The sequence below is a fragment of the Falco punctatus genome, assembly GCF_963210335.1.
Source record: "Falco punctatus genome assembly, chromosome: 4".
Lineage (NCBI taxonomy): Eukaryota > Metazoa > Chordata > Aves > Falconiformes > Falconidae > Falco > Falco punctatus.
In genome coordinates, this window is record NC_137583.1 from 39,751,751 (window position 1) to 39,858,395 (window position 106,645).

Here is a 106,645-nt window from a genome sequence, read left to right on the forward strand (position 1 = left end):
GGGCTTCACCTAGGTTGGCTTGGAAAACCTCTAGGGATGGAAGCTGCACAACCTCTCTGGGCAATCTGTTCTAATACGCGACTGTCCTAATAGGGAAAAAGTTTTTCCTCTGTATATACTGATCTCTGTTGTTCCCCACTGATTAAAGGCCTAGATCAGCATGGATGAGGCTTCTGGCATTGCAGAAAGGTCATCTCTGCTGTCGTCATCTAGCTGTGTAATAATAAATTTCATCTCCCAACTATAATTTCAGATTTGCAGATTAGCAGAAGTCTTATGATCTGCTTCTTTCCTGGTCTGCTGGAGGCACTGCTAAAAATAGAGTAAGTAGCACAGCTACCTGAAATGGTGTAAGCCTAAACAGTGGTGAAAACTAATCTGCAACGAATGGTGGTTCTGGCTCGTTTCCAAAGGAATGTTTTTGGATGGCTTGTTATATACTGGAAATTGTTTGGTAAGGATTAGTTGGTGAACAGATGAATCAAACTGACATTTCCATTACCAACAGGGGATCTATCTGTGGCCAGAATTCATGGAGAAGGATGTGGGATGATAGTAAGACTTTTCATTATGTTTAATATTGTCAGAGAAATGAAATAGCTCCTATTATTCATCTCTCTGGGATGGTAACGTATCTGAATATTAACTCAAAATGGGAGATCTGATCAGAACCCAGTGACCCAAGAAGACATTGATATGTATTTTAATCACTCTTTGGGGCACTGAGAAAACTTACTCTTCACAACAAATCTGCAAGAAGCGAAGGTCTGCGTTTCTTAGCACAGTTCTTGGGTGGATCAGGGCATGCTCTGTCCTTGTGTATTCTGTCTGAAATCCTTTGAGATCCCCCAGTGTCACTGTTTTTCCTGGGTGAGTAGCATTAAAGCCCTGGGGAGATCTGCACCTTGGTCATGTGCTTGTGGTTTGAGAATAAGGGTCGGGGGCGACTTGTGGGGCACTTGTTTGCCTGTCAGCCTCCAAGGGAGGAGGGGTCCGCAGGGGAGGACTCTAGCTCATAGTGAAAAAGTAACCACCTATAGAAGCATATGGTTATAAGAAATAGAAAAGGGTCTCTGGGGCAGTTTCACCTTGGGAAACAAAGATTTTAAGATTTAACATGAAAATTAATAAAGTCAAGTAGAACTGGAGTGTGTAAGAGGAGCTAGATATATACACGTATGGAGAACACGTCGTGAGAAGAGGCATTCAGGTAGGAAGAATGGAGAAGGGATTAATGGTAATTAATGGTACTGCCCAAACCCTTGTGGCTCAGATTTCAGTGCAGATGATGCTGATAATTAATATAAAGATGCTGACAGTTGCCTAAAACTGGTTCTGCTATATTTTAAGTCATAAACCAGAAGGGCTGGTGGACTTGTTTTGCAGACAGCATTCACATTATGCAGGGATATTATTATTAACAGTACAAAGGGGTAAGCATGAGGTCATAAAATGTGTGATTCAGTGACTGATTTTGACTGCAATTATGCGTTAGAGATATTAATGAGAAGTCGGGAAAGTGAATTGGCAATGCCTGTAGATCTAACCGTAGTAAAGGGCCCTCCAAAACAGCGCTACAGAAACTTTGCCATTTATCTTCTTTATCACTAATGCAGATGTAAATTAAGTTTCTACAGGCTGATTAGCCTGTGGAGAGCTTCTGTCTAGATGATCTCCCAGCATTGTGCTTTTGGGAGATGATAACTCTTCAGATTTTCCTATGGTGGATCCGATCTGCAAATGGTTCCAGCGCAGGTTGTTTGTACAGCTTCTCTCTGTTTGGCTTTTTTTTCTGCCTTTTGGTGGTTTATTTTTTGGGGGGGTGGGTGTGTGGCAGTTGTCAGATGTTTGTTGTACTGCGATGGTTTCATTTCTGCAGCACAGATCTTATTATTTGGTGTCTTTTACTAGAATACTCTCTGATGGGAGGGGTTGGACCAGTTGACCTCCAGAGGCTCTTTCCAGCCTGAATTATTCTGCGGTTCTATGACCAGCATGGATCAGGACCCTCTGTTTAACATAACTTATCTGCTGTAGGATCTGTTCTGCCAACTGAAGCCTACCGAGCCGCAGCATGGTGAATATTAATAGGTTGCTTATTTAACACAATCAATCAGTACAAACTACAGATCGCCTGAGGCTGGAAAAAGTATTCATGTCCTCACACTTCTGGCTAGACATCTGCTCCTGGAGATGGCACAGGGGAAGACAACCTGTGCCATGGCTCTTAGGTCCTCGGGTTATATGCAGGGATGAATACATAACAGACAGTGCATGTTACTTAATAAGTGTAATACTAATGAATCTTTGGCTCTGGGTGTGACTGGAGAATAGCAAATGTATGTAATGCCTGTGGTTCAGAAAGGAAAGAAAAAAAATAATTTAGTCCAGTATTGGGTCTTCAGACTTGAAAGTACGTGTTCGAGGAAAAAAATAGTTCTGTGGTTTAAAGGAGGGTAGATGGAATGCAACATGGATTTTTAGACTAATTTTTCACTAGGTGTCTGATTGCCTTCTCTGTCTGTCTGTACAAGTGAAGGTGATAACATTTTGGAGAGAAGGCTTATTTAGGCTAAGGAGCAATGCCGGCACGGTGCACATCAGCATGAATTGTCCAAGAAGAACAATGGCTGAATCTTTTTAACTGTCAGAATAATGGCACTGTGTAATTGCCTTTCTGTCTGAACACCAGGCAGCAAGACCTAAAGTCTTAAGGCAGAGCATGCTTGTAACAGAATACATTTCTGGCAAATGCGGGATGTTAAAAGTGAAAGCAAAAACTTGCTTTCAGGCCTGTGTATTTAAGATACTGCTGGCTTACGCCTGTTATGCTGACTCGGTTTTGTTACCCTCCAAGGAGAGGGGCTCGTTCTGCAGGTGTAGGCGTTCAGCCTTCACTCTCCTGCTGTGTTTAGGAGTGACCACATTAAAAATCAACAGACTGGGCACAGAAGAGCTCTTCAGAATTGTGCTTCTCTTCCCAGCAAACAAGAAGTAAGCAAAGCTGGCAGGAAGAGCTAAGGCTGGTAAGAGGATGAAAGGACGTGGTATTGCACAGGAACACAAACAGCAGGAAGCGCTCAGGAAAATGAGTAGAAAATCAGTGGATTTTTCTCCCTGTACTAACATTACGGAAGGCGGCTCAAGTACTGGAGATGTTCACAAAGGTGCAGATAACATAGGAACTGAAAACCAAACCGACCTCGCAGAGGCAGAGCTGCCTTTGAGGTGCAAACAGCAGAGGAGCAGAAGGAAGGAGCAGCCTGTGCAGGACAGATGCGGTGGCTGTGCCCTGCTGCTCTCCCCAGGTTCCCTGCAGCCGATCGCGGGCTGCTGTGGTGGCGAGGTGCTGGGAACAGGCTGCAGGACTCAGAAGTTGCAGGTACCTGATAATGACGTGTGGAAGATCTGGCAGGACTGGGCAGCTCTAGTTGGGTACAAATAACCTGGAAGCTCCACTGGCACAGCTAAATGCCGGGGCTGTCAGGGTGAAAGACCTAATGCACATCTCTGAAATGGGCAGAGGTGAATCGTGCCACAGCTGAGCCAGGAGGAGGACACTGAAACCTGAAAGGGACCTGGAACGGACAATATCTGACAGAACTGGCCTTGATGATGCCAGGGTAATAAACAACTCATAGGCCTGTGCTGGACCTTGTTACTAGTAGGCGTGAGGAGAACAAGGCTAAAAGACCTAATGTGAGCATGTTGTCCAGCCTCATGAACATGGGATGCCGCAGAGCCTGTTCATATAGGAACAACTGCGTCACGATGTTACAGGCAGAGAGGGCAGGCGATGCAACATACAAGGATTGATATGGCTGATGCCCCAGTTCTGTGTCCACTGGAGATGATGGAAAGCTCTGAAGAGAGGCCTCCAGGTGACTCGGGGTCTGGTCTGTCAGAGAAAAGCAAGCCTGGGGCAGCACCTACAGTGCTGTGAGGGGAGGGCCAGCCTCTTTGCACCCGCCTGAACCAAAGGGACGCATTTTCCTACAGAAAGATCCAGGAAAGCAGAATATAAATGCTTGCTGGAGGGAGTGCTTGTGTGAGACACTATCATCCCCCCCATGGTCCACAGCACCTTCCAGACAATTTGTCATGAACCTTGACAGTGCTCACCAGAGTGTGTGATCTGCTCTGGGGGATGCTGCACCTCCAGTGGCTCCATCCATCCCACCCCTGACCCCGGCCTGCCGCCGAAGGGGCTGGCTGCGCGGGGAGGTGTCCTGTGCCCCGTCCCTTGCTGTGGCGCTGTGCCATGCTGTGCCCACCCTGCGTCGTGCCGTGGCTGCCCGGTGGTGTGCTGGGCACGGTTGCAGAGCTGGGCTGTGGTGTGGCACAGAGAGGACACGCAGGTGAAGGGCTGTGCCTCTGCACATCGGCTTGCAAGTAACATAAATTGCTAGTAACAAGGAGCTTAAAAATATGCATTTATAAGCCCAGCAGAGAACAGTATAGATGGATTGTGCTGAAAGACAGGTAGGATTGCTCATACAAATGACAGAAGAGCCCAGAAGGTACAGAGTGTGTCCTTGGAATGGACGGCCCCTCCCATCTCTGAAGATGTCTGGAGCCGTGGTGACACAAGGAATGATCTGCTCATTATTTTTTCAATTTTATTTCCCACCCCCCCTCCCTGTTGTTTTTGGAATAAACTTAAGAAGTGGTTTATATCCAGGCAGAGGGAAAGGTAGGCTGAGCTCACAGGTTACTTTCTGCTCCTCTTGCCGTTCTGTGGCCTGGCAGAGAGCCGGAGCAGTGTGCAGGATGGACACGTGCTGGGGTGTGATGTCTGTGTCACATTGAGACCAGGGAAGTGACTGTTCCCAAGAAATGTCAGTGACTCTCTGAAAGGTGCTGGGTGAACCAGTAGGGTAGGGAAGCAGTATCTTCCATTGGTACCAAGCAAAGTGGCACAAGCGCATCCCTCCAGGTCTCTTCAAAGAGAAACCACAAAGAGAAAGCAGGCTGCAAGGCCAGCCCTGTGAGCAGAACCTGATGGACAAACTGTTGCTCATCCATTGCACTTTGCTGGGTCCCAGACGTGGAAGCAGGAGCTCCAGGGCCATTTTCCTCCCTGTTCTCCATGACCAGCAGCCTCCTTCCCTGGGGCAGGCTCCGCAGCAGCAGGGCCAGCCTTCCAGCATCATCGTCACGGGGAGGCAAAGCACGGCTGGTAACACGTGTCTGCTGGTCTGTCAGCTCAGTTGTCAGAGGCTGGGAGAGAGGGAGGTCACAGACCTTTCCCTGTTTCACTAGCGGGTTGGTGATTTAGGGGCATATTGCACACTTTTATGTCCTGGCCCCCAGCGAGGTGGAATGGAGACCTGCTCGGGGGTGCTGGAGCTGCTGACCTCTCTGCCCTGGTTTTCCTCCCGTGTAACTCAGCAATGCAGATGGGCAGGGGAGGGTGGTTTGCTGCATGCCCAGGTTTCATCCCAGTGTGTATTCAAGGTAAGATGATTGATTAGATGTGCAAAGCATTTTTAGAGGGGAAAAAATAAAAACAGAAGAACAGGCACAATTTTCTAACAAGTAATGTCATTTAATGAATGATATACTCTAGAAAATAGAAACTACCCAAGTGCTGGTTGGTTGGTCTATTTGGGGGTGGGAGAAGGCCCTTGCCTGGACATACACTGCCTTCTCTGGATTCTTTTGTCAGCATTTGTAGTTGCTGGAAACAAGGAAACGTTCATATATTGAAAGACACACTAAGGGGGCAATTTTTTTCTATAACATAGGGAGTATGCAGAATGCCTTCCCACCCTGTCTCATTGGGCAAGTGGCATGAAGGGCTCAGAGCTCACCAGCGTCGTTACAGATGATTCATACCTAAAAGGGATGGACTCAACCAGCGGTACCTACCACAGTTCAGTCCTCTAAAATCAGCGGAGGCTTCTCACGTTGCAGAACATCTTGCAGGGTCTGGTGTTACTGCACATCTTTCTGAGTGCTTTTCTGCACGTGTTGGGTCTCTTCCCTCAAGGTCTGGCTGCTCATTGCAGGGAATATGCTTTTCAGAATGTCACAGTACACCGTGTACAGCTCTGGGTCTATTTTGGGCTTGGGCAGAGACCGGGACTTGCAGGCCTGTTCGGTGACTGAGTGCTGTAGCAAGTAGACATCACTGAAGAGTGCGTTTAGGATCTTGTGTGCAGCCTTGTAAGGGTCATCCTCAAACTGCACCATTGCCTTGAGCTCCGTCAGGGTATAGCCGTTGTAGCGCTTGCTGTCTTCAGCCAGGGGCTGCACAGTCTCGCCAATGTGTCTCACCTTCCACTTCAGGCATTTCAGTTCGTCTTTTACATCTTCTAGTTCTTTCTCCATGGCTTGGAATTCCTTCGTGGTTACAAATCTCCTGCCAAGGAAAGAAGCGGCAGACACAGTGTGGAGTTCAGAGGCTCAGAGGGGTGGAATCGGCGCAGCTTGCCGGGGCTCAGACCGCAGGGCCTGCGGGCCGGGCCGGGAGATACCAGCCACGTCACTGCGCTCCGGCCCCAGCTCTGGTCTGCCAGCTTTCGCAGGAACAGCAGAGTTTCTCTCCGCTAGCACAGGGAGAGGTGGGCTTTCTCATGTGGAAGGCAAGGAGGTGCCGTATGGCTGTGCCCTGCTGGAGGGGCTGATGGCAGGTCTGGAGAGCTATATGAATGTATGGCAATGCGGTATGTTGCTTCTTGGAGAAGAGGGTTTAGTGGGGAGCACAGGGTAGTTACTGCAAAACAGGTGCTGGGAACATCTACGTCATAAAAGATACTTAACTTTTTTTTTTTTATGAGGGGCTCTTAATGACCCTATACAAAGTTGAGTCATTTGAAGACCTAAGACATGTGTATGGTCTGGATACGTACCTTTCGTGATCAGGATCTTCCAGATCTGATTCAAAACCCTTTCCTGTATTCTTTAATCCAGCTTTAGAATAGCCAGGAGACTGGGAACTCTCTTCAGGAGTCATTGTTGCTGGAGGCCTTGTGCTTTTCCTGGTTGGGGTCAGTGTGTGATCTGATGCTGAAGCTTGTACGTTTTGTGCTGTGTGAGGACAAAAGGTATAGAAGGAGGTTGCATTGATCCCTGGGCTGCCTGGAGAGGAGTCAGAGTATTGCTGTGGCTTGGCTGAGCTGGGTGTTAGACTGAGCCTGGGGCTGGCCGGGCAAGGTACTGCAATAGTCCTTGCTCCGAGTGGGCTGGAACACAATATTGCTACATTTTTATCTCTTTGCTCAAATGGTTGAGGGTTTGGTGATTCTCCTAGGGCCAATCTAGTGATGGAGGTAATGTCCAGCAGGGTTTGATCCTGAACCATGGAGATCTGGCTGGTTGGTTCTGATGAAAGTGAAGAGCTGCTTGATGTGTTGCTGGAAGAGCTTGGCGTAGCGAATGGGGGTATTTTCTGAGCGTTATGGTCACTCCTGTTCCTCTGCGTGCTAGTGGCATTTAGAGCTGGGTGTTGTGAAGCCCTAAAGAAAGACAAACAGACACTTTTTCCTCTGGACTGGGCTAAAGGCTTATAAGACAATTTTAAGCCTGTTTCCCATAACTGCATTTCCCCACAGGCTGATTTGCTTCTTATGTCTGTATAAAACCCTCGGCTTCTCATGACCAGGAACAAAGTGTTTGAGAATAAGGCACGGTAAGTCCAGGACCAGCTCCTCCCTGTTGCTAACCAAGCGTTTTTCAGCTATTATCAGTGTGATAATCACTGGTACATCAGTGTTCTCCTGCCCAAAAGCCATACAGCTCTGTGGGAACCAAGGATTTAGTGCGGGGGAAGGACAGGAAGGGAAGCAAGCTACTGGCATATTGACTCTGACAAATTCCAGTAAGTGCAAAAGGGTAAAACCTGGCTGGCAGGTTGCCACAGCACCTGCCCTTGGTTTTCTCTGCAAAGTGTGAAGATGCGCCTTCACCTCGGACCCAAGCGCTTCAGGTTTCTGGTGGCTCTGCACAGTTACCCAGTCCATCAGGGGATGCATAAACAGGCAAGATAAAAACAGAAGGGCAGCACAGAATGACATCATTGTTCCTGCAGTGACATTATAGGATGTTTCTTTTATACAGCTTAGTGTGTTAAGGACATTTCTCCCCGCTGCCTCCCCCAAGCTGTAGCCTGTGTACGGGGCTGACCAGCTATTTTAGGTGGCTGGCAAAGCCAGCCATGTGGGATGCCAGACTTCTCCTCCTCAGTATTGTTTCCTGTACTTTTTTCCTGGCTGCTGCCAGGCAGGAGACATCCCAATGCTTTCCTTTCTATGGCTAAATTTTACTTAGTTTGGCAAGACTGGTGGCAAGAGAGGAAGATGTACCGCTGTAGACTGGGATTGTGCCTTGACCTTGAAGGGGAACATGAACATACCCACTGTGCAGATCACGATACAGGATTTCTAACAGCCAAAAGACATGACAAACTTTTGTAGCAGTACCAGTGACCAACCGAGTCTTCTCGTGCATCTGGCATATTCGTCTGTCTCTTGTGGTGGAAGACAGCAGAGAATCCTGGTAGGGATGGGTTGTATGAGATCTAGCGCGTGAAGTCCTGTCCTGTTAGTATCGGGGTTTGAATTAGCTACATATTCACATCTCCACCTCCCTGCACCTTTCTCAATGTTGGATGCAATTAAATACCACATTTTTAAGGTCCTAAAGAGCATGCCCCACATCTATTGGCTTCAATAGGGTTAATCAAGGCCTTTGCTAGATCACAGTGTAATTATTAGGTTTAAATCAAATTTAGAGGTTTTATAATTGGGAAAGCAAAGCTACTGTATAAGAACAGAACCAAGAAAGAAGCATAAAATTAGTTAGATGAAAGGCAGGAGAGAAAACCAGAACACACGTGTCAGAGGGAGGCTCCGTCCCCAGAAGTGCCTTGCCTTCATAAACTGGCTGAACAGGGATGGAAGACAAGAATTGCCAACTAGATACAAGGAAAAGCTGTTTCACCCTGAGGGTGTTCAAACACCGGGACAGAGGCCTAGAGAGGTTCTGGGGTATCCACCTTTGCAGGTGTTCAGTACTCAGCTGGGCAAGGAACCCAGCAGCCTGATCCAGCCTGGTCCAATGGACATGTAGTGGGCAAGGGGCTGGACCAGAGACCTCTGGAGGCCCTCTCCACCCTGTGTTATTCTGTGCTTTAGTAGTCTGCTGCCTTCTCTGAAAGGAACTTATTTCCCCCTCTAGTTTCCCTTTCTCCTTTCACTTTTCTTGCCTCTGAGTCCCACCTCACCATCCTTCTCTTCCACTGGAGCCTCTGGGCTGTCCTCTTCCATACTGACTTTATAGTGCCGGTTGCAGGATAGTCCCTTGTAAATACAAAAGGTTTAAAGGAAAAATTGTGTAACTGGCAGCCCCCTGGCTCAGGTGGATTGCTTCCCCTTCTTCGCAGGAGTCCGGCCCTGGGTGGCGCGGGCTGTGCAGGCCAAGGGAGCCTGGATCCGGGCATCCTCCTCATGTTGCCTTTGGAAACTGAGCTGCTGTTTCTCAGTCTCTCCTGAAAGCAGGGAATGATGGCTCAGAGCGTGTTTGCTCGTGCTGTGGGAGTGTTCCGAAAGCTGGAATTTGGCACAGGTGAAGTGTGAAGCTGATTGTTCATTTCTCCCCAGAGAGTCTCACAAACCTGGTAAAGGTGCGAGGACCTGGAGCCAGAGCTTCTGGCCCAAGGAGCACGTCCCCGCGCCCCAGGGCAGCGACGGGGGAGAGCTGGCTCTTGGCACATGGGCTGCTCTGGGACCAAGAGGAAGAGTGGAAAAGGGGGATCTTCTGGCTCAAATAACACAAATTTACTTAAAATTATTTAAATCAGAGCTGAATTTCGGCCATTGCTTAGTCTTCGCTACAAAACCCCACATTCAGGAAATACTTTTTTGCTGCAGCAACGTGTAGGAAACTTATTCTGACAAGAGCAAACCCCATTTTAAGGCAACTAAAATAAAAAGGCATGTTTAAACTTTTTTTGTTAAAAATATACGTATTTGTCCTCAAATATCTTACAGTGTAAAACTATCTGAACGTTAAGTGAGCAACAATCCCTACTTGCATTCCAGGGGGGAAATATAATACGCACAGCAACTGAAAGGCTGTTTGGGTGCATGTACAATCCCAAATACTTCATTTCACATCTTTAGCAGTGTTAGATAGGGTTATCTTTTTTTGTGGAAGGTGGAATTTTTGTTTTAGTCTGGGTTTTTTGGTTTTGGGGTAGGGGTTTTTTTGGATAAATCCAGGATTAGCTGTAGGAGATGGAACATTTATTGAAAGATACAATTTAAAAGTGTGACAGAAAATGTGTTTTGTAACTAATCTCACTGAAATTTATGTAAGAAACTTTTCCAATTCACCTGTACACTAGAGGAAACAAAAAAATATTATGAACTATGACTTTATTTTGCTTTCCTTTTCCACTCTTTAATTTTCACTGACTGCAGCACTGAACATGGGCCTGAACTTACTTTTATCATCGCGCTTATCTCAGAAGCAGAGGAACTGGATGCTTAAGAAACAATGTGAAGCTTGTTAAAGCAGAATGTCAGTTTGGATTTTAGCAGAGGTAAATGAGGACAGAGCTGAGACTTATAACTTTGGAGTTTTCTAGTGGGCAAGGGTTTGCCTGAAGACAGGAAAGAAATTCCCATTGCTTTCAATATAGCAAGGCTGGATCTTAGATCTGTAACCATGGTGCTTTATCAGAATGGATTTTTTTCCACCTGTTTTTATGTAGTGAATCACTATGAACTGAATAAATTACAGGAAGAATTGCAAGACCTGGAGTTGCAATCAATGCTGACATGAAATAGGAAGGTGATTGCAGCTGTCAGGTACCTCCACAAGGAGAAACCTTGACTCAACTTTGAGCGACACTTCAAATGCGTCAAGCCCTTGTTGTCTGCCTTCTTCCAGCCCTGTGCTGCTCAGCATATAAAGCATGTTCCCCGTTGTCAGAGTGACCTTGTCTGCCGTCTGTGCCTTGCCCTCTCCAGCTGAGCTTGTGCAGTAGGCTTTTTGTAGCACTGAATTTGGAGACATTTGAAAGTTGCCTGTAAATCTGGCACCACTTTGCTTCTGTGACACTTGTGACCAAGAAAAAACAGTGGATATTATTTCTTTTTATGAATTATTTTCACTATGTTTTAAGTCTAGAGTTCTTCTTGTGATCTTGTCTGAATAGAAAGAAATGACAATATGTTTTACAGTGAAGCACTGAGGGGCTGGTTGCATAAATTTTACTGTAGACAGCCAGGGTGGGAGGATGGTAGAAGAGCTGTGGGATGGGCCCAGGGGAAATGCCTGCAGGGTGATGATATGAGAATAAAATTATTTTTTTTCAAGGCCTCCTCTTTGTCAGGTGACTGTCCTATAATGCCCACACTGCCAAAACCTTATTATTTTTTTAATGCTGAATTAATTTTGAATAGTCTTTCAGTGTCCTACAAGAAAAGCTGGTGTCCCAAACCCTGGGTTTATCTGCCTCAAATAACAACCAAGTCTTGTAGCCACAGATGGTAAGAATCTGCTGTTTCCTGCTCAGCTCTTGGCTCTTCTGAGCTGCCCATCCCCTCTTTGGCTTTGCCACCATACTTGTCCCTCTTCATCCTATGTGATGTTTCTCTCACCTCTCTCTTACCCCTTGTTCTACAGCTATCACCCATGCCTCTCCCATCTGCCTGGTGGGTCCCAGGCACATTGATCTAAGCAGCAAGCTCACCATATGAATGCCTAGAGCTGGGAGAAGACTGGAGGAGAGGGTGGAAGTGGCATGGACATACAGATGTCTGAAATCAGGTACGATTGCTGTCTGAAGCCTAATAACAGTGAGCTTTTCTTGGTAATAAATAACTGCAAGCAAAAAAAAAAAATCCTAGTGTAAAACTTGTTGTTTTCCTGTAGCCACCGTGCGCAAGCTGTGCATTGAGATCTCCAAGCCCTGCACATCTGAAGGAAAAAGTTGAGATCTCCAACGTCAAAAATGACAACAAATAGACTATTAAGAATGGTTGAGCTTTGTTATGAAGTTAGAGCTTTGCAATGGAAATGCTAAATTTGGTATGAATGAAATATGACTGGGGATACTAGATGTGCAAGGGCCAGTGCCATATGTTTGCACAGGAAGGCAGCTTGGAGGATGCCAATTTGTAGCTAGAGTTTCCTGATGCTCTTCTTAGCCCAGCTCAGGCAGGTTTAAACCCTGTTAAAGGAAAATTATAGTTTTGTGATGGATATTAAATAGTTTAATACAGAATTGTCAAGACTGAATATTGCATTGCCCTGATCAGGGGTCCTCTGGAATCAAGCTTCTGATGAAATTCATAATTTAAGGCTGCTTCTCAAAATGGATAGCTTACTCTCGCCAACAGAGGAACCTGAGATCCTGCTCTGGTCCTGGCTTGGCATAAGGCCCTTCTTGCTACCTGCACTCTCACAGGCCTCCTGGGCTGCTCACAAACCTTTAATATTCTCTCTTCTAAAATCACCTGGCCAGCTGGTGTTCGTCTTCTATGACTGCTCAGTCTTGTTCTTTTATTTAAAGTTTTTTCTCTTTCACTCTTTAGCAGCACTCCCCCCAAACCCTTGCCTCTCAACAAGGACCAGATGCTCTGTTTTGTCTTTGTAGACATGATGGCTGAGAATGAGTGAATATTCCTTATATGCTCTTTGGTTCAAACCAGAAGAGCCTCAGAGCATTTCTGAGGGCAGCAGACAAGACCTCCAGGGAATGAAATGCTGATTGAAGTGAACAGATGAATAACTTCTGGTGATACCTCCTTGTGTCCTGCTGGTATAGGACCACCACCGTGTGAAGTGTTCAAGGAGAGCTCAGAACGATCTACTGGCATTTACCCTGCTAGCGCAATGCAGGTGGTGTGTTGGCCAAGCAATGGTGAGGTCTTGGTCTGCTCTAGGTGCTGTGCCCTCCTCTTCCATCCCAGCAGGCTCCTGGATAGCCAAAGGGCCAGTGTAACCTTTGTGGCTGCTCTGACTTTTAGCAAAGCACTTCTCATGTCATTCTCCTGCCCCTAGCGCTTCTCTGCTGGCCATGAGCCCGTTGCATGGGTAATGCGACAAAGAGTGGGAGTGCAGGAAGCTAAAAACAACATTAAGGAGGATCCTCTGCTCAGGTACAGGCCAGTTATGGGGCTTGTTCCAGGAAGACTTTCATCTAAGGTTTTGAGGCTTTGTGCCATCCTGAGCAGCAGTAACGAATGTATTTTCCTCCCTAACAAGCACAAATAATGAAGATTCTAAAGCTTAGGTTGGATTCATACCTAGTGTGAACTGAGAGCAGAACTTCACTCATGTCACTTTATAAATATTGATCTGATTTTTTTTACAATAGGTAGCTGGTGTGAAGCTGAAACTGATGTAATATTGAAGAATGGCCACTGTTCTTTAACCTGATAGCGGAGTTCTCATTTGCAGTTTGCTTTTGCAGCGCTATTGGCTCACCTGTGGAGGTAAGCTGGGTGTCCTTGAACTTGAAGTACTGAGGCAGAGCTGGGCAAAGGACCAAAAGACCCTTGTTTCTATTCCTTGAAACACCTAATGTCAAGAATTGTTATTCATTCTTTGAAACAAAGACCTTTGGACAGTCTTTGTAATGAAATGAGCATATTTCAGCACAAGCCAGTAGCTTGGCAAGTGGGGAATTTTCTTGGGAAATATGACCCAGATCTGTTTTGTACTAATAGACATTTCCAGGCCCGTGAAAATGAAGGATGTGGATCTGCTTTCCGAAAGGTCCATAACTGACATGGCATTTTCAAGGAGCAGGAGTTACCAAGTGAGCTGATGCCAAACCAAGCTGGAGAGCAGTGCTAGCCCTGTCCTGCCTGCGGGGAGACCACTTGCAGCGACATGGGACTGCAGAGCTGTTCCAGCAGGTCTGATGAGGGAGCAGGACCCTCAATTGTTAGGCTTATGGACACCAAGCTTCCATGCGTATGTGGCTGAGACGTGCATCTCAGCAAGACGGAAGCAGCAAAAAGCTATGAGGTTTCCAAATTTTCATAGCGCAGAGTCAGCAAGTCACTTCCCCAAGCCTCCCTCCTGCTGAATGAAGGATCGCTTGCTTTCTCTGCAAGGAAATAGATGCATGAAACTGCCCACATCTTTCCTGGAGAGTAAAGGAAAAGTGTAGTATTCAGAGCAGGGCAGGAGCCATGCTCCAATAGTGCTCCGTACATTGAACCACTGATTCCCATAGCTTAAAGTAAGAATTTTTGCAAACGCTGAATAAAAGCATAGCTATTTTCTGAGTAAGTGCAAGAAATGGCATTAATTACACTAAAGTTATTGTCTACCAAAGCTGCTTTCAATCATTTTTATATTCAATAGCATGCATCATCATGAATTGATGATAAATATAGATGAAAAAAGGTAGTGATAATGAAAGTTATACAGGTGTAAATTAGAGCATATTTTTAAACTACTATGAAGTCACAGCTTCTTGAGATAACATAAAATTATAGGGTATGTGCACATCCTAAATTGAATCTTGGAGAATTTTGCACTGTTCATATGCTAGTTGATTATCATTTGGGCAACGCTGTCTGGCAAAGTTGCAAACCTCTATTTCCATAGCTTCCTACTCCAAGCCTTATTCTTAACCCCAAGGAGCCAGCATGGGGATGGTACAAGCCATTGTGTATCGGACATATTCGAGCCATGGTCACTTACTATTTGGGGAGCAGCTATGGAGGCACTGTAACCTCAGGTCCCCAGCCTCAGCCCTCTCCTCCTCAGTCCTGGAAAAGAGAATATAGAAGTAGCACCTTTAACAGAAACAAAGGCTGCTCCCAAACATACAGGAATGGAAGGGTCAGAATCAACATGAGCACAACATACCTGGGCTCCTCCATCTATAGCCAGCCAGGCCCATTACGGAGCTCATAACAGTCTCAGGAAGGACTCGGTTCCATTGGCTTTGCCCCTCTCAGGGGAAAGCTCATGTAAAGAGGCCATGGGGGATAGAAATGAGGGGCTCAGGGCTGCGTCTCTCCCACTCTTTCACTCTTCAGGATGCATCTAAGTGTCGGGGACTAACAGCATTGTACAGTACGTGTGTGTTGGAAGTGGGTGTATTGCTAGTGCTACACCATTTAAGTGCCAGTCCGTGTAATTTTCCAGAAGGAACGGCTCTGCAGATAAACCTTCCTGTGTTGCAGAATAAAGTACAGAATAAATCCAAGGCAGAACGTTATAGTCATCCCTGTGTGCTAATGAAAGGTGGATAGTCAGATTGGAAATTCTTACTGATGTCCCTACAAAAAGATACTGACTCTGTAAACGGGAGTTATGGTAGGTCAGTAGCTTAAAATCTGTTCAGATATCTAGGGGGCTAAAGAGGAAACTGGAGCAAAAGTTTGGCATGTCTTTGGAAAGCATTGGTATGATCTGCACAACACCTTAAATGAGTACAATGGAGTTAGAGAAAGCAAGCTGTGAGTAAGCTATATTACAGAAAGGTACAGAAAAGCAAAAAAAAAAAAAAAAAGCATATGTGAATGATGATTTGAGAAGTTCTGATTCTCACAATGTTGGGAGTAGTCCTGATTTATTATCTCTGCAACAGCCTTGGACCTGCCGTCTGTTTCAGACTGCTCCTAGCACTTCAAACTGACATTTTCCATCCCTGCAGAGACATTTTTGTCTGCACTAGGATCAACAGCAGTTTGAACTCTGTTCACTCTAGAATGTCCCCGGTAGCATCTGCCTGACGTTGGGTTGGTTTTGCAGACCAGAGCAAGGGCCCCATGGGGAAGGGGGCTGCTGTGGAGCGGCTGCCATGCCACAGCGGGCGTGGGTGGCCACCGCGAGCTGGCAAACGCTGCGCTGGGCTGAGTGCACGGGGAAGGCTGCATCTTCCAGATTTACTTGCTAAATTTGTATGGTTTGACAGCACCTAGTAAGTGAGATTTGCTTCTCAGGGAGAAAAAGGCGCGTTGGCAGGCTGGGGACAGCCCTGTGCTGAGCTCTGGGGTCCCCCTTCCCACCAGGCTGGGTGGGCTAGCCCCCCGTCTGCAGCGGCTGCAGTCCCAGAGGGGTGCACCACCCCCGCCTCACACAGCCTGACCACATATGGGTGCGTTTCCAAAAGCTGCTGCTCTTTCTCCTCTCATCAGCAGTAAAAGAGGGCGATGGGTAATGCCAGTTTCCTCATACCGCTTCACTAACTTGTTATTCCCCGCTCAAGGTGATGACTAGGTCTCCACGAGGAGCTCACCTGAATTTGACTGGCACCCTTCCAGGGCCCCTGACCCCTGGCTTCAATCCTCACGTACTGTCACCCCAAGCCTCTATGTTCCTTTGCCCCAGACCTTCCTCCCCGTAGCTACAATCATCCCTGTTCCGGCAGCTGTGGCTGTCACCCCAGGGTCTCCATCTGCCCCACTAATGCTTTCTGCCTTTCCCCAGCATACCAAAGAAGCAGAGAGGAAAGTTTTCCTTCTTTACCTGAAAGCAAAGTCCACCAGAGTTCTGGGAGCAGGGAAAGGTGGTGGGGAACAGTTGAAAGGGTTTTTTTTTAATATATAAAAAAAGGAAGGCAAGAAACCACGGACAAATTTGGGACAGACATTCAGTGTGAATCACCTAGCTGCACTGTCCCTTGCCTGAATGGGTGCAACAGTAATGTTGGTGTAGCCAGTTGGTCCAAAATTCACAGTTCTTATGAATGTGTCCTAATTATTACACAGCCATTTGGACAAAGCTGCTAAAACTGCTGCATCTACTGCTGATTTCCATCTTGCCTTCCTCTCACTGTCTTTTTAGAACCCCCAAACTAGGCGATTGCACATCTATTAGATGTTACATTGAGAAAGCCGAAGATGTGGTAGTCCGAGTGCACTGTAGTGAGTGCTGCACTGGAGAGGTTACCCCAGACCCCTGCTTGTGGGCCTTACGGGTACACTTGTGCAGGGTGGGGAGGAAAGTGTGGGATGGCATGGCGTGACCCCGCTGTGCAGCAGCTGCATCTCGTGGCAGCCGGCAGTGGCAAAGGGGTGGCAGCCCTGGAACCGCTACCTACGCTGCAGGGCACTGCAGAAGCCAGATAGCTGGGCAGTGGAAGAGGAGAAGGTCCTAGCACGCTGACATCCCTTCAGCTGACTGTCACAATCAGCTTATCAGACTATATAGGTGAGAACAAAGAATTCTTGTCCCTTTGACTTATCTGGAAGGAGCCTCATAGCAAAGGAAGCAGATGTGGAGGTTCCTTCCCTGCTGGCTGGGGTGAACCCTTAGACAATGGACTATGCTCGAGATCATATGGGGCAAGTCTATTCATGTGAAATGGAGAAGGAGAAATTGAGAGGGAAGAAAGAGAGATAACCTAGTATGAGCTGACACCTAATAAACTAAACAACTGAAAAAGGTGAGCAAAAGTTATAGACAAATATTCAGTTAAAAGAAAAACCAGAGAAAAAGGGAGAACAGCCAATAACAGGACAAAGAGTGAAAGCTGACACATTGCAGATAATTCTACTGACAATGTTATAGAACACTTAATGCATGAATAACACCTCCAATCTTGTATCATTTACTTTTTCTGCTTCCAGTTACTCTGAGGGCTATCATAGCTTTTATGTCTGAAGAGATATAATATCTTTTGATTTTATGGTGTGAACTACAGTCTATTTTGTCTGGACTTTTCAAAGTATCCCAGGCCTCAGAATGAAATGATTGTTGAATATAACACCATCAATCTTTGATTTTTTTTTAGCAGCCATTTAAATATTTTCCCAGTGAGAGAAACAGCGAGATGCTTAGCTATTGAGAGACAAAGTCTGTGTCTTTGTGGTCGCAGGGAGTCAAGAGAATTTGGCTGTCTCTCTGTAAGCTGTCTGTTTGCAACTTGCTTGTGCTTACATGTGGACTTAGGGCTGGATAACTGTATGTGCTTAAGGTGGAGTCAAACCAGGCAGTGGAGCAGCATTTGGGGTGTACACAGATATTTATGTAATTCTAAATGTCTTTCCTATGTCCTGCACCACTGAGGCAGTTCTTAGGATGCGGAGACCGAAGTTAACGAGGAGCAGTAATGCAGACTGTGTGAGGCTGACGTGCTAGGGGAGGGGATGGGCTGAGCTGATGGAGAAATGCCAGGCGTTGATGTGGCTCATCCCCTGCATCTCCTGCACTGGGTGGTGAACATGGTGCACACTGATTGAACTGGGAGCTCTCAAGGGAACATTTCAGGTCTTTCATCTAATACATTTCTAGTAAATCTTCTGTTGTTTTGTGCAGTTACATGCGATTAAAATTAAGTGAAATACAATAATATTATGTTTGACATAGTACTTGCAATATTAGCAGTTTTTATTTTACTGTCAGTATTTTTCATAAAGTAAATTTCTTCTCTGGGAACAGGGACCTGTAGAAGAATATTCCAACAAAAAACTTTTCTGAGTTAAAATGCGGCTAACTCTTTTCTTCCCTGTCTCCCAGAAGATAAACTGCAGCTATTGGGAATGATGATAAAGCTTTAACTTTCACTAGAAATATATTGCTTTTAGAAAACTGCCTATTGCACAAAGTTTATTCAACACAGAGGCTAGATGCGTGCGTTCAGTGGGTGCTGGATGTGTACTGAGGCAAAGGAACATGCAAAGAGGGTAGCAAAATGTGCAAAATACCTGGAAGGAAGAAAGGCTGCAGGGTTTTATTTATGAGATATGAAAAGGAATATGGAGGTGTAGGAGTAGGAAGGAATGTGAAGTATCCCTGGGTATATATAAGCATAGGAAGGGAAGAGAATTGAAGTTATTTGCTATTTGTGCAAAGGAAGATGGGAGCGAGGGGAAGTTGTGTGCTTGCTGGGACTGTTGGCACCCACAGCACGTACCGACACTGTGTTGCCAATTGATGACCCCTGGACGCCCAGCAGTCCCAGAGGATTCCCTGGTCACAGTAGTGAAGGTGATCATGCGTATGGTAACTTAAAAAAAAAAAAAAAAAAGTCATGCTGCACAGTTTAAATCTCTAAATTGATCCCATGGTAACACTCTCTCTGGGCTTCTTATTATGTATTCAGATACAACAATTAAAATAATGTGATATAAAAAAAGAAAGTCATAATCATGAAGTTTGGGAACACCACATGCTTGAGCTGTGTTTGCCAAGTGCGTGTGGAAGGGCTTGGAGGATGTGACCGATAAGTGCATTGTTCACACAAATTCAAAACGAGCACGGAAACTGGAAGGACAGAACAAAACATCCAGCCCAGTCATAAAGCAAGTGGTAGAGACAGCGTTGTCTCTGTACACTGGTCAGGGTGGCTCTGACCAGTATGCAGAGCAGTCACAGGGAACAGGCTGTTCTGTATGCGTGTTGCCTTGTATGGAGCTGGTTTTGAATGAAACGTATGAAAGAAGAGTTTAAAAACACATTGCTTTGTATGGCCGAGGAGGGGCTTGTCACTCGCCTTGGGCATGTGTGTGTTAAATAGCCGGCTAGTTCCGTAGGTTGAGTTCAAACCTTCCTTCCAAGAGACCTGAAAAACCCTCGATGCTGTGTTTGGTTTGTTGTCTTTCTTTGGGGCCCTTCACCTGTTCATCTGGTGTGTTGGGGTGAAGCCCTCTCAGACTGAAAGGAGAGGGGGCTGTGTAACGTGGTGAATGCACGAGGAATCAAAAGCAAACCACACAATGCATATGTGAGATAAAGGGGGTTACAGTCCTCTATGCCATTAATGTTTTGCGCTGTTTACTGTTCCAGAAAGGGCGGCAGGGGTACTTAATCAAGTTTCCTTAGCATTTCCCGATAGAACTCAACATGTTATTTACAATTCTGCTGGTCTCTCATCTGCAATTCTCACTTCAGTAATTTGTCTGACTGTTTTCCCTTGGCTGAGTGTTTTCCCTCACTGTGTGTTGGTTTCTCCTGAGGCACATGCTGACCACTTTCTCTTCACTGTGTTTGAGGGCTTTTTCTCACACACAGAATTTTTTTAAATTCAGTGTCAACCTCTAAATGCAAAATTAGAAAAATCATGGTGGTTTGAATCATTTCACTCATCCTTCCAGACTGTCTGAAACGTAGAGTGAAAACTTGGAAGTTGGCTAAGGAATAACTGTAAGAATAGGGACTATTAGTTTAGGTTGGGTAACCAAAGCAAAGTAACAAGCATGGAAGTTCTTTAGTTCTTCCTGCTCAGGGGAGCTCCTCACTTCACTACTGAAATGTCTGATCATTTCAAATTTTCTGTCTCCCCAGAGCTTCCCAACCACTCTTTTCTACCACTGAGAAACTGCCACGTTGGTCAGAAGAACAAGAACGAATCCTCCTTATGTTCTCTGACCCCGAAATATCTCTATGTAACTTCCAACAATAGGCTTTTGGTGAGGATTCTCTGTACTTATCAGCTCCTCATTCCGTGAAGGTACCCCTGTGGAGTGCATCACACCTTCCCTGCTGTGTGAGGTCAATATTTGTGTGTTCTTCACATTATGCAATTCTAAGCAAAGCCTTAAACTTATCATAAAAGAATAAGGGCAGCAAGTATCCCAGCACAGCCACCTGGGCCAGCTAAGAGTGCAAGGGGTCAGCGGTGCGGCAGGTGGGCAGCGTGTGGTGATGGGCAGAGTGAAGGAACATCTGGGCCTTCAAGGCTCAGGCAGGACTTAGAGCCTGTCTAAGGCCCTGGCAGCAGCGTGGGTGGCACTGTGTGGATGTTTCTGCAGTGCAAAATAATGTATGTGCTGTGCTTGCGTGGAGAAGCTCAGGAGGATGAGTTATGTGGAGGAGCCTAGCATGAGTTGTAGGCATGTGGCTATGGAAGATAGCAACTCCAAAGTGGCTGGAAGATGTCTCAGCAGCTGTTAGGATTATTGGGAGGTGCCTATTACACATGCTGAGAAAAGATGGCTGTAACATTTGTTTCCCCACAATTTTACCTTTCCAGAGAGGGAAAATCAGCTTGTATTGGCAGCATAGCTTCTTATGAGTTCCTATGAATCGGATGCACACTGTAGGGACTTGTCAGTCTTGTGTGAGTATATAGGAAAAGGCAGGCACTGGGACATCACAAAATTTAAGAAAAAAACAAATCAAGGAGGATCTTTTCTATTTGTCTTTAACACACATCTTCTCCAAGTATCTCAGAGACTTCGCCCACATGTGCTGAAATCGGTGAGAGCCTGGATTTTCTGCGACTAGCAGAGTCCGTGACAACCTCCACTGATCGAGCGACTGACTGCACTGACCTTTCTCTGAAGTACTTGATGGCTTCCTGGTCTAGGAAGTTCTGCTCTTCTCGAAAGCCCTGCTCAAAGATTTTGCGCTTGTGTCTGAACTCAATGACAGTCTTAGTGTAAGAGTTCAAGGTAGTAACGGAGGCCGCCATGCAGCAGGTGAAAGAGCCCCATGCCAGACTGTGGAGAGAGAAACCAGCAGACAGAGCTGGGTTAAGACAGCAGCTCACGTTATATTTCTGATGCCAAGAGACACACATACACAGGATGCAACTAGGCAGGTAAGTCGGTGGTGACAAACCCGTTCTCCTCATCTTACCTCCAGTGACCTGTGGCACATGCTCAGGCATGCAGGCAGGATGCTGGGCTGGGGGCTGGGCACAACTTTCATCCCATGGACAACCGTGTGGCAGAGTGGCTAACGTGAACACTCGGTGTACTCTGACAGAAGAGTCAAATGCCTCTCAATTTCCCTTTGAAATGTTTCAGACCCTTGCAGATAAGTGCTAAAATCTATAGAGCAGTCACAAACTCCTGGAAGGAGTCCCACCCCAAAGAACACATCTTTTGGACCAGTGGAAGTTCTCCAGCATCCATGGGAGACCGGCTCTGCACAATGCTACTGCAGGGTTGGTTTCGATTCTGTGGTTTTGTGCCTTCATCAGACTACTGTATTTCCTTCTTCCCTGGCTCATGGACATTTCTAGCATTCCTGGTTTATATCCAGTCTCTAAAAGCCTGACCAGAATAGAAGACAGCACTTGCATTTTGTGGAGAGATTAAATCTGAGGGCAGTGCTCCCAGTGTACAGGCAGTGCTGGCCAATCTCAGTCAGCTGGTAGCAGGACACCTGCAAGTACCAACCTGCAAGCACGGGGAGATGGAGGGAGAAGGGAAGTGGAAGAAATAAAAGTAACTGTCCCAATGCCAGGCTGGAACAGCAGCCAGTGTTGTCCTGGGTCTCCTGGCAAGGAACGTTCAGCTGGGAGCTGCTCTGCTCCCTGCTCTGGACTGGGTTTCCCCCAGGTGCCTTCTGCCCTCCCTCCACATCTCTCCTCCAGCCTTCATCTCCCTGATCTCCAGTTCAGATGTGGCTTGGGGAGGAACTCATGACCCCACGGAGTTTAGATGCATTTTGAGCATGAAATAGAGCTACAAAAAAGGCACTGAAATCTTCCTTTTGTTTGCAGAGCTTATCTGCGTTCAGGCTCCCGTTGACTTCACATTCAGCCCATCAGCTGCAGCTACAGTTCACAGTGGCTTCCTAACTAACTTGGATTAAGTTAATCATCTGTGTCAGCTACACACTTTACCTGCGCCTTGCTTTCACCTTTCCTATAACCAAATTGAACACTGATATAAATTATGCAGAAAAGGAAGAATACAGCCACAGTAGGATTATCTTATAAATACGCATTATCAACAGAGCCCTCAGCATGAGCTGTTTTCCCTTTCTGCAAAGGATCTGCAGACAAGGAAACAGTTTCTCATTTCAAATTAGATGAAAGTTGAAAAAGAGCACATATTCATGCACTGAAAAATCTGGGGGAAAAAAATGGTTCAAGTAAACAGAAACGGCTCATTTCAATGATTTCAAAATTCAGCGCATACCAAGTCCTTTAGGGACTCCCATGGCAGTGAAGCGTGTGGAGGCAGCCCCTTTCCTCCGCATTTTTGAGCCCCTTTGCCAGATGCAGTCAGATAAGAAGGAAGCACAGCGAACACTGGGGTGATGAAGTTCCCTTAGATTTCCCACAGCTGGGTGAAGTGGAAAGGAAATTTATGCTATGTGTGACTGTCCAGGCACAGGGAATCCTGGCAAGTGTCTTCCTCCTACACGGAGCGTGTGGAAAACCTCCAAGAGCTCCAAATATTTCCAGCTGGACTCCTAAACAATATCAAGGAAGAAGCCAGCTGAAACCACATGCTTCACTGTGCCTGGTTGGTGCCTGGGGAATGACATATGGAGAAAAATTTCTCTTGAAAGTTTCTGATAATTTCTAATCACTAACTCAGAAATGCTGAAAGGTTCAGAGAAGGAAATACAGAATGAAGACTCTTAATGTGACCTCAGGCCTGGCATTTGGTAAATCATAATAATGAGACAATTATGGTTGATATGGTTGAGATTTTTTATGGACTTTGGTTAAATGTTATTTCAGTGTAAAAAGTGGTTCTCCTACCTGTAAGAGTACCATCCTACTTTAGGTGAAGGCCTCTTTAACAGCAATGCCCCTCTGTGCCAGCTGTGCCCCAGATGTGGTGGGACTGTACCTATAGTGCCTCTGGTAGCTGAGCTCAGGGCTGTGCTTTCAAGTTCCTCTGTGGCCTAAACAGCTCAGGGTTTTGTATATTTCTTTTTTCTAGGGGGGGCAAATTTGAACATCCCCTGATCCTCAGAGCCAGTGGAGAATTCCCTGGGCTACTCCTGGCTCGTGCCAGAGCACAAACACCCTTCCAGGCTTTGCCAAAGGCTTGGGAATGGGGTAGGATAACAGGGACAAAGTGATGCATTTTCAACCCTGGGGTGTCTGAGCAGATCATGAGCATCCCTTCCTTATTTGAGGGGGGTATTTTTGTCATCCCCTTTCGATAGAGGGGAAATAGTCACGGAAAAAATAGCTTTCACATTGGCACTTGGGAAACGAATGGCAGTCCAGGTCTGCACTCATGCCCTTGGGCTCTTGGCCATGGGGACAGTGTTCCCAGGACCCACGTTTCAGTGGCCTTGCAATTCTCCGTGCTCTGACAGGTGTCTGGGAGGATGCTGCAGTGGTACTTCTTACAGAAGGCTGTAAACAATGCTGATGTTTGTACTACTGGTTCAGGGGTATTTAAAGCTCATGCTTCAGGCCATCACCTGAACCCAGATCGAGCAGAAGGAAATTCCTGCATGTGCAGCGTTCCCAAACTCCACCAGGCTGGGTGGGTGTTTGTTTTTAACCCTTCTTTAAGAAGGTGTTCAAGTCTGGGGATGCCAGGAGGGGTTGTAGCTCTCTAGTCCCTATGGAAGTGGTGGTTCAGTGTTAGCTGGGAGGAAGAAGCCTCTTGTTTTTGCTGCATTTGACTTTCAGACCTTCCTTTGCCAGTTCTGCTCCCAGTCACTGACGTGGCATGAGGAACCCCATGGCCTTCCCCTGGCTGCTGAGCACCGCTGCCGGCTGGAAACGCTGCGCTGTTCACGTCTGCCCCGGGGGAGCTGTGACTGAGCTGCGGTTTGCACCGTGCCCAGCGTCTGCCTAGGTAAGTGCGTTGCCTCGGAAGGTATTAGTGGAAAGGAGGGAGATTCCCAAATCTGAGAAGCTACTTTGTGACAGCAACAGCCTGAGCAGAGCTCAGGGTGAACCCACAGTTACTGGATAGAGTGAAGCTGAGGTCCCACTTTAGGAATATGGGAAGAGCTGAGGTTACTTCCATGTATTTGTCTGCTGGTGGGTATCTCCAGCATCCTCCACAGTGAAGCCTAATCCCAGGGTCTTTAAACCAATGCCTGCTGTGCCCTGGCGGTGGCTGCGTGGGGAGAGCTGTGGGCAGGGGTGCGCCTGCTCTGGGGCAAAGCTGTGGTGAGGGCAGTGGCAGCACTGCCAGCTGCGAGCGCAGGTGGGATGCTGGCTCTGAACAGCTCGCTCCGAGCATGGGTGGGATGAGTGGGCTCGTGATGCCCTACGGGACCTGCAAGCCTTTGATGCCCGCTCTGAGACACAGGGTTTCTTGTCTTGCACAAGATGAAGGGGAATGATCTAATGAGTGCTTTATCATGCTAGACATTTAACAATATTCTGAATTTTGAGTATTGCAGTAAATTATAAAATAGAGTTCTGAAGACAAATTAACAGAGGATATGCCTTATTATTTAAAGATATTAATAATTATACAATTATGACCACAGAATTGCTACGAACATTTATATAAATATTATAAATATGATTGCAGTTTATTTAGAAGTTCATCACCACATGCAATAAATATTAATTTTTGATACACAAAATAAGCTGTATTTTAAATATAATGCAATTTATATTTTGTAACATGTTACTACAATATTAGTCACTCCTCCCATCAAACACAATACAGTGAGGGGAGAAGGAAAGACTAATAATTCCCTGTAGTGCTGTGCGTAAGAAGCATTTGTGTTTGTTTACTGGTGTTAGCAAAGGTTCTTGTCTCTGCTTTGAGATGGATTGAAAATAATACACTATATTTAGCAATGAAAAAGTATTCTCCTTAGCCATGCAAAGAGGCTGATGCCTCTAGAGGGATGTGAAAGTTGTTTGCAGTTATTTCTATTCTCCACGGTCTCCTTGTAAGCTTCTTATAAGCTTGCAAGCAGTATAACACAGTTGACGTATCTTGGCCAAATTATTTTTTATGTGAATTTTAGAAGATAAATGGGAAAAGTAAAAATAAAATCAGTTTCCAAAATATCATGTCCATTTTCCCAAGCCTTCTTGCCATGATCCACAGGGAAGTCTTAAGGTGCCAGGAGCACTATGCCTTCCACTGTGGCTGTGTTAAAAGCTGCAGTGTAAGGTTCAACTAAGACATTAATTAAAAAAAAAAAAAGCAAAAAAAAAAAAAAAGCTCAAAGTCTCTGAAATGCCATGGCAATTATGTACCTAAATTGAACTTTAATGAGAGTGCTCAATCTGTGTTGGTAATTGTGGTTGCTGTTTATTTACAAATGCTATGTACCTGCTGATAGGCACAGCTGCTGCTGCACAGTCACTGATAACTGTCCTCTACACCTCAACAACTGTACGGCCATGGTGGTTTTTTGCTCCTAGCATTTTGGCAGCTGGAAATTTACATGCATCTTCCTGGAAATCTGTGATATGTACAATCTCTCAACAAACTGGTGGAACAACTCAAAAATGAAAAGATATTAACCAGTGGTGACACTTACCAGAAGGACCATCCATAGTCCCATGAATGTGGTCGCCAGTCCTCTGGCCCAAGGCTGACTGTCACTTGGAAAACTTGAGTATACATCATGTGTGCCACCATCCCCAAGAGACCTGAGAAGCAGGGATTATAACAGGAATTTTTGTGCTAATGTTTTTTATAATTCTTGAGATAGCTACTGCTGGAAGTGCTTTGAAAGCTCCAGAAAAGTCTTTGTTGTACTTTTATGCCTCTTATTCTACTGTGGAGGAGGGAGTTGCATGGGCAGAGGAAAGGTGTGACTGAGAACTCATTATTTTACATCATACTGAATTCTCAATTAAGAGAAGAGTTAAAGAAAGAAAATTGTTGAAGAAAACGTTGCACAATTAGCATCCCCACCAACCTTGCTGCTGCAAAACAGGGGTATGCCACCCACAAGCTATCTCACTTAGCCCATCGCAGGCAGGCCTCAGGTAAGAGAATAAGGAGAGAGACTTCTGTAGGCAATTCAAGATTCAAAGTGTTAATGCCAAACAATGATATTTTATCTGAACAGCTGCTAAACTTTATAAATTCGAACACTCATAAAACACTTGTAAGTTACACAAGGAAGTTAAATGAACTCAGTATTCCTGATGATGTGTGGCGAGAGGACACCACAGGAATACTTTTGCCGGTACAATGCTGATGATGCTTGCTTTTGTGCCACCATTATATTTTGCTGAGATAATGACAGCTGGGTGAAGATTAGATGCTCCACTCACCATGGTGTTAAGAACAGGGCTGCAGATAAATCGCAGAGTAGCCTGAGTTTGCTCTGCCGCTTAGCTGGCCAGCATGGTTCTTCAGCTTAAGCAGAAAAAACTGTCTGAATTTTACATTTAGACATCTCTCTGAGGAAAACCAGACCCTACTTTTCAAGGAGTGGTGGCCAGGAGCAGCTCCGATGCTTGGAGAATTTTCTAGGTACAATAATCTGGGATGTGTGTGCTTTAGTCCCTTGGCAATGCAGATGATGCTCCCAGCTGAGCTCATGAAAAGCATGGGTTCAGGCACTTAGCTAAGAGTGGGGCAGGATCATCATATCCCAAATAGACCTTGGACCTACAGATGTCAAAAACTCCCTTGTTCTGCATCAGCAGTTCAAGGCACTTAGGAATACTGGTGTTCTGTCACGGTGGGGTACGATGTGGTCCCACACCTTACACTGGCACCTTAACCGAAGCTGCCATTTACTGTTCTCTCTGACCATCTATTTTTTTCCACGGTTGCCCTTCCTCCATATGGAAGATCCTGATTTTTCCCTCCCCAGACCCAACTCTTTGCTTTTCTTTCCTGCTTACTTTCAGAGTCTACAGCTCTTCATTAGTCTCACCAGACACGTAGATGATTCAGGGCAATTCTGGGGGAGGGAAGTCGGGGAACGTCATGTTTGTGTTGTGGGTATGTTAAGCAGGACCTTCAGCAAGACAAATGTCATATTTGATGCAAACAACTGCAGAGGCTGAAAGAAGACATTTTATTACAAGAAGCTGCAGTGGTTTGCTCGGCTGCTTCATGTTGGTGTGACACACTGCAAAGTTAGGAGGTGGAAAGAGCAATTCACATCGGAAGGAATGGTATTTCAGCAAGGTGGGTGGCCTAATGGGAGCACAGCAAACTGGTACACACCTTGCTTGTTTCTGGCTATATTTAATTTCCAGAATTCACTGGGAGCTAGCTGTACTTTTTAAATCGGTGGATTTTTTTTTCTCCAGCTGACAGTTATAACATTGATCTTAAAGTTTGTGGTTTGCTGTTCCTGTACCTACTGTCAGTGATTTTTCAACCTTAATAAAATATTACAGACTGCCCTGAGACATGTCATAGTCACTCAGAGCCATCAGGAGGTTTGACAGAGCCAGCACTACCTTCAGCAAGGCTGATCTGTTCTGTCATGCAAAACCTTAATGGCATTTCAGCAACGTTCAGGCCTTTTGCCGTGTGGGAGGCCAGCATGACAGTCCACTGATACAGGTGAGTAGGAGGTCATCAGCAAATCCTGCTGCAACTGGGGGACCACAGCGAAAACATGGTGTTTATTGCTTTATCTGCCTCATGGTGGGGCGGGGTGGGGGCAGACATGTGCCAGGCTGCGCTGGCAGTGCCATTATGCCATGTACAACAGTACGAATCCTACTTTCATTGTGCTACTTCATGCACTTCTGATTTGGCTTGTTCCTGATGCCACCCATTGGTGTGGGCTATTTTAGGTGTGCCTTGCCAAGTTCTCCGTGGGGATATCCTCTGGTACTTTTTTGTTGTACGTTTATTTGTAAGATTTTAGATAAAATTAACAGCTGTAATGTAAATCAACAAATGCTGTATTTACAAGGTCATCTTTTCCTCCAGCTGGGCAAAGAGGACAAAATGCCTGTCTGCCCACCCACCTGGGGTCCGGGGCAACAGACGCTTGCAGGTGGAAAATCCTGATAATTTGGTGGACTGGAGTGACCGGGTGGATGGGAGAGCAGAAACACTGACCATTTATAGCTGGCTTAAGATCATTGGCCTTGCAGGACCAGAACTGTTGCTAGGTGTCAGTAATGGGAGAACTTAAGGAACTAAATTTGAAAAAACAAGGTATTTTAAAGCATGTTCAGATAACTTTACCAAAAATATTATTTATAAAATATATCACATTAATTAAAATACTTCATTATGAATATTACATGAGAGACATATGTAAGTTTTTTTTATTTGTATAAAGTTAAAAAGGATACCAAAATCATGATGTTCTGGGGTTTGTTTTTTAAATGACTCATAGGAGGTTAAGAAACTGCAGTAAGTGGCCACACTATCAGCATAATTTTTCCTAACCTTTAGGTGTTGAGCTATGAGAATATGAGGATCCCATTGCAGTTTTAGGAGGGAATTCTAGCATGGATTTAATGAGAGGTGTGTTGCTCCAAGGCAAAATCCTCTTTGTTACTTAATTTCTATTGAGCTGTGTCATTATAAATATGCTAAACTTAAACAAATATGTTTTTCTTCTTTCTTCTGATATCTCTGTTACTGAAAATAAAATCTAGCAGTGTTATGGGGTTTGGTTTTGGTTTGTTTGGTTTTTTTTTTCAATTCTTCCTATTTTTCTACCTTTTTTCCCTGTAAAACTTTAAAATTTATATTTGGAACACCATGGCAATGTGTTTATAAAGAGGGAAGGACAAAATAAAAATAGAAAGTTGTGTAGGAAAGCAAACTTCATAATTCGTACAAACTTTAAAATCACAGTTAATGGTGAAGAGACAGAAACAGCATGGAAATAATTGCTTGAATGCTGAAGAATTCAATGTATTTTGACTTTGAAAGTTGAACTGACTTTTTTTAAAATCCAAATTACATTCAAAGCTGAAATACATGCTTTGGCAGTTTTTACCAGATTTTTTTTTTGTCCTCTCAGCTCTGCTTCTGATCTAAGTTTTATACCTCTAATTGTATTTAAAAATTTGAAGCTATCTCTAAAGATACAAACTCCTTCACAGAATGTACACTGCCCATTATAAACTCTTTCAGCTTGAAATACAGCAGAATAAAACGCCCTTTTATTACAGAAGTTCTTTCTGCCAGAGAGGTCCATGCAGGAGTGCTTACAGAAACCAGCTGTGGCTCGATGCTTGTGTAAATCCTGGGAAGTGGAGCTTTTAGCCAGCACAGCAGTAAAGGGACACTTAATTACACGGATAGATTTGATAACTTCTTTTAGAGGAGTTCCTCAAGTTCAGACACTGAAGGGCTCCAGGTACAGACCAAGCATGAAAATAACCTGAAACACTTGTCCTGAGAGATGTACATGTCCCCACATTACTCTTGAGGTTGCTGCTAAGTGCGATTACTAGAGCCCTTTTCATACTTAGTTTTGCTAATGAACAAGATGGGCTTCTTTGGTTTGAAGCATCAAGCCTTCACCTACTTTCAGGATTAACACAGGACAAAAAATTATCAACACTATAGCCAATAGAAAATGAAAAACAATCAGTACGATGATGCTGAAAAAGGAAGGCTCAGGCTATGGCTACGGTAACGGCTGTGCAGGCTGGGGGAAGGCTAATTACTGCATTGCTGTTGTGAAATCAGGAATATCTATTTTCGCTTCTCCCTGGCAAGAGGCAAATTTATCATGCAGTCCTTGTTTCAAAGGAACAAAAAAATCATGGTGAAAAATATGCTAGTTAAATGGGGATAAGAGAGTCTTGTGCCCCCCAGGTTTTATTCTTTCAAAATTTTAGAATTTTGTCTTGTTGTGGTTCCTCAGGCAAAAGGGAAAGGAAAGGCTCATACCTGAAAGCACAGTGAAGACAGCAGCAAAGGCATTTAACTTGAGCCCATCTATCACACTGCTTGAATGAAAGAGCTCGAGGCACATAAGGCTGAATCCGACGACTAACAGCATGATGTATAACACCTCGGATACTACTGATAACCACAGGACACCTGCAATGCAACAGAGCAGCAACCAGACACTTATTTAGTAAATACTTTAAGAGGTTAGAGTTTGTAAAAATTGATTAGGATATCAGGACTATCTAGGAGTAATTGTGTATTCAGAAAGCTTAAATTTAGCAAACTACCACCCAAACTCTGAAAAATAAAAAGAGGTGAATGAAGATGTGAAGAGCATCAGGGTGGTAAAGATACTGCAGAAAGAACAAGCTGTTGCCTAAGATCCCAGCTTGACTGAAGAACCTCTTTGGGTATCTCTAGAACCTCTTGGCTCCTCTGACCCAAAACATAAGACACACAATCTGTTTTCCCTCCCTGTGTCATGGTTTAGATGAGCAGAATCTAGCATACATGGTGGTGATGGGACATGATACCTCATGACGTATGGGCTGGTGGAGATGGACAGGTTTGGATACCTCTTTTTCACAAGAGTGTTCGAAGAAAATGTTTTCAGTCCAGGTTTTAAAATTCTTATCACAATACAATGTTGGGGCCTGTTACTAGAAACTCTTTCACAGAAAGTGGTGTCCCGCCGAATGACTGTTCTGACTTGGAGCGTTTGCATCCACTGTACAGGTCTCTGCTGCTGGGACTAATACAAAAACTGCCAGGATACCAGTGGGGAAGAGCCAGTTATTTATAACTCACGCAGTTGAAGAGCTGCAGACACAAAATTTGGACTGCCTTCTGTTTTCTCAACCCCTAGGTACAATCCCTCAGAGGAAGGGCAGAGTTGACATGCAAGTGTGAACTGCGCGTGCTGCGGGACCTTGGGGCTGTGTGCAAGTAAGTGGGTCTGGCTGAGACAGATTCGCTCACTATAGATAGCACATTTGGAAATTTCAGCACAAAACCTCTTGCACGATCTGCTGGGCCTTTTAAAGTCACCAAGCCATGGGGTAAATCTGAGAGGTTGGTAACAGATGATAATATTGAGTCCCTGCCAAATTTCCAATTGCTGTTTCAGCATGAGAATCTGCTAGAATTCTTCGGTACATTTGCTAACCTGATTGCTAGAGAATTCACCTGGAAACAGTGAGCAGTGATGGAAAATTTCAGCCTAAGCAGTCGAAACATGGAAAGTTAAGCATCTGAAGACAATGGCTTATATTAGAAATTGTCGCTGTAACCATAGAGACTGCTACAGGCTTCACTTGTATTAATACATTCTCTTCTTGCGGTAAGAACATATGTGTGATAATGCCTATATCAAACCAGATATGCAGTCTTACTTCTATCAAATATTTGAGTGTCCTCTTAATGACCAAGTTGATCCCAGCTCATATTTGTCTGGGAATTTGTCTTTATAATTATATCTGATTAATATGTGCTATTCATTGTTGCCACTGTATCCGACCTTTTGAGTTTTTAAACAATACTACAGAGACTGTAATAAATAAACCTTCTAATTTCTCGCAGTGACTGTATGTGTAATACTGCATCTATCAACAGCAAACAGCTGTTTACCTCACTCCTGTTAGGCAATTTGGTATCAGGGCAACTGGCACAGGCTTCCAAAAAGAAATACCAGTGAGAGACAGCAAGGGTGGTGTTCTGTGAATCAGCAGGATTAATAAGGGATTTTGCCTCATTTTCTCACAAACAGAAGTTTCTGTCACAGGAGAATGATGAAATGGTTTGAGTTGGCAAGAATCAGATTATGTAAACCTGACTATAAACCGGGGCAGCAGGGAGCCCTAACTAACGAGTTCTAATTCATAGGTCTTTTCCAACCTGAATGACTCTGTGGTCCTATACATTTTTCAGCCCAGACTGGAAAGGGTAATAGACAACATATCTGCCCAGATGTTTATCGCTGTTTCTACTCCTGAGGATACTCACTGCTGGTATCACAAGGGCAGTGCTGTAGTAGTGACTCCAGTGTGGCTCTGTCTTCAGCTTCCTTGGACGAACAGCTGGCCAGAAGGATTGGACTCAAAGACTTGTGATTAGTGAGGTATCATCAGGCTGGTGGCCAGTCACTAGTGGTGCTCCTCAGGGCTCAGTTTTAAGGTCAGTTCTCTTGAATGTTTCTATCAGTGACATGGACACAAGAGTTGAGCACATGCTAAGAAGGTTTGCTGATGATTCTAAATTAGGAGGAGATGTTGAGTCCCTTGAGAGGAGGGAGATCTTGGTAGATCTGAGTGCTGGGAAATCACCAACTGGATGAAATTTAACAAGGATAAATAATGGATTCTGCTCCTGGGACAGTATAATCCTGGATGTATGTATAGACTGGAGGACAAGAGGCTGGAGTGCAGCCCTGGAGAAAGGGATCTGGGGGTTTGGTTGATGGCTTGGGGGTTCAGTTGATCCACATCCACAGTAAAGATACTGCAGAAAGAACAAGCTGCTGCCTAAGATACCAGCTTCACTAAAGGACCTCTTTGGGTATCTCTAGAACATCTTGGTTCTATACAATTTTTATCTATTTTATCTATTGCCCACCTATGAAATAGTCCTTGAAGCTGGATACTGTAGACAGAAGCGCAGTGTGCTTGAGAAATAATGGGAAGCTGGAGGATGCACATACGTCTCTATGGGAGGTTCCAGGTTAACGTGGCCAGAAGGCAGGAGAGGAGATGCTGCTAGAGGCAGCCTTGTGCACATTCAGAGTGACAGGAGGGCTCTGGGAGGTGAGGGTGGAGGGTATGGGGCCCGGTGGGTGTTCTTTATCCTGCTGGTGAAGGAGAAAGGAACAGGAGGAAGGAAGACCTGGCTGTGTGGCTGGTGTCGCAGGGAGTGCGCTGGCTTCTCTAACCACAAGGAACAAGGGCTGGTGACAGGAATAGGATCTACCTGGTCAAATGGGACAAGAGTGGTTTTGCCAGCAGGATAACCTTGGAAGATCTTCAAACCTGATACGCTGGAGAAGGTTTGACATAATTTAAAGACCTCTAAGGGCATGGGGGACAGTGAGGAAGCATTGGGGGGCTGGAGCTCATGGTGTACAACGTAAGGCAGAGAGAGCTTCACCTTCTTATCCTGTACAAGAAGAGGCAAAGTTCTCGCTCTCTACAGGTGCCTAACTGAGGTATATAGATAATAGAGCCTAGCCCTTGGAGCTGAACCAGCTGAACCAGGAGTAGGAGGAGACAAAATTTGCAACAATTCCAGATTGAGCTAAGCAAAAAGGTGGTCAAACACTGGAAGAGGGGCCCAGTGAGGCTGTGTGAGCTCTGTCCTTGATGACATTAAAATCTCTACTGGACGTGGCCCTGAGTGGCTGGATCTGGTGGACATGCTTTCAGCAGAGGCTTGGACTGAAGGCTTCAGAAGCCCCTTCAACCCTAAATCATCCTATGATTTTTTTAATTTCACAGTTCCTAGGTCTATTGTGCTGGGGGAGCAGCTGGAGGAAGGAAATTAACTGGGGTAGGGATAACAGGAGTAGAAACAGAGTTGAACTATGGCCCTGAGGAACAACTCAGTGAGACATGAGTTTTGCTGTCCTGTGAAACCTCTTTCCAATGAGACAATGACCAGGTGAGTTACCCCTGGAAGACATAGTCAATTCTTTCTGCTTTTTTTGGACCCTGTTCCTATCTGGAAAAGAACTCTAACTCTTCTGTCTTATTTCCTGGCGTACCTTGAATATTTGCTCTATGCCTTTTTAAAATGCATTTAGAGTGGGGGAAAGTAAGTTACACATGCAGAGTTTGCATAGTTCTGATTATGTCCTGTCCTGCCTGCTTTGATTTTGAATTTAATCTGAAATAATAATATCCAGAAAATGCAAGCTATATCTGGGTTTTGCATCTTCCTGTGTCTGTCAGAAGCAGAACAGTTGATTCAGGTTATTAATTCAGGAGACAGTGTCTTTCTGTTCTGTGCTGATGGTGAAGTGATCTCCCACTGCTCCTCTCTCAACATGAGATTCATGAGGCAGTCACTTGGCATCACTTACTTCTACTTACAATCTCTTACAGCCTCCTTCCTGCAAAGTAGAGAGCTCCTTCTCCTGAGGAGACCTCAGTTATTCCAGGTGACAGGGAAGAAGTTCTCCAGAGGATTTTTCTCTTTCCTTGTCTTTTCTGCTGTCACCTTTTCTGTCTGTCTTATTTCCCACCAGCCTGTGTCCTCTGCTCCAGGGATTTGTCTGGCCTAACTCAGCTTTTGTGAAAAAACTTTCCTTCAGAAGAGTCTGCACTCCATTCATTTGGAGAATCCTACCTGGATGGCCTGTATCTGAGGGTCTGTATTCTTATAAATCATCAGCTTTCTCTGTTGTTTTTTTTTTGTTTGTTTTTGTCCTGTTTATGCTTTTTCCTTGCCTGTTCATCAAATTGGCTGTTACATGTGCAGAGAGGTGCTGTGGGTTTGTGTACAGTGGGATGTGCCTGTTATGTCAAGGACATTCTTCCCTAATGCAGAAAGATTTCAGGTTCTGGCCTGCCTCCTCCTCACTATGAGCAGCATTTGTCAGATGCTGTGTCATCCCTGCTCACCTTGTCGGAAATAATGCTGTGCCATTGTGGCAGCAACATGAGACCTCCTGGGAAAGGACAGTCTTTAAAACAAAACTAAATCAAAACTAATTTCACTTACACTCCTGTACACACATTCTCACAATCACGAGTGTGTGCAAGGAGTCCATCCAGCTTGCAAGCACCAAGACGCATGCATTCAGTCATTCTTCCCAGGATTCCCTGAAATAATACAGAGGACGCCAGCTGTTGAGTCCTTCTCATGTCTTCTGGGCTTTTTGTAGGTTAGCAAAAATGTGATAGGTTTGCATATCCCTTTTCATCCCAGCTAGGAGCTGACAGTGATCTGTCTTGCTGTTCTGTCATGTCTCTGTTACACATCATGATTTGCTTGTTGTCCTGTGTCTTCCAACCTGGTGTCTGATAATGTGTGGGTAGATGGGCCTTGATAGATCTTGATGACCCACTAATCTTGGAACCATCAACACCTGCTATTCTAATACACCTTCTCCAGCCATTGTTGACTCTGGTACTTCTCCACCAACCAGTCTACCATGTCCTCAACAGTGCTGCTGACAATGACAGTTACTATTGTGTACTGTGGACCACTTTGAATCTTTGCTCCTGCCCCACAGATATTATGCTGTATGTCACAGGTGGGATTGTTCTGATGCTGAACACCACAGGCTCTGAAGTTGTTCCTGGAGGTAAAGCGGTCACCATCTTTTGGACAACTTCCTTGTGAAGTGAAAACACTGGAAGTACAGGACCTGGGCTGAGCTGCTCACCTGGAACTTGAGATGGCAAAGCTGGGACCCACCAGAAAAACTTACATAAATCAACTGACGTCATTGGATTCCTACCTCAGAAGGAATCATATCGCTGTCATGTTATCTCAAGATGTGTTGCACTCTATATGATCACCAGCTTTGCCTAAAATGAAAACATACCCCTGCTAAAAGAATATTTTTCTTGCTTCTGTCATTGGCCAGAGATTCTGATTTTTCAAGATCAGTAAAATAGCTGGGACATTACTAAACTTCTTTGTGCCTTGGAGCTATTTTTATTTCCTCAACAATGCACGAAGAGATTGTCTTCTCTGTGGAGTTCATAGTGAAAAGCATCAGTGTCACCTCCTCATGGACTTAGCCACTGCATCAGCATCGTTACATGCCAAGGAAATTCATTTCCAGCAACCCCAAGTGAAGCGAACAAACTCTTCATTGTGGCTGAAAAGATAACTGTTACCCACATGATTGCTGAAATTTTAGGAACTCAAGTACTTCATGAACCCTCTGACAAGATCAGTCCCTTGCATTTCTGTCAGACAGCGGAGGGCAGTATCAACATTTTGAAAGAAGATTCATAGATACTGAGTGCATTTCTGTGGTGATCATGTTAAGTGCATCTGCCAGAGACAATGTGTTAACAAAAGGAGGTTGCAGACACCTTCTGAATGAATGAAACAAACCGAATATTTTTCTGACAGCAAGGTAAAGAAGCTTTACCTCCGCCTGCAATGAGTCTCGGCTCAGAAGTTCTTCACAAAACCCGAGTTTATTTCAAGTCAGCCCAGATCACCAGGGAAGGCACTGTAAATGAACACGCTATTACCTCTCACCAGGGAGCACTCTGAGTCAGGAATCTCCCATGCCAGTTTCCTTTGAAATAGGAATTCTGAAAAATGTCATAGAAATTCTGCTTAGGACTCGAAGCATCGTACCACGTTTCAGTGAATTCCTGATTAAGGAATCTAAAGAACGGTGTGGTTAATGACTTCCAGTTGTTTTGAGCTGATTTTGCCTGTTTGGTATCCAAGTTAAGAAGTATAAATATGAAACTGGGGTAACTGCTGTTGTTGCCACAGGTTATTCTGTTGGTATCCATGTGGCCTTTTTCCTCTGGAGTACGAAACACTAAGGACCATTCACAGTATCCTGAGCAAAAATACATAGCAAAACATCGAGTATTCTTTGTTCAGGTCCACTGCAATTTCCTGTCACAAAAAAGCAACAGTCGCTGATGCAGACTTTTCTGTGAGAGACTTCTGGTTAAACTGACCTCAGAAATGTCAAGAAATTACTGACATGCTCTTCTGTGCTCTTTCCCCACAACATGCAAAGATAATTCTTAGTTGTCTTGTGTCGTATTATTAAAGCCATTCTTAGACTCGTTAGCAATTTGGGCTGAAATACCAAGAACGTGGATAACATCTGAATGCGATTATGAGCAGGATGATAAAGGAGCATTTACTGCTGTTTCTGGAACCACAAAGTTCCATAATTTCGATTATTGTTGAGCTTTGGAGATGAATACAGCTGACAAACTAGTTCTAGAGAGCCTAAATACACATCTATACCTCCTACCACCTACATTCACATGCAGGCATGGAGTTATACTTGTTGGCAAATTAGAAAAGTTGATTTTTGGTGCCAGCTTACTACGCTAACAGTTTCTGATGCCAGATTGTGAGGTCCTATCTCCAGATGAAATAATGATATTGAAATCCCCTCCTGGCTGCTTCTCTAGGCTGGTCAGGTCATGAAAATTACTGTCAAAGATCCAATATTAGTACATGTTCTCAAGGCAGCACTGAAGAGGTGGCCAACAGAGAAATTGCTGTTAGAGTTCAAAGTGTTTTTAATCCATAAACATGAGCTGTTTGCTCATAAAGGATCTCTTCTGGGAAAATAATTTTGCTATTCCTGAAGGAGATTGCTGAGTCATGTTAACTATGTTATATGCAGCATAGGCAGGAATTGTGTGCATGAAAATTTAAGTCAGGCATTTTGGCTAGTAGCTTGGAAATTATGCCAGAATTACAAAAAAACCCCACATAAGTGAATGTATTAACTGCCAAGCTATGGGATGCTTCCTGCTGAAAGCCCCAGCATTCCCTGAGCAATGCCCAAAAAGCAATAGTCCAGATTCTGTATTGATTTTTGAGGGCCCTTTCAGACAGAAAATTAGCTTCCTAATTGGGGTAAACTCACATTCAGAATGCCTCAGTGGGATCTCATCCTCCTACTGTCTCAGTCTCTGCTCTCTGCTGAAGATGATCTGTGGTTGCTGCTTACCAGCCTTCCTAATAGCACAACGGCCCTCCTGGCTGATGAGTTCAAGGATCTGACCAAAGCAGCCTCATTTGAACTGTCACGCTGCCATGCTGCCCCTGAGCAAGTAATCAGACTGGACAATGGTGCAGGCAGGCAAAGAGATCTTGAAAAGGTTTATGTTTGCCACATTCCTCATAACTCAGCATTACGCATCTGCTCTGATAGTCAGAGCCTGATAGTCTGAGCTATGGTGAGGCATCATTTCAAGTCACTCCTCTGTCAATTCAACCTTAACCTGTCTGAGAAATTCTGATACAAACAAGTAGAGGCTTTGGGTTTTTTTCTACATCAGGTTTCATCATATGACAAAAACCTTCTGTATACTAGAAACAGTGGAGCTTGAGCAGTGTGTGCTCCTAAATAACTATTAGGATTATCGCAGCTGACTGAGATGAAATCCAGAGCACTGCACTTGAAGGACAAGCTGGGTGCTGCATTGTTGGACAGCTGAAGGGACATCAAGTGTTCAAGCAACATTGTCCTGGAGAGTGTGCAACCTCCCTACCTCCTCATTGGCATTGCTGCTAGCCCCAGACACTGATGCTGCTACTTGAGGAAGAAAGTGCTCCTGTTAGCCCATGGTTCACAGTCATTGTCCCCAAGATCCTGAATGGCTGAACAACACAGGGAAACCACAAGAGGCTGACAAGTCAAATAGCTAGATGTCATCCAACATGGGAGGAAAAGAACCACATATGAGGGTAAAACTTGGGTTTGGGTGATGTGAGTTTGCATGGAGGAAGTCGTGGTACAAGCATTATTCCTTCTTTGTGCAAAAATGTTTCACTATTCTTCTTGGTCTCCCTGCATGCTGCAGCAGCCAGGGAGATGGGAAGCTGTTACCTGTGGTCACGTTACCAGCAACAAAAAGCTGTGCCTGCTTGCCTTTGACAGCCTCAGGGCTGTATGTCCTGCTTTATGAACATAACACTTGCATTGGAGATGGGGGGAGAGCACCTGTGTGCTAGATGGGAATCGATCCTTCTCCTTGGTTTGTTTTTTGATGATGGAAATCTAAAGATAAAGTTCTCTCTGTAAGGTACTGTGTTAGAGCTAAAGAGTGTGTGCGGGACCCAGAACTTCTTAGTAACTGAAAAACTGCAGCCCTTGTTGTCACCCTTCCTGGGAAAGGAAGCCAAAGGGAGCAGAGATAGCTGTGAAAAGAGTGGCCCCAACAGCCCTCTTGCACTTCCTTATCGAGATCTAATTCTCAGGAAGATGCTGACCATCCATAGCCTGTGGCGCCCACACAGTGGTCTGCCACATCAGGGAAAATCTTGTTATTTCTTTAATACTTGATTCCAGAGCTAGTAGCGGAACACTGTGAGCAGACTGGCAGCTGTAAAATGTGTAGTAGGTGCTGGTTTTTATGGTGAGTGCTCCATAGACCTAGTGGGTGTTTGGTTTTTTTCACTACTGATTTTAAAAATATTCTGTTTACCTATGTTGAATGGAATTTTCTCCACATTTTTGGTCTTGTCTGCTTTGTTCCTCCTGGTCTATATTTGGTGTCCTTATGTTTCTTGACTCTGGCTGTCATTGCTCGGCTTTTCCAGACTTACATGCTATGTTGGAACTGACACCTGGTTCTCACTTTTAGCTCTCCTCTTCATGTTCAGGGCAAGAGAGAAGAGAGGAAAAAAATACACAAATGGGTACACATTGAGAAATGTGCATCTCGTTTGGGAAAAGCATTAAAGTAAGCTTGAAAGTGCCGTGTAAATCTCATGCTTTCTCTTCCAGTTGCATTCTGATTGTTTTAGTAATTTGCTCATCTCTGCTGCTCCAATACTGGCAATTACAAGCCAGAAATATTGGAGTGATCAATAAAAAATGGTGAAAGAAATAAACATTGAGCATGCTGTTGTGGCTGGCATAGGGACTCAGCTCTGAGCAGTCAGCCCGTCTGTTGGTTAATGCAGTCTCATAATATCAGACCATCTGCCTGCTCCTCTTGTGCTGCAGTGTAAAAACACTGGGAGAAGTAGACCACAGAGCTATGAGAGACGTTCCTCCAAAAGAATGGAAGCTTCATGATCCTAAAAGCTATCAGAGATACCTAAAACTACCTGTTGTTGTAAAACAAGTAAGACAGTCAAGATAGATAAAGGGCTGACACCCAGAGAAGAGACTGCTGTTTGCAGACATGAGAGACCATATGACAAATACCCGAAACTGCTTAGGTGAGAGAAGAAATGCCAGCTGTTTTTATTTTGTTTAACTTTAGTTCTTCATTAGTTTCTTGATTGTGAAAGATGAGGTGGAGCTGTGAATCCTAAAATGAATCTTTTCTACAGGATGATGTGTTTTCTGTGACTTTTTATAGTTCTGGTATTGAGCTTGATTTTGAATTTAATCTTGTGCATGATACTGAGCAGACTGTGGAATAACTTTGTGCTTATTTTCTTTTTTTCTTGGTGTAATAGTAATATAGTGAGTTATGTAATAGAAAAGACAATGAAAAATACTCTAAATAAGGACTAGCCCATATGCCTTAGTAAATGTATTTGGGTTAAACGTTTCCCTTTGAAGACCTACAGTGCAGGGCATGTGATGTACTTCCCCCGCTCAGCACTGGGCTGAGAAATTATGTTCAGACCCTGTGGCTGTCATTGTCCACAGCAGAAAACCAGTATTCTCTGTGTCTTTGACATCACCAGTGTGAAATACAGGACTTGCTTCCTTTTAGGAATTAGGAATTCAGCTACTAAGCACGGTATTATCTTTGTATATCTGATGAGTTTTTAAAAATAACTTCAGTGATTCATAACAGATGTGTAAGAAAACACAGATAAAATGTTAGTAACACGTTTTTTCCTGCATACTTAATGACAGCTCTCCTAAAACAAGTGCACAGGTATGTGTCTGTGTGGGTATGTATATACCCTATTGCAGATATATTAAGACTAATGCGATCAAAATACAAAATATTCAAGAAGACAGTAGAAACTGTTTTGGAAAGTGTACAATTCTGTGGGAAACCCAGTTACATTACTTTTCACTGGATGCAGGTCTCTCAGTGGTCCGTTTTAGAAAATCTGTCCTCTTTTTTTTTTTTTTTTTTTTCTTCTCAAGAAGAGCTACCCAGTTCCCAAAAAAGGAGGTCTGTTTTTTAACTTGGCTCTTACGAGTTTCATTTGTCTCTTTTCCAGCCTGAAATCTGTTCTGCGTTGTCCGCAAACAAAAAAGTATTCCCTATCCTTAACCATAACTGTCAAAGTCTTCTCTCTACCTCTTTCAATTTTATCATAACTTTTTTGAGCAGGGGCTGGCAGAGGAGGGGTGAGAGGTGCACAGAGTGCTGCGAGTGGGTGCATCATGAATACATGTGGTGGCATGGTGACTTTTTTGTTTTGTTCTTTATTTCCTACAATGATCCCAATGTTTCTTTTTATCTTTTCTTAATCTCTGCAAAGCAGTGAATTAATGGTTTCATCGAAGTGTCTGTCATCACTCCAAGAACTCTATCCTGAGGGGGAAAAGCTCATTCAGAACCCATCACTATATATGTAAAGGTAGGATTACTCTTCGTGTTTGCCACTTTGCGTTTACCAACACCAAATATTATCTGCCATTTTCTCTCAGTCACTGAGTGACTGAGAAGGATTTGTGAATAGTTTAGATGTCTGTAGTATATCTAGTATTGTCAAAGTTTTCAAGCTCCATCTGTCCTTTTAGCTGAACCTTTCAATTACTTTTAATCAACTCGTTTTTCTTGCATACCCTTCTTCGCAACTTTTTTGTTTGTTTGTTTTTTTGTTTTTGCTTTTAACTTTTCTTGCTTCTGCAAGGGAACTGAATCTCTCTCTGTTAGTCCTGGATACGAGGTATTTCTTACCAACATTTTGAATCATGGTCCCCACACCACTCAGGAATAAGTCAAGAGTTACAGGTTTTGCAACTCTTTTCTCCATGCTCATAAAATTTGTCCTAATTTTAGTCTCTGCATTATGCCAAGCATGATGTTTTCTCAGTTTTTGCATGGGGTTTTGAAGTCTGCTCCTACTGTTTTGCTTTCTATCCTTATACCTTCTCTGATATCAAGTTTAACCCTGCTACTGTAAGTTATTCCAATGGGTGATCACTAATATAATTCTGTATTTTTTATCTGAGCATGGAATCCATCCACAGAGATTTTGTTGCTCATTAATGACATTACCTTGTTATTCTGATTCAGCTTTAGTACCTGACATCTGCTTTGTCTTTCAGTGTAATCAGTACCAAGACGTTATTGTCCCACTAATTATCTTTCTCCCATCAAATTTCTGGTACACCTATTATGTCAGTATCCATTAGAATCAGGCATCTAGTTTCTCTTCTCATTAATTGCTGTTGTAGTGCTGGCTTCGAAGCATGTATAGATTTGGCTCAGCTTTCTCTTTTTCTGTGCTGTGTTTAGGTGAGACTTTATTTATGTGCTGTTTGCCATGTGCTACCTTAGTTTTGCCAGCTACTCTTTAGATAATATAGAATTTTTATTGCTTCATCTCTACAGGATGCATCATTATGAGCTGTGTAGAGGACATGCAGAAGGCATCTCCTACCTCTGCCAGTACAGTCTTTAATTTTAAAAAGTCCCCTGTAACATTTTGGACTGTTAAATGCTCACTAGCAATGAACATTTTCCTTCTGCAAGGTTTTGCCTTGCCTCAACCTCTATAGTTTCTAAAAAGTCTTGTTTGTTTTATACATGTGAATTTCCCTATAAATAAGCAGAAAGCACTGCAATATAGGCACTTGCTGATGACCTGCTGCTTTGCCATTCATTGTGGATATTATTCCATAAGTACCACAGCTGAAGCAAGTGAGGTTCTACAGAGCATTAGAGTAACTTAGACCAGATTGTACCACACCTGTAAGGAGTCTGTCCTGTGACTCCTGTCCTGTGTTGGTGTAGCCATCTCTAAATTTTGGGCCAATGCTGACCTTTGAGACTGTTCCTGAGGCAACTTTGCAACAGAACTCCTCAGGCTGGAGCACCTCATTTCAGCATGTGCTGGAGGCACTCCAGGTACTTGGAAGTGCCTGAGTCACAGCGTCGGTGAACAAAACTCTTGGGGGCCCCATGTTTCCTGTAGACCCTCACTCTTCCCCAGCAAAGTTCTTCAGCAAAAATTCTGCTTCCAACTTATTTCCACTGTATATATTCCAGCCTTCACTTACACAAGGAGTTCAGCTGGTCGTGACTCCCCATCCTCTGGCTCTCACGGTGTCACTGTCATTGACAGCTGACATTTATGCATCTATAGAAGGATGTGGGAATTTGAATCCCCACACAGTTCTGGGAGGGGGGAGGAACAGACCTATATACATTTATAGCTGTGGTGTTATGCTAGTCAGTGAAGCAATTTATCAGATCATTTGATGGGACACATATAGCCACATTTTGCTTTCCATTGTGGTGCCACAGTTTCCAGACATAATACTTGGCCTTGGTCTCTTCCTTTTGAACGTATCCTCCATGGCCTCTTGGAAGTCCTCTCAGGTGCAGATTTGATGCAATGGTAAAGGGGAGCTAGAAGGTGCACCCAAAAGGTATGGGGAGAGGAGGATAGTGGTGGAGTGTGTCCCAGCCTCAGTGTTCTGGTTGGACACTGCAACAGGGAGCATGGCAGAAAGATGTTCTAGGAAGGCTTACAACAGCCCAAAGGGAGAGGAAAGGTTTCAAGCCGCATCCAAAATTAGACCAAGCAGCTGAAAACCGAGTGTATCATGTAAGTGTCCCTCACTAAATAGGTTATCATTTTATTCTTTGGATATCAAAATACTCAGCAGGAACAAAACTATGATTAAGTTTTGTGGAGAAGACCCCAGGAGCAATTCAGAACTGAAAGATCAGGTCCAGCCTACTGTGACAATTCCCTTGTGACTCCTTTTGGAAATAACTTGCTAGCTTTCTACTCACATCTGTAACAAATATTAGAAAATAGCACACGTCATGGGATCCGACAACATCTGCTCTGTGAGAGCCTATTAAAAGTCCTGGCCAATATAACCAGCTATTACCCTATCATCCTTTATCAACAGCAAATGGAAATTGTAATAAGAAATATTTGTGGACACAGAAAATGTTTTTTTTTTTCTAGTTATTATCTACCATCACCAAGCTGATTTTGTTAAGCAGATTTGGCACTAACAACCAGCAATAGCTAATAAATTCAATGTTAGGCTTACAAGGTTCTGACAGATTGTTGGCAGCTGCCTTAAATGCAGGGAAGAGCTCTCCTAGTGTGGGTTGGAAACGCTTATTTATACCATACTGTGGGTCTGTTTGCCCCCAAATTTTGCTGCCTCCTTTTAGTAGATGTCATGGGTGTGATATATGCAAAGGGAATAATAACTGATCAGAGATATAGTATCCAGCTACACTAGAGATCAGCACAAACGGATTAAAGATAGAAAGCTCAAGCATAAGCTATTACATTTTTACAGTAAGAATAAGAAACATTTTCATTTATGAATGCAAGATTTGTGGTAAGGATGTAGCTCGCCTTAGCGTAAATGGTTTTATATTACTGTGAGGTTTGGTGATTAGCTTTTCTATGCTAAGCAGGTTTTAAATATTATCAAGGAGTTTTGTACTGACTTGCTGTTGATGACAGACTCCAGAAGAGACTAGCTGTACAACTAGACTAAGTTTGTTCTTAGGCTTCCTTTTAGCATGTCTTAAAAGTGGAAGATGATGTGCTCAGAAGGAGGCCCAGGCTTCAACAGCCTGTGTGTAGCTTAACAGTTGGTTAGATAGAGGTCTTCTTTGGATCAGGGAAAACCTACTGAAAAGAAAACTTTGGAAAACCTGAGTGCTCATTTTGCAGTAATGGAGCATGTACTCGTTGAGACATTTTAGATAAGTGAAGCTTGAACAACCACTTTTTAGTTGTAAGTGATGCTAACAATATGTACAGAAACTGAATAAGATGAAGTCTCATTGTGAAGATGTTTAGTCCAAAAATTCCCAGTTACACAATGGACTGTGAAAACCACAACATGTTTGAATAACTGAACTCAAACTGTGATATTTTCTGCGTTTTATCATATCTCGTTTACTTGGAAGAAAAATCGAGAATCTGTCCCAGTATTGGGTGTAACTGAGTACTTGACAAGCCTCTGGCCATTAAAGTCAATGCTGACAGGGGATGAAGAAATTAGGGGAGTGGAAGGTTCTTTTTAATAGGAAAAGAGGCAAATAAGTCAAGAAGTTAAAGAATTCTGCAGTGAAAGTAAATTGGGCATCACCGACATAATTTTCTCTTCACATCTGGTGGAAGTATCTCTGGACAGTATAAGACTGATGGTGAAAAATTAAGATTAAGTATGTTGCAGTGTCCAACGATCTACAGTTGCGGAATTTATCCTGGCTTTGTTTGTGAGTCAGATGGTCAGCATTTTCCATCTCTGACAGAGCATTCTCCCCTCTTTCTGTCAATATGCTTTACAACTCTATTGGAAAACTTCAGAAATAGATACAACCTTCTTGACATCACTACAGCAGAAGGGCCTGCCTTCCTTAAAAAGGAAGAATAGAATAGTCTGGAAATATACAGTGACACTGTGCAGTAACTCTTAAATTCTACTAAAAAAAAATTTGCTGACAGCATTTCACACAACAAAAAGAAATGCTTAAAGCGCTAAATGCTGTTTTGGAAAGTGTGTGGGTGATGCAACCAAGCATTATGCACCATAATGAACTTTCACAGAAGATGGATAAAGCATGAAAACATCCCATTGCCTTTGCAACAGACAGATTGTGCTTGTTTTGAGTCTGTCTCCTGAAGGTGTCATGCAATGCCCACTAGTCCTTGCACTGGGAAAGGCAGTGAACTACCATTCCCCCAGTTGCCTTTTCAGTTCCTCTTATGCCTTTATCAATGCCCATCATATCTCTTCTCACATGCTTCTCCTTCAGGCTGGAAAGTCTTCGTCTTGTCCTTGTACAGAACCTTCCAGACCTATGATTATCCTTGATGCCATTCTGTGTTCTGGACTAAAAAGGACAAAAAACCACACTGTATTTTATATAAAGGTGAAGCTTTGGTTACAGTCCTCATGCAACAGGATACTCTCTGCTCTGTTCTCAAATCCTTTGCTAATGTTTTCTAGCTGATTGTTTTTTGACTGTTGCTGAGTATTGAGCTAGTGTTTTCATAAGAATGGTTACACCCCAAGGTCCCATTTGTGTGTGTAAGACTTAACTCAGAGCCCATTTAGTGGCAGTAATCCCAGGATTGTTCTTCCCTTATGTGCATAATTTATTTACGTTTACTTACAATGAATTTCACAGAGGCTGTCTCTGTTACTGTTTCTCTCATAGAAATACCCCACTGCTTTATTAATGGTAATTGCTCTTCTCTTTCAATTTGTCCAGCTGATCAGCAATTCAGACAAACTAAGAACAACTGTTCCTTACACCACTTACTGCCTCTCTGCCAGACCTGATGGAGGTACTGTATGCCCAAAAGGTTTTGTGATTGTCTCAAGTGATCTAACAAAATACACCGCTTCTTTGTACAAACATGAATTTTCATCTGTCCTTTGGATTCTCCAGAAGCCCATTGCTAGTATGAAGGGCACTGCAAGGCTCGTGCACCTCTTCAGCTGTGGGCAGAGCACTCTGTTGTGAGCAGGGAGCAGAACGGGCTCAGCTGCCCATTTTTTTAATTGAACCCTACCCATTTTTTCCTGATAAATACTACTTTGAAATATGGGTTAAGCTGGTGTTGAGAATTTACAACTCCAATGCCAGGGCAAGGAAAATCTTTGCAGCCTGTCTCTGTGCGCTTGAATATTTTTTTTTTTTTTCAATGGTAAATCAAGCAAACAAGCATCTAGATGATTTGCTTTCACCAAAAGACATTTGGTACTGTGACTGCAGCTTTCTGACCATAAATGTCTTCATGGCCTGAGGAAACCATGTAGCATGTCCTTCCTCACTAGAGGAAGAAAAGAAATGTCTGTATTACAATATAAATCTTTATATTCTTGAAAAAAAATCAGCTGAATGAAGAGAAAATGCATCAGAGAAATGACAGATCTGCATAAACCAAGTAAACAGCTGTCATAAACCCTTGGCATTTGTTTCACCTGACTGTGTGTAATCTGGATGACATGTAGGTGCTCGTGTGCTTAGGAAGTAATGTTTCCCCTGGCACTGAAGTACGACAAGAAACAATACTGATGCAATTTGTAAAATGGGAAGAAGCCTTGACTGTTTTGTCTTACCTTTTTCAGAAGCCGGGGCAAGGTCAATAAAACTTCGACATTTTTCACCTTTAAAAGAAAAGGATTATTTTAGGAGACAGAAGTTGATTGGTTTTGCTCTGCCTCCTCTCTCTGACTGGTGTTTCTGTCATTGCTCCCACCTGACTCTCTACAGGCTCACTAGGTTGTCTCACACAAAGAGCAGACATTTTCCTGTGCCTGCATCCTGCACCAAAAATGTGGGGCTCACAAGGCTGGACTCTCCCTTAGGATTAAAGTCCTTTCATCAGGAGTATGTTCATCAGGAGTTAATGAAGAAAAAAGTTCTCTCTGATGGCTGGATCCCTGTAGGGTCAGTGAGACTCTTTCCCAAGGCCAGGAATGGTGTTGCACGTCAGATGGAGAGACAGAGCGCAAAACACTGCAGAGGGGTGGTGCTGGGAGGGCACAGGCCTCTCTCCAACGCTTCTGCTCTCCTTCTTCTGGTCAGGACAATGCCTGCGCCCCACCAGGGTGTGACCGAACCTCCTTGCTCCAGGAAGCATTGCCATGGGCACAGACATCTCAACAAACAGATACAACACATGTGACTAGGACAGACAAAACCTGAAGCACAAAGCAAGCTAAGCAATTGCATAGCATCTAAAAAAAAAAAAATTGACAAAGCAGGCAAATGCCTTGCTATGACCATCAGAGCCCTGTGCCACTCCCTCTGCTTTGTGGCTGCTGCATCTGTTTATCATTTTAAATTACATTTTCTCTGTTTAGGACTCCACCTCCATTTTTTGCAGACGTTTTTGAGAAGCCTAGTGCTTCTGAGCAGAAAATGTATCTTAAGGGTGGATGTTTTGACCTTTCTTATTCCTTCTTCAGGCAGTCAGAGATTATAAAACAATTCCTCTGCTCTAGGTACATCCATCCACCAAGTGCATGTGTCTCCTTCAGTAGGACATGTTCCAGGGTGACCCATAGCCTGCCTGCCTCAAGGAATCAGAGCCCAGCATGCCTGCTAGAGGTAATGGGGAAGAATCCATTTTGACCTTTAAGACATGAATTGATGCAGACAGCTATAGGAGTAGGTTTTTATATTAGTTTTTCTCAATTTTAGTTGCACAGTCAAAAGACCAATTTAGGAAATGTAAGCCATTAAAAAAGAATAAACAGTGAAATGCTATAGTGATGTTGAAGTCAGTGTGTAATTTTTTTTCCTAGTTGTAATTAATTATATATACAAACCAATATAAAATGTTAATCTTTCTGGTGTCTTTGTTGGTGGGATTAAGATAAACATAACCGTTCAAATGATAACTGTGCTGAAATAACAATCTATTATTATAATGCTGCTATTACCACTTCTTAAATTTACTTTTTGCAGTTTTAAACCTATGCTAAATATGCTTAAAAATGTTGTGTACATAGACTGTAGCCTGTTTGTGTATGAATAAGTTGCTCTAAAAGAAAAGGTCCACTTGACATTGAAACGAACATTTAAATATCTCCGTGGCAGGGGAGAGGATTTCTACTCTGTGAATCCAGGCATGGCCAAGAGGACAGTCAAGACAAGGAAGCGACACTTGAGTTCTTATCAAAGCACCATCTCTGTTTCCAAAGAGGTAGGTAGGGCAGTCTATACCTGAGCAGAAGGTATGTCAGATGAGTTAGTTATTAAGTTTTGTGGCAGACAGACTGAAAGATAAGTGATGGATCACAGAAATCACAGCAGCCCAGAAGTGTTGTGTTGACAGAAGCCTGCGGGTCTCTTGTCCAGCCTCCTTCAGAGCAGGACTATCACTAACACCTGACCAGGCCAGGTGTGAATTTTCCCAGCCACATTTGAAATACTTCAAGGATGGTGACACCCATTATTTAGTGACTCCAAGGATGGAGTTTCTCTCCTGTTCTGGTCCCAGGGCTGCACTACCCTTCAGGAAAAGTGTTTCCTCACAGCCAACCTGAACTTCTCTAGTTGCTTTGTCATCTTTGTAGTCATCCTTCTTCTACTTTTAGGGACATGAAGAAGGCCACCTCCCTCAGTATCTTTTCACGCTTGGTGTACTTTAGGTCCCTGACCAAGAAATCCAGAGATACAGGTGGACTATGAAAAATACTGTGCTGTAAGCAGGAATCATTCTCATCCAGACTGAGTTTTAGGGTGTGAGGTGTGTCAGGAAAGCATTGACATAAAATCAAAGGAATATTGGGAGAGTGACCTTTAGATTCAGATGCGATGTAAGCAGGTTAATCAGGGTTTTTCATTCTAGCCATATGGATCTGTGGTTTGGGATTGTGGCTGTTCTTTTCGGATGTAAGATGTTATGTCTACCACAGTTTTATTCTAAACTGACTTCAAGCTAACTGGCTAGCACTGAATCATCTCTCACCTGAAGCTGCACTGAATCTGAAGCCCTATTACTGGAAAATTTTAACAAACACCTGACTCTAGCATGTTATCCCAAGCCAGCCAAAGAGGAATGGCATTTGCTACTACAGAAACTGCACGGGCTGTTCTGAGAGCTGGAGATACACGCTGTCTTTCAGACACATGGCAAGGTACAAAGCCTTTCTGACCTGCGTGCGTACTGCAGAGGCTGGTGGTACCATAGTGTTTGGCTGCAGGTGTCTTGTCTGCGGGACTGATGTAAAGCATGATCACAGGCTATTTGGAAGAATGTGCGTCCTCATCCTCCCTCAAATCAGCTTGCCCAGACCCCCACCTCTCCCAGGACAGCTGGACATGGCTGAGGCCTCCAGTTTAAATAATATGGACAGAAAATGCTGGAGTGTTCAGAAGTCCTTTTGGAGCTGTAGCACAGAGAAATGACTGTAGATTGGAAACAGAGAAAAGCTTGGAAGGAGGTCACTTCATTTTCAGTGGTTAATGCCTGGCCTGACTTATTGCTAAAGGTTGTGGTAGGAATTGCACAAGCAGTTCCTGATAAAGAACATTTCCCTCCATTGTTCTTGTTGCTGGAGCACTGGAAACCCCTCCTCCATTTTCAATGGTAACCACTGGTGGTATTTATAGACCACATTCGTACTTCAACATGCAGACAGGCATCGCACTGAGAACTGAAGATGTCAGCAGTGCTTTCACTGTTCCTCTTAGGATTTATTCTAAGTTATTTTTGGGTATCTTGTATAACCGATCTCTTAAGCTCTCTTAAGTTTAATTTTAGACTTGGCAGAGTTTATCCTGCTGTGCTGCCCTTTTCCAGATGCATCTTCTCCTCATAACCAGGCTCCTGGAGACTCTTTAGAGAATACAGAAAAGGCTGTTTAGACATGCAACAAGAACAGTGTCTAGGATTCATTCCCCTGATAGTCCTGCCTTCACCCATTTGTGGCAGCGATTCTGACAGAAGAGATAGCCAAGAAGTGTGCTCTCCTGCCTGTAACACATAAGAAAGAAGAGGCATGACCTGGCTTGAATGCTTTCCGCTTCCACGTGGGAGCAATGCCCGTGTACAGTGTATGTGAAGCTCTCTGGAGCTCAGCATTGTCAGGGAGCTGCTGGAGGCTGAGGAGAGAGGGCTGACCGACCACCTAAACATCAGTAACACTTGATACTGGCTTCTTTTATGGCTTCCCAAGGGTGAGGTAGAAACATCATCTCTGAAAGCCCTTGCAAATACGTTCCCTCACAATCACTGGTACTGCATGGGCTCAGTTGTGTCTCTGCTGGGCTTCCCAAGAAGGGGTCATGGGTCGGGACTGCATACCAGCAACAGCCCAAAAATTTTGTGTGTTTTTCTCTAATTAATCCTAATTAATTAATATAATACTACTTATGTGCATGTTTATGTGTATTTCTAGTTTGCTAGGGAGCTTCAAACCTAACCAGCTGAAAAGCTGGAGGACAGATATCAGGAAAGGCCCAAGGCCCAAGCTAGTGGCTGGGTAAGAGTCTTGCAGTCTCTTATATGGAAGGTATGGAAGATAAACTTACAGCCCACGATAATATCTGAGGGACCATTAGTGTGATGTGCTTGTGCATCTACAGAGGGAAGGGATGTGCAGGTTTCAGTAGTGATCTGCAAACCTCCTCAGCCAGAGAGGAGGAAGAGGAGCAAGCTTGCTGTTGGGAGTGATGTTGTTTCTGTGTGTGCTGGTAAAGGCACAGCTCTCTCTGGGTTGGCCTGTGTGGCCAGCCACACTAGTGTCACGCATGCTTGCACATGTGTGTGTGTGCATGTGCATGTGTGTGCACCTGCATCTTCAATATGCGCCTAGCCTGAACTGGGAAGGACACCAGCAGCAAACAGTCAAGGGAGGAGAGATCCCCTGGGTCTTAAAGTCTCCTGGCATCTGCTTCCTAGGAGCACACACAGCATTTGCTCAGGCAGGCTTATTAAGACTTTTCCCATTTCATGGCTCTGCAGCTGTGGAAGCTCCCGCAGAAGTGCAGGTCAAATGCTTTCCAGCTCCTCAGTAGTTCCTACTGAAGAAAGCTCAGCTTTGGGCTGCTGCGTGTTCTTAGGAATCACTGTACAGGAAGATGTGGATTTTATCACTGTGTCAGTGCCAGGGACACAGAGAAAGGTGTGGCAGCATGAGATGATCTCTGTCCTGCTTCCCACCTGAAGCCCCTGCTCTTTATTCTCCTTCTGCTGCTTGCAACATGGAGGGAAGTCCTGAGCTTCCAGCTCTTTCAAGTCTGTGGCACATACTTGTCATGAAAATTGTCTTATGTCTTCAAAATCAAATCATTTCAGGAAAAAGTAGAAGGCTGTGTGAAAAGCAGGCACTGTGCTGGCAGAGCTGTGTTCTGGAGAAAGTAAATGAGCTGGTAAGAGTAGAACTTCTGTAGGGACGGGAAGGAGGCACTGCAGGACACTGCTGACAAGCAGTTGCATACGGTGGAGGGGTCACCCACATGTCCTGTCACCTCAGATAGGTAGACCAGTCCCCCAGACACCTCGCCTTCCCCATGGAGGTAGTGAGGCTGCTCTGTTACCTTATCCACTGAAGAGTCCTACTTCGGTGTCACACATACTTTGGACAGCTGGGACTCTGTGCTGGAAGCAAATGTTTGTTCCTCCTACCTTCCTCAGGCAGAGTTCAGACACATCTGTACCTCCCTAGCCTGAACAATAATTTGAAAGGAAAAGCTAAGGAAGTGGCTTTTCCAAATCCCTCAAATTTGGTCCTTTCAGAGAATGAAGACAAACAGGTTCCATAGACCATCAGGTCTGCTCGGTATACTGGGCTACTTTCCCTGTTACGGGCTGCACTCCTTGTCGTGGGCACAGTGCAGTTGCATTGTGACAGATCTGCTCAGCTGCAGTTCCAAAGTGGATGCAGGCTGCCATTCCGCTGTGGGTCTATGGACGACTCTAGGGAGCAATTAGGGAACTCTATAAGGCAGCTGGAGAGGCAGGACTAGGTGCATATAGTTTGGGTCTAAACTATAGTGCACAGATGTACTTCCAAGCTCAGTGTACGCACTGGAGTCACTCTGACTGTAAGCCTTTGTGAGACCCGTGTGTATTCTACCGTTTCTTCCACCAGTTGTCTAAAATGTATGGTTTGTGTGCGCCTGTCTTCAGGACCCCACACTGTGCAACAGTGGTTGGATTTTTCCAGAGTCTACCTCAGTAAACTGGTGGTTTAGACTGGAAATTGGGAAGAGGGCAGAAAACACTCCAAAAAGAGCATAGGCTTTAAGATAGTATTCTAAGTTTGTAACGTGGCTGTTGCAATAGCAAGGATCAGAAGTTGATGTCCTGGATTGTACTTACTGGTCCTACACTCCCAAGTTCTTTCCTTCTGAGCCAGTGATAGATGCCTCATTAACAACCAGGGCAGCAGAATAAAAACAACTCTAAAAAATCCTAGTTTGTATGTCTCCCAACTACATGGTTTCAAAATATTCTAGTTAAATAATGTGACTTAAAAGAAATCTGGTGATTTCTGAACGATCTCTGTTATAACTCTGTTTTTCATCTCAAAAAAAAGAAAAAGCTGTCTGTATTCACTTACTCTGCATAAAATTTTACGAGTTCAAAAGTACAGTTCTGATGGAAATTTAAATGATTACATTTCATTTAAACAGCATTCCCTTTTAGTAACACTGGCTCCCAGCCTACGAAAGACAAGGTCCCCTTTTTTCCCAATAGGCCTTAACAAATCTTTATCTCTCCAATTATATCTGGAGTCATGTGATTCTGATGAGATCCCACATCATCTACTGAGAGTAAAATCATTGTATTTGTCTAAAAAAAGACATAACCCTCAAGGGATCCCAGCCTAGACGAGGCTGAGGACTCCAACACAACTTCAGTGAAATAAAGTACTACATTAGGGAAAATACAGGTTAATGAGCTCACTCAAGCTGCGTTGTATCAGGTTAATTAGTGAGTGAAATATTCCACTTTTGATTAAGCAGATCTCAGACAGAGTATTTAATTGATTTCTTTCTAATGAAAAATTGAGTATTAATCTGCAAAATCAACATTTTTTGGTTGACCACATTGATTTTGCTGGAGCGATATTTTCTTCTGGAAAGTAAACAAGTTCATCCAGAATTGCACTAAATATGTCTTGAACTATGAAAACAATTGCTGTCTTTCACTCTAACAGCTGTCATTCATAGCTGCTGCCCATCAACATTTCTCTTACTTCCAAATAACATGAGAATTTGTTTGATTTCTCAGCCTTTTTCCCTTTTGGGGTTGCTTTTAGATTGGAATGCTATACTACAGGTTTTTTTCAGCAAATTCAAACTCTTAAAACTTTCTACCTCTTAAAGTGGAAAAACTTTAAGCTTTACACTTTTTAATTTCAGGCATGCATTTCTCCTCAATTCACCTATTCACAAAGAAATGGTAATAATTTTATCAGAGAGGTATCATCCACACTGTGGAGTTTCCCCTTCAGTTCCTTGGAGCAGTAGATAGCTGTGCAGTGGGCAGAGGGTGCGGGCAGAGCAGGGAGTGCCCAGAGCGTTCGTGCTAACTGGGATTATATGCCATGGCAACTGCATTTTCTGTGCTGAAACTCTTCCTGATGTGAAAAATCTTGCACAGTATCTGAAAGCAAACATCTCCACAGGCTGCTCTCAAATCACATCTAATTGAAACACATCCAAGTCACAAGACTCATCTGATTATCTTAGTAAGGCCTGAAAGATGTGTGCACACATTTATCATTTGGAGAGCTAGAAAATAGTTCAGCTTTCTAAATGATTGGGAGAATCAAGGAAACAATGGTGCTGAGAGAGTCCTTCAATGATTCTGATGTCAAATTAGACCTGACTTTATAATTTGGAAAACATTAAATCAGACAAAGAGTTCTGAGTTGCTTTAAGCATTTTGAACCATGGAACAGGAAGAGGAAGGTTTTTACCTGCTCATCCCACAGGTGACCATCTGTCACACTGTGCTTACTCTGTGTGGGTGTAATTATACCAAAAATAAGGTAGTTATCAGCAGTCCAGTATCTGTGGGACTATAAATTCTCCCCAGAAATCTGTGAAAGACTAGAAATGATGGTCTTCGCAGAAGATGTAGCTGAAATCTATCATTGTACAAGTATGACATACCTTCTGCAGTCTTCTGTGTGACTGCATTAGCAGTTCCATTCAGACTGGTGATTAACAAAGATCAAAAGAGTAAGTAACCAATCATATCCTAAAGTCCTGGCTGTAGAAGAAATGTGGTTCAATAGCTCCCACTCCTTCCAATTATTAGCTGTGGATCAATATGGATTCTCTTTTATCCATGCCAGTGTTTCTCTCCAGATAATGCCCAACCAGAGTATTTGTACTGGATTGGTGCCCTAGCTCCAGAGATACATGAGCAGGGCAGGCAGATATGAAAGTCACTGACAGCAAAGAAGAAAACTTCTTTTCACGGATGCGATTACTGCAGAAAATGAAAACTTCAAAAGTTGATGTGTGCCAAAATGGAGGGAAAGACAGATTTGGGACAGACCATTACTCTGGTGGCCTGGCACGTCCCTGTGAACGTGAGTCCTGAGGTTGCAGCTTGAAACACATGCAAGTGACTGTAGGTAAGGGACACAGGGATTACTGGAGGGGAGGGGACCTTGAATGTCAGAGCCGGTACTACATCAACCTGTATTCCTTCTTCACTGTTAACACAGTGACACTGTAACAATATTTTTTCCCTCATTTGTGTGTCTATCTGCTCTCTGTTCCTCAGCTGTTGCAATTTAGGCTGCCTGTTTCAAAGTGAACTCCAGAAACTTCTCCTAATCCAACGACACTCAGTTGCTTTTGGGGTTGAAGCATCCTGGTTTTCCAGGCAGGCAAACCCGACTTCAGGTATGGGAACTGAGATAACTTTAACCTTTCAGCCACAGACTTTTAAAGGAAGTACACTGCACTACACTGCAAATGAATGACCACGTTTTGAAATCAAGTGAAAAAAAGTTGTGCTTGTATTTCCTCTTGTGAACCGTATTTCCAAGCTTGTACCTAATAACTTTGCAAGAAATTCTCATTTAGTGGATTTTTTTCTGACCAGGTGATGCTCAGTGAAGTCCGGCTGAATGACAATATGATGCTTTTTTCGGTCTTTCCAAACCTAGTGGGTCTAGATGTGGTGGAATGGCTCTGCTTCTTAAATCAGTTTCCCACACTGTAAGCATGGTTTGCATCCTTACCCCCCACCCCCCACCCCCAATGCAGCTAAATGCAAGCTAGAACACTCTAAAGTGAATTTTGCTTGCCTGTGACTATTCTGCAAACTATGTCATTCCATAGTAATAACATCTGTTTCTTATTATTTACTGTTTTACTGTTTTCTGTAGTCATTTGTAAGCTGGATCAGGAAAGATTTATATTACCATTTTGTTTACCAATAAGAATACTGAAAAGCATTACGCCACTTTATGATTAACAGAGGGTGCTGCTAGAAGCAGCCCTATTCCCTGGTAAGTCCCCATTTTGAGATCTGTTAGTAAGCCGTGTCTGTTAATTCCATACAAGGAAAGTTTTAAAATCAGCATTGATCCTGGTATAATTTAAAAACCATGGGATACGATGATGATTGATATCCCATCCTGTATTTGTTTCTGTAGCCATGAATGTGTCTGTTCATATTTTGCACTGACACTGGAGTAAGCATCTCCATTCTCTTTGAGATATGGGACCTATGTGTTAGTCTTCCAGCACTCTGAAGTTTATTCTCTTTATGAGAAAATACCAGAACCCCTCAGATGCTTCCTTTAAAGCTACTGGGTTAAATGGTTGAGGACAGACACATCCAAAGAGAAAGAAACACAGGTTTTGCTCATGAGGTAGAAAGAAACATATCAAATAAGAAAGAAGTAGTTCATTGCCTAGTCCCTTCCTTTACTCTTATGAGTCTCAGCCTGCAGGGATTTATATCCACATTTTATGTATGATAGATGTTCATATAGCTAGTCTGTCTAGCAAGATCAGGAAGACCTAAAGTCCAAAATTCCCAATGCACTGCAGACACAAAATATCCCCAACATCCTATAAAAAACCGAATGTCTATAATAAAACAATCACCACCACAAAACCCACAGCTATCATGTACCACAAGAAGAAAGCAAAAGTGAACGTGAGGAACATGAACAGATCTGAAGACTCTTATCTCATATAGCTTAAATTCCTATGGCCAGGCCTATCTTATCCTGTAAGCAAAAAACCAGGGATTTGTTAGAAGTTCACAAGTGCTTTTCTGAAATGGACCTTCCCCATGTTGTAAAGGAAGGCAAAAAATTGTTACTATCCTTGTTATCTAGCCTGAGGGAGATTTCCCTTCTGATCCCAAATTAGATCATCGGTTTAATGTTCAGTGCATGAGCAGACATACCAATTAGATACTGAGAAGCTGTAATAATGTCAACGGCAGCAAAGCAACCTCCTCACACACTGTCTCCACCTGTAGCCGATTTCTGATGCTTTAGAGAAGGCATAAAACCCTCCAGAGAACATGGTAAGCACCAAGTCAGCAACTGTTTTTTTCTTGGCTCCTACTGGTGACCCACTGCAGCCCCGAAGCATGGATGTCATGTGATAGAATATAGACATGGTGTCAGCAAGGCAGTGAAACCAAGATGAATCCTTTCAGACCTCGTTTAAGATACCAAGAAATCAGCTATGCAGGACTCACTCCAAGCTTCCTTGTGCCAGAAACATTCCTTTTCCCTGGTCCAGTTCTTTCTGTGACTTCAAGAAGTATCCATTTCAGCCCATGGGTTTCCTTTGTTCACACTGCCCTCTGTGGAGGTGAAGTCCAGAGACACGCTCTCTAGGAACCCCTTCTTGGATTTTCGCTTTTTTTCTCAATGACAAGTTACTTAAGTCCTATTGTTTTCTTGATATTTATACATATATATATATATATATATATATATACACGGATAAGGTACCATCACATCCCCTCCAGATCTTCAGTTTTATACTAAATGTTATACTAAAGAGGACCAGTTTTTCTTTTCTTTTCTTTTCTTTTCTTTTCTTTTCTTTTCTTTTCTTTTCTTTTCTTTTCTTTTCTTTTCTTTTCTTTTCTTTTCTTTTCTTTTCTTTTCTTTTCTTTTCTTTTCTTTTCTTTTCTTTTCTTTTCTTTTAAGGAGATTCTTTTTTCCTTAGCTACTTAGAAATCCCACTCTGCATCTGTTTCACCTCCCCCTTTTTCTTACCGTAACTATACACGATGGCATTAGTGAAATGCACTGGTGTTATCTGAACCTTGTGCAGTGGTGCTAATTTTTCCCTAGAATAACACCTTTCTTTTATATCACAGCACTTTGCAGCTTAGTCACCCCACAGACAAATACCGGCCCACAACTTGTTTCGTATCTTTTGCCTGCAATTGCTAGCTACCTGTATCCTCATAGAATTTTATGCCTCAGTGTTTTGTGCTTTAAAGCTGCTTTTTTTTTTTTATTATTTTTAGTACTATTCTTGCAACTCTATCAGACCAGCTCACATTTTTACTTATGCAGCAAAATCTCTCCTCTGTAATGCCAGTATTCCCAGACTTTGTGTCTCAGCATATGTAAGGAGTTCATTTAAAGTAGGATTATTCTCTTCAAATTAAGACTTCTGTGTTAGAAATGGCAACTTCTTATATGGATTCCTTTTTGGCCAATGAGGAAAAAATATAATCCCAGGGCTCAGTTCATCCCATATGAGTAGGAATTTAATCTTCCCAGGAAGTACGCACTGACTGTAACAATGACGTCGATCAGTTTAGGCACAGACATTTACAATTGCTAATGTCCACAGGTTTGCTATAGGATTCATCTTGCCTTTGTTTTTGTTGCGTTTTTTTTTACAGATTAGGTGACATGAATTGTATCCCTAATTTTTTTTTCCTAGTTTGCTAATCTCAGCAATAACAGAATCAGTCGTAAACCCAAATTTGAGGATAACTAGAAATAGCTGATCTCCATTATAATAATTTCCCTATTAATATTACTTGCCACAGCCTTTTTGTGACTGTTCTGTAGTCAGTTTACAATCTCTCTATTTATCCCCATTAGAATAAATAAAGTAAAATCTGCACTACAGGTTCAGGCAAAATATCTACATACTTCACTATCTTTGTATTGTCATCCCATGACAGATATTTAGGGGAGAACAAAAGGGTGGGTATAGGGTGATTTTGCCCATGTGCTCCCCTTGTGATATCAGTACTGCATCAGTAGTTCAAGGACTTCCCTGTCAGAGGTTGCTCACAAATCATAATGTTAGTAACACAAATGGCTATTTCTTCCCTGCATCCATGCAATCCCAGTTTTGGCCTTCACAGCATTCCCTGGCAGGGAGCTCTGTAGGAAGGAGTATTTCTTTTTGTCTGCTATGCCTTATTGTTCTTAGCTTGCAGAAGCAGTCAACGCTATTTCTTGTCTGAGCTCTGCCATTCCCAGTTGATCCCCACCAATATCGTAGCTCTCTGTACATTGTGCCTTCCTTCCAGTCTGAAGAGGCTCAGGCTATTTAGCGTTCCCTGGTGTGGAAGCATGCCTACATCTATCACCATGTTGTTACCATTCTTTCCTCTCTGTAGTTCTTCTGTAAAGAATTTTCAGTGGGACATTCCATCAAATGCTTTTTTTGTAAATCCATAGAGACTGGGCCTAATGCATTACTCTTCCCTAAGAAATGATTCATATTGTTAAAAGATTCACCTTTAATAAAACCCTATCTTTGATAAAACCCATTTGTTGCTGTGAGCACTTTCCCTGAGAACTGTCCTAAGGTTGCTGGGTCAAGTGGCCTGTATAAATTTTTTTCCCAGTCTTTGAATACAGCAATGTGCAGATTCTTGCTACTAACCCTGCATTTTCATGTGCCAATTATTTCAACATCCTCAGACGGAGATTATCCAGGCCCCCTGGGTTCAGTTTCTCCATCACTGGAAATTTTATCTTTAATATAGAGCTCTACCTCCTCAGTTCGTTTTACCAGTCTTCCCTTCCTAAACAATTTATAGCTACCAATTTTTACATTCCAGTCATGCGAATAAACCCACCAGGTTTCAGTCATGCCAATTATATTGTATTTCTCATAATCCAGCAAGAATTTTCAATTCCTCTTGCTTTTAATTATACAGTAATAAGGTGCTTTTCCCCGGTCCCCCTCTCTGGACAGCCGCCTGTGGTGAATCACATATGCTTATTACCACACGGTGGTGGGGGAGAAGGGTGATGCAGTACCGCTCTGGATAAGTGAAAGTGTATGGCAAGTTCTTGTCTTTATATTATTTATTTATTTCTGCAGGGTATACCTCTCTTATTCTCTGGGCCCTTCACAAATGTGCATTTGATGTCCATATTTACAGCCCATTTGGATGCATCCTTATATACCACGCAAGTTCCTCTCTACCATTTCCTCTTTACCATTTAGAGTGCTAAGGAATATGTGGTACAGAGCATGCAAAGAGCTACAGACCCCCTGCCCTTAAAATATCATTCCAAGAATAGAACTACACATAGCCATTCCTGATCTACCTGACTTCTATGGAGTGTGGTGAGCAACATGAAAATGCTCATTTATTTAATGGGACAGTACTCTTATAAGGCATCAAGGCAGCTGCTTTTCCCTCTGAATGTGGATGTTATTACTGAGATTGCCTGTTCATTAGCAACTAAAACAAGCTCTGAGTTTGTGGATTTTTTTTCTATTAAAATTAAAGCAAACACACTATTGAGCAAAACTAACTCATTATTGCTTCCCAGCTCTCAAACTCCTCTTACCTGTTAGGATAAGGTATGCCACCTTACCTACTTCATGTGTTAATTTTTTCATGACATGTATGTTCTTGAGTCATGGAATCTACTGGTTAGTTTATTACTGCTGCTATTAATACATCACTTGCCTGTTATCTTGAGGTGTCCAGTACTGACACAAGGACAGACCTAGACTGCAAGCGTGACATCAGATATGCACTTGAAGTCATACTCAAAAAGAAATTAAATGATAGAGAGCTTGGCTCTGAGACACCTGGCCATGTCCAAGGAATTTGTGGCTTGGGATGAGGCACCAAGTGCCCTGTGCAGCATGTGAGTGCAGAACAGGATGCGTGACCAGCAATATCTGCAGAGCTCACAGGGTATGCTTTAGCTTCATCCCCTTCCAGAGATCAGGTGTATTGCTCAATTTACAGATGGTACCTCCACCTGTGTGGAATCCAAAGCATCAAATCCACTTTGAAAAGGAGAGCCTTCATTCTCTTTTTGGTAGATGGGGAATCAGCATATTTTTGAGTCAGAAATTGTGCTAAATAATTACAGGACACACCCACCAATGTAATATATATGCTCCTGTCCTTCTATTCCCAGAGGGGATTCACAATTATATTTCTCAGGTGCTAAATGCTTTTTGGATTCTTTAGCCATCCTAGGTATGCTGGATAAAAATAAACTCTGGAGTCACAAATTATTTCAGAAATAATTGCAGCATTCAATCTCTGTTAGAGATGTCGGTGAAAACTAGAAATCTGCAACAAGATGAAGGCCCACTTTGCTAGTCCCTGCACAGAGTGGATAGCATGGTTTTTGCACCTCAACCTCTGGAATCAAAATAGACATTTCAGATAAACAATGGGAGGAGGAGAACAGTAAAATTTTTTTGATTGCAGCCTAAATGTCATTTTAAGATATGACTGAGTCCCAGCCCTTCCAGCCAACTGGAAGCCCTGCAATCCTGTCCTTTGCAGTATCAACCTTCTGGGAACTGGTCCTATTGTGTCTGCACTACAATATCTGGGGTGTTGCAGCTGCACCAATGCAGACAACAGAAAGTTTTGACAGTACTGTGACTGTAGGGACAGACCTGGTGGCTAGATTAAGAATGTGGAAAGTTAGGGGTCTCTGGAGAGTTTTGACGGCATCACAACCACAGAGAATGTTACTGGCACTCATGTGTTCCTGGTGGGATTCATGTTACTTAACTTTAGACATGGGCAGCAAGGCTTCAGGGATAGGACAGGAGCTGTAGGAATGGTGCTGACCATAGGCTGTGGCCATATGTTCTGCTGACAGAGGTGTGAGGCTGTGGAAGTGGCTACTGAAAGGACTTTGCCTGGAGTAATGCGGTTGCAGTCATTTTCAGTATGCTATTGGTAAAGCTTTAAGAAAGATGCTGTTGAAAGTATGAAGTGCACTCAAGCCAGGGATTCTGACTAATTTAATACACTACTATCTGTGTGGTTAGCAGTATTTTCTGGATGTTCTCCTGACATCCTAGGATGTGTATTAACAACATGGTGCCATAATGACTTGTGATACCTACAGGGCTGTGGTCAGTAAGCATGCTGTGGACGGTGTGATGAGCCTATGAGATGGGTTACTCACAGATATATCGAGCATTGGGGGTGTATGTATAAGCATGATCACAGTGCTGTTGGATTGGGCCTCACTGCCCTGGAGCTCAGATAATGATCACCAGTCAGGCTGCAAAAGGCCATGACAACGTAATGACAGTCTGGTATTCTGAATGAAGAACTTTCATGGTTATTTCATGTTGACATTCTTAGGGACAGATTTAGACCTGTGTCTGTTACATTGTTCCTGTCTTTACCAGAAAAAAACCTATGGTAAATCCTGAACTAGGCAGCTGTCTGTCTAAGCCAATATATCCCTGCACCTGGCTAGGTTCTTTCCAAAGGTTGGTCCTTCCTGGTCTGCTAACTGAAGAATACTTTTCACCAAGTTACTGTTTCAAATAAGATGAAACACACATGTGGCTGCTGTGGTGGTGTGGGAGGGAGAAACAACCCGTTCTCTCCTGCTTTCACCATAACTTTCTAAAGCTGGCTTCCAGCTATCTCCTGAAATCACCCACGACAGCACAGCTTTGTTTACCCAGTGCAGAATAGATCACTGTATTTCTCTTCTCCCACAGATAATTCAGTTTTCTGAGTGGGCTGGAGTCATGCAGTTACAACTTATCTCACACATAAATCTTGGCTTGGAAACCTTTCAATGTCTGCCAGAAATTCGGTCATGTTTGATTGTCCTAATTCCAGCTAAGATGCTCAAAAAGTTGGAGAGTCTTGCTGAGAGTTGCCCAGTGAAGTTGCTGTGGCCTAAGTTTATTTCCAAATCAGTATGACAAATAATCTTTTCTTTTGATATTTTTTCAAACATCAAGAAGGTTACTTTGGTGCCCTCGTTTCAGCATGGAGCTATTTATTTATTGACAATCCCAAGGTTGGAGTTAATGAACTTTCCTTTTCATACATCAAATTGAGTTTTAATGACCAACTAATTCTTGAAGCACCTTCCTCAAAAATTCCAGTGAGTATACACAGCACCTTGGGATGAAATGGACTGTGAGCTGCTCCCCAGGTTTGCCCAACTTGATAGTACATCCTTACAGAGTAGTTTTACCAGGGTCTAATAAACTTTCCATTATTGAGGAACTTGTGTCCTCAAAGACACAACATGTAGGATGAATAACTGTTCCTCTTTCCCAACAGTGCTGAAGGACCAACTCCTCGGTCTACTCCTTGGGCAATGGCAGGATAGAACAGAAACAGCTCAGCAAAGAGGGACCAGTATCCATGAGCCATCATCATCTCATACTGTGTCACATTTGTAAACTTTATTTTCTAGTCACATAATCCAGAAAAAAGCTCTCTCAAAAGCAGAGCTTGGATGTTAGCTCTACCAGACAGCTCTGGGAGTAGGGACTGTCAGTTTGCATCTGTTGAGACTTAAATCAGTCCCATGGCTGCTATCTTCCATCCACCCTCCGGTGTTTTATTTCTTGGTAAGTGCCAGGGTACAGCAAAGGAAATGAAGGCACTGATAAGCTGGAGGGATGTCTTCTTGAGTGGTTCTCAGCCAGTAAACAGCTGAGCAGGGAACAGAAATGAGCTTTCTTGTGCTCAGTTGTGCCCTTTAACTGCGATTTCTCTACTCCAATAAACATACAGCCCAGCCACCAGGAAGGGTTTGTGGGTGGTCATTTACCTAAAGGATACCAGAAAAGAGGCACTCTAGGCTACAGCATAATAAAAACTGTGACCTTTGTGCTTTCCCTGTCATTCAGACTACTGTCTTAGGGGATATTTCAGGAGCAATTACAATTAGATGTCAGAACCTCCTTAACAACTACCAGCCGCTGTCTTTTGTGCGCTCCATGGAGCAGCTCCCAGAAGGGAGGCACTGACCAGTCTCTGGCTGCAGTGCCCAGGAGGGTAGGACATGCTGCTCATCAGAGCTTCAGCTGGCTTTAGAGCACAGACCCTGCATCAGCCAGCAGGTAAACAAGCAAATCCTTGCCCTCACTGGAAACAGGTTGCTTTTCAACAAAGAACTGTTAAAATCCTGCCTCTCTCTGCAGGGTGAATCTGCTTTAAGATACAGCACAGAACAGCTTGCCTGTGTGTTTATCACACCGAGCCAAACACAAAGCAACACAAGCTGGAAGGAAGTTGTTTTATACTTACCAGCAGCATTGATATTTTCCTCACAGGAGTACCAGATCCCAGTGTGGAAATACCTGAAAAGGAAGCGGTCATCTCCTGTCTCCCAGCTATAATGAACCACATTCTGGTTTGTCTCATTTGCAGTCTCATTCCCACTGTAGTTGAGGCAGTTTGTCTTCTTCTCTTTCCCACAGCTCGGCTTGGGGACCCTCTGTGTGCCCTCACACCAGTGGGTCGTGATAAAAGCTGTTGTAGAGAAGAGGAGAGCCATCAGATTCAGACTCACTGCTAGCAGGGCTCTGCATCTTCGATTTGTCTTCATGGTAAATCCGCCCTCCCTCCCCCTCCTGCTGAGAGAAGAAGTCAAAGGGGTTTGTTTTATTGGGGGGGGGGGAGGGGGGGGGGAGCGTTCAAAGCCTCTCACGATTCAGAATCCAGTTGTCCAGGCATCAAAACTCTCAGCTTCTTCCAATCTGTTGTTGTAGCAGTGAAGGAAACGCTGCACCCAGACTCCCATTCTTCTCTTCACTTGAAATCCTGCCTTTGTATGTTAAAGGAGCAGCTGCAGGCGCGGGAGCGCGGCCGTCCTCTCGGAGTTGGTGTGCTTCAGTGCGCTGGCAGGATCAGAGAGGGTCTGCCTCACAAACAGCACCAAGAGCAAGTGAACATCTGCTCGGGTACCACACATGATCCCAAGGGGCTCCGCAGCCTCCTCCGCTGGGAGACACCTGCAGGCTGCGGGACTCTCTGTCCTCTGCTCCCGTAGGATGAAGCAGGAGAAACTCAGTGGGAGGCAGGCGGCAGGGACAGCTGCTGCCTGCTGCCACAGTCCTCGGCAGACCTCGGGGACCACTGCAGCATGCTGACGGCTGAGTTGGGCTGGGGGGAGGCGTCACATCTTAGTCCCAAAAAGAATTGTTATTTGGAGCTGTGAAATACGTTTTTCATATACCAGAGGGCAGAGATTCATCCAGGAGGAGGAGGAGGGATGGAGTGGTACTTTAACATTCCTGCTCTGAGCTAGCGGGTAGTAAATCAGGGGGTTGATTCTGCTGTCAGCATAGTGGTGTAAATCTCTGTCTTCAGGGCAGTCAGCAAAGCCCCAGAGGAATTTAGATTTGAATGTGTGTAATGAGTAAACCCCACATCTTTCTCAATACCAGGTGGAGTCCTTTTCTCAGGCTTTCGTTCCCAGCCACAGTGCGTGCGGAGGTTCTGTTTGACATGGGTCTGTAGGACATTCTGAGGGTCCTGGTTTGTGCAGGAGGAGAGAACTAATTAGAGCAAACCCTGGCCTTTACTCGCCAGATGGCAATGCTGTGAGAGCAGGGAGCACTGCATAGTATCACATTTTCAGAGAGAAGTTATCGTCCATTCTTGTTTGTTGGCTGACTTGAGTTTATGACCTCTTCCACATTGCTCAGAGCTATCTGGTGAATACTGAGTGCTGTGGGGAGACCAGGGCGCCTGATGGTAGTGGTGGTACGACCTGTAAGACCTCATATCCAAGCACTGAGTTTGGCCACATTTGTCACACAACAGTTTTGTGTCCATAGTAGATGAATGTAATTTTCTGTGGTGAAGTTGCACGTACCTCCTGGACTTTGGGCTGAGTGACATTTCCTTCCAGCCTTGTTTGGACTCCCTGCAAGGGCTGTGGGGATGCTTGTGGCCTCTCAGAGCAATTCAGCAGTGGGTTTCCAGCAAGCCCTGGAAATAACCAAGCAGCCACACAGGCTCATACTAGCAGATGGGACAATGCTCTCATCTCACACCCTGTACTCTGTTAAGTCAGCACATTGACTCAATATGCAAAGCTCATCCTATGCCTTACTGCCTGCAGACATTAAATGTCATGGTAGTTTCTCCAGCTCCTTGAAGAAAGCCAGCAAGAACCAGGTGAAGTTTCTCCTTAGCAAGCCACCACACAGGACTTCAGGGATGTGCTCCTGCCTCCCTGATGCCCTCCTCACAGGTAGCCATAGGACTCCGTATTATGCTTCTTGTTGCTGCCTGTTCTGCATGTGTGGTCCCAACTGTCAGTGTGATTTTTCACGATTTAAACAGACTCACTTGACTTCAGCCATTTTATGTTATAAATTAACCAGAAAGTTACTAGAAACTTCTGCTCTGTGAGAACAATTGTGATGGCAAAATTACAAGGTTAGTGAAACAGCTTTGTACTGCAGATACTTCCCTACCTGAGTGGCCTCCGTTTTGCCCACTCCTGCTTGTACATGATGACTGCTGGCTCCTCAGCGCTGGATTTTTCCAGTGGCTTGTGCTAGCAGAGTGCCTCTGTGCACAGTCTCCTTTGTCCTCTTTGAATTCCAGCCCCCCTCCCAGTTCCAGTCTTAGCAGCCAAATAATCAGCATTATTTGCTTGGGTTTAATTGCATGCAAGAAATACAGATGATAGTTATTTAGAGGACGACAGGATTATTACTTCAATTATTTTCATGTTGCAGAACATTCTACTTAGTAAAGAATTTGTATGTTCGTGTGTTTCTCAGGCTTATCTACCTGCTTAGAGGAATAAACAATGCACTTTAAACTCTGACAGAATGCCTTCAAAAGAAAGCTAGTGCTCTTCTTCAGGATTATCTTTCAAGTGGCTGTCAGTATCTGAATCATCACACTTTTCCAAGTGTGACTACAGGTCTTTGCAGGTCTTCTCTCACAAATCTTCTCTCTCTGCTGCTCCATGGCTTGCGTATTCTGGTCCCAGCACCAACTTCTGCAGACTCTGCTTCTCCCTGTGGGGTGGGCATCCAGGAGTTTGGTTATCTGTGATAATTTTGTTTTCACTTCTAATCCTAACAGATATTTCTATTTGTGTTCCTCCTTATCTTCTTTATTCATGGTTTTCAGGCTGACAGGGCTGTTAAGAATAGAGATGGTGTCAGTATATTTAAAAAAAAAAAAGCAAAACAAAGCAGAAATTTAGTTTCTTTTGTGATAGAGAGCTTTTAGAATTTTAAACATTTAAAAATATTCAGCACAAAGTAAACTATGCTCAAAGTCAGGGAATTTTTTTAACATGACTTTTTCTTTTTCCTAAGTATTTTTTTTTCCAATTATTAGACTCCTCTGGCTGTATATGTTGGCATTACTTGAAAAGAAAGAAACTAGTCTGTGCTATACTCATGCTGTAATGCTCCGATGACTTCTTTTTATATAATCTGTTTATCAGATTTGTTGTGTATAAAAATGGAAAGATCATGTGTATGTTGCAGAAGGCATTTCAGATGCCTGGATTAAGTTGTATTTATGTGGTATTAGATTTAATAGTAAAGCAGAAGGGTTTGAATGCTATAGAGAAGCAGTTTTCATATTGTGGCTACAAGAACCTTTAAAATCCTTTTTGCAGCAATAGCTTTTCTCTGATGTTGTGAGAAAAACTACCTTCATGAGTTATAGCTAAACCCCTTTTCCTTTACTTTCTTATAGGATCAGTGTAAATTGTTACTCCTCAGTATTTACTCAAGTACAAAAAAAATTTGACCTAGAGGATTTAAAATAATGATAGCGTTTGCAAGGGAGCCCTTTCTCACTAGTGGGGAACAGAAGCAACATTCACTGAAATGAGAGGAAGCCTGACTTTTGGGTCCCCTGGTGATGACAGAGGGCTTGGTGAGCTTAGTCTGGTTGTTTATTTGAGACCAGTGGTGTCAGTTGCATGGAATTATATGTTGGGTTTAAATCAACATTTTAAAAACCCTACAGCTTTTCTTAAAATTCTCATTTCTTACAGGTCTATCCTCCTGGGTTTTCTTATGTGTTTGTATTGTCTTTTTCAGCTGTCACTGGACTGGGCTTCCCACCTCCTTCTGCCACCAACCTTGGGTTGGACCCCATCTGGTAGCTCATCTGTGCTTTTTCTCAGCACCACAGAGCCACAGAAACCACTTGTTTAATTAATTCATCTTGCAAATGGTTTAAAATCTCTTTTTCTGGTCAGAATTTTCCTCCTTTGGAATAGTGATCTGCACAGCTCATCTTTTTCTTGATCTCTTACTGTGGCAAATAAGAATTGTTAGTGTGCCCCCAGTACACTTACCCCGTCCCCACTCTGTCCAGCAAAATGGCAATTTTTTCCTTACCTCAGTCATATAACAGTATTGATTTTTTTATTTGGAGAAGTGGGTTAGGATGGAAATGGTCTATATACTTCCCCAGATCACTACTGTGTGTGTTAGTCAACTATGCATAGTTTGTCTTCTTTCCATTCCATATATAAGCTAACTTTGGTTGTTTTCACCTCATTTTTTAGTTTTTGCTCAGAACTCTGACCCAGACTAGTCTGTGTTCAGCAGTGATACTTAGCACTCTGAGCCCACAGGCTGAGCTGTACAATCCTGTTCATCTCAGAGACGATGCTGAGAGACATTACAGATTTTTTTACAGAAATTAAGCCTTCAGCAAATGGACAATCCCACTAGTGTATATCTGAAAGTGGGCTGCATATTTATACCATATGAAATCTTGGTCTTTCAGTTTAACATCTGACTTGAAGTGTGTCTTTTATGCACTTTGCTTGTGGGCATTGAGTCAAGCACAAGAAGATTGCTCAGGAAAATTTTTCTCCTCTTAAATTGACCAGGCAAAAAATGGTTTCTGACACGACTGTAGCGAAGACCTTTAGCAGTCTTGACAGAAAGGAAAGCAGCAAAAAAAAATGTTTATTCTTCTGTACGTTTTCCCCATAACAATTTCCTTGGCCCAGTGTCACTGGTCAGTAGACAAGGCGCTCCTAACTATGCTCTTCAGTATAGCTGGTTTGGTTATTTTAATCAGTTTTCGGTGTTGCTCATCCTTGCTTGGTCACCAGGACTGTGCCATTCAGACTATAAGCACTCTTTCCTCTGATAACAAATGGGGTCTCTGCAGCAATCTGATTTGCAGTCTGTCACCAACAGAGTCAGATTAATCATCCAGCACTACTCTCTGCGTAAGAACTGGGTGGTCCATATATTTATAATAGGAATGGGATGCTAACAGATTTGCACTTATCTGGTATCTGCATTTAATTCTTCCAGCAGCTGGTGGAGAGGAAGGGAGATGAAAAGAAGTGACAGGCCTGAGTCATGTTGTAGATCGTGTCCAGGAGAGTTGACTGGCTAAGTTGCCTGAAAAGGCAGTCCAAAAGGTCATGGCTGAACAAGTAAGATATTTCTGTGACTATTCCCAATAGGCCATTTACATGTGTTTGCTTATTCTGGGAGTGAATAAAATGTAATGGCATCCTACTTTTGACCCTAAATTAGAAATTTTTCTGCCCTGGAGTTACAAGAATTATTTCTTCACAATCAAGATGCATACTGTTGGATTGGATTAAGATGAAAGTTTAATTAATATTTAGTACTTTTGTTAAGGCTAACTTTTCTCAGATAGGTTTAAGTTTTTGCAAGAAGTTACAGGCTTACTTAAGTACTCTAGAAGCTGAACTCACATTCTTTATTGCTACAATAAAAGAAGCATTCTTGCTCATCAAAGCCTTAATAGTAGCTTTTGAGCCTTTCAATATTCATAGACTCCTTGGCCTGGCAAAATAGTAGCCGCAAAACAAAGGTAGCCACAATAAACAGCAGTGCTGAGAAGTGTCAAAGGGCCAGTTACACAAACGTGCTCTTTTATAATCCAGGCACCTGATTTCCATGTTTATATAAAGTTATATATTGTCATATCCCACTGTGCCTTTTGAATTGCCTAATCCCCTAACTAGAGATTGATTCATTTATATCACTTACGTTTTTTGAAACATTGCTAAGGTTACACTGGCACTAGTTGGTCACTGACGGTTGATCAAAACCTTTTGAAATCATAGAGATCTCAGAAACATTGCATGCTAGCCCTTGTGGCAAAGCAACCAGATTTAAGACGGATTTAATGAAAATTTGACTTCCTCAAAATAGATTCAAACTCTGAAATAGCATTTTAACTCCTCTCAGATATCCCTTGCCCATCCGTTGTTTTTTGGGTTTTTTAAAAGACATTTTTCCCCTTCTATTATCAATATATTTTTAGGGACAGAAGCTATAATATTTAAATGACTGTAGCTTTCAGTTTCTGCTTGGCAAAGGAGTAAACTCTGTACATTTGATGTCATTTATGTGAAGAATAATGTTGTTTATTTGTATGTCCATGTATTTTATTCCCATAATGAGGATTCATCTCTATGCCTAGGAATTCTAAGTGGTAGAATATGATTTGGCAATGAGATTTTAGTTCAAAAAGGGTAGCCAGGCAGCTTTGTTTGAGCAGGCTCTGTACCCTGGGGTTCATGTTTCTGTATATTCTCTGCAGAAATTGTATCCTGTACAAAATACATTTGGGAAAGTAGACTTTACCAGAGCAGAGCAGGAGAGGCTACTTATGTACAGGGATGGCTTTCTGATGGGGCCAGTATGGCTTGCAGAGAATGAGCTTACATTCTGTCACTGAATGCATATTCCAAGCCAATGGATCAAGAGCCCCCAGGCTGTGCTCATGATCTCAAGTAGTGTTGCTGGCTCAGAGACAAATGGAAGGCGGGGTAGTGATCCTGAAGGTCAGTGCAAAGTTTGGCAACCATGGGAAGGCAGGGTAGTCAGGTTGGCTCTAGAAGCTAAAGCTGAATTTTGCAAAATACTGCAGTCTACGTTGAGGCAGAAGCTACAGAACACAGCAAATTTATACATACAGCAAGGAGATTTTAAACATTTTGCTATCAAATCTCAATTTGAGCAGAAGTCTTTCCCCCTGGGAAGGGAGCAGAAGACAAAGCAACAGAAGTAAAAATTAAGAGCTCAATAGTAAAAGCAAAACAAGAGAGTAAAAATGTCTCTTCATGGAAAAGCTAGGTAATTGCATAACTGTTCCAAGTAGAAGAGAAAAGGTCAACAGGCGGATGGCAGGCTGGTGCACAGGAAGCTTGTGCCTAGCAAGGGACAATATTTCACAGTGCATTGGAAGAAAAATGAATGGCTATGCAGAAGTGAGTAAGAAAATTCCAAACTGTATGGACAATGTGAGAAGCTGAGAAGGCCTGGGTAACACTATCCCATAATGAGACACAGTGTCACGGTGAGAGACATCCTCTAAACTGCAGGACATTTGAGGTAGCACCAAACTCAGCAGAGTGATGGGAACAATGTCAAAATTAACAATGAAGTTGTACCAGATGGCAGAAGAGGAAGTCAAGGCCAGGACTTGGCAAAAAGAGAGAAAATGTTCGCCATCAGCCTGTCTGGATAGCAGCAGGAGGGATGAGATATATGGGCAACCTGGAGGACAAGCAGGACAGTACTTACCAAATTGAAAGCACAGCAGTGAACAGATAGGGATTATACAGTGGGAGGTTGGTTCAAAGACCACAATATGTTAAAAAGTATAGAGCTGCAGCTGGTTTGTATCACAGACTGCTTTCACAGGACTATGTGAGCTATCTGGCCTCAGCAGGGGGGCAGAATAAAAAAGCAATTGTTCAAAGGAAAAATGCAATAAATCTTCTGGGAACTTAAAAAGGAATGAAGTTGCAGAAGGGATGAAGTTCAGCAGTAGCCTAAGGACTGCCTGCCTAGCCTAGGAGCCTGGGGTTGTGTTTCCAAGCTCACGGATGATCTTGAATATTTACTCTTTCAAAGCCCTTCCTTGGCTGAGTTTTGGATGGGGAAAAGCCCTCACTATTCTCACTTTCCTACAAGGTTTCAGGTAGGGAACACTCCACCCCTCTACTTAGCTTCTAAGGGTGTGTGCATTTTTTTAGATTTCTCCCTTTTCTCTACCATGTGCTCTATGGGTAGTCTCCAAATGGTTCAGTTTTCACGGAAATCTGTTATTCTGTATATTTAATATAACCCCCATAAGACAGAATCGACTGCATGATTTGATAGAGGTAGGAAGACTCAGTTAAAATAGTTCTGCCAAATGTGAAGCGTAGAATATTTGTGGTTGGAATGGCTAACTGGGGTTCTTTTGATCCAATCCCCAATTCCAAGCTAACTTCACACCATGATCAAAAGTACTGGGGACCCTGACAAACAAGTTCAGTACTATGCCCAGTATAATGCAAGAGTGCTTCTGTCCAGACTTAAGGAGACATTTTTCACCACGAGGACAGCCAAGGTGAACAGGTTGCTAAGAAAGGTTGTGTAGTTTCCGATATTGGAGATTTCCAAGCCCACACTGGGTAAAGCCCTGAGTGACCTGCTCTGACATGAGAGCTGGCCCTGCTCTGAGCAGGAGGTTGGACTAGGGACCTCCTGAGGTTTCTTCCAGCCTGGATTATCCTGGGATCATGGGAGAGCTGTGCACCACAGCTAGTATTCATATATCCCCCACACACAGAGAAACTCCAGGTTGAATATTGGAGTAATTTATCCATTTTGTTCCTAGTAGACAAACATTCCTAATGAACAAACATTCCAAGCACGTCCATTTGTGAAAGGTAATCCTATGCTTTCAGGCATGAAAATTCAGCATGGGAACCTTCGTAAATTCCTTCACATTAAGCAAAGTTGTTACAAATTTAGTTTGTTTTTCTGCCATTGCTCTAAGTTCTCTGAGAGCTCCCTTGATACATGATCATCTGTTGGCCCTGTAGACTCCCTGGCAAGCATCCCATTTCTAGGATCTATTATTAGTTTAGATAGTTGTAAGAAGTTGTATCTCAAATTCTTTTTCTCCTGATCTAGTGTGTGCTTATATTTAACCAGATGGAAATTTTGATCCCTCCTGTTTTTTCTCATTTGGATATGACTTTAGGTTTTTGAAGGATGCCTTATTGCTTGTATTATCATCCTTCACCTTGCTATTTCACCTTGCCATCGCTTCTCTGTTCTTCCTAAATTCATTTTTAATAAGTGGAATGTATTACTTTAAGCCTCTGCTGTGTCTTTAAATAGGCCTCATGCTCTTGATTCAGATGCCTCATCAAAAAATGAAGGATAATGTAAAAAAAAATGACAAAAAAATCAAATATTGTCAATGTCCCAAGGGACAATGAAGACACAGGTCCTTCAGCTTACTTGTAGAGGAGGTCAGTAGATCCCCTGGTGTCAGTGGCTGGAGGGCCTATGGCCAAGACCAGCTCTGATATGGTGCACCCATGTCACCTGAAATCAGACTGCTGTGGGGGAGGACTGTGAAAATTCTTACTAGGACCCCCCTCTGCTGGGGGAGCCTTTGAACTCAAGCCCTGGCCCTTGGTCATTGCCAGAGCCACACTCTGGCTCTGTCTGTGCCTGGCCGTGTTTGATGCCCCAGTCCTGATCCACCAGCCTCATCACTGCAGACTTGTCCAGTGATTATGCCTGACCCCCACCATTGCCCCTGGACCTTCTTGTGTGGGACTAGGGGAGCTGTGCCTTGCTGGGAGATAGCAGCCCTTCCTACCTTGCTGCTAGCTCACCTCACCTTGCAGAGCTGTCGCTCTCCTCCTGGGTCGGTGGTGAGGAATGACAGACTCCAGGGTGGCACGGCACACCCCGGTGTGGGCAAAGTTAGCCATTAACATCGTTAAATACAGCTGCACCAGGAAAGTTCAGGCTGCCAGTTTGCTCATTTCTCTCTTTCATTCCAGCGCTGAAGATCTGTAAAGCAAGCGCAAGCTCCTGTCAAACCTCTTTCTGGGACTGAAGGCTGTGGGGGTGAACAGGAGATGTTGTTGGGTGGGATCACTGCCTGCTGGCCTGCGCCATGAGAGCACGTCCTTGGCTGTTAATGAAGGTCAGAGTTTGATCCCGAGCGAATCACAGACATTAAACTCCTCAGAAATAGCCATTTCTGTGGTAATAGCTAAATTATAGCCCATACGCTGAATGAAACCAAATTAGGGCTCTGTGTGCAGTATTTATTTGGGCAATTTCACTTAACCTTGCCATCTTTTAATTCCTTATATACCTTGATTTAGTAATTTTTGAATTTTTTTATAGTTCCATTTATTGAGAAGACCACAAGAGACCCAAACTGGGTAATTTTCTGTTTCTGCAGCTTTGTACTTTAATAGCAACAGAATCATCTGTACATAAAGTCTTTAAACAATAAACATCTTTATCTGCAGTGTTTCAGATGTTTATTATCTTTGTAGCAGTTCATTTGCAGGACACAGTACCACCTTCACAAGAAATTGCATCGATTTGTAGTCAAAGCAGTGATTTCGGTTACTTTTTGATTTTGTAAGAAAAAAGGTAACTTTTAAAGAAACAAAACATACATATGCAGAAAATATTTAAAATGGTAATTTATTAAGTTAAAGATTTCAGTTTGACTGGACAGTGAAATGCTGGACTATATATTAATATCAGCACTTTAAATTTGGAAACATTAATATACTTCTAAGGAAATATACTTCACAGGAAAAATTAGTCTGTATTCCAGCCAGTTAGTGTCATGGAACAGATATTTGAATTCCTTGCCTTCTTGTCAAGCCAGTAATATGTAACTCTTTTTTTAAAATGTTCATGTAATCAACAGTCTTTTTACTGGTCTGCATTTAATAGACTGACTAATTTTTCCTTTGAAAACCAGCCTTATCAGCATTTCTCCTGTTCTTCTGTTCTTCCAAGTCTTCACAAAAAAAGTTGTTTTTTTGGAATCACATCCCACAGGTTCCATGCAGCACAGAAACAAAACCCACTGAAGAGGTGGTGCAGGTTTGTGCTTTATTTTCATGTAACTTTTTTTTGAGGAAAATAAAAAAGAAGTATATTTTGAAAAAATGGAGCCACTTACTACCACATCAATGGAAAGAAACACCAAAGTTCATCAGTACACATTGCTTTTTGCTGCAGTTACTTGTCTGGTCCTTCTTTGAAATGTAGTATCATGGTTGTGGAAGCAAAATCAGTTATCAAAGGCAGCGGTTGCCATGACTGCCAAGGCATGATTAACTCTTGCAGTGCGCAGAAGTGCACTAAAGATAGTGACTGATGGCAGCTGCCTGTGCCAATGCCACCACGGTACTGTGTACATGGATGGCAAAGGAATTGCTCTTGTTCTATACCATGATTATCAGGCTTAAGAAAATGCAGCACATACTTCAAAGTGAGCAGCTTTCGAGGGACTTTCAATCAGTATCGCACTTTTGGCTTCAAGTCTCCACAGACATGAACTGGAATATCCTGATGCAAGCTGAATATGCTCTTGCTAAGATGGTAGCAGCACTTAAACAATTCCCTTCCATCTCCCTATTGTAAGAATTTTTTTTCAGGTATTTCTTTTGTTTAACATTGTCTGCGCAGTTTGGTACAACAGTTTAACTGCTTTATTGGCAATGAGAAAGGGCATAAAATCTGTTATTGCAGGTTAGAAAGAAACATATGCTCTATGCTTAATATGCAGGTGGAAAACATGCATTAAAATAATTTTTAAAAGCCCTTCACATTCAAGGGCCTTTTCTTTCCCTGCTTTTCTCTGTATTCCTGAACAATTGCTGGTAACTGCCATAATGTAACAATGTCGGGAGGGAAAATACAGGAGGAACTGCTGAGGCTTTTCAGACCTATAGCAATGGAATGGACAACAGGACATTTTCCTGCATGGGGGCACTCCTGTGGGGCACATTAGAAACCAAGACACTGAACTCATCCAAATCAGTGGGGAATAAAATAAGAATAGATTTGAGGCAGAGGAGCTCTCTAAACCAGACTTACTACTAAGGCATCTGTAGTGGGGAGCTATGCCTTGAAAATTCAAGCACTGGGCAAAGCCATTTAAGGGGTTGTTTGACAAAGAGCGCACAGCCGTGCAAGGAAGTGCACTTCTGTGCTGCCTGTCCTCAGCAAAATTATTGCTCTCCACTGCCTGCTGCCAGAATCAGCCAGTTGTTTGTTGCCTCCCACGGCCACCCCAGCTCGGTTCAGGGAAGGCGAGAGAGCTGCTGGGTCCCTTAGCACTTGCCATATCAGCCCTTGCATAGGCCCTTCTCCTCTTTGCTCCCAGCATCACATGGGTGTTTGCAACCAGGCACTTCACAGGTATCAACAATGTAAAATTTAACCTTGACTCCTCAATGCTCAGACTTGCACAGATTTTCTCACCCTGTGATTTGCTACATATTCAGCAGTACCAATATTACGATTTGACACCAAAGCACTATAGTCCCATATTGTCCAGGCAGAAGCTAGCGAGACAGGAATACAACTGGGCTGCAACGGGAAAGTGAGGTGCTAACCAGGAGCCAGGGCGTGAGCTGCCTCCCCAGAGAACAGAGGTACCAGCAGGCCTGTCACTTCTACTTTTTTCACGGTGCTTTGTTGCCACCTGATGGCGTGATGCAAGGTTGCAAGAATGAAATTTTAAAAGGCACCTTCTTTAAGCGTTGTCTTGCATTTCATTAGATCCACTGATACCTTCACAAAAAGCTTTTCAGCTCGAAGTCTTTTCATGCCTTGCTAACACCGGTCTCTTCTTCACAGGTAATAAATTACTTTCCTTCGAAGTGACAACCATAACTGTAATATGCGCATGAACTATATTTTACTTGTATTTAGAAGGAATTTCTCTTTGTCTTTTGCAATTTCCTTCCTTAAGAGGACAAGATATTTGGAAGATAATGACGTTGTCAGGCCTGGAATGGCTACTAACATTGCAGTGCTGTGATGCTTGATCCATATGTCCTGATATTCCTCTGCTAGCCAAGATAGGCACTCCAGTTGTGACATAGTCAATGACTGGCTTCAGGTGTGGTGTTGAACCACAGGGATGCCCAGCATCCTTTTAAATGAGCCCAGATGCCTTTTAAATGAGCATAGGTCAGGGCCTATAGCTTTAAAAAAAATAATTTCCTACTCATTCCAGCTGATTTAGCCATGTGAGAGGCTCTTACTGTCTGCTTAATTTCTTTTTTTACTGAGGCAAAAATCATGAGGCTGAAATTGTCTGGAAGTAAGAAACTGGGCTCTGCATTTATTGCTCTGGTGAAATCCTGGTGGCTGAAGCGGGGGCTCTGCCTTGGGACCATCGATGTGGCTGACAGAGGTAAAGGGAACATGAGTTAACTCATGTCTGGTCATGGGTATGGATATGAAGGAGAACAGAAACATGCAGTTGTCACCTGTGATCTTCACTTGCTTTTTATGTAGATGGAGGAAGATGCTACAAAGGGGACCCCAAGAGGCCACATGCTCATCATACACAACACCTTTGGTTTGCAGCAGCTCTTAGACCTGAAGAAAACCATGTTACTTATTGGCACTCTGAGGAAAGCGGTGGGGGCAAAATTTGGCGGCTCTGCTTAGAAGTTCTGTTCCCACAGGTTGTTTTTTTCTGGGGTGCTCTAAAGTGTTTCTTGAATCCACAGTCGGAGAACTTCTTCTGAGGGTACCACACGCACCATAAGATCACATTGCTCAGCTTCTTCATTGCCGCACAGTACCAGCTGGGTGGGGGGCTCTGGTACTTGCTGTAAAACAAATGCACTTAGGCTGATGAACTGGTCTGTCCATCTTCTACTTTTCCCCACAAACTATTCCTTTCATCCTTCCTGCCACAACTGCCCAGAGATCCAGTGCTCAGGAAGCCACACACACAAAAGCTGCTGCCTGCATTCTCAGTTGAATTGGACAGCACATTTAAGCTGCTGACTTAAACGTACTCCTCCTGAGTGCATGAGAAAAGAGGTTGCTTTTGATGATGGTTTCTCCTCACGAAGAAGTTGAGAAGCTCAGTGCTGGTACCTGGGGACATGGAGCAGCATTGCCAGTGACACAGCTGTTTTGTTCAGGTAGCAGCTTGTGAGGCAGGGTCAGTCCATGTCCCCCGAGATGCTTCTCCACAAGCACCAGGAGCATCTTCCCTGTTCAGGGCTCTGGGCCAAAAGCAGTGACAGCTGCGCAGCCAGCTCGTGTGCTGCCTGACCCCTGCAGCACAGGTCATCACGCTGCCTGCCTCATGCTCCTATAATACCCAGCACCCTAAAAACCAATAAAGTATAAAAACCCCACAACTTACCAGTGTGTCTGGCAGGACTGCAAGAGGGCAGCAGGAATACTGAAAGATTTTACTTGTTTTCCAGGTAAGGAAAGGCAGGGCCAAAGCAGCCACAGCAAAGCCAGCAGAGATGAGGGCAGTAACCAGCCACATGGATGTCCCACCTAGAAATAACAGAAGCAGCAAAACTTCTCAGAGAGATTGCTAGGACGAACTACTCAGTGCAGTCAGCCTACACCCTCTGTGACTGCTCTTCCCACCCATCCTGGTGAGATCCTTTGCTAGCACACTCCAGGAAAGGATACCAGTGCAGTGCAGAGGGCTGCACTCCTGAGTCTTCCTTTTTTGCCTCCCCCAAGGAACAAAAGGGCAGCACATTTGCAAACAAGACATGAGATATTGGGTGGAAATGAAAGGAAGAGCTGCTGGGGTATCTGTCTTGGGCAATGGGGAGGAAGGCTGGGTGTTACCTTGTGCCCTCACGCACTGTGTCTGGCTGAAGCTGCTACTTCTGTTGATTGCCTCGACATATGTCTGAGCTTTTACACAATAATCAGGTCCTGCCTCCATGGTGTCCAGATGAACGACTGGGCTGACCTCTTTCACCAGTTTCTGCTGCATCTGCCACAAGCCCAGGGGAGAGAGCATCAGAACATGGAGCAAGGACATAACTGAGGAGTCCTAACGTGATGCTAGCCCAGACTTTACTGGGAGAAAAGGAAGGAGCAGCAGGAGATGGCAGAGGACTGCGTGAATAAGAGGGGAGAGGGAGAAAAACAGCAAACAAGGAAGCACAGTGGAGTACAGAATGAGACCACATGTGTCTGGAAGGGTAGGAGGGGATGGAAACAAGGGGCTGTGAGCCAAAGAGGCATAATGATGATGTTGGGCCACAACACTAGACCATGACCTACTCCCCTCATGGAAGGGGGGTCTTGATCTTGACTGATCCAAGTTTTTGCTAGGATACCAAAATCATGCTGATGCTAGCATGGTATGATAGGAGTGCCAGAACCATGCTGTGATAGGGGTGTGAGAGCTCTCTCATGACTAGAGCACAGACAGGAGATGGACCAGGCTAGTGAGGAGTGAGTGAATTTGGTGTGTCACACTTCAGCAACCCTTAAACACCATATGAACACCAGTACATCATTTTCTTGTAATAAATAGGACTCCATTAACTGCTAGCAAAATGAAATTGCTATTCCCAGTCTCCTCAGTCATAAGAGACAGATAACAATTAACTAGTTGCTCCTGAATCTTGCTGTGTTGCAGATGCAAAGCCTGCCTCACAGAAGGCCTGATCAGCCTCCAGCACCACAGACATATGGACACCTCCAACAAGCCAGTCAGGCTCTCCTGGCAGGGCAAGTCCTTCTTTCCATCAAAATAGCCTTCTCCACTGAAACATGATCTTGAGGGCCATTAGTCTGAGAAGATTTCAACGACAAAATCAGGTCAGCGACTACTTGAGGTGTGTAACCTCTTGCAAAACCTCAAATCAGACATGTCAAATGCAACAGTACTTTAAAAAAAAATGAAGAGCCCCAGCAGAGAATTGGACATGAACTGACCAGCAAATCTGATGCTTGTGACAGTCCAGTTAGTAGAAAGTATTCTGAAGTTTGGAATTAATATTTAGGTGGCTAATATATACTGAAGAATATACATTTCATTCATAAAAAGCAATCACATACAAATCTATATGCTTTTTTCTAAGGTGTCAGAAAGCTCACGGACAAGGTTGATCTCATTTACTTGCATTTCCAAAAGATAGTCAAGAAGATCTATTTCAAAAGTTTATTAAGCTAATAGCCATGGGATAAAAAGACATCGGAGCTCTGAGTGCCCTAACCAGGCTGGAATGGTCCTGACCAGCCCTGTCTGCCTCCCTGTCCTCACTCTCCTGTCCATAGCTCAGGAGCCCCATTTAAGCTCAGCCCAAGACCTTCAGTCCCAGTCTGAGTTATGATGGAAGTATGCCTGTCTCCAGACCTGTCTCCAGCAGGGACCTCGGATATACTTTGTATGTAGCTTGTCACCAGGATGGACCCTTAAGCACACTGCAGCCTCATCGTCAAGCCCTGCCTCTGCTCCCATCTCCTTTTGCTCCTGGCTGGGGTCCCTGTAGAGACCCTGGGCCTGGTTCAGCGCTTGCCTTGTCTGGGGCTGGCGATGGACCCTGTTACCAGTACTTGGTTCTGTCCACTGTGGTCACACTCTGTGGGTTTGTGCTTCACTGGGGAGGGCACTGCTTGCACTGGGATCACCCTTTGCTCCTGGCTTGCCTGCTCACAGTGAGCAGCCCTACTCTTGCTGCTTCCTGATACGAGAAAGAGTTCTGTATGCTTAGATTGCTAATCCTTTCTCAGAGTAGAAGTCATGGTGGAGACCCATGCAGATCTGTGATCACCATCATATTGCTACGGATGATCAGGAAGAAAACTGAAAACTGATACATGCTAATGACACTAAAAACACCACTTCAGAATAATAAAGATGACAGCCATCTGTGAAGAACGGCAGGAGGATCTTGTAAGAAAATGAAAAATGAAATTCAACACAGATAAATGCAAAATGATGCTCATGAGAATTTTACCCCTTTATTTTTACAGTGACTGAACCTTAGTTGAGCATCCCTTATCGGAAACAGGAACCTGGTGTTCAGGTTTCATGGAATAGCTCTGTGGTAGTCACCCATGTTAACAATTACTGGGAAAAGAAAAAGAGTGTGAAGACCTGTTTTGTTTTATGGTGCTAACTTACAGTGCTCCTGCACCTCGAACCGTGCAGGTTTACTCCCAGCCCACCTTGGTAAAGGCAAAAATAGCTAGAAGGGCTTCCACAGTCAACAACTAAGCAATCTGGGAGTCCCTGGCCTGGAAAAAGATAGACATTATAAACCTGTTAGAGTGGTGGGGAAAGCACATAGAGAATAACTGTTTCTCTCCCCGCTAAACCAAGGCTGAGACTGCACAACAGTTAACCTGCAGAACTCCTGACTACAGAAAGGTGTACATACTAAAAGTTTACATAGCTTGAAAACCAGAACAGATAAATTAATTGAACAAAAATTCATCAAGGGTTATTAATGATACCATGTCTGCCTCAGGAATTTCCTGGAGCTGTCTCTCTGCAATCTCAGAAAATAATCTAAGTGTAATTACACACAGGCTCTCTCCTTATTATCTTCCTTGGTCATACCCATTGTCCACTGGCAGAAGGAAGATGGGGGGGGGTTATAGTCCCATGATCTGACTTTATATGGCTGCTTTCATGCTTTTATGTTCTTAGGTGCTATAGAAGCACCAAATTCCCAGGAGAAAAAGAAAAAATATGTCTAGTGAAAACAAGAAGACCTGAATGGAACATAAATTGTCACTGCTTCAGTATTACCCAGGTGTAAGCAATGCCCTCAGCTAAGCAAGTTACAGTTTGCTGTCACAGGCAAGCTGTTTTACAAAAAACTCCTGAGAAAACTTTGTCAGCACCTTAGTGCAACACCTTAATTGTGTGTCCAAATGACATTCAGAGAGGAAAATCAGCATGAACACCTTCCATTCTTGATTTCTGGTTTCTTTCAATAACTGAGGTCCCTGGGGGATTCCTCTTCCCAGAGAAGGAAATGTGGAAAGAAACAAGCTTCCCATGGGGTGTAGAGGAATGAAGACAGTGGGTTGATTGGCATTGATGGTATGCAGCTGTGGCCTTGCCTCAGAGGCAGTGGGTCGATTGACATGGATGATGTGCAGCTGTAGCTCATTCCCACTAAGTGGTTAAATAGCCCTGAGGAGCATGGGAGAAGTGGTTAGTTGGAGGAGGAGTGGTGTGGTCTGACCTCTGAAGGGAGGACATACAGCATGGACAATAGCATCTGCCTGATGGTAAAAGCCTTGTTGCAGCCTACTAGTTTTGAGAGTGCTGCGGCAATGGGAGTAAGAGCAACCTACTGGTAAGTGCAGAGGAATTTGGCACACCTTGACTCCAGGCAGGTCATCCAGCCTCACAGCAGGAGCTTGGACTGGCGAACAAGCCCTGGGCAATGTCTGCATGCTTGCACTCTATAAGTATGTGGGCTCCCTGTTAAACTCAAGGATAAAACTCACCCTACTCTCCTGGCCCTTCTTCCAGTAGAGCACACGGAGCTGAAAAGCAGGCCCCATGTCTTCCAGCTCCACTAGTAAATGATACCCATCTGCTATGACCTTCATCAGAGGTGGGGTCAGGTAAGCTGCCAACACAGAGAGAGCACTGTTATTGCATCACAGGCAACCCTTAAAAACTGTCTTTTTTTTTTTTTTTTTCCTAGCTGGGAGAGGAAGGGAAGCTGCTGTCACAAGCACAGTAATATTAATCTGGAATAATATCTGGTTGCTTCAGTGGGGCAGAAACTTGTCTCTGCTCTACTTCCCAGTATGTCTAGATACAGTAGCAGACTTTGAGCAGGAGGACCATGACTAGCATTGTAAACAGGAGTTGGGTAATAGTTGAGTTGCACAGACCTTGAAAGGTTTGGATTTTCTCCAGTGGAGGAAGTGGCTGGCCTGGAGGTCCTGTGTGATCAACAGCAGCAGAACCAGCTGGGTGACCAGAAGCAGAGGCACCAGATATGGCCAGTTCTGCTCCTGGGCATTAGCTTAGCACTAACATGCAGAACAGGAGCTGTGAAACCACTGCTTCTTCATGGGAATTTTGGCAGTTATTCAAAGGTGAAGGAAAAAGCAATATGAGCCTCAGAATAACTCTGGCAGTTCACATGAATCCTAATTATTTTTCAGTATCTACATAGTTTTAAAAAGACCTGAGCTGGTGACCTGCTATGACTTAAGTTTTTGTAAATGCATGCAAGTAAATATGTAGGTGATTTGCTTTATGCTTACTTTGATATTCAAAACTTGCTTCAATCTGGGATTCTGTTGCAAGGAGTATTAGTGAAACAATCAGCATCAATCAAGCATGGATGAAACTACACACTGTATGTTTGTGACTTGCGAACCAAGGCAGTATGGAGGTCATATTTGCACTCCTTATCTATGCCACTCTTCACCACTCTGTTGTAGGTGAAACCGGTTTCAACCTTGCTTTCAAGAAAGGAGGGAGAGCAATATATAGCTGCATACAGAAGAGATGTTCTTAACAGAATTTGCTTTTACATCCAGTGAATTGTCATTAATACTAAGCAATATGAAAACATAAAATCCAAGTATGTTCATAAGTGTGTCACATATGGGAGGCCTGTAAAACTATTTTATACTTTTAAATTAAAAGCTGAGCATCTGCTTGATGCTATGACTCAAAATTTTGAAAAGTGGTAACATTTGCAGGTTAACAACAAATATCAGGCTAATGTATTGACAAATGGACATTGCAAGATGCAACTACTAATCAAACAGGAGCGTTTATATTTATCTCTGTGCTGGCACACTGAATACCAACTAACTATTTGAATTTTGATAAAAGAAGAAGTAAGACTGACTAAACTGTTAGTTTTAGAAAGAACCTTTACAAGTGTTTTCCATGTGTTATCATATTTCATGTGTCTCTACACCTAAGGTTTGACACTGGAGCTATTTAGTCTAGAAGTACCATGGGCTACGCTGATGCCCTGACTGTCTATGAACCACATACAGAACCTGTGGGCTGAGCTTTGAATTCCTGAGTTTCTCTCAGACTTCTTCCTTGGCTAAAACTGATGCCTGCTGCTCATCCCAGACTGAGTTGCACTCCAATAGTGACCTGAACAGAGGTTTTCCACCACAGTTTTCAGCTGACTGCATGGCAGAGAACAGAGGTAATGATTCCAGAGAAACACTGGAAATAATATGCTGATTTTAGGCTGCAACATGATCCTTGGGTTGAGCTGGGCGCAAAGCTCTGCCTGGAGCTGGAAGGATGTGGAGAAAATACCCTACACTGCTAGGACTGCAGCAATGCTGTGATTTCTGTTTTTCTTTCCTCTTCTGAGGTTACTTCATAGATCTGACAACATAGGAGGAGGAAATCATGTCTGGAAGGGAGAAGGGTTTCCAGGACAGCATGAGGCAGATGGTTGACTTTCTAGAGTGAGTGCTTCCATAGGATCAAGTTCTGGATCTTCAGAACTGACTAGGTGACACGGAATAGATGGAGCATTGACAGCAACCGTAATTGATCAGGACCCTTCAAAACTGGAGGCAAGAATGGCCAACTTGCCAAAAGAAATCTCTGGAGTAGTCTTCCCTATCATTGAAGCCCTTGAAATTCAAGCCCTGCCTCAGGAGGAACTCATGTCCAAGAACACAGTGTAGCTGTCTACGAGTGAAACCCAGAGGGGCACGAGAGGAACTGAGTAGGCTGTGCTCTGTGTGTTTATGGGCTTCATGTGGCATGCACAGTACACACACGTGCACGTGAGCAATCCCTCAACACTGAACTCTGATTAACATGACTAATGTAGCTTAAGCCAAATAGCAGAACTCACTTGTGATGCGATTGAAGAAACCTTTCAGGGTGCCCCACTCTGATCTTCTAGCATCAACATCTGCCCTTACACGCAGGTTATAGGCCACAGTGGCTGAAATATCTTCTGTGATGTTACACACTGTGGCTGTGATGAGTGAACATTCACAGATCGGAATCCAGCTCTCATTGGCATACTCGCGTTCATATTCACTGAGGAAAGGAAAAGAAAGCAGACAGACAACAGTCTGAAGAGAGATCTATCTGTGACATAGGCTAAGGCTGCTTGCTAGTTCTTTCCAGGTAAAACCAGTACTGGGATACATTGGGACTGGAATGCCATACTGAAACCAGTATGGGTGTGTTTTAGATCTTATCTAGATAAAATCTCCCAGAAACAGCTTGTTCATGAGCCAAATGCAGCGTGATATTGTAGGAGGTGGGGATAGCAAATGCAGTGTTGATGCATCAAATCCTGCCCACTCACTTGACTTGATCATCCCTGGTAAAACAGAATTCCAAAACCATACTGTGATACAAGTCATAGCTCAAGATGTATCAGAAACCTCCTGTAATGTGTGCTAAATGTTTTAAAGATTAACACTGAATAAATCTCAAATGTTTTCTCTTCCCTCTTTTAAGTAAACTGTTGCTAATCTTCCTACCTTTTTAAATCTTTGGACAGAGACTGTTTTCATATGTGGGCTTAATGCAATTTTAGGTATCTATTAATCTGTAAACAGTCTCGGAATAGGAGCAAAAGGACACCACGCCTCCCCAGCTTGTGAGCAACAGTGCTGGAGTATATAGCTTCTCTTATGCCTGTGAACTGAACAGTGCTCAAGACATCCTAACAGTGCAGGATTTTTAGTCTATGTAAACAGTGTTCAAAGAGCAAAGAAGAAAAAACCCAGAAGTTACCCCTGAAACTCCACAGAGTATCTCACAGTTTCTCCCTGGATGATCACAGGACTCCAAGTTAAGAAGTGTTTCATGTTCGTAGAAAGAATAGAGATATTCTGAGGTGTTGGCAACAAAGCATCTTCACCTAAAATTCCCAGTAAAAGAAAAGAAAGAAAAAAGGTATATGAATGTACTACAAAAAAAGCTTAGAAGAACAGTGCAAAACTGTGTTTTGCATCAGAAGTACACACTCTCCATTTCACTACTGTTACTTCAGTGTTTGAAAGGGTTTTGCAAAGAAGAAATGACAACCGAAGAGGAAATGACAAAGCAATTAGGCTGGCACTGCTTACAGAAAGGCAAAGCATGCCTTTTCATTATTTCAGTTTTTCATATCAGCAAAACACTGCAAAAAAAGTCAAGCTTTTATAAAGCTATCCAATTCAATTTAATGAAGTCAAGTAACAGATATACTATTGCACTCTATAGACTGTTCCACTGGATGTTATGGTTTGAAAAGTGCTATTTCTTTCCAGACTTGACTGGGTTGGACACTATAGAAGATCCTAGCTCTGGCACAGTTTTTTTCATGTTGCGGGATTCTAATAATGTAAGTGCTTGCAGACTGCAATCAAAGCGCCTCTTAATGGAATAGATGTATCCAATGGACTATAAATGAAATTACTACATTACTCTGAGATGGTCAAAGCATAAGTATGGGTTGGTACCTACAGTGTAGTTAATTTTATCCTATGGCATCTTAACATAAAATCCTTAGCAGTGTTTGGACCAAAGCACAGAAGGCAGGATTCCCCATGGGCACACCCTGCACTACACTATGGGAACAGAGTTATCTCTGTTCTGCCACTTTCCAGTCCCAAGAAAATTGTTTTCTCTGCTCAGCAGGGAATGGTTCCCAAGGAATCACCAGAAGGGAGGAACGGATGGAGCAGGTTAAACCAACCCAGCATAGCAGTGGTCATTTCAACAATCTCCTAGAAACACTGTAACTGTTCTTTCACAATATATGTAGGTTACCTAAAGAATATTTCCTAAGATTTTTTTAAAAAATTGCGTCTATTTCACTTAAAGACTAATGGAAAATAGACCTTGCTAAATGTTATCAAGAAGAGGGTGTCTTTTAAGCTGTGTTTACAAAATTAACCATTTAATGTCAGTTGTTTTACTCAGGATCGAAACCAGGTTGACAAGTCCATGAACAATGTTTTCATCATGATTATTCTTTTAAAGCATTGGAACAACATTGGTCCTCTTTCTGCCCTTAGAATATTCCCTGTATTCGTATCTTTATAAAATCACTAATGATGTGGAGAATCTTGATGCCAACCCTTTTAATGATTCTTTGGCATAAGTTATATGGATATGTTGACACAAAGCTCAGCTGTTATTTAAATTAGAAGCCAGATATCTCTGGGATGAGCAGCTTTTCTCTCCTTGCCATTTAGATAATGGAAGAGTCACTGTCTGCCATATCAGCAGTTCTATTGTTTCTGGCTGGTTGAGGGTCCATGCCAGGGTCAAGGCACATTTTGTCTTAAAAAAAAAAGTATTGACTTTCACTCTGCAGCTTAAACACCCATTTGGTCTCTTCTATTGTCCATGCTTCTCAACATTTAGATTGTTTGCTACTACTTTTCTGACCCCTGGAAATGTTCAAGGCCAGGTTGGATGAGCAACTTGCTCTAGTGGAAGGTGTCCCTGCTCATGGCAGGGTGGTTGAACTAGACTACCTTTAAGGTCCCTTCCAGCCCCAAACCATTCTGTGATTCTATGGTATTTTTTCCTTGTACTCTTGGTTCCCATGCTAATTTGGGGAGTTGGCATACCTAAGTGTGTGAATTCTGCAACGGACTTCAATTACGTGAACAGACACTAATTTTTCCACATGACTCATGCACACAATGATGTTCCAGGTCTGAACAGGGGTGAACTGCACTGGAGTGTTTCCAAAGTTTTAAGTTCTTGACTTTTAGGACTTTTTGGATATGGGGTTTTTTTTTGTGTTCAATAGTACTGAACTTACTAAGTAAGCTTATTAAACTGCCTAGAAACCAGTTTTAAAAGCAGAAGATAGTTCTGATTTGGATTATTCTCCTTTTAATGGCCCCAAAATTATTTTCTATCTGGTTGAGACCAATATTCATTGCCTGGCTTAGTACACTGTTTGCCTGGTTTGCTGGCAAAACCAGTGACTCTCCTGTTGGCACAGTGAGATCTGTTGCATCACTTCAGCGGAACCACAGAAGCTCAGATACAGACACTAAGATTTCTTCCTTTAATTAGGAAAAACTCTGGGCCTAATGAAAGTGCTGTGGACCTGTATAAAAAAAAATTTCACTGGTTTAAGTTTCTGATTGTTATTAATAGATTCAGGATGGGCACAAATTCTGCTACTTGTAAGAACTCTTTTCCAAGAGAATTAAGAGATATAAAACCCTAATACTTGTGTGTGTTTGCTGATTTTTACAGGGCCACATATGTTCTGTGGCAGAACCACAGCACACAGCAGTTGTTCATTCAGTACCATGGAGTGTTTGCAATTTAGTGACAGAAAACAAGTCTCCAGCACTGCAGGTAAGATGGTAGTGATGAGGTATAGTGTTATGGACAAACAGTTCACATCAACAGTGCACTACTTTGGACATCTGCCTTCAGATGAGGGGAGCTGCATCCTTAGAGGAAGTTATTATTTACCTTCCATTATCAAACAATATAGAAAGAGGTATCTGTGTGGGCATAAGTATACATACGTATGCAAGTGTAGCTTATATATGTATATATATAAGTATAAAATTTTGTGCTTAGAACGTTAAATAATTAAATAACAAATACACTAGAGTGAAACTTACGATTCAGCTTTCGTGTGGCTCACTCGATTGTACGTATAGAGATGTTTGTAACTGCATAACCATGCCCTACTGCAAACACAATGGCCAGACCTCAGGACTAAATCAAAAAGGTGTGAAGCTAAAACCTGAGATCTTCTCAGCCAGTACACAAATGAAATGGGGTCCCTAACCGTTAAAAGAAAAAATGCACTTTCTTGCTTTCTGCCTGGGACCCAGAGCTATGCTGAAAGCTGTAGTTTGGAAGAGAGGTTCGTGCTTTTCCAAAATACTGTTGATACAGACATAATGCATCCTGTGTCATATCCAAATAAATTGTATTTGTGGTTTCTTCAATCTGTCTGTTGCAACAGCCCACAAAATGATTGCAAGCAAATACATGTTTAACACTGGGAGAAAAGGCAATTCAGGTTTTATAAACAGGGAAAGCACTGAGTATAAACGGTGAAGTATGTTGTTTCAGTACTAAAATACTCCATTAACTCTGGTCTATACATACTGAAGGGGAAAGAAACAGCAATCATATGAAGTGCAGGAGGCAACTGAACAGAGAGAGCAGGCAGGACCCAGAAAGCTGTTAGCCCAAGGCTGCATGCCAGTTCCACTTTATTTTGGATTCACAAGCAATATGTAAATAGCCTCACAGGAAAAAACAAACTGGTGTCTTTCAAGTCATACTACTTTAACTCCTAACATGTCCATTCACGCCAGAGAAAAGACATGTCCAGATTTTCTCTGTAAATAGCATTTTTGCCTCCTACCCTATCAGCAGTATATTTCATTTACTTTGTGACGTGAAGAATGGGTTCCAGTTTAGAATGGTGATTACCTCTTTTGTTTAATGTTTTTCTACTCTGTCTGAAAGAATTTACAATTAAAAAAAAAAAAGATCAAGTCCAGTACATTCTTTTTTTTCAGTTTAAAATACCTTAAATAAACTCTATTAAAATTCCATTGCTCTGGGACAGATATTGATACCGTTCTTCCTCTGTAAATACAGAACCCAATAATCTTTCATCACTACTACTTGATCATTACTTGCTGTTACTTCATCACTACTATCACCACTACTTACTGTTAAATGTAAGTGAACACTGCAAAAATATTAATAAAATTACCTCTTTATTCATAATAGCCTCTCCTTTCTGGGGCTCAACAAACACAAGAAGAAACAGTAACTCCAGAATCAGTGTTGCATACCATTCAGAAGTACTTCAGCTCATCTGTACTTTTTCTGGCACGACCCTTAAACTTTTATATACAGGGCTGAGAAATCCCTCCTTACTGCTGTGTTAGTAAGTATTGCCTTTTAACTTCCAAGCATTGTGCCATTTAATCTCCTTTTTCTAATCTGGAGGACAACACTCACTAGCTTCTTGTATCTTTGAGCACTGTCTGCCTCTGCATTTGAGGAAATTGCAGTGAAGAGGCAAATGACAAGAGAATTCTGCACTCTAATGGTGACAAGAAAACAGAGTAATGTCTGTAACACCACAAAAAGCTAAAGGGATTTCTTTGTAAGCTAAATGGTGACAATTTCAGACAACAGTAGTAAATTATGCTAAACCATCTCTTTGGCTGTAAATCTAACCTGAGGGCTCTGGGAATATCCCCTCCCCCATTTGCCACCTGCACAAACTGGCTGCAAAAGGCCAGACCCCAGGGCATACCCCCCTTGACTGTTTTTCTCCCCAGCACCCGGGATGCAAAGCCTGGACTCCCAGGCTAGCCAGGAACACACTCTTAACCTGCTGTCTGCTCTGTGCAACTGCAGGGCAGATTTAGATGTAAATAATCACACGATGTTCTTTGCTCAAAAAGGACACTAGGACACAAATTTTCATATTTCAGGTCAAGACCAAGAAAATGGGGGGCACAATATCAGCTATCCCACCTTTCTCTCCTACTGTTCAGTGTAGAAGACAAAATTGGATGTGTCTGCAGCTGAGCAAGGCTGGCAGTCGCTACACACAGCAGAAACATCACACAACTAGCCAGACCTGAAACAAAAATACAGTAAAAACAAACCCAGATTTCTTTAAAGAATACTTGCCCAGCTGTGCCATCTTTTAAAAAAACATTTGTCATAATCTTTCCTATTCCATAGAATAAACTTTCAGAGCATATGCAACCTGGTGCTGAGTCAGTGGTTTCCGTAGCTAGCAACTAAGAATTATAAACAATTACCTAAATTGTTTTGCTGGCCAAGGAAGCTATACAACTATTTTTTCTGAGGCAGAGAACAAAATGGAGCAAGACACAATGTGAATTCAGGAGCTAAGATGGCACATTTAGAAAGATGGAACTGAGAAAAATCTGAGCACAGTGGCAAGCCATGTTTGCTTTCTAGAGGACTGGCAAAACCACCAAAGTGTTGTCAGGAGATCTGAAGCTAAACTCCTTCTAGAAAAGCCTAGTGTTTACTTGGGGAAGATCACAAATTATACAGCCTCCTTCCATGGTGAAGGAGACCCTCACTGAACATTTTTGAGCTATTAATTAACACTTCATACCCTTCCTCTCTGACCCTGCATCCACTCCACAGGCAGGGCATACTCTGTGTTCAAAGAGATCAGCATTTGAAAGAGGACTTTAAAGTTCAGCTTCCCACAGAAAAGCAAAAGAGCAGAGAAAAATACAGTGTCAGTAAGATAATTTCCTTCAAACTGAAACTCTCATTTAGATTTCAGAATTGACTTGCATAACATAGAACTTATGGATTGTCTTTTTCTAGTATTAATTTTAGACAAAGGATTAAAATGCAAGATCACCTGACCTCATACTATTTGGTTTAAGTTTTGTAGAGGCATTTTTAACAAAAGGACAAAACCCTTTTTGTTTCTCACAACCCCTTTGCCTTCTGACTTAAGTCAACTGAAGATATTTTAGCCATTTACCTGTGAGACTTGGTGCAATCAGAGCGCAGAGGAAGAAGCAGATGTGCTTTAATGACATTTTGCTCACTCTTGTTGCCTTTTTCCACATTCATACCCTGTTGCACAGCTCAGAAATTTCCCTTCCTGGACAGGGAGCCCTATCTGAGCCAGCCATGATGTGAGCGAAGTGAAGACTCCAGGGGAATATTGCAAACCACAGCTTCTCTGCCTGCCTGCACCAATGCCAAAGACGCACACACGTTGTTTGTAAGGGTGTAGTTCCAGGGAGTGCCAGGTATATCTGATGCCAACGTTTCTTTACAGGTCTGTGCAACTGCTCAACTAGATGTCATGACTTTGTTTCACTTAGCAATTACGTGTATTAAAGATGTTTTAAGGAGGAAACAGGATTCATTCGACATTTCCATGTAGCTTATATAGCTGTAAATGCTCGTTTACATAGTTTCAGTAAGAAACTATGGGTAAATTCCAACAGTTGCCTACTTTGGAGGTATTCTGGATTATTTTTGCTCATACAAATCAATCCAACATGTTGCAAAACTATATTTGGGTGGTCAGTTTAGACGGTTTACCATCAGCATTACAATCACTGGCTGAGGAGGACAGAAATGAGATTCTGTTGCATAAAATTTGATTAACACTAGTTTGATGATACTCAAAATCTACATCCAGAAAAAAAAAAGACTGTACAGCCTTTGACATGGTGCTTCAAGTTAACCACCAGCTTAACCTTGCCAGGAAATAGTGGAAAACTGGACAGAAGGGAAATTGGCAGAATATGTAAACAGAGTTGAGCTTTTGGTATGTTTGAGACAAATGAGGACCCCTAAAATAAATTGGCAATAAATTGGTTTATTAATGTTTGGGTGGGTTGGCTTTGCAAGTGAAAATCAGCAAAAGAAAGACAAAGACATACTGAGAAACTGGAATTTGCCATGGAGTTTTAACAATTTTTCTAGCTGCTCATGAGGAAAAAAAGCTGCCACTACCAAGAAAAGGAAAAATTGATTGCCCTAGGGTCTGTGAGTGTAGTTCTATTTCTAATACGTGTGATTGAACAGGGGAACTCTAAAATAGGTCATGACATTTGCCAAACATATTTGCAACAATGATCATTCAGTTTGCAAAACAGAGGAAATCAACAGTAATGCAGAAGGTAAGGAAAACAGTTCAATTGTTTGCTACTATTCTGAAAAAAAAAAAAACCCAAAATAAATTGCTCAAACCCCAGAAGGCCGTTTACAAACATAAGGCTTGCTGATAGATATGCCAACATTTCCTAAGGGAATACCCAAGTTAGAAGGATATCAAAGCAAAATATGTACAGCTGGTTGGTTTGTTTACATTCTTAGTAAATCACAACAAGTTTAGCTGTAAGGTTAGCTGTTGTGTGTAACAGATTTGCTAGGTGAGTGGAAAGCACAGAACCAGTTAAGAAAGCTTGAGAAAAAAATAAGTATGTTGGGGAAGAAGTAGTTACCAAGTTGAGCTATGCATAAAGCGCAGCGTGGACTAACACACCCAAGCATCAGCATAAATAAGCTGCTGAGCTTCCTGCTGCTGGTAAATAAACTATGTTGATCTGGCTGAATCAGATGTGTCTATATTGCACTTCAGTGGCATACCAACTACTGCTGTTGTTTACGAGCAGGAACAAGGCTGACAGAAGAAAATAAATGACTAGAGGGAGAAGTACTATATTAAAGCACAATTTTAAGTTCTTCAAAGAGAAATTATAGCACTACCTGAAAGAAACTCCTGGCTGTGGTTAAATCTAGAAAAGATTTTCAAAGCTCTTTATTGGGAAGAAGTTTCATCAAGACAGACAATACATCCTTGAAATAGCCCTTTAAATTCAGGAGTCTCGAAAGATAACTTTAGTACTGGCTGAAAAAAACTGCAGTGCTGTGCTTTCACAGATGCTTGTGGGCTCAGGCATACAGGTAATAAGAAGCTTTCTCCAAACTGGGACACTAAGTGCAAATATTGCCTTAAGTGGAAAAACAGGAATTAAGTGCTCAATGAAATGAGCATGCTTAGAAAGAGATAGTCATGTCCTGTTTCCCATAATTAGTCAAACAGCAAAACTATCTGTTTTATCTGTCCAACTCTCCCAAGACTCCCATCTCTACTTTTTCAATGCTTCCAGTTACGTAGGTATTAATTTAGTCCTTCCATTGAATGGCAATCTGTAATACAGACAAGATGAGTACAAGAGCTGCTGCTGTAGTACTCAAAATTACCTTAGCTCAATGCCTGATTTTCTCCTTTGGTTTTTCAACTAGCATTTTCTCTATAAGTATTAGAGACCCAGAATGGGACAAAGGATGATATCTCAAGAGTTTACACATCAGTAGATATGTGGATCCTGTCAATGGGCTAAGCTAAATAATTATGTTTAAAAATAGGGCCAAAATCTCTAAATGTCATGTTTATGTTCAGATGATCATTAGCAAACACTTGATCTCCTTTGTTAAAATGTATGGAATTCCTAAAATCAGAGTGAAACAAAACAGAACACTCACTCATATTTATTTAATGCTTCCAATCGCAAAGGAACTCGTAGGCTTAATTTCACATGCAATGGTTTATTAATCCTTCACTGAAGCTGCTTCTATGTATCTAGCGAAGTCTAGCTGGCATCTAACAATACATAGCAGAGTACACACAAGTGTATAGGAGGGAGGGAAAATTTAGTTAGATGCTGAATTTGGACAGGCTGTAACTTTCATAAGAAATGTGTGAAATAGTATGTAGGTTCAAGAATGTACTTCAGTGTTCTGGTATTGAAGCATTAGGCTGCCCACACTCAGCGCTGACCATTTTTCTCTTGGTGCTCTGCAAAAGTTTTCCTAAAACCTACATCAGAAGGAACCTATGTCTATTTTAAAACAGAGTAACTTTGAACAATCATACTGGCAGTTCACTCTGTGCTAATAGACAGACCATGGCTTGGCTTGTGCTGCAGAGTAAGTGACGCCTTATGTTCCTAAGTCTGTGGCTTTTAAGGTCAGGAAGGGAGCTGCTTGTGGTGGTACAGCATGCCAGCTAGGAAAGCTTTAGCTCTGCTCTTCCAGTTTATTGCAGAGTCCTGCAGACACAATTGTAAATTGTATCAAGACATCTGGGAAAAGTGACTTCCTATGAAGTGAAGTAGGAAACAGGGACTTTGAAGAAGCAAATATGTCATGCTCAGGGTTCAAAGCAAACCCACAAATGAACAATCTGAGCTTAATACCAGAATGCTGTGATAACCAAGTGAAAAATTAAGGGAAATAGTGGTTCTAGCCAATCCTTGCAATTTGATTTGTACAATGTGCTGTTTTGGCCTGATTCTCATACAACTTGGATTTCATTATTATTAAGTGTTTTATCATAATATGCAGAAGAACTGACTTTCAAGACCCTCAAAACAAAAAATTATGTTGTTAAAATGTCTGTAGTAATCTATTACAGAAAATTGCTTTTTACCCCTTCACAAATATTACATTACAATATACAAAAGTATGGGTATAGGAGGAAGGGGAAATTAGCTGTGAAGTACAGAAAGGGTGAGAGACAGTGTATGCTAAATGTTCCTGCGGTCAACAAGACAATAAAGGGTCAACAGGATTTAGGAATTGCTTCAGTGACCACTAAATGTCACTGTTGCTCCACAAAATGGCTGCAGGCACCTTATTTTGTCAAAGATAACTTCTAAAGACAAAAAATCTTTGGAAGCTATAATACATACTTGTGAATGTATTTGTGTTACTTCTAGATGAGACCTATCCTCAGCTAATGCAGCTAAGAAAGAATATTAACTTTAGAAAAACAGGTACTTTGTTAACCCTGTCCACAAGATTTTATTATTTTTTTTTTCTTAAAAACCCTTGCTGTCTGGTATGTTTTCTAGAACCATAAATAGAGAAAACCCAGTGTATTAAATTTTTGGGGTTTTGTCAAAATTCAGTAGAAGTAAGAGAGGCAAAATAAGGTACCATTATAGAAGAAAAAAATTGGTGGAATGTATTATAGAAATCTCTAACAGATACATCCAGCAATTCAGTGCCAAAAGATAATCTGGAAGTCTTGACTTTGGAAACAAGCTTAATGTATATTCTACTGAGGATTAATATTTTCCTCTTTGAAAAAAGTATCTCTGGGTTAGATGAATGTTTAAATAATTCAAGCTGGTCCAAGAATCTCAAGCACAAGTGAACAAGAGAGTCTTGCCAAAGACACAACAGAGCTACAGTTAACAAAGAAAATACCTTCTTGCTATAGGGTGAGCCATTTTTGAGTTTTGCTGTGTATATAGCGATTACTTTTCATGAATTCCATCTTAGATTTTCCGGAAGTAAGGAAATAAGGAAAGAGAGTGTAGGTTAGAGGAAATTGAGTGTAGAAGGATTTTAAGAAAAAATGACTTAGCAGGAAAGAAGTAAGCATGTTTTGAAATATCTATGCAGGTGTAGGAGCCAAATTGCAGTATTAAAAGCCTCTTAGACTTCAGAGAATATATGTAAGTATTCAGCTAAGGGACAATTCTTATTCTATATTTATTTATATTTATAATATAAATATATATTATAAAATAATATATATATATTATATTTTTATTATACCTGTATAATATATAATATATATTAAATATGGTTATTTCTCAGGACACTAACATGGGAACCGCATATTTGTTTTTCTGAAGTTCATCTCTGCCAGTTACTGTCATTTTCTAAAGCAAGACCTTACATTCTCTGTTTCTTTACAAACTAAGCCAAATTCACTACAGTTGCAGTAAAGTCAGTCTGGGGAGAACTTCCACATATGAGGTTACAGCCTGTGACTGAAGAAATCATTGTGAGATCACTAATACTAATTTTTTAATTCTCAAGTCTCTCATTATATGCAGCGCTATGGCAATTGAATGTCTTCTGTAACTGCAAAATGTGCTCATAAAGTTACGTTTATTTCTATGCTTTTCAAAAGATAAAAATGCTATACATTTCAAGATTATATACAATATATGATATGTACTGGAGCTCCATGGATGAGAACAGATTGCTATTTTATAGAGTAATTTATAGAGACTGACTCCAAAGCTGTCTGTGTGTGGTCCCAGTAACTGCCTGTAGAAGTCTGTAAGATCATCCATACTGAATACTCTGGGCAGGCACAGGAGTGTGCACATGAATGTCTGACTCTTAAAGTTTGTAGGTTTATGAGAGACACCATGCATTATTGTAAAAACGCTGTGTTTGGCCTAATGGTCAGATATTGGCAGATGAATATGGAAGTAAACTCAGAAAACTTTTCTCACTCAGCATGTGATCGGGGCTCAGGATGAGAATTTTAGATTTTTTAAAGAGAGTCCTGTTTGTGCTGAAGATATCTCAGGAATCAAAATTAAGAGGAAAAAAAATATATCTGATAGCATAGCTGTGACAGGTGAGAATAATCCATCTGGTATTCAAAAATTGTACTCTAGACAGTTTAAAAGATGTGCCTAAAACCGAGACCATTAATTCTACTAAATCCCCTCAAAATTACCTTTCCTACTTTAGTTTGTTACATAGGTCCATACACTTCGCTGCTGATCATCACAGGCTCTCTAGATTGTCAAGTCTTTCCCTTAGAAGAGTTTCTAGTCCATAATGTGGTGCTACCGAGGCAGTAGTCTCTCAGTTCACCTGGTCTCCCGTACTTGTTCAAAAAACATTGGCTTAAATTCTCTGCTGTTGCTGTTCTTTACCAGCTTCAGCTGCCAATGCTCCACAGTTCCTGGAATGCCATTTTGCTATACATCATGTGGTGTTTGAGAAGGTCAGAAGGATTCTCTGACCTCTGCCTGACTTTACTAGCTTGGACAAAACAATCTACCATGTGGTAACCGCTGAAGCTCAGTGTACTTTTTTGATACCTCATTCTTGCCTGTACACAGTAGGGAACTTCTGATCCAGTTACACAGGTTCACCACCACCTGCCGACGTCTGTCTGCAGTCTTGACTTAAGGTGAGACACCACACATTAAATAAATGGGTGGAGAAGTGGAGGAGGAAGGATAAGAGAGGTAAGGTGCCAATAGGCACAAGGTGCCTTACCTTCTGTTAAAACCCTGCGCTACAAGCACATACTTTGGCACCAGCTAATATACTATTAGCATAAACTTCATGATTTCTTATTACTGCATGTGAGCACAAGGAAGTGAATGAGCATAGGCAATATACATTGAATTATTATATTCAAGTTCGTGGAACTGACCTTAATAAAATTTAAAATACAGTTCTGCCTCGTGCTTCTGTTCAAGGAGCCTGCTAATTTTCTTAAAATTTGCATGAAAGAAAAGTTAAGGCAACCTTAACTTAACTTTGAGCAAAGCCTGAATTTCTAAGAGCCAAAGTGTCAGTTTTCACAGGTCATTGATCTATTTCAAAATAGCCTTAGCCACTTTGAATCATTAATGAAAGGATCACGTTTTCTTCTCTGAAGGTACAGGGAACAGTGCTAGCACAGAGAAATGTTTTGACATCCTCTCAATAAGACTAGATACAGACTCTAGAGTTTTATTTCTCTGGTCATCATCTTACGTTTAACGTATCTCAGAAGTTCTGAACTACTGCTTTTGATTGTGCCACACCTCTTTCCTATGGTCCAAAATGGAGGGAACCAGAAAGCGGACTCTTAGGAACCTCCGTCCAGGCAGCTTCTGCTTTTGTCCCAACGGAAGGTATTTCATACACAGCCAGATTCTCATCTTAAATAATAATGCCTTTGCATTCAATGGTCCAAAAGTTAAATCCCTTCTCATTTTTACTGTTCTAAGTGACAGCAGCAGTTTGTTCTGTGAAATGCTGATGTGGAGATGCAGAACTGAAACCACCAGTGTTTTTGTTTCCCTTTTAAAATCAGGCTAATAACATTGACTTTTTAAAAAAAGAAGTAAGCCTGCTCATTATGAATAATCACCTACATACAGATTATACTGATTTACAAACAGAATTGACGTTTTTCTGATGAAAGGCCTCAGGTAATATCTAAGTGAACCTGCTAACACAATATATACATTCAGTGACCTTTCTGTATGACAAAGTTCATTGTTTTAAGGACTTGGAGAAACTATACACCTTCAACATGCTTTTACTTGGAAAATTTCTTTTTGCAGCTTAAGATGTCTAAAGTGCCTAGACCTCTAGAAATGAAGCAAAAAACATGCAGACCAAAATGTATCCTTCCAGTGTCTTCCACTGTAATCTATTATCCAAGGCCTTCATGCATACTACACCATCAGAGCAATGCTCTTTGATGACTACTGAGTTCTTTTATAAATAATTCATACATCTTTTTATATCACCTACTGTGGCATCAGCCAGGGACAAACAAATATTACAAACATGGCACCAATAAAAAAGAATGCATAATCAGTCTCTAAAAATTCTTTATATTCTGCCAAGGCCTGCATATCACTGCAGAATACTAACAACCACTGGATCCCTCTAGTTTGAAGGTCTCCTAGAAAAATCATGTTGCTAAATATTTTTTGACAAACTGCAATCCATTTACTATTTTCCATTTACTATTTTCCTTTTGAACACGTTTTTTTTTGTGTGTGTTTGTGTTTTGTTTTTATTTTAATATTAGATTTTTGAATCTTATGAACATTAAACAAAAGTTTAGTTCTTTTGTTACTGATGAATAATCGAGACTGAAAAACACAGGTGGAACAGCAAAGCACACAAAAGCTGGAATGAATGACATATACGCATGCTAATGTTGTTACTACTGCATTTTCAGTAGGGTGAATGAATTAAGAGAAATGTGGGTTTATGATGTTGTGAAAAAGCTGCTGATATCCAGTATGTTGATATTACTTTATTAGTAAAGGTTTCATTCTGTATTGCTTTTATCAGAAGGATGGACACTCAAACAGCCTTGGTTCTATACTGTGTTTTCATTCCTGGTCTACACATTGGAAACTGAATATCGGAAGAAATGTTCAATAAAGCTGCAAAGATTTTGGAGAGCAATTTAGAACTATCTTGGATATTGGAGAAATGGTCTAAAAAATGATAAAATGAGGCAGGGGCAAGTACAAGATAGACGGCACTATTAGGTTAGTCAGTTGCATGGCTAGAAGATGGGAAAATTGATTATTTTGCAACTCCCCACTAGATCTACACTATCAGTCACCAAAGTGCAAACAATAATTCTTGACTTGACTTGACTACCACAATAAGGCCAGTTCAGGAATGACACAACTCACAAGTGTCACACACAATTAGGGATTTTAGGGATTACACAAATGGCCTGTCCTGTAGCTATTGAGCCATCTTACTTGACCAAATACAATTTCTGAACAAAGCTGTAGCCATTGCGTGTGTAACAAGCACATTGCGTGTGTAACAAGCACACAGTCACTGTTCCGGATGTCAACAACATGAGGATTTTCAGAAGAGGTCAATGAGAAAGGAAGAGTCAGGGAATGAAAAAATGGTACAGGGCAGAAAACAGCAACGTTTCCAACGTTTTGTTTAGAAGGGGCTAATGCCCAGATCTCATCCCTTTATTATTCTATCGCTGAAGCTTCTTTTCTGCTAAAATGTGAGGTAATGAACACAGTAGAAAGTAGTTTAGTTAAACTTCCTGTGGTAAACACATCTATTTGAAAATTGTTCCTTCCTTCTTTACCTTTTGAAAACATAGTACTTTTCTGACTCAAGAAGTGGGGATGGATGCTTTCCATCTGACTCTACAATCTAGCATGACCTGTTCCTCATTAAGGATTGAGCAGCAAGTTATAGAGATAGGAGAATATAGACTGGCTCATTTATTCCTCTACTGAAGTAACATACATGGTAGAATTTGTAGTCCCTACAACATTCACTTTGTAGTGCAAATAATTTCTTGTGCTTTATCTTCATTCTTTTAATTAGCACAACCTAAGAACTCCCCTGGAATTCATAATCTATTTCCTATTGCCCACTTAAGTTATAAATTGTTCTAAGTAACACAGAATTTAAATGATACTTTTTTTTTCTAATGAAATTAAATTCTGCAGCCCCAAACAGCAAAGAAATAAGGCTTGTGAGGAGAACAGAACTGGAGATAAGAGCAAACAAGACTGCAAGGACAGCTTTGATCAGCTCTAAAGCTCTTCTATATTGCTGGTCCCCTAGAGTCCCTGCACAACAGAGCAGGGAATAGGTTTGAATGTGTTTGGCTAGCATACCACAGCAATGGCAAAACCACTGTCAACCACATTTGACAAACTTCCCCCAAAGGTTCAACTCTGCCATAGACAAGCATGCCAGAGACCCCTGGAGCACTCGACCCAACTTCCAAACTGAACTATCAGTATCCTGCAGATCCTAGGGCTTTTATTATCTTACAAAGGCACAGTATTTTTTAACACCTAAATTGAAGCAAAAAAGGTTGTCTGACTCCTTTTCCTTCCTCTAAGTAACATTTTCTTTTATTTCCTGTTGTTGCTTTTCTTGGTTTTTCCTTCGATTCATATATGTAATGATGTATAAGCTTGGCTGCTCTTAGCTGTTCTTCCTTCAATGAAGATTAAATAAAGTGGTGCCAAACCATTAAACCAATTTGAATTTACAAGGTGACGCACCCCTCTAAATGATGAATGGCTGAGATTTTGATTTATTACTATTCTTTTCCATGTAAAATGATGACTCCATGAATAAATAAAAGGAGTTTTCTTAAAGCTGAAATGCTGCCAGTATATTACAATCATAGAATCCAGGGAGTTTTCTGTAGTGGAGGGCTTTGTGACACCAGAGCTGGTGGTTGTTCTAAAATCATAAAGTCTATAAAAGCTCAAGGTAGAAATAAATAAGAACAGTACAGATATAAGTGTTAGGAGTCACATCTCCATTTACAAATATCAGATTATAGATGTTTTGGTAGGTCTTAAAAGAAAAACCTGGTAGCTGTACTGTACTTAGCCGAAGTTATAGGTTAACTTCATATGGAAATTAGAACAGGTCTGATGGAAGCTAAAATGAATAGAAAACCCTGTTAGTTTTTATTTTCTGTGATATTAACTTTTAAATCTTTCTTTTGTTTCTGGTGAAGATGAATGTTCTTGCAGCCACAGAAGACCTACTTTATGTAATTCAGATTTGAGCACCTCCAAGAGGAGGGAAGAAACCATGAGCTCCAAACTGCAAGCCTCATTAATGTAATGTGTAATCTTTACTCTGGACATAACAGGCTCATGGCCTTGTTGCATTCAGTGTAGTCATCTATAAAGAAGGATGACAGAATGTATAATGAGAAAAAATTGGACAGATTATAGCTGAGATTTTTATTGTCCTTGAATTATATATATTTGTAAATACTCCTTCTCTAAAAAGGCAAACATTACTCAGTGATCTAGAGTGATCTATACATTGTTATCCTCAATATCAGGCATAAATTGATAAAAAATTATGTAGTGTGTAATTTCATTAGTGCTTCTGTGAAGCTGACATAAATTAATTCCTTTAACACTTTATTCAACTGTTCAATACAACTGTAGGAAATTTACTTAAGCTGAAATAAAGCAGATACTAGAAAAGGTTTCTGTCTGCAGCATTGTCTGACTAATGAGTCTAAAAAGAGAAGAGTCTAGAAAAGAGGAAAGGAAAGCTAGCTCTTCAGCTATTATCTTCTCTGCAGAGTTGACATACACAGGCTTATTATTGCATTATGTTTTATTCAACAAAATCACTTTAATGTTGCAGCTTAAATTGAATTCACTAAAGCATCTTCATCTCTCGCCTAATGTGTCTCAAGTGTCTGCTTGCTGTTTGCATTTTCTTCAGAATTATGGCAAGGAATCTTTGGAAACAGCAAAATTATATGCAATCCACAAAACAATGTGGCTGTAATGGGGTAATTGGCCCTCAGTATAATTAAAGAATCATTCCCTCATCAAAGTAATTCTACAAGAGACCTAGAGGCTGTATTGTACAAATCATCCACTTAGTAAAATTCTTTATCTGATTTGCATTTAAAACCTAGTTATGCAAATAGGTTTGCTCAGTGGATCACAAGAAATGTAATGACTTAAAAAAACTACAGTGATTAAGTAAACTTGCTTCTTCTCCATAAATCATGGTATGTAATCCCCTTTTATTCACCTAGAAATATTTCTATTAGTCTGTTACACAAGATCTTCTGTAAGAGAGGAACTCCTTTGACACATACACAGTCATGTATGACATCCACTCCGGACATGACAACTTCTCTGAAGTAAAATTATCCCAAAACATGGAAAAAGGCAAATGTCTTTTCCTCATCTAATGGTTTTTATCAGAGCAGAAGCATTACATTTGCCATTTTGATCTGAAAGCTTGATTCCCAGGTCAAACTAATGCAACTGGCAGTGAAAGGTGATGTCAGTGAGAATTAGTAATGCACCATGGAAAAGGCTCATTTTCACAATGTTCAAATTCACTTGTAGCAGATTGTAAAGTCCTGTTTCTTAGACTAGCTTTAGCCTTGAGTATCACCAATACTGGTGTAAGTCTTTAAAATCAGGACATAAGGTTTGCAAGTTGTATTTGTGTTTTGCTACTGTAGCTACTAATGCTTCAGTTCACATAACCTTTTGTCAAAATACTTTTTGTTTCTTTCATTTTTCATAGTATCTATATAAACACAGTACTCCTATTGTACTTTTTAATAGCAGGGAGAGTCCACTAAGTCACATCAATCTCTCTTAAATACTGTTTCAGTACATGAACTAATGCATTTTAGACAAAAGTTATGAGGATGAGCAAGGTAGGTATATGAATATGTCTCCTTCAGTCAAAGTGTTTAATTTATACTAACAAGTAGTCTGTACCTTACCACTCCTGGACATGCCATGTTTCAGTCAGTCAGACATGCATCTGACACATAGGAATATTTTGAGAAAAGAGGATTTTCATTTCAGTAGAAGTAGATGAAGTTACAAATTGGTTGTTGAAAACTTTTAAGACTACTTTTTGTAGTGATCAAGCACTTTGTTGGGTTGCTTTATTTTAATGCTACTGGGAAAAAGTAATCCTTTTTCCCTTTGGTATACATTGACAGAATTTCTAAGTTTCTCTGATAGTTATACATTCCCTTTTCCACTCCAGGGTATATATACTTTCTGGTAGTTAGTCTGTAAAACTGAGGTGAAATATCATTATCTACACATTTTACTAGATTTGTATTATTTGAGCTTTGATGTCAAGGGAAAACATGGAATAATAAAAATAAGCACCAGACCTTCTGATAAAATATATGTTAAGCATTAAACTCTCAAACTTGTGGAAGACTACAGCCCCATAATTCCTGTCAGCATTAATCTGCATCACACAGCTGCCCCCCAGGCACTATAATTTAGCAGCACATGAAGAACAAAAGTAGAACTCTCTTTTCTCCACCCACCTTTCCATTCCAAGCCTTCAGAGAATGAGTGCTTTCAAACAAAACCCCAGAAGAGTATGAAGGTTCTCTTTGCAGTGCTGGAGGAGGAAAGCAAGAAAGAAGCAATGAAAAAAAATGACAGTAACTCGGGCAGATATTAGCACTTGACTTTGCAATCAGGCTAAGAATGTTTATGTTTAAATAAATATAAAACATTAAAGTTAGCTTCAGGAGACAGGTCTCTTGTTATCCTTACCATTAACTTCTGTCACTCTGTGCTTCTATTCCCATTTATATTGAGGGGGGTAAATACTTTTAAAGGCTCTGACAAATGTAATATTTTAGCCTGTTTGTATGAATTGCCACTGAATAATGTAACAATATTTACCGGTTTTGATTATGAAGCTTTCTGTTCAGCGCAGGTTTTTCCACTCACAAGTGAAACAACTTTGCAACAGCAGATGTTCCTGTACCCCAGGCACCCCACATCCTGTCAGCACGCAGGAGCTGCTGCTGCTGGCGGCTTCAGCTTCCCAAAGACTGAACCAATCTTAGGGACAACCACCCCACACTTGCCAGCCAGCAGCCTGCCACCTGCCCCCCCCATCCTGACCCTCCAGGGCCCCGAAACCCGCTCGCACAGCCCCGGGAGCCTCGCAAGCCTCGCAACCCCACAGCCAGGGCGCCAGCTCCCCTTGGCTTCCCGCCTTGTAAACGGCCCACGCCCCACTCTCGCCCACCCAACTCTCGCGAGAGCTGTGGTGCCACACTCCTGTGCTGCTGGTGGCATGAGGTGAGGAGGCAGGAAGGGGAGCTGCGAGGCGGTCCTGCGTAAGGGAGGACCCGGCAAAAGGAAATGCTGGGGAAATCTTAATACAATGCAGAACACAAACTGTTTCAAACGTATGGAAGTGTACTTCTTATTCACCCTAGGAACAGCAATCACATTTGGAATGTTTTCAAAAACATGTGTCTGAACTTTTCATTTCAGCTCTGATACCTAAACTGTAACTGACTAGCAAAACTTCCCTGTGAAAAACTAAAGTTTGTATGTGAAAAGAAAAAAGAGTATTTCAGCAGTGGGTAGTGTCCTGTATGAAAAGGAAAAAATCTGTGTGAAAAGAAAAATTAAAGGTGTTTGGACAGAGCAGACAGTGTTCTGCCTGGTGTTTGCTCCTGAGCTTGGGTGCTGCACCGTTGCCTGTGGTAGAAAGACAGGCCCAAGTAACTCCGTCTCCTCAGCAGGATTTTGAAAAACAAGAATATGCACAGCATAACACTGAACAGCAAGAGGGAAATAGAATACAAAAAATCCACAGATTAGCTGGGCATTATCTCTTCTACCTATCGAATGAGTGAGCAATCTTGAAAGAAAATAGAAGTCATTGTGGTGAATGGCTGTGCCATCAGCCGTGGTCACAGGGGCTTGAGTATAATGTGATTATTTTTCTAGGTCAGGTAATAAAAAATGAACGTGAAAGCTTTCTAAATTTTGAAACTTTTCAGTATCTCAGAAGTGTTCTCCCTCTTTGTTAACTATTTACCAAGCTTGGTCACAGTTTCAGTCCCCTGAAATCTAAATATTTTGACAATTCTGTTATTTGTCAGAGTGTTTCCTAGCTCTAAGATGTCAAAACATCTTCAATAGCCACAAGAAATGGCTCTATACAAAAGTCAATTAAAAGATTGCTGAAGTTAGGTATTAGGTTCAAGAAACATGGGCTCTATTTTATTGGCTGAGAAAAAGGAGATATTGTAGGTTGTCCGTTCAAATTCCTTGCAACCCTTACAGCCTGTGAGAGGGATAGTTACACAGACGTGAAAGGCAATACAAGCTGTTTGATTTTTGCTACTGTGCAGTTAAAAAGAATGTGACTGGGAAGATTTTCTGGTATCCAGGTCCTAGGACTGTGCTCCAGATTGATATGGAGAAATAGTGTGAAATGGGGACGCTTAACACCGACTGTGATTGTATATGTCTACTCAGAAATGTGGATATGGTGACTAGTCATGGGTGCGGTGTCTGGTCACATAGGCACACAGCTCTGAGGAGACAACTACAGTTTTTGAGGAGACGCCTGCCCCTCTTCCTCTAACAAAGGGGAGACGGGGAGACGCCTGCCCTTCTTTCTCTAACAAAGGGGCTATTTAAAAGAGAATGAGAAAAGATGAGAGACATTCAAATGCTATCTAGAGGGAGGGAGTGCTAAGTCTCCTTGCTGGAGAAGATTGGATGGTCACAAGGACATGAATCACCTTTCTTTGCTGAAGAAGATCAGATGGTCACAAGAACATGAATCACCTACAAACCTGCAAGACCACCGCATTCCAGGAAACGGACTGATAAGCTAATTAACATACGAAGCGGGGTTTAGGTAACGAATATGTATAGGTGTTAATTGAATATTCATTTGTTTCATTGTATAAATGTGGGATGGTTCGTCACTTCGAGTATGCACGCTTGTGGAGGAGCGATCTCCCGTGCATCTGCGCGCAATAAACATACCTACTTTATAACTTTCGAGTTATAGAGTTATAGAGTCTAATTCCGCACGTCAAGATCAGGTTAGACTCTGGGAAAGGAGCAGGACACTTGTACCCCTGAGACCTGTGTGTGCTCCCTGGGATGACATTTCCTTTCCAAAGTGTGGCGCTTACCGCAGGCAGCCAGGCAAGGACAGAGGAAGAACAGAGGTTCAGGATCCCACACAAGGAGATGCCAGAGTGGCAGGCAAACTCTTTTGACTGCAAAAAAGGTCCATGACTGTACTTTAGAAGCAATTGGAAGATTTTTCCTGTCTAGAAGGTACCTTATGGGCTTAGTCAATTCGAAAAGCCTGAAAGCTATGGGAGTAGAAAGGAAGAAGTAAAGGATACATCTTTGCAAGAGAAAAGTAGGCATCAGAAAAAATTATTTTCAAAACCTCATTTATTCTGTTTCAAACCTTAGTGATGAGTAAACAGGTAAGAGTAAAGAGATCATTTGTAGTACCGAGTTCATACAGCTCTAGATGCATAGTTTATTTTAATAAACCTTTAGCAACTGGTGACCTCTGGTGTGGTCCCTGCAAAGCATGAGGCAGGC

General features: G+C 42.5%; 2 protein-coding genes across 4 annotated transcripts; both read right to left on the reverse strand.

The window, feature by feature from the left end:
* Window positions 1-5,060: 5,060 nt before the first annotated feature.
* GSG1L (GSG1 like) lies at window positions 5,061-64,600 on the reverse strand. Of its 3 annotated transcripts, XM_080383198.1 has the most exons (8): window positions 64,191-64,600; window positions 47,314-47,361; window positions 30,387-30,539; window positions 26,086-26,197; window positions 21,195-21,362; window positions 18,836-18,928; window positions 6,855-7,460; window positions 5,061-6,364 (listed from the first exon to the last, which is right to left on the reverse strand). In XM_080383198.1, exons 1-8 carry the CDS (start codon window positions 64,489-64,491, stop codon window positions 5,938-5,940), a joined length of 1,908 nt encoding a protein of 635 aa, XP_080239324.1. In that variant the 5' UTR covers window positions 64,492-64,600; the 3' UTR covers window positions 5,061-5,937. The 3 variants fall into 3 exon arrangements, with proteins under 3 accessions (XP_080239324.1, XP_080239325.1, XP_080239326.1); XM_080383199.1 differs by lacking the exon at window positions 47,314-47,361; XM_080383200.1 differs by lacking the exon at window positions 18,836-18,928.
* A 12,819-nt stretch (window positions 64,601-77,419) lies between these two features.
* IL20RB (interleukin 20 receptor subunit beta) lies at window positions 77,420-88,143 on the reverse strand (the record flags this gene model as incomplete). The annotated part of the gene is made up of 7 exons (XM_080387016.1): window positions 77,420-77,553; window positions 78,102-78,244; window positions 78,551-78,701; window positions 82,187-82,311; window positions 84,541-84,731; window positions 85,440-85,626; window positions 88,137-88,143. The coding sequence occupies 7 exons, from the start codon at window positions 88,141-88,143 to the stop codon at window positions 77,428-77,430; spliced, it is 930 nt and encodes a 309-aa protein (XP_080243142.1). The 3' UTR covers window positions 77,420-77,427.
* Between the last annotated feature and the right edge of the window lie 18,502 nt (window positions 88,144-106,645).

What these genes read in the sequence shown, in the direction of transcription:
- GSG1L (XM_080383198.1), bottom strand. Translation starts at nt 64,491, where the DNA reads ATGAAGACAAATCGAAGATGCAGAGCCCTGCTAGCAGTGAGTCTGAAT. An exon ending in CAATTGGCAACACAGTGTCG is followed by an intron (nt 7,461 to 18,835) that starts GTACGTGCTGTG and finishes GTCTTTCTTTAG; the next exon opens with GGCTTCACAACACCCAGCTC. An exon ending in GAAGATCCTGATCACGAAAG is followed by an intron (nt 6,365 to 6,854) that starts GTACGTATCCAG and finishes TTTCCTTGGCAG; the next exon opens with GAGATTTGTAACCACGAAGG.